Source organism: Mauremys reevesii, linkage group 2 (assembly GCF_016161935.1).
Source record: "Mauremys reevesii isolate NIE-2019 linkage group 2, ASM1616193v1, whole genome shotgun sequence".
Lineage (NCBI taxonomy): Eukaryota > Metazoa > Chordata > Testudines > Geoemydidae > Mauremys > Mauremys reevesii.
Window position 1 is genome coordinate 32,804,342 of NC_052624.1, and position 120,351 is coordinate 32,924,692.

At 45.1% G+C, this 120,351-nt stretch overlaps 2 protein-coding genes and 1 pseudogene across 4 annotated transcripts; 2 read left to right on the forward strand and 1 right to left on the reverse strand.

Moving 5' to 3' along the window:
* The first annotated feature begins 6,272 nt into the window (after positions 1–6,272).
* LOC120397382 (patched domain-containing protein 3-like) lies at positions 6,273–21,639 on the forward strand. Of its 2 annotated transcripts, XM_039523122.1 has the most exons (4): positions 6,273–7,179; positions 8,218–8,339; positions 18,591–18,736; positions 19,333–21,639. In XM_039523122.1, the coding sequence occupies exons 1-4, from the start codon at positions 6,307–6,309 to the stop codon at positions 20,910–20,912; spliced, it is 2,721 nt and encodes a 906-aa protein (XP_039379056.1). In that variant the 5' UTR covers positions 6,273–6,306; the 3' UTR covers positions 20,913–21,639. The 2 variants fall into 2 exon arrangements, with proteins under 2 accessions (XP_039379056.1, XP_039379057.1); XM_039523123.1 differs by lacking the exon at positions 18,591–18,736 and having other exon boundaries at positions 19,333–19,485.
* A 14,057-nt stretch (positions 21,640–35,696) lies between these two features.
* On the reverse strand, positions 35,697–73,179 carry LOC120397379 (6-methylsalicylic acid synthase-like). 2 transcript variants are annotated; one of them, XM_039523120.1, is made up of 7 exons: positions 73,048–73,179; positions 70,222–70,300; positions 58,087–58,240; positions 50,165–50,325; positions 48,872–49,075; positions 41,821–42,002; positions 35,697–41,533 (listed from the first exon to the last, which is right to left on the reverse strand). In XM_039523120.1, exons 2-7 carry the CDS (start codon positions 70,277–70,279, stop codon positions 35,966–35,968), a joined length of 6,327 nt encoding a protein of 2,108 aa, XP_039379054.1. In that variant the 5' UTR covers positions 70,280–70,300; positions 73,048–73,179; the 3' UTR covers positions 35,697–35,965. The 2 variants fall into 2 exon arrangements, with proteins under 2 accessions (XP_039379054.1, XP_039379053.1); XM_039523119.1 differs by having other exon boundaries at positions 35,697–41,542.
* Positions 73,180–91,361: 18,182 nt separating this feature from the next.
* LOC120397381 lies at positions 91,362–106,754 on the forward strand (annotated as a pseudogene).
* Positions 106,755–120,351: the final 13,597 nt, after the last annotated feature.

A 120,351-nucleotide genomic window follows, 5' to 3' on the forward strand; every position in this document is an offset into this window, starting at 1 on the left:
CAAAACTTAAGACCTATTGACTGTGTTTATCCAACCTGTATGCATGTAACATTTATCTCTGAGGCTAGAAATATTGATCATATCTCTGCATTTCAAATGTACTCTGTTGGATGAAGCCAGACAATGTTAGTGGCTTATTGATGGAATGCACAAAGACATAAAGATTACCCCAGGAACTGTGTGCAATAGGAACCTCTGAATGATAGTGTTATACAATGGGGACTACTTGACCATGATCAGATACCTCTGCACAGTGGATGCTGTTTGACCCAGGTCACAGCACAAGAGCCTTCCAGAAATTGGGGGAAAGAAAAGGTGGACAATGACAGCCTACAAGAACAACCGGAAACACCTGAGGTACAAAGACTGAACAGTGAGAAGTGATTGTCCCAGCAATCTGGATGATGGGAAGACAGACACTTCAGCTCAGCTCAGCATACTGAGAATGAGAAGGATCTGACATTATCAACCACTGAAGAATAATCCAGGTGTGTATAATATATTGTATGTCCCCATTATGCAGACATAGACCTTTTTCTCACTGCTAATAAAACTAATGAAAACAACACAAGACCAGTTAAGTTTTAACAGTGAAGACAAAGGCTAAAGAAAATGTCTCAAAAATTAAATGAGAGCGCAATGAGGTGACATGTGATTACCACAGTTCTGAGTGTAATTGTTGTGGTGATACCTCTTTGCTTCTTATGTGTGTGAAACAGTGACAGACGTGGAAGTCTGTATAAAGCACAATGGTAGATTTTCTGCCTGTGAGCTTGCTTTCCAAAGGAATTAAGTATTTCACATACTATTTATAATGTTTTTCACTACTCTCAATGTTTTGTGTGCATTCAATGTTTTTTTTATTAATAGACTGTATGACCTACTATGCAATGGAAAGGGACTAATAAAGATTTCTTTTTAAATGTTCAGACTTTCATTAAGGTTTTTCATGCAATAACCATGAAATTCCACTTGCAAAATGTTTTTTAAACAGTCCTGAAAATATAGGAATGTCGGGTTGGTTCTCTCTTCTCCAAAAATGTGTTTGGTATCAAGTGTTTGTCTAATGGGTATTTTGAGGATGGCAATTAAGCATCTTGTCATACAGCGAAAGTATCACTTAAGATTTCTTGAGTAATAAACATGTACATAAGGCTGTGACACTGGCCCTAAACCATGGTGGATTTGATTTAAATCGTTAGTCAGGAAGACTCGATTTAATCATGGTTTTCTAGATAAAAGTGCATTCTTGTTGGTTGTTATAGCCTTAATACATATTCTTCACAACTCAGAGTTAGATATACGTTTCATTTCTAGAAGGTACACACTATATATTTTTAAATAGTGATTTATTTAGAAAACCTTTAAGAGTCGTTTTACAGCTATATCAGAAAATGAATGTGTGACATTCTATACCTTGGGGGAGTGTGCCCCATGTTCCTCATTTTCATATAATTGTGATCTTACATATAAAGCATGCCATATAAGGTATCAGGGGAGAGAGTTAGGGTTACACACCAAACCTGTCCAAAGAAAAGTTTATGGCATATGGTTTTTCCTTTCAGCTTAACCTAGAGATACGCAAAAAATTGGGACTACAACATAGCTTTACCAACCCATACCATCCACAAACCAATGGACTAGCTGAAAACACAAATAAATCCATCAAAAGGTAATTTTAGGGCAGGGAAAATTACAGTATTAATAGAAAGCAGAATGCACTATGACAGAAGCTACAAATTGCTTCAAACGTTTAGTGCATTGAAACTCAACTTGTCTTTTATTTAAAGTAAAAGGAATTATCCCACTGCACTAGGATGGCCTCTTTATGCCTTTTTGATTGCATACAATTTCTCTCAGTAAAGACAGTCCTTTCCCCTTCCCCCATCCCCATTTTTTACAGAGCATTGCGCAAGTTGGTTGATGACAGTGTGACTAATTGTGATGAATTTCTTGGTGACATCGTATTTTCTTTGAGAACAAAACCAAAACATAACAACCAAATTGTCACCCTATCAACTACTGTAGGGCTTTGAGGCAAGATTCCCAGACCAAATGTCAGACAACTGCACGGTAAGTGTCCTTCATCTTTCAGGTCCATATGTTATTCTGCGATTATTCTTTTTACAAACACAACTCCTTCTCCATTTGTTTCCAAAGCCAACAGATTTTGAGGAACTTGATGAATAATACTACAAAGAGTAGATCATGAAAATTGAAGCTAGATGTGATGCTGAAACTAAACTGGCTATTAATAATATTTCAAAAGCACACGAAAAGCAACAAATACAGTATGCCAAAACTAAGACTCATAAACATGGAGAAATAACATTCAAGGTTGGTGACACTGTAATGTTACTGAATGCGAGAAGGAAAACAAGAAAGGGGGGCAGCTACAACCTACCTACGTTGGACCATACAAACTGCCGCTGTAGAGGGCAAAAGAGTTAAATTAGAAAACAAGTTAGGGAAAGGTTTAGCAAAGTTGTACAGTATCTCCCAACTAAAAGTATTTAAAAAGCCTCCAAAATTAGGTGAGGAAAATATATAACAGAGAAACATGGAAAAGGAAACTGCTGTGGATGACACTGTGAAAACCTCAGAGGTAGGAGAAATGGGAGGGAATGTATCTAACAAGCCTCACAACAGTCAAGTGGAGGTCACACACATGGAAAAGGAGGAGTGTGTAATGTCAAGAGTTTCAAGCAGTCATCCAGGTGATTTTGATGACATGGTTACGGAGGATGATGAAGACAGTGAATGGCTTCTCAAAGGTATTGCTTACCACACAGTTGTTTTTAAAGAATTTGTTGACACACTTCCATTTATCAAGCATGTCAATAGTTTCCATGTAGGAATGGAATGTTTGCTTGCAAAAATCATTTCTCTATCTCTTTTGTATATAGGGTGACCAGATCACCCAGGTCAAATATCGGGACATGGGAGGGGTGGGGGACAGGGACAGAGGGGAAAAAAATGGCGGCAGAGCAAAAAAAAAAATCCCCACCCCGATTCCTCCTCCTCCGGGAGGGAGGCCGGGGAGACTCAGGGGAGCGCTAGGGGGAGGCCCCGGGACTCTCAGGGGCGCGGGGCTGGGGTGAGTGTGAGTCTGGCCTGCCCCAGGGCAGCAGGCAGGCGCGCGCCTACCTGGAGGGAGAGGGGGGGGCAGCCCAGGGGGGGCGGGGCGGTTGTTCTCCCCACCTGGGCAGCGGGAGGGGGGAGCAGGAGCTGCTGCAGCTCCCACTGCCTGGGGGGGAGGAAGTGGCTGGCTGCCCTTGGGGGGGGCGGCTCTAGCACCCATTAACCCCCGAGCCGGGCCTGCTGCGGGGACCAGCCAGCACCCAGCCCCTGGCCAGTCGCGTCTGGGCTGGCTGCCCAGCTGGTGCAATCCCGCGGGCGGCCCCGGAGTGGGAGCAGCAGGCCCCAGCCCCCATCCCGCTGGGTCCCGCAGGAGAACGAATGGGGCTGGGCTGCCGATGCCTCCGCTGCGGGATTGCACCAGCCGGGCAGCCAACCCAGACACGACTGGCCAGGGGCTGGGCGCAGCGCGCGCTGCTGGGTCCCTGCAGCAGGCCCGGGCTCGGGGGGTTCTGGCCCGGGCGCCAAAGCCGCAGCCGCTGAGCGCCACGTGCTTGGCCACTTCCTCCCCCCGCGGCAGTGGGAGCTGCAGCAGCGGCTGCTCCCGAGTCCTGCTGCCCAGGTGGGGAGAACAGCCGCCGCCTGGCCCCGCGGGCCGCCCCCCTACTCTCCCTTCAGGTACCGAGTCCTGCCTGCTCGGGGCCAGGCCAGACTCACACTCACCCAGGCCCCGCACTCCCCTGCGTCTCCTGGGCATGGCATGCTTGGCAAGAGGCGGGGATTTGGGGAGGGAGCCAATGGGGGAAGGAGGGGGCAGAGTCAGGGCGGGGGAGGGCGCGAGCCCTTCTGGGCTCCGGAGCCTTTGCTTGTTTGTCCAGTGTCCCGACCTAACATTGGTCAGGACGCGGGACAAACAAGCAAATATCGGGACAGTCCCGATAAAATCGGGACGTCTGGTCACCCTATTTGTATACTACACCACACAAGAGAGGTGGGAAGCACACCAACTTCTATCTAACACCTGGTGATAGTGAAAAGATCTGCTGCTGAAATCAGAATTGTAGCTGGCCTATTTACTCTTGAGTTAACAGTGCAGGGGGAAGTTGAGAAGACAAACTGGAGGCACACAAGGTGATATAACTTGCCAAAGGTTACACAGCAAGTCAGTGGAAATCCTGGCTCTCATTTCTCTGTACTTTTCTTCAGAATCCCGAATTATAAAATTTCTGGATTTCCCTGGTAAATTCTCAAAAGGCCTGCTCAGTGTAATCTCTCTGGTATATTCCCCCACTATATTTCCAGCAGCAGCAGCTATTATCTGGCAGGTTAATCAGCTGAAACTCTCATCTTTCCAAATGTCATCTTGTGTGTATTTCGTTTTGTGCTGAGTGAGAGAAGCCAGGTGAAGGTAGGGAGTGTAATTGGGCTGGGCATGTGCAGAGTTTAGCAGAAAGCTCTTCTAACAAGAGAGAGATCTGTGTGATACTTGTTCACATCACATTTTGTCAGCTGCAGTATTCAGCATTAGTTTCTTTTGCTCCTAATAAAAATAGCAGGGTAGGTTTGATTATTGTGCTAGGCCAGGGGGTTTCAAAATATGCATTGCAGCTTGTAAGGGAAAGCCACTATCTGGTCACCGAGACACTGTTTACCTGAGCGTCCACACTAGGGCACTTTGCAGCTCTCAGGAACTGCTAATGGTAAGAATTCACTATCTCTCTGCTATAGGTTGCAAATTGCTACAGATAACAATCTCACATCCCTATGGTGTGAGAAACTGCTATCACATCCCCCTACAGGTTGCAGTTTCTTTCACATGTGTCTGTCAGAAACTGCTATCTGTAGACATTCACTTTATCACATATATAGATAGCAAGTGTTACAGGTAGCACATCCCTACAGATTACAGTTTCTAACATGTATGTGTCTGAAACTGCAATCTGTAGGACTGTGCTACCTGCAGCAGCAACAGGTCCTACTTTGCTTAAAAAAAGGCCATCTGATGTAGCTAATTCAAGCAGACAGCAGTCTCACATATCTCTATGGTGTGAGAAACTGCTATCTGTAGGGATTATCTTAATCAGATTGCAGTGTTACAGGTAGCACATCCCTACAGATTGCAATTTCTTATAATGTGTGTGTGTGTGAAAATGCCACCTGTAGGACCGGTCTATCTTGCCCTTAGTAAGGCTTTTGATACTGTCTCCCATGACCTTCTCATAAACAAACTATGGAAATGCAACCTAGATGGAGCTAAAATAAGATGGGTGCAAAATTTGTTGGAAAACAGTTCCAACAGTAGTTATCAGTGATTCACAGGCTGAAAGGGCATAACGAGTGGGGTTCTCCAGGGATCAGTTCTGGATAATTTCTATTCCAAATTTTAATCAATGATTGAGATAATGGCATACAGAGTACAATTATCAAGTTTGTGAATGATAACAAGCTGCATGCATACAAAATGGGAAACGACTTCCTAGGAAGAAGTACTGCAAAAAGGGATCTGGACCACAAGCTGAATATGAGTAGTCTGGAAAGGGATCTATGCAAAAAAACAGAACATCATCCTGAGATATCTGCTCTACTCTGCGCTGACTAGGCCTCAACTTGAGTATTGTGTCCAGCTTTCTGAGCACCACATTTCAGGAAAGATGTGGACAAATTGGAGAGAGTCCAGAGAAGAGAAAAAAAATGAAGGTCTAGAAAACATGACCTATAAGGGAAATAGCATCTTTTTACAAAAGTGGTTTCTTACAAGCTATACGTATACATAAACTGCTACAGATAGCACATTTCTACACGTAGCAATTTCACATAGATTACAGTGCAAGAAACTGCTACCTGTAGGAATTTGCTACATCAGGTAGCAGTTTACTACAATAGCAATTTCTTACAATCCATTGCGTATCAGTAACTGCTACCAGCAGCACATTCCTACAGGGAGCCGTTTAATACACAACACGGGCCCTGAGTGTGACGGTTCCTGCCAACCGCCCTGGAACGTTCCCCCAGACAACGCACCTGTGCCCCGGCTCCCGACCTCCCTTTCTTTGAATCCTTTGTGGCCTCCGCGGCCGGTCCCGAGTCTCAAACAAAACTTGGCTCGGGGCCTGGCCTCGTGATTCTCCGCGGCCGCCGCCCATCTCCCCTGCCGGGACCCGCTCGCGCCGGGGCAGGGAGCGGGGCCGGGGGCGCAGGAAGCCAGGAGCGGGGCGCAGCGGACAGGCCATGGGGCCCGAGGAGCCGGGCGCGAAGGCCGGGACCCAGCAGCCGAGGCGGGGCAGCGGGAAGATGGGCTCCGAGTTGGACCCAGAACCAGGTCCCGGCCCCGAACCGACCCTCCCCCCGCACCCGCACGACACCTTTGCCCTGTTTCTCAGCCGGCGTTTCGCCCGGCTCGGGGGGCTGGTCGGCGCCCACCCGTGGCCCTTCCTGCTGCTCTCGCTGCTGCTCTCGGGCGGGCTCGGCGCGGGCTTCCGCTTCTTGCCGCAGAGACGCGCCAATGACATCGAGGGGCAGTTCACGCCGCTCGGGGGGCCCGCCAAGAGCGAGCGGCGCTTTGCCCGGGAGCATTTCCCGACCCGCGACTCCGAGCGCTTCTCCGGCCAGAGGCTGCTCACGGAGGGCGCCTTCGCCTCCCTCATCGCGGTCTCCGCCTCCGGCAACAACCTCCTGACGGCGGGAGCCTTCGGGGAGCTCCTGCGGCTGGACGGGGCGGTGCAGCGCCTCGCTGTTCCCGGGGGGGACCCAGGCACCCAACTCTCCTACCCGGACCTGTGCGTCCGGAGCAACGGGTCCTGCAGCAGCCCCAACCCGCTCCTGGCGGCCGTGCAGGGCGAGCCGGCCCGGCTAGAGCCCCTCCTCCGGCAGCTCACGTACCCCGTGTTCGGGAGCCGCGTGTTCATGGGCACCTTCTTAGGAGGCGTTCAGCTGGCTCGCGGAGCGGGCGCCTCCCGGGTGCAGGCAGCCAAAGCCCTGAGGCTGGTTTATTACCTGCGAGAAGACGACGCCGCGGACCGAGAGAGGAGTTTGCAGTGGCTGGAAAACTTCCTCAAGCGCATCCCGGCTGAGCTGGAGGCTTTAAATCTCACCGCTGTCCAGGTACGGTGCCGAGCAGCCCCCGGGGTACGGAGCCCTCCCCGGGCTGTGCAGCGGGACGGGAGCCTCCGGCTGGAGCCTCCCCGCTTCGGGGGCGCCGGGCTCTGTTCCCAAACCCGGCACCCAAGCACGGATCCGGCCTGGGAGGAAAGGCGCTGAAATGCCGAAGGGAGGGGCCGCTTGTGCTGCACCTGCCCTGGGCTAGGTCGGAACGTGCCCTCTCCTTGTGTTCAGTTTAAGGCCAGACGCTGCTGGCACTGAAGCTAGAGGGGTTTTTCCCTCAAGACTTCAAAAGTGCAGGATCGGGCCACAGACACTGTGCGGTTCTTGGGGCAGGGAGGGGTCCCGCTTTCCTCCGTCGATCCCCTTCAGTGAAGGTACCTCCTGAAATGTGCTGCCAGCCAGTTTCAGTTCTCAGTGATGTCATGGAGACTGAGGGTGGTTAGCAGGCAGGATGAGGCCTTCACAACACCATCACTGACACACGCTGAACTGTGGTACAGTGTGGGAAATAGCATCATTCTAGTATGTTTAAGAAGCTAAAATTTAGTTAGCTAAGGTGATCCTGTATTCCTAGTGCACCTCATTCCTTCTGTTGATTTCAAAGTGTTAGAGGATGTACCTGTACAATTGGACCCAGACCAGTTTCCCTCTAAAAAAAACCCTGAACATGTGGCATGCTTTAATTCAGTCTGTTCTTTTCCTTGAAGAGTGTAAAGGCAGAGGGTGAAACTAGCATTTAGTTCAATGGGAATTTTGCCTGAATAAAGATTGCAGGCCTAGGTCCAAACTATTTCAACCAAATGCGTTGCTCACCGTCATTCATCTTCTCTTGGGCTCTGTGCTTAACTGTGTGCTAATTTCTTTCTAATCTTAATGGGTGATTTTAGCTATGGCTGACAGCTAATTACAGCTAAAATGATAATGAAGATATTAAAATAGACTCTTTGAACCTTATTCCTATAATGTTTTAAACACAGGCATACAATACAAGAGCAGTGACAAATGTTATTTAACCTGTTATATTCTTTTTAATGGCAGGTGGCTTACTTTACCTCAATATCCAGACAAGAAGAGTTTGAAGGAAATACCAGGAAAGTGATCCCCCTGTTTTCCATAACATACTTCTTAACTATAACCTTTTCCATTATTTCTTGTTTAAGGTAAGCGCTTTTCTTCTAAGATTATGAACTTATTTTTCTTTTCTTTACTTTGCCACATCCTTTATATATTTTATATTTTATTTAAATTACCTTTTACTTGAATTACAAACTCTTCTTTTCCAGCTGAAAAATAAGAGTTTGTAATTTGAGACAACGGCTCTCTTGCCTAGTAGTACAACAGAGCCCTAGTCCTTGGTTGAGGGTCTACTCCTAATAGTTAAAGTGTATGACTATTCATATTGATACAAAAATGGTAGGTGAGCCTTAAAGTCTTACTCATGCGAGTAGCTGTAGTGTAGTCAGACATCTTGCCCGAGTGAGAACTACTCACATGAGTAAGAATTTGCTCAAACGTGCCCATATCTATATTTTTAAGGCAAGACTTGATGCAAATCTGGTACTGAAAAGCAGATGCATTATGACTGAAGTAATTTAGCACAGATGGACCAATCCTGTAGTAGCAGTTGCAAGGTACAGAGGGCCATGGCCACCAGAGCAGGTGTGCAAAAGGCCACCACAGGTATGTGGACAAGGCAATGCTTTCTATGTACCTATGTTTGAACACTTACACAGGACACTTACACAGACAAAAAAAGTAAAGGTGGAAAAATAAGGGATGTGTGTGCTTTCATAGGCTTCCTTATAGCTGATCCTGTCCTCCATCAAGAGTGTGAGGGACTATTTCCTATATAACTAGTTATACCTGCTCCATTGCAGGAGAATCTGAAATATGGATTGAAGGCAGTTGTCAATGACCAAAATGAGGATCCTGGGCTGCCAGGTTCCAAGGTGCAAAGCTTCCCTTCCTGCATACTATGCAGCTCTAGTTTTGGCCTATGTGAGATCAACCTTTCATTATGTTATCCTTGAATGGAAGAAAACATTTGTACAAAACAAAGAAAAATAGGTATGAAATGTTCAAGAAAAAGCTGTAATATGAATGTGTGTGTTTTGCTGAGTTTCATGTTTTGCTGAATTTTCTGGTTTTTTCTAGGGATAGGAAAATCTCTTCTTCCAGGTTTGTTTGTGAAACCTGTATAACCTGTTTGTCTGGTTTTAGGATTCAGTACATCAACATTTCATGTAAAACAAAAACTAGAAAATGAATAGACCAAGGGTGGGCAAACTATGGCCCGCGGGCTGGATCTGGCCCGTGAACCATTTTAAGATGGCCCGCGAGCTGCACCACGTGGCTCGGCCCTGCTCCGGCACTCCAACCAGGGCGCTGGGACCACGTGACTCAGCCCCTCTTCGGCGCTCCCGCCGGGGTGCAGGGTCGGGGTGGCATCACGTGGCCTCTGGAAGCCGCGGCATGGCCCCGCTCCAGCTCCTACGTGCTCCAATGGGAGCTGTAGGGGCAGTGCCTACGGATGGGGCAGCATGCAGAGCCACCTGGCTGCATCTCCGCATAGGAGTCAGAGAAGGGACGTGTCACTGCTTCCAGGAGCCCCTTAAGGTAAGCACCTCTCAGAGCCTGCACCGCCTGAGCCTCTCCTCATGCTCCAACCCTCTGCCCCAGCCCTGATCCTCCTCCCACTCTCCAAACCCATCAATTCCAGGTCGGAGCACCCTTCTACAACCCAAACTCCTCATTCCCAGCCCCACCCCAGAGCCTGCACCCTCTTCCACACCCCAACCCTGATTTTGTGAGCATTCATGGCCCACCATACAATTTCTGTTCCCTAATGTGGCCCTCTGGCCAAAACGTTTGCCCACCCCAGGCCTAGACTATAAGTAATTTACTACATCCAATGCAGTAACGTGCATTCATAATTATATGATCGACTATACTTACAGATAGACCAGACCAAAGAACAGTCCTCTCATTCTGCTTTGCCCTAGCATGATTGGGCTGGATCTGGTAAAGATTCTCCAGGTTCATGGCTCTCTTTATATCCTTCAGCTAATTTGCTAGAATTAGCAAAAACCCAGTTTGAAGCAATTTATCCTTATTCCACCATGGCCTTTCTTTATTATCTCCTCCCCCCGCCTTTGCTTACCAGTAGAAAAGTGGGAAGGTTTGTGCTTGTTCCTTTTAAAACCTCTTTTATTTGTCTTTGTGATGGGTTGGACCCCCCCATGTAGGGTGCCACCTGATGTACTAGGGTTTCACTGAGCCCACTTGCTCCACCAGCCTGGGCTCCCTTACACTGTTTTTGCAGAGCCAGGCTCTCTGGCCTCCTCCTGCGCGCACGCATACACACACACACAGGTAGCGACACAGCCAGCTGAAGTCTCACACAGACACTGCAATGAGCTCTGCATGGGAAGACTGGGCTAGGAAATGGCCCAGCACTCAAGTGCACACAGCCCTCTGGAGGATAAATGCAAAATTAGACCATCTTGCACAGCATAGTAAACTCTACAGTGTAAGCTTATGAAGTTCACCCCCTCCCTCAATGTGGAGAGAGATATGCACAGCTTCCCCCTCCCCCATTATGAATTTCACAAACTGGGTTTAGATAAAACAAAACAAGTTTATTAACTACAAAAGATAGATTTTAAGTCATTATTAGAGGTAGCAAACAGATCAAAGCAGATTACCTAGCAAATAAACAAAATCGCAAATTGAGCTTGACACACTAGATAGGTAGGATATGAATTAGGAAATTCACACTTTGAATGATAATCAGGCTGGCAGAGTCTTAAGGCACAAGCTGCCTTGGCTTCCCCAGGTTTTCATTCACAGACTAGAAATCTCTCTAGCCTGTGACCATCACGTCCCACAGGTCAGTCTTTGTTCCTCAGTCTTTCCAGGTGTGTTGTTGTAGGGGGAATGAGATAGCCTCATGATGTCATTGTCCCCCTTTTATATCTTCTTCCCACTTGCTGGAAAGCTCTTTTGCTGTGACCTGGTCAAACAGTTCTCATTGTGTAGTGCTATCTCTGAGAGGTTTCTATTGTACACAGTTCCTGGGGTAATCCTTGTGCTCGTGTGCATTTCCTCAATAAGCCAACATCACGTTTGGCCTTTTTACTGTTGTACCTGAAAGGCTGCTTGTGGGAGTTTTCAACCTCACAACGTGTTTCAGTAACACATACATAGCCAAACTTCATAACTTGACATATGACGATAGCACATACAATCCAATGAGATATTAATGTCTAGCAGATCAAGACTTTTAGAATGATACCTCACAAGGCGTACTTTGTACAGAGCATATCCTAATTACTTGATAGTGGTGAATATTGGGGTGCCAGGGTGTCACAGTCTTGTTATTACAGCACTTTATTCTATAGTTACTTTTTGAACCATACATCCATCCCATACTACATTCTAATCTTATAAATCATCATTCTCAAAGCCTTCTTTTACTTGTTGATTGGGGCCTTTTCCTTACTAACCTCAAATCATAAAGCAAATATATTATTTTCTTAACCAAACTTAAGCTAACTTTAAATCTTTAATTTCATAACTATCCCTACACCATTTAAAAACACAAACCATTTTAAAGTTAGTCTTTAAAAAAGTCAGACTAAAAATGACAAAATTAGGACTAATTGGCTTCTGTCCTCAGTTAAGAACTTCCATTTGTGGGTCTACCGACTATTGAGGAATGAATAATTTAGCCCTAATTGACTTTTCTTTATTTGCATTATTTAAATCAACTTTTATTACAGGACTATTTTTCTTGTGTTTTAGCCTGTATTTAAATGGCTGAACTGTATATTGTTTAACTCTGCCTTTTTGATTTTTGAAAGATTTTTGAACACATACAATTTTCAGAAATCCATCATGCGATCAGTCTTTTGGTGAGCACAAAAGAAAGATTTCATGTCCATACTTACATTCCTAAAATAAATCACAGCAAAATGCAGCTCTTTTATCAATATTACTCTTTAATATTTCAGAGGTTTTGCTCTTTCTTGTTTAATCTAATATACAATGTACTCACTGAATGTATCATGACAATAATAAAGAATCACAGAAGCAGTCACTTTTCTTTAACACTGAAAAGGGAACTTTTTTCTAATAAAGAACACAGTATTATCCCTAGAGCTACCCTGCCTCTCTCTCTCTCTCTCCCCCTCCCCGCTTCACTTCAGAGCTTCTGCCCAGAACCTTTCCCTGCCTCATCCTGCTAAAATGTAACAAAATGGCACACACATCCTCACATTCCTGCCACCAGCACACACACTTTTTTCTGTATAAAAATGTTTTAATTAATATTTAACACTATATTATAAATCCAGAAGAGTCACCAACTTCACTACTTAGCCAGATTTGGTCATCTTTTGGCCTTCAGGAGGGTTTTTCCAGTTGATTTACTTGAAATATCAAATCTCTGCAGGATAGATTCAGACTCAGTAGGACTGACACTTCTCAATAGGATTATCTCCTTGCACTAAGGCTGTGGTGTGAGTACCATTTTCCAGTCACACAAGAAGTCATCTGAGTTAGGAACCAGGTAAAATGCCCCGTTACTTCTGAACGGGTACTTTGAACAGGTCCTCCTTTATAGTGGATCACCACACTGATTTTTCCAGCGTTTTGTGAGAACCATCTCCATGGATTATGGTTTGGTCCATGAGGCTACTTGCAGTAACTCCACTAAGGACAAACAGATCAAACACATACTCCTTGATTTTTACAGCTAGTCCAGACTTTGAACTGACCCATCGACTTATTTATCATGTGGGGCTGTTGAGCACAGTAACTTCTGCTGGTCCAACTTCAAAGTGAAACTTATCTTGTTAAAAGTCTCTTCACAAAAAAAAGTTGCCTCTGCTTCTGAATCAATTTTTAATTTAACAATAATATTGTAAATTTTGAGATCAAAGCCTGTTCATGAATGCTGTCTTTGAAAAGCGATTGCAGAAAATAGGCACTCTTGCTTAGGATATTTCTCTGACTTCTTTGCTTCCATAGACACATTCCCATATCCTTATTACTTTTTCTTAGGGCTGTCGATTAATCGCAGTTAACTCACATGGTTAACTCAAAAAAATTAACCGCAATTAAAAAAATCAGTCACAATTAATAGCACTGTTAAACAATAGAATAACAATTGAAATGTATTAAATATTTTTTACGTTTTTCTACATTTTCAAATAGAGTGATTTCTGTTACCACACAGAATACAAAGAGTACAGTGCTCACTTTATATTATTATTTTTATTACAAATATTTTCACTGTAAAAATAAAATAAATACTATTTTTCAATTCCTCACATACAAGTACTGTAGTGCAATCTCTTTATCATGAAAGTGAAATTTACAAATGTAGATTTTTTTTTGTTAAATAACTGCATTCCAATCAAAACAATGTAAAACTTGATCCTACAAGTCCACTCAGTCCAACTTCCTGTTCAGCTAACTGCTAAGAGAAGACAAACAGCTTTGTTTACATTTGCAGGAGATAATGCTGCCTGCTTCCTATTTACAATGTCACCTGAAAGTGAGAACAGGCGTTCTCATGGCAATTTTTTAGCCGGTATTGCAAGGTATTTATGTGCCAGATATGCTAAACATTCGCATGCCCCTTTGTGCTTCAGCCACCATTCCACAGGACATGCTTCCATGCTGATGATGTTCATTAAAAATGTAAGGAGAGTCTGAATGTGCTCACCCCTGACACCTAGTGATGAGCTGTAGAAGAGGGCTTCAGGAGCTGATCTCCTTTGCATGGGCACACTCACCCTGCCTAGGTACTCAGCATGATGGGATTGCTTGCCCAAATGATCACTTTTGGCTGGTGTTGGATCCCCTGTCTTCTTGTTATTGGACACACACCTGCTTGATGATGAGTTCCCAATTGCAATTACATTTTGTGAGCTGTCAGGGAGTTTTTAGTCAACACCCCTTAACCGGTTTTACACTTTAAATCATAAGTCCCAAGTAAGAGAGGGATGGGGGTAAGTTCCCTCTCTTCTCTCGATGGCTCGTAGCAAATTGAGAGATCTTTCCCCTCTGTCGGGACCTGCCAAATATCGTGGGAATACTAAGGCAGACGGATCAGAGGTGCAGTCCGGGAGAGTCAAGGGGACTGAGATAAGGTATCTTTGAGCTGTTCTGACTAATTGCAGCCTTTTCTGGTGGCAATTAATACCTTGCTTTGTCAACTCCCCCGCCACCATTAGTGTGGATCATCGGATCCAGTGCTACTGCTAATATCTTGGTGGTACCATTCGTTATAACTTCAACCTTTACAAAACCCCTTAAACGTGCGTATCACTTTAAATAATATCACTTTAATCAAAACTCTTATCACTTTATTTTGCAGTAATATACTTAAAAACCTTACAATTAAACTTCTGAGTCAAAACCACAATACACAACCGGAAATATTGGGACGGCAGCCAAGCCGCAGCCACAGAAAGTTAAGCTTACTGCTCTCTTGCTTAAGAGAGACAGAGTTTGCCAATCACTGTAATTTTAACCATTTACTTATGCTTCAGGGGAGATGTCTTAAGGGTCCAGGGATGCCTGGAATCCCTGAAAATTCCTGTCACACACTCCTCGAAACTCCTGCCTGGCTTGCCAGCCTGTAGCCTGATTTGGGGTGTGTTAGTAGTGTTGATATAATTTATCCACTTAATTTCATTTTATTTGATTAATTAATTTTATATTAATTAATAATATTAATACTAATTATTGGATATTAATAGTATGGGTTTGCCTCACCAATATGTTTGATCGGAAGATAAAGTTCGTCCTGAATCAAGCTTCACAGAGTTTATAAAAGGAACTTCGGGGTCATGACAGGAGCTTACACTGAGACAGATTTAGTCATAAAGACCTTTTTATTAAAATCAATGAAATGGTAAGCAAATGGTAAAACAGTTAGGATTACAGAATTACAAGTATGACAGTTCTTTAAGAGCTATATCTATGATAATACAATGTTATAAGCTGCAATCTTGGGTAGTACTTATACCCTGTTTTGATAACCCAGTGCTAGAAAATATGGGCCTCACCTGTAGCAATTTCCGTTTTCACACCTCTGGTAGAGGAAGCTTATTGCAGAGCTATTTGCTCTCTATTTCACTATGTATGCTTTAAAATGAAATAGACTTACAGTTTGAAAAGAAATAATAATACAGCCTATTAATAGTTAATAGCCGTCGTAGGTGGGTAGCATCGATACATAGTTGAAAGTGGAGGCAATGAAGAGTAGACGGGAGCAGATAGATGGGTAGATTGCCTCCCTAATAGTGAGCTGTCTCACTTTTTTATAGGGCATTAGTCGGAAATCCTTCCTCCTATGCCCAAACTTCATCCTTCTCCCACGGAAATGTTAGGATACACTTGCCCCATAGGCTAGTATGTATGTGCGTATGAATGACAGGTATGTACGCATTTGTGGTGTACTTGTTAGATTTGTGGGCAAAAATCCCCTTTTTCCACCCTTTACTGTTACTGGTTCAGTCAAAAGTCTCTAGACATCTGCATGGGTATTTTGTCTACTATTAGTTTTCTGAGTAAGGATCCCAAAATGTGCTAGAGTTGCCTTAGCGTCACATACAGGATGTTTGAGCTTCTTGCCTTACAACCAAACTTATTCTTAATATAAATCTATAAGCCTATTACATCAAATACTCAAATTTATAAGAAAGATATTTATACAGACCAGCAGATTAATCCTTAGGGCTACAATCCCCTGCCTTCTTGTTATTGGACACACACCTGCTTGATGATGAGTTCTCAATTGTAATTACATTTTGTGAGCTGTCAGGGAGTTTTTAATCCATTTATAAACATTTACAGCTTCACGCCTCGTGAACTTCCCTGGGCATTGCTGTTCCCTGTGGTAAGCATCTTTATGTCTCAGAATCTTGTGATATGCTCCTTCCACTCAGGGCATTCCATGTAGGTACTGGACTGAAAGACTTGTGGAGAGAAGGAACTTTGGCATTTTCTTTTCCTTTTATGTCCAAAATTAGTCAATGTCTAACATTATGTCATGTGACAAATGTAAGGAATCCCAGAAGATGCTGTCCCCTCGCAGAAAAAACTCGATTTGAATAAGGAAAACGACGTTATCACTAAAGCCACGCTATCCCTCTCTGCTTCACTGTAGAGTTTCTATCTACAACTTTCCCCAACCCTTTCCTGCCTGGTTTTCTGTGACAGCTTTAAAGAAACGGTTCACGTAGTCATGCATTCATCATGTGTAAATGATCAGCAGGACATTTTCATAGCATTTGCTAGAGAGGTGGATTCTGAAAGGCAGTGAGCATCTCTTGCAAGATGCTTAGATACTGCCTTGATGGGCATAGTATCAAGGGATTCTGTAGCTAGAGATGGAGTTTTCTTTACTCCTGCTGAATTTAGCGGGGGGATTCACAATCCTCAGGACCTTGCCACATCAAGCCCTGTGTTTTCATTTATGAAGGACACAGATGCACTAAAATAATGTATTTCACACTAAACTAAGATATACATTCCCAACATAACTTGCATAGTTTCCTTTTCCAAGCAATGTACTAAATGACGAGGCCAAAAGAAAAATTATTACCTACTGTAGTGAGGCGGCCTGGCTCCCAGCCGCCCCAGAGAGGGACAAGTTCCAGATGCCAAAGTGGGCAGAATCGCTGGAGCCTGCGCCCGCCCCCCAGAGGTCACGGCGCAGAGCAGGAAGTATAAAAGCCCAACCGCAGGGCTCAGAAGCTGCCTGGCCACCGGAGAGGCCAGATGCTGATGCCCTAGCTCCTGCTGGGGAGACTCCTGCCGCCTGTGACCGACCCAAGGACTGGCTGAGGGCAGTGCAATGACCTTATGCCTCCTGCGCTGGATGCCGACCAGACGCCAGAAGAGCCCGTAAATGGACCAGTACAAAGGGACCCAGAGAAGCTGCCCAGTTTACCTCTCGCTCAGTATCCTGAGGAGCCCATGGTGTTGGACGCCAGGGAAGACGCCGTTGAGATGCAGGTGCTGGTAGAGGGGGAGGTCGAAAGTAGCCCGGGGGTAGACGATCCTAGTCTGGCTGCAGAACACCCAGAGCCAATGTCAGTGTGTTGCGGCCAGGATCCCCACTGACACAGCAGCAGGCTGCCTGCCGCTGTTAGGGCTCCGGGCTGGGACGCAGGGGAGTGGGCGGGCCTGCGTCCCCCCTGCCACCCCACTCATAGGTGGCAGTCTCCCCCTCGCCCTGATGCTCAGGTCTGAGCCCTGAGCTGTTGTTTGCTGCTCTGCCCTGACCTAGGGCCTGGGCCTAATACGGAACTACTTGCTCAGCCCTCCCCGGAGGGCCTGAGCCCCTGACGGTTTCCTGTCCCACCAGGCTAATCCGCCCACTCACGGGACTCGTGTAGTGAGGTGGCCTGGCTCCCAGTCGCCCCAGAGAGGGGCGACCCCCAACAGCGGACGTCTACACCTACCGATAAAGTTTGTCAAATTTGGACTCACCAGCACTGGGACCATCTGGGAGACCCCTGAACTCTGTGCAGAGTAGAGAAGCTATCACAGAGCTGTGTAAGCTGTGAAGCTGGACTTCAGGCCCAGGCAGGGTGCTCATATCAATCTGTCAGACAGGCACTGTACTACAGCCAAACGTGCTCCTGTCAGGGGAGCCCATTTGCTGCTCATAGGAGAGGCAAAGACAAGACATGCTGGCATCCACCTCAGAGGTGGGAGTCATAATGTCCAATTGAATGACGGCCCCAGTTGAGCCTTTCCCACCCCGCAAAACACAGGTGCTCGGCAGCAGAGCTCAGAGCACTGCCTTTCATCCTTTCTCTCCAGTCAGGTTTCTTGCTTCTGGTCATTTCCTTTCCTTTTTCTTATCTTCTCTTTTTCCTTAGTGTTCTGCAAGATAGTGAGAGAGAGGCAGAAGGAGGGAGAGAACAGGAAAAAAGACTCCACAGGTCTCAGGCAAGGAGCCTAGGAGTCAAAGAAAACTGCGGTTTACATATCAGGGCAGAATTTCACAACTCTTTGCTTCCCAATAGGTGGCATCATATTGCTTTCTTTTTACTCATTGTTGTATGATGGGGGAATAGAGAGCTACAACAATTCTGCTGTCAGTTAAACTCTTGCACCTACACTGTGTCACTGGTTGTGCAGTTTAAACTGAAGGACTGATTTGGCCCATGTTGTGACTTTAAAATGTTAATACCTGATGCTCTCATTAAAGTATTAATGAGAATCATGTAACCAAAGTTGCTTTTACAAAACATGGTAATTATAATGTATGTATTATAAGGATTTTGCATTCTATTGCATATTTTATATTATTTATAATATAATTATATAATATAATACCACAGCATTTAAAAGCTTAACAAGATGCTTTGTACACAATTTTCCAGGGTTGACTGTGTACGAAATAAAGGGTGGGTTGCAGCCTTTGGAGTGCTGTCTTCTGGGTTAGCTGTGCTAAGCAGCTTTGGACTGTTGCTGTTCTGTGGGGCACCATTTGACATGACTGTAGCAAGTGCACCATTTCTTATATTGGGTAAGTGAAAAGAAATTGGGCTTGATGGAAAAAATGGAAATGCAAAATGTGCCTAGTGGGAGATTATTGTTACATGGCATGAATCGGGGATCAGCACAATTACAAGTTAAGACCACTGGGTACGATAGTCATTTTCCAGGTGTTTATCCATTCTGTTATTCAACAGTGCAGAATGTGCAAAATAAGGGTTCACTTGTAATGGTTTATAGCAGGAGGTACAGTAGCAGGGGGTCATTCAGCTTAGTGTGAGATTGAAGGTGGGTTCATGCTTCCAAAAGCAGTTCTGTATTTTCCATAGCATGGATGAGGGATCTACCTCATTATCCTGGGCGTGCTTTCTCTTTCAGAGAAATGTGGTGAGAGAGAAAGAGAGACCTCACCTAAAGAGATCTCACCATGGGAAAATGTAATACATTACCTTGTATATGGAAGGGATGGATGGCATTTATTTTCTGTGGGTCCATAACTTCACTTAGTGTGAACACAATGCTTATTGCTCAGCTTAAGTCATTGCTTGTTTTGCAATTTTGCTCTTTTCCATTAGAATTGATATTGATGGTATGTACAATAAGCTATTAACCTTTTCTCTTTTGTAGGGGTTGGTGTTGATGACATGTTCATTATGATCTCCTGCTGGCAACAGACTAATCCTAAAAATAACATTGAAAAGCGGATGGCTGAAACTTATGCAGAGGCAGCAGTGTCTATCACAATCACCACTCTCACTGATGTTTTAGCCTTCTACATAGGGATGATAACTTCCTTTCCATCTGTGAAGTCCTTTTGTCTCTACACAGGAACTGCTTTCATCTTCTGCTATATATACAACATCACATTCGTAGGAGCTGTCCTTGCTTTAAATGGTAAAAGGGAAGAAGGCAACAGACACTGGTTAATTTTCACAAAAGTGAAGGACGTTGTTCAGCCTCATCGCTCCTACTTGTACAACATATGCTGTGTAGGAGGCTTTTCTGATAAATCTTCTGGGGGAGAAGGTGAACATCCAATGAACAAATTCTTTAGGAAATATTATGGTCCTTTCCTTACAAAGATCTGGACCAAAGTGTTTGTGGTGTTGCTGTATGGAGGGTTCCTGGCTACTAGTATTTATGGGTGTACTCAGATGAAGGAAGGTATTGACCTGCGAAATCTGGCTAGTGACGATTCTTATGTCATTCGGTACTATGACTGGGAAGATGAATATTTCTCAGAGTACGGTCCTAGGATTATGGTCACTATCACAGAAAATGTACCTTATTGGAATCTATCCATTCGTAATGACATTGAGAACTGTATGGAGTCTATAGAAAATAACTCCTACGTGGACAAGAGTCTCTCAGAGTCATGGCTACGAATGTATGAGAATGTTGCTAGAATTGGTTCACTGAATATAGATACTAAGGCGTTTTTCATGGGTAATTTATCTGAACTATATAAATTATTTCCAGAGTTTGAATGGGACATTGATATTCGCTATAAGGAAATAGCAGCCTCACGTTTTTTCATTCAAACAGTGAACGTTACTACTGCAGTTGATGAGAAAAACCTTTTACACCAATTAAGAGACCTGGCCAAGGACTGTAAGATCCCATTAATGGTATATCACCCCTCATTTATATACTATGATCAGTATATCGTAATAGTGCCAAATACCATTCAGAATATTGGAATTGCTACCGGAGTTATGTTGTGTATTTCCTTGCTGCTTATTCCCAATCCGCTCTGCTCCTTGTGGGTAACTTTTGCTATTGCTTCTGTTGTTGTTGGCGTTGCTGGTTTCATGACATACTGGGATGTCAATCTTGATTCCATATCTATGATCAACCTTGTCATTTGCATCGGATTTTCAGTAGATTTTTCTGCTCATATATCGTATGCATTTGTTTCAAGTGAAAAGTCAACTATGAATGAGAAGGCAGTTGATGCACTGTATCTTCTTGGCTACCCCGTGATACAAGGTGCTCTCTCCACTATATTAGGAGTAATTGTGCTGTCTGCAGCACAAACGTACATCTTCAGAACATTTTTTAAGATTATGTTTCTCGTTATCTTGTTTGGAGCTGTTCATGGTCTTGTTTTTATTCCAGTATTTTTAACCTTTTTTGGAATTTATGGCAGATCATCAAACAAAAGAGTAAATATAAAAACAATAGGAAAAAAACAGCAGCTCTTTTAGTAACAGACAAAATCCAATTAATGTCTCAAACAGCTTCATGCTGAAGCCAAAGTAAATCCAGATTGCTCATAAATTTACTTACACTTTAAAATACAGCATATCAGCCAAAAAGAACACGTTGAAGGTTTCAAAACATTAATCTGCAGATTTAAATTAGCATTGTATGAAAATGTCACAGATTTGTACTGTTCAAGTTTAACACTTAATGGGACTAGCTCAAAGCCCACTAGGGAACTTTTAGCGCACTGTAGCAAGGTTCTCATGGACAGTTACTGCACAGCATGCAAGTGTGCTATAGATTAGACCCCAGTTTGCCATGCACAAACTGTTCATCCAGATAAGCCCTTAGATCATAAGAGAAAACATGAGTCAAGTGAAATGATATCATAATATTAGAAGATTACCAAACAAAAAAACTTTGTTAAAATACATTTAACGTTAAAAGCATGTTTTAGTAGAGTCCAGATAAAACCCTTCAGAATGACACTTTCCCTTACCAAAATGCTACAGAAAATATTAAGAAGTTTGGAGATCATTGAAGAGTTCCAACCAGTTCCACACTGCTGCATAATCTTTTATCACTCATTATAACCCTGCTTGACATAATCCAGTGACCATCTTTAAGATTACCACTCTCTTGTATTCTATAAAGGATATATGTTGTTGGATGTATTCTGTTGATTTTATATGTTCTCTGTTAAATGACCAATAAAGATTTCAAAAGAAATATTGTCAAGAATATGTTAAATTGTGCCAGCATTATATGGGCTCTCTCATAATGTACGTTGTCATGAAATTTAAATGTAGGGTGCCCTATATTACCATGCAAGCAGACAAATTGTTAAAGTGGCTGATTGAAAACCAGGCCTAGGAGCAGCAGCAGCACTTAAGTACTACAGCAACTGGCAACTCAGGTAATAGCAGGTTATTGCACAACAGCAGAAGCACCCCGGGACCTATTGCAGCAGATGGCAGCCAAGTTGACACCTTTGACCCATCTGGCCTCATCAGCAGCCACCATGTTTAATAGCCACCCTCTGACCAAAATGTAACCAGATGATTTGGTGACATTTCAACAGGCAGGCCAGCAGGCGCCGCAGCTGCGCGGGCGCGCGCGGGGCGGGGGCGCTGGGCGGTCACCGGGAGCGGAGGGCGGGGGCGGCGGGCTCGGGCGCGGCGAGCGCGGGGCGTGTCCTCGAGAGGTCCTGCGGGCGGGGCGGCGGTGACCGGGACCGGCGGACCCCCGCGCGCGCACAATCCAGTCCAGCCGGCGGACGGCGGACGACCGGACCTGCATGCTGCATGCAGGTCCCACACAGCCACGGGACGACCGGCCGGGCGCCCCCGCGCCCAGCATGCCGCCGTGCTTGGGGCGATGGAATGTCTAGAGCCGCCCCTGCATTTCAAAGGGTTGCCACAGTTTCCCTCTGAGAAATCTGCCTGGCCCAGCCCATGTGTAGCATAGAACAAGCTACCTTCAGGGCGTTGGAGTTTGCAGGAGCTATAGGCTACAATCAGCCAGACTGGATGGACATACCGATGCTGATTACAGAGTGAAATATCTTCTCCTGGGACACAGCCCAGGTCAGCATGCAATGGTTTGGGGATCTCTGATGGTGGTGGCTTAAACTTGAGATCCACTCTTCTGCAGGACCTGTTTAGTTATTGGCGGTGGAGTGATTTAGAAAAATTCTGCCAGGCTGACCATGAGAATGGAACTGTTGGTGTCATACCGAACAGACAGCTGCAGATGTGCATCTGGTGGAAGACGATATGGCAGCTGAACCCCTCCCAGGGAATGACACTTACTCAAGGGAAAGATGCAGGATCTCTTTTGTAACGGCAGAGCCAACTGATTTGACCTGCCTACAGGAGAGATTGTAGTGAATTGAAGGCCTATACACTATTATCCTGGCTGTGGGTGCAGCATATAGAGTTGAAATTGTAGGCTCAGTGGTGTTCTGGGTTAGGTTGAGGGCAGCTGAGAAGATGTCATCACCAGTCCATGTGACATTTGAATCAGCTCACCATGTGGGTGTGCTCTTTTGGAGACCAGGTGTGTGCCAGATTTTGGGCAAGCAGCTGATGTCGACTCCACAAAAGATGGCTGCAAGTATCCTCGGTTAATCTTCCATGTGTGTCCGGGTATGCCTCATTCCATGAAGGGCACAAGTTGCTCCATGCTTTACAAGTGCCCCTATGTGGGCTCAGTGCAGATTTTCCCTGAGGCAAGCCAGCTGCCTGTTTATCCATGCTGCATATTGCTTTTTTATTCTTAAGGTCTACAGAACCTCTCCACAGAAGCTCAAGAGAGGAGATCATCTCTCGTCAGTTCTTCAAGAGAAGTCTTGTGGGGAGTTGGGGTGGGTTCTTCAAAGCCAGATTGGCCAGCCACATCTAGTTGTGATAGGGACAAAGAGGAAGATTGTTCCTCCAGTGAGGGCAGATTGCCATCAGATCAATTTTTATGGTAATGGTGTTCCTGCGTGGCAGTGACAGCCCACTTCCCTCCCTTTGGGCCATTGCAAGTATAGAAGAAGGCAGAAGAGATTGGAAGTGGGATGGTAGCTCTTATGTTACAACCATCATCCTATCAGTATTTACTTCCCTCGCATATATCTACCTATCTCATAGAGTTGGAAGGGACCCTGAAAGGTCATTGAGTCCAGGCCCCTGCCTTCACTAGCAAGACCAAGTACTGACTTTTGCCCCACATCCTTAAGTGACCCCCTCAAGAATTGAACTCACAGCCCTGGGTTTAGCAGGCCAACGTTCAAACCACTGAGCTATCTATCCCCCAGGTATTTGCCTCTTGAGGGAGGATTTGCTGTTTCTGTGATATATTCTAAGAAGCTATGGATAAATATTAAATGTGCATTAATCATAAGAGGGCAGACAAAAACTACTAACCATACTGTGGAGAGCTGTCTGACCTGGCAGTTCGAGTATGAAGCAGTGATCCTAAAAGCCCCTTAATGCCCGCTGGCAGAGGGCCCACTATAGCAATTTAAAATTCCTCTTTTTCAATAACACTCCAAAGATAAATCATTACAACACAGAGGTTACAATGCACCCTACCTAGACTAACATCACTAACTAGAGATTTGTTGTTTTCCTTTTAAATGAAAAACATAACACAGGATCTAAACCTTCCCTGATATATATATAAAAATACCTTACCAAATCAATTCAGGAATTGGAGCTTCTGGCAACTGGAGATCTGCTTTCATGTAGGCCCGCCCTGAGTTTTCTATTAACAGTTAAATAAAACACTTAATTATGGAGAATGTGTGGTTTAAAACATCTGAAGGCTGCTCTATATTACCCAGGGACAAATGGTTTGGTCGCAAGCTTCAATGGAACACTGAAATCTATGCAGACGAAAGGGCGAGCCACTGAGAGGAAATGTGACCCTATCTGTTATTTTCTTATAGAGAGGTTCCCTGGGAATCAACAGGATTCACCCCATTTGATCTCCTGTATGGGAGAAAGGAGAGGGGGCTCTGTCATGGGGTGCACTCTCCGGTAGTGGCGCTTCTTCCTAACCATCCTCGGGATTAGATCTGGCCAGGCGTTGTGCCCTCCTCTGGCGGTGACTCTCTCATCATCATCTCACCCTGCAGATCCCTCACGCTCTTGGAACCACAGCTTCTTTGAGTGCTTGTTCATGTCAATTCCAATCGTGTGTGCACACGCCGCGTGCACGACAGATGGAAGATTTTCCCCTAGCAGTATCCATAGAGTCAGTTTGGGCAACCCCTGGAGTCGCGCCTTTATGGTGCTTGATATAGGGCCCTCCCGACCCACCACCCCTCAGTTCCTTCTTACCGTCTGTCACGGCTAGCTGGAACTCCCCATTGCTCTTGCCTCGGCAAGCTCATGTTCTCCTCAGTTTCCTTTTTAGTGTACCTAGTAGTAGTCAGTTCTTTGTATAGTTAGTGTAAATAGCTCATAAGTTTCCTTTCGGGGGCTTCCCTCCCCCCTCCCCAATGTTCCCCCAGCACCAGGCCATGCCTCGGTCCCTAAGCTTTAAGGCATGCACAGACTGTGGCAGGTCTAGGCCCAGAAGCGACCCGCACACTTCTTGCTTGAAGTGTCTCAGTGAGGGTTACCTTAGAGAGCATTGTAGAATCTGCAGCGGGTTCCACCCCTGGACCTTAAAGGACATTGATCAGTACCTCCACATTTTACTTATGGAGGCAGCGCTCCGACCTCAGTCAGAACCCGGCACGCGGGAGCCAGCCCCAAGCACCACTTCCTCAATGCACAGTGTGTCAGTGCTCTCAACGCATGAGCCGGTGTTGAGGATGGACTCCTCTAGAGACCCTCAGCACCGCCATGGCTTCACACACACAACCCAGACCTCTGTGAGGCAGCGGTCTGAATCTCTGGTGCCCCAGAAAAAGAAGAGGTCGGACATTCTCTGACCAGGTCTAAAGACCATGCGGTCAGTAAGCCTCCATCCGGAGCCCATCTGCCATGGGTCATGTCGACTCCTGCCCCAGAGGGGGCCCAGTTGAGTCCGGACCCTGCAGCTGTCCTCCATGCCAGAGGCTTTCAAGGCTGCATTGGACCTTCTGGCACTTACTGCAACAACATCCCTCCAAAGCAGGAGAGGTTACCAGCACTGGTTCGGGCCCCAGTACAATCAATGAGCAAGCTGGCGATGAGCGCACTGTCCCCGACGCATCGCCTCCTGGCACTGGCCGCCCTTGTGGAGGAGCTGCTCCTGTGTCCCAGTTTCCGGCACCCATCTCCGGCACCGAGGGGCTCCGCTCCCCTGTGGTCATCCCATTTGGAGACCTCAGAGTTGGAAGTGGAGTCATAGTGCTCCAGTAGGAGCAGGAGGTCCCGCTCCCACCGAGACTGGCATCCCTTCCCGGCACCGTGACCAGGCTAGTGGCAAGCTCCTCAGAGGCGATTCTGGATGCTCTGGGCCTATCATGAAGGCCAGGGACAGAGCCACAGTTCGAGATTGGCATCAGTAGTCTCAGTGTCCTTCGCGCCAATGCTCACACCTTGGCCACTGGGGATTTCGACGGTGACCCAGCCGACCCACATACCCGTGTCGATGGTTCCGGCACCAACTGCAGCATTGATGGCTTCAGCAACGACTGTGGCGGCACCGACTACGGAGTCGACAGCTGCAGCACTGACTGTGGCGCCGGAGGTCCTTGCTCCTTGGGACCCCAGAGGAGCCAAGAGCAGAGAGCAGGCTCCTGTACCGGTCAGCCTCTCCTCCTCCTCCTCCCCGCATGAGGCTGTGGCCGGCACATCAACTGCCCTGGCCCTGAAGGGCAGCAAGGTCTTACAGCAGCTGCTGAGATGGTTGGCCCAGAACCTCAATATCAAAACAGAGGCGATGGTCGATATCCTTTCCCCTTCTGGGCCATCCCATATCCCACTTCCGCTGATCAAAACTATCAGCGAAACCACTGAGACTCTGTGGCAGACCCCACCCACCGCAAAAAGGTATGAGTGGACCCTCGCCAGACTCCCTGGTAGTGGACGTGGCCAATCAGCACGAGCACCAGGGCTACCAGGGGCCCACCCCGAAAAGTCAACTGGCCAAAAAGTTTGACTTTTTTGGGAGAAAGTTTTACTCGACAGGGGGTTGCAGCTCCACATCGCTAACCACCAGTTGGTGGTCAGCAGATATAAGTTTAATACAAGTGGGGCCTTGACAAAAAGTTTACCAAACTCCTGCCCTCAGACTTTTGCACAGAGTTTTCCATGCTAGTAGAGGAAGGTAAACTAATTTCCCTGGTATCTCTGCAAGCAGCGTTGGATGCACAGATGTGGCTGCATGCACCATGGTGACTCAGGTAGCCATGAGGAGGAGCTCCTGGCTGCAGGTCTCTGGCCTCCCATATGCGGTCCAGCAGACCATCCAGGACCTCCCCTTTGAGGGTCAGGCTTTATTTTCAGAAAAGACTGACTCCTGCCTGCACAACCTCAAAGACTCTAGGGCCACCCTAACGTCTCTTGGCCTTCACACCCTGGCCAACCAGTGGGGGCATTTTAGACCACAGCCCCAGCTGAGGAGTTACCAGCCTCAAAATAGGCAGGAGGTGTATAAAGCAGTGACAGAAGGAACAGAAAGAAGAATAGAAACTCTAGAAAGAGACCTCATCCCTTCTCTGGCCAGTCTAAACCCTCCTCAGGCCAAAACAAGGCCTTTTGAAGATGCGCATGAGGACAGCGCACCAGTACAAAGACTGGATTCATCCCACCTTACCTTTTTGTCCCATCTATCACCTTTCTACCCTGCATGGGCCTGTATCACATCAGACTGTTGGGTGCTCCGCTCGGTAGAGACAGGATATTCACTCCAATTCTCTGCCCTCCGCCCTTCCACCCCTCTTCCCCGTCCCTCTTCAGGGACCCATCTCACAAGCATCTCCTTGTACAGGAGGTGCATTCACTCCTATTGCTGGGAGCAGTGAAAATGGTTCCTGAGGAGCAGAAGGGCAAGGGCTTCTATTTCCTAATACCGAAAGCCAAAGGCAGGCTCAGGCCCATCCTAGACCTGCAAGAAATCAACAAGTTCTTAAAGAAACTCAAGTTCTGCATGGTCTCTTTGGCCTCCATCATCCCTTCCTTGGATCCAGGGGACTGGTATGCAGCCCTGGACTTGAAGGATGCTTAATTTCATATAGCAATCACTCCATCCCCGGGCTGGATTACCCAATAGGCAGACTAAGCACATGCTTGATATTTGATATTTCAAAAAAAGCATCGAAGTAGTCATCATGGGAAAAATCATAACTTTGTTAGACTTCCTTACACTCCACTCCATACTCTTCCCCATTTGCCTGTTCTCTTTTTATTACTTATCCCCACCTAAACTGAGGGGGGTGGGGATGGGTGGCGTCCTACTAACGTAGATCGAAATAATGCGAGGAAATCAGATCCTGTCATGTATTGCAATAAATTGATGTTTTATTATTGATATATACTTCTGAGTTAAACATATTTGATTCGGTTTTTTTTTCTTTCTTATATATATATTATATACATACATAAAAATAGTGTACGTTGTGTAATTACTATTTTTTTTAAGTTCAGAAAACTGAGATAAGGGGCAGGATGAAACGTAACCAACTGAGTGGAGCACAGAAACGTAAACTGGCAGAAGAAAAGAAACAAAAATCTAGTGAAATTTTCCAAAATCTTCCAAAGTTTACATAATTTTTCAAAGCAAATCCATCAGCAGCAACATCTTCTCTCAGTAGCACAGACATCATTCCAAAACCTGTAGGTGTTTCTGAGATTGACCCTTGTTCTATTGGTGAAACAAACACCATTCCAGAACATGTGGCTGTGTCAGAGACTGTAACTGATTATCCTACTGCTGGTGGTAAAACAGACGTTGTTCTAGAAGGTGTGGATGTGTCAGAGACCGAATCTGCTCATGCTGTAAATAATAGGAGAAAAGATCCTGTTGGTCTCTTTCTATTACTCGCTGGGAGGCACATGCAGTGGCAACAAGTGCAATTCTGGAGTCCTACTCAGAGATTGTGGATGCATTAGAAAGTATAGCTGAAGACAATCACAAAAGGGAGAAACTATACGAGAGGCAGAAAATATTGCAAACAAGATGCAAGACCTAGAGTTTGTATTCATGTTGACCATGTGGAATGAAATTTTACAACACTTTTACCCCACAAGTCAAGCTCTCCAAAAAAAAGAATTGGATTTGAAAACATGTGCAGACCTCTTTCAATCATTAGCAGACCACTTACACACTATGAGGAATGATTTCGAAAGATCTGAAGACATATCAAAAGATATCTTGCCTGATACTAACTACAAAGAAGCCCAGTCCCACAAGCGAATCAGGAAAAAACAAGCAAATGATAGCAGTGCAACAGAAACAGCATTGAATCCTAGAGACAAATCTCGTGTATCTACTTACTACGCTATAATTGATACACTTGAAGCTCATATGAAGAGGAGAGGTGAAGCGTACAAAGGAGTATCAAATAGATTTTCTTTTCTAAACGATATGGACTTATCTGACGAACAATATTCACAAGGTTCCCAAAAGCTAGTTGACTCATACCCTGTTGACTTGATCATGAATCTCTGTGGAGAAGTAAGGCAGTTCCACAGTAATATGCACGCAAAGTTTAATGAAACAGGAAAAATGAAATTCAGTCACATTGATCTTCATGACACAATATTGAAAGACGGAAAAATGTATATTTCCAATGTAAAGATCGCACTACGTATTTTTCTAACATTGATGATTACTAAATGCTCCACAGAACGCTCTTTTTCTCAGCTGAAAAGAATAAAAAACCCTCCGAGAACAACAATGTGTCAGGACAGACTTGATTCACTTTCCCTACCGTGTATGGAAGCGGACATGCTTCGTCGAGTCAGCTTCGATGAACTTATCCAGAATTTTGCAGTCAGAAAATCTAGAAAGAAGCTATTTTAATTTCAGCATGCATGTGTCATTTCGAAAAATAAAAATTTATTTTACGGTATAGTATTGTTTTTATTTTGAATTACATATGTGGGGGGGGGGGCACCGTAATCTTTTCAGTGCTTAGGGCCTCTAAAGGTCTTAATCCGGCCTTGTCCATCCTATACAAGGTACCTCAGGTTTGTGGTCAGCCACAACCATTACCAGTTCCCAGTCCTCCCGTTCGACCTCTCAACAGCGCCATGGGTATTCACCAAGTGTATGGCAGTTGTGGTCGCCTTTCTGCACAGATGGCAGGCACAGCAGTTTCCGTGCCTCAATGACTGGCTGATCAAGGGCCGCTCCATGGCTCAAGTGGAGGCACAAGTCGACTTCATAAGAATGACATTCGATGAACTGGGTCTTATCCTGAATGTGGGGAAATCAACCCTGACCCCGGTTCAGCAGATAGAATGTCTAGGAGCGGTTCTGGGCTCGAAGCAGGCCAGGGCATACTTCCCAGAATCAAGGTTCCGGGCCCTGGGTAACATCATTTGAGGTCTCAGGCAGTTCCCCACCACCACAGCAAGGAATTGCCTGAAACTTCTGGGAAACGTGGCCGCTTGTACCTATGAGGTGCAACACGCCAGGCTCAGGCTTCGGCCGCTCCAATTATGGCTAGCCTCGATGTACCGGCCAGTTCATGGCAGTATGGACAAGGTCATGACTCTGCCTTCTTCGGTCATTGACTCCCTCCTGTGGTGGCTCGACCTGCAGACACAGGGCCAGCGCTTCCATTAGGCGACCCTAGGCGGTCTCCTAGGGCGCCAGGATTTGGGGGGCGGCATTTTGTGTGCTCCCTACGGGGTGCACGCGAGCTTCTGGTTCTGCTCCCATCGCACCGCCGAAGAAAGACCTTCTGCCGATGTGCCGTGGAAAACAGCGGCAGGCAATTGAGCAGCTCAGTGACTGCCGCTGTCGCCTGCGGCATTTTGGTGAAGGGTCCTTCTTCGGTGGCGCGATGGGAGCGGAACCAGAAGCTCCCGTGCGCCCCATGCGGAGCGCACAAAATGCCGCCCCCCGAATTCTGCCTAGGGTGCCAGAAACCCTGGTGCCGCTCCTGCGCAGGCAGTGCTCGAGGGAGTCCCTATCACCTGTCTTCAGCCATCCTTTTTGCTGGTGACAGACTTGGGCTCGGGCGGACACCTGGGAGACCTCACAATACCTCACAGCCTCTGGTCGCAGGTGGAGCTCGCTCTCTACAACAACGTCAGAGAGCTGAGAGCAGTGTGTTTAGCATGCCAGACTTTCTGAGCTCACTTGGCAGGGAGATGTGTATCAGTTATGACAGACAACACCACAACGATGTTTTATATTAACAAATGGGGGTGCACACTCCTCTCCCCTCTGCCAGGAAGCCCTCATGTTGTGGGACTTTTGTGTAGCTCATTCAATACAGCTGCAAGCATCGTACCTCCTGGGAGTACAGAACGAGTTGGCGGACCATCTCAGTAGATCATTCCATGGCTGCCACGAGTGGTCTGTACGTCTGGATGTTATGAACTCCAACTTCCAACAGTGGGGCTTTCTCCAGATAGATCTGTTAGCCATGTGATGCAACAGAAAGTGCCAGCAGTTCTGCTCCTTCCTGAATCACAGTCCGGGTTCCATCGCGGATGTGTTCCTCCTCTCATGGGGATGCCATCTCCTGTATGTGTTCCTGCCTATCCCTCTCGTTCACAGCGTGCTCCTCAAGATACAGAGGGAAGCTTCAGTGATACTGATAGCTCCAGCCTGACCCTGCCAACACTGTTACACATCTCTCCTCGAAATTTCTGTGGAAGTCCCAGTCACCTTGCCTCTCTTCCTGGACTTAATAACTCAGGATCATGGCCATCTCCAGCACCCAAACCTCGAGTCCTTGCACCTCACAGCGTGGAAGCTCCATGACTGAACCTGATGGAGCTCTCTTGCTTGGACTTGGCCAGATAAGTCCTCCTTGGCAGTAGGAAACCCCCAACCAGGACTACCTACCTGGCCAAATGGAAGAGATTTTCAATCTGGTTGGCACAACACGCTCATCTCAGGACCCTGGTTTCTTGAAAGTAGAAGTGATTGTTGACTGGCCAGTACCCCAGACCAAAAAATAGATCCCATATTTCATAGGCTTGGTTGACAATTACTGTTGACAATAGATCCCATATTTCATAGGGTTGGTTTGTGCATGGGGTCAGTGACACTTGCATACTATCACAGACTTGTATAAGAAGATAAAGCCAAACAGAGTGGTGTGACCAGGAGGTTTGTTAAGGTAAAAAATATCTTCTCAGGAAAGTCTGCTCTGGCCAGTCCGGATTTGGACAAAACATTTGAACGTGCACAGATGCATCAGATATTGGGCTTGGTGCAGTTTTAATGCAGTCAGGAGAAAGTAACAAAAAGACCCCATTGCTTTCTTGAGTAAAGAACTGACACTCACCTTGAGAATTACTTTGTCATAGAAAAAGAGTGCTATGCCATTGTACGGGCCAGAGCCAGCTCCAGCTTTTCTGCTGCCCTAAGCGGACAAAAAAAAAAAAAAGACGAGCGGCGGCACTTCAGCGGCTGCTCAATCGTGCCGCTTCTTCAGCAGCAATTCGGTGGCGGGTCCTCCCTCTCTTCCTCTTCAGCGGCAGCTCAAAGAGGAAGAGAGGGAATGAGGGACCCGCCGCCGAATTCCCGCCGAAGACCTGGATGTGCCGTCCCGATACCGGACAGAGTGCCCTTTGTATTCGCCGCCCCAAGCACCAGCTTCCTGTGCTGGTGCCTGGAACCAGCCCTGGTATGGGCAATCCAACAATTCAGGCCATATGTCTTTAACAGAAAGTTCAGGATTCGAACTGACCACTCTCCATTATTGTGGCTACAGAGATCCAAAGACACCAATTCCAAACTGCTGCAGTGGGGCATGACACTCCAAGAATATTACATGGAAATTGTGCATTTTAAGGGGAAGGAAAATATACTAGTGAATACTCTGTCCAGGAAAAAGGATTTTGACCCAACGTCTTTACATTAGTCAATGGCTGACCCTACTGAGTCATTGAAAGAGATGAGGTGTGACCCTAACATCCCCTTCATGCCCACAGGCAGAGTAGACAAAGGACTGTGGATTTACCTGTTTCACCCACTTGATCCCAGGCAGAGGACAATGAGAAGTACATTTACGTAATAGGTAAACAAAGGAATCAAGCTAACAAGCAGCAGAGGAAACAGCTTAACAACCACACCAGGGCACTTGGTTTTATGAGCCAGGAAGAGCTTCTGTAAACTAAGACAATGGACTTTGGAAAAGATCAGGAGTGCAAACAGACATTCTAGTTATCCATCACTTAGGGAACAAAGGGGAGAGTACCTTCTAGCTCTGTGAAGGTTGGGTCCTCTGGCCTGGAGGGCTAGTGATGCTGGTAACTTGATGTAAGTAACAAAACTCCTTAAGCAAAGATTCTAACTTGCTAAAATTAAGTGGGTTTTAATTTATTTTGTTTGTAACTGTACCTGTCTCCTTTTCTCTTGCTTAGTAGCACTTAAATCTATGTTCCTTATTAATAAACTTAGTTTATAGTAAAATTAAGAATATCTCAGGGCTGTTATATTGAAGTAAAGAGTGAATCCTCAGCTACCTGAAGAGGCTGATACTCGTACTGTCTCTTTGGAGGTAGTGAAGTTAATAATTTCTGGGAGTATCCAATGAAAGAGACTGGACATGGCAGAGAGATACTTCTGGAGAACATGGGAACTGGGATTCACTGAATGTTACTTGCAAGCCAAGGATTAGACTGTCTCATGGAGTTTGTTGGTGAGGTGGAAAGGCTGATGTGGCGGGAGCTGACACACAGTCTAAATTCCAACAAAAGTCTCCCTTGCTGAGGCAGAGAGGGTAATACAGTGGCTGACAGTTCTGGTGGCCCTGAGCAGAGCATCACAAAAGCCTTCAGAAATCTGGATGTGTCCCATGATGTGGTGAGGGTATTTTTTTTCAAACTATATCAGTTTAGACTCGTAGTATAGAGGCAATGCTCTTTTTTTGTTGGTGCAACATTAGACAAGAAAATGCAAAAAGATGAGCTGCTAATAGTGCTTATAAAGATCAGGCATCAGTGCAAGCCCGTCCTGTACAGTCCCTTCCCTTTCTGCCCCACATTCCAGATGCCTCGCTGGTCCACGTGCTGTCCCCATAAGCCACACATGTATTTCATCAGATGCTGCTATAGCGCTTGGGTGGAACTGGGTTTGGGGGTAGGGGAGCAGGGACTGAGGGCACAACACTGAGAGTATGGCACACATGCAATTGCAGTGGGTTTTTAAAACCCCCAAGCAGAGACCTGAGCAGCCAGACACTTTGTACAACCAAAGTCTGACCTGACTTTGGGAAAACACAAATGGCTTAAAAATGTTTTGAATATTGTTTTTTAAGCACCCAAAACCTGCCTAAAGGTGATGCACTGTAGACTCACCTGTGCATCGCTCTATCAGCATAAATATTATTCCCTGCCTCTCAAGCACTCCCAATTTCTGATTCTTTTCTCCATCTGCTTGCCTTGATTTCTCTATCAGAAAAAGGGGGATAAAAATGCTTTCCTTCTCCGACCCTGAGTCTAACTTGTCTATTTACATTGTATGCTCTTTGAGGCAGGGACTGTCTCTCACTCTCCCTGTCTGTGCAGTGATTAACACAATAGTGATAAATAATAATATAGCGCCGAGCTCTTATATAGCACTTTTCATCAGTAGTTCTCGCTGCACTTCACAAAGAAAAATCAACATCATTATCCCCATTTTACCGACATTTGGTTTAGGGAAACTGGAAGGTTTGTGTTATTTTAGTGTGTTTTTTATTTCAGTGAGTTTACATTAAACTGTTGCCAGAAGTGCCTGAGGGTTTCAATCTCTCCATTACTCTGCTCACAAAAAACGGAGGCTGATACTAATAAAGCAGAAGGCCCTAGGGTGTCAGTAGATTTGCTTAGAGATGTGGGACCCACTCAGCAGCATCAGACTGGGTAGGCAAGGACCTACAGGGAAAAGAGGAAACAAACAGAGACCTCTAAAGCTTTGTCCATCCCAGTCCTCGCTGGGCCTCAATCCCTTTGACTACAGTTTTCTTCTTATGTAAAACAGAAGAGTGAAATCCTGACCCATTGAAGGCAGTGGGAGTTTTGCCACTGACTTTAATGGGGGCCAGGATTTCACCCAGGGAAGGGACACTTGGGACGGCTGTGGTCCCAGGGATAAAAGTTTTGTAGGGTTTCAAGGCTTCCACAAACCTTTGGTACATGATCCGGTTCCTCCTGGCTTCCTTTTATGTGCCCTGCAAAAATGCTGCTGTTACCAAGGGCTAATAATTTCTAAAGCAACATTATTCTTTTTTGCATATTTGTACATTTGAATTATTAATCAATGGAAATATTTTGACATCAGTTTGTGTGTGTTCAGTGAAATCAATGTTTATTGAGATTTACCAATAAAAATATAATCTTACCAAGCCTAATCATCATAAGCAGTTCACTGAACTCCAGTGAATTCCAACTGGATTATCTTGCAGCATCTGTTGAATTTCAGAGGCTGTTGTCTTATTTTGGTGAAATACTACCCCTTCCACTTTCTCCCGGAGGTATTATTTTTAAAAAGACAATAATAAACATTGGCTCAAAGGAACCTAAGGGAATTTCACTGAGAGCTGGGATCCTAACTTCTTCAGGCTCCTCTAAAAATATCAACCTTTCCATATTACCTTTTTTTACCCTGAATGAAATAAGGGCTTTTTAAAAAGCATTAAGGAGGGAAAGGGGGGAGGGGGAAGAGGAGAAAAAGAAGAACTAAAATAAGGCAGTGGAAAATGGAAACACTTACTAGATTTTTCTTTTCTACTGTATTTATGTGTTTGCTTTTTAATAGTGGATGGATAATAATTGATACAATGAACTGAGATCAACTTGTTATACTGCGTGCTTTTATATAGTTATATATATTCATTCTGATATTTTTCATGGATATGTAAACATTCATAACTAAAACAGAAAAAATGTAAGCTTGTAGCAGTTGAGACAGCTTTTTGATTTACGATATATGATGAAAAGACAAGACCGGTGTATCCTGTGACCAAGGTGGCTACAACACTACAAATAATATGTGGTAGCATCATGCAAGGCATTTCTTCATTTGAACGGAAATCATATGTATTCATAAATAACATATGTAATAGGCAAGTAATAATAATATAAGTCACAAAACAATTGCTAAGATATTGTGTTGTTTTATTTTAGTATATTCATAATTTAAGATGCAGATCAATTAATTAATATCCAAACAGAAAAAATATACAGTTTACTTATATTTTATCTCATATACAAATCTGCAAAATAAAGATGTATATACATCAATTTACTGTATTTTTACTAATACAAGTTAACAAAAAAACATGTGCTACATATAGAAGGAATGAGTAAAGGGCAGTACCAAAACTAAGCTGGTTTGGTGGTAAAGAACTAACATTATCATTCAAAGCTTTACTCTACCCAAAGTGTATGATGATTGTTTTGAAAAATCACTAGGGTCCTAGTAATTCCAAAGTTACCAAATTACTACATGAAATGGGTTCCTATAACCAGCTTCCATCATCGATACCTTCTGCTACATGAGTTGTTTTCTCAAGTGACCCACATTCATTAGAACTTTCTTCTAAAAGTCGTACTAAACTTGACATAGTTGTGTGAGGATCAAGTAGTTTCACAAGGGGGATCTCCACCCTTCTTTCATGAAAGATATGATTCTGTAGCGTCATGGCTAACATAGAGTCCATGCCCAGTGATGCAAGTGATGTGTTCATTGTAAGATCACTCGCGTTTGTACTACTGAGATAACTCACCAGTGAGGTGATATAATCTTCAGAATTGACTGGAGATAAATTCTGAGGGGTTCCTTGTTCAGATAGCTCGAGCTTGCTGCCGAATTCTTCTGAAATGAGTGTACGGAAGCGACTTCTGAGTGATGCAAAGCGAGAAAGGACATAAGTGTTTAGTGTTCCAAAATTTAATTTTACTACAGCTTGCTGAGGATTATTCAGAATTAAGCTTTTTTTAAGATATTCATAAATTTCATGTACCTGCAGAATATCTATGCCTTTGGATTCCAAAAGAGTTTGAATGTTGTTTTGATTTAGCAATAAGCCAAGATTCAAGGCACCCCAATTAATGGATTGTCCTGAAAGTCCACAATTCCTCCTGTAGTGGCAGAAAACATCCAGGAAAGAATTAGCAGCAGCATAGTTGGCTTGTGTTGAATTTCCAAGAAATGAAGTCACAGAGGAGTAACACACAAAATAGTCAAGTTCCTGCCCTAGGGTAGCCCGGTGGAGATTTATTACCCCTGCAACTTTGGGACTTAACACTTTCTCAAAGTGAGATAAGTTCAGAGCTTCAAGACGTCCGTCATGCAGAACCACAGCACTATGGAATACACCTTTGATTGGGCTCTTTGGAAAGATTCTGTCAATTGAACTGATAGCTTTCTCAACCTGTAAGTGAGAAATAACATTGCACTGCAAACTGACTATTCTGCTCCCTTCACACTGATTTTGCAAAGCCTTGATTTCTTCTTGCTTTTCACTGCTTGGATTGCTCCTTGAAAGTATCACAATACAGCTCCCTCCGTTCTGGGCTATAAATTTCACAGTTTCAAATCCAAGCCCAGTGAGCCCCCCTGCCACTATATAAACCGCATTCTGCTTAAACATTTTCTTCTCTGCTTCATATATTGGTATGCCTGAAAGCCTGTTGGTCGCCACATCCCCTTTCAGCACAGCCAGTGGGATAGATTTGCAGGTGAAATAGGAGGTCGCGGCAGTGTTTGTACTTTCAATGTCCTCAGTCTGCTGAAAAACAGAATATGATAGGTTTTTAAATTGTTTCATTTGCATTGATTTGATCCATCTGTGGACAGCCCTTAGGGATTGTTTCAGAGATGCTTTCTGAAAGATACTGAAAAGTTTCAGTATATGAACACGAATGTTTTCTTGATCACTTCCAATAAGGTATCGAAAACATTCAGACTGTTGATTATCATGTACTAAAACAAGGTCTCGGAGATGGGAAAGATGGACTAGAACTTCCTTAGACATTCCATCTACTGGAGGTAGATAAACAAGGGCATTGCACTGATTTACACGTTGCCACTCATCAGACGTAGGTTTTGCAAGTACTGTTCTCCAGCCCATTTCCTGTGCTGTCAGAGTGAGCACTTTGCATAACACTGACTCTGGGTCAGTAGAAATAATACCTAAAGTCCCACTGTGTTTCACCTTCGGTAATGTTTGATTTACAATTTCCCATGCTACCATAAAGTATGACACACAAGGTACATTTCTAAAGCATGGAAACTTCTTGATGTTGAAACAAACTGTCCCTGGAACCTTGACTCTTGATGATGCAACAACTGGATAACATGAAGCCACATGATCTCCCACCTTAACTTTTTTCACTTCACTGCCTACTGCAGTTACTGTGCCACTGAAGTCCAGAGCTAAAAGCTTATGTTTGTCTATTGAATATGAATTCCAATACAATGTATTCCCAAAGTTACAGCTTGAAACGCTAACAGGAAAATAGTCTTCTGAATGGATGCATACTTTATCCATTTGAACTTCAACACTATGATTTGCAAGCTGAGTAATGGTATTATTGGCTATTTCAGCAGATAAATCTTTCACTTGGTAAGGATCTGTAGTGTATAAAGTGAATGTCTCGGAGTTCTGAAGAGACTTTGAAGGTTGACTGTAATCCACATCTTTAAATGGTGTGCGTCTGATTTCCGAAGTGTAAATTCTTCCTTGATTGATCCAAATTTCTGGATGATCCTGTCCTTCATACTTTACAATAACATCTGCTAAGGCTGAGATGTCCAGTGTACTCGAAGAGCTGATGTCAATCATTTGAAATGTGATTTCTGAAACTTCAACTATGCAAGTTCTCGTCATGCCACACAAAGCAAATCCAGGGTTAAGATGATCTACATTTCTATCTGTTGTTCTGTAGGTGATTATTCTAACTGAACAACCGGATTTTTTCTCTCTTAATGCCACAATAATTTGGCGATAAGCCTCACAACACTTAGCTAAATGTGCCACCAATTTGCTTGGGAACTCGTCATTTAACTTCTGAATTCCCCACATGAACAAAACTTCCTGGTAGTCTTCAAGCTCCTTTTTCATTTTATGTTGTGTGGTCATTTCTGAACTCTTGGCTTCCAGCAATGTGTCCCAGTCTTCATACATAACATATCTTGACTCATTGTGTAAGTATCTTTTGAGCTGCTGAGCTATTCCAAGTTTGTCAGCAAACACAATGACTCTGGGTGCTTCCCCTAAACTTCCTATGGTCTGAGTGGGAAATATTTCTTTCCACTTATTTTCAAAGAGAAAGTCGTTGTCTCTGGGGGATGTTGGCTTCATAAAGGTGATCCCAACACGTTTCAGTTCTGCCAAAACAGAGCCACGTTTATCTGCAAAGCATCCACAAACCTCTAAGTAGTTCCCAGTCGATTTGCTTGTTTTCAAATATATCATCATTTCCTCCTCCAAAGGTCTGAAAACTACAAGGCTGCCTATGCCAGAAGGAAAGCCTGCTCTGGTTTGGAAAGTTATTGTCATCATAACAGCGGTCATCTGTAGAAAACAGTCTAACAGCACTGGATGGATACAATAGTCAGACATCTCTTCTCTTGTCTCTCTGTTCACCTTTATGCTGGTTATAGCTTCCTTTAGCTCTTCACAATAAAATACATCACTTAACTGTCTGAACATGGAACCATATTGAAATCCAACCTGAGACAGTGTTTCATAAACCTCATCTGCGGTAACTACTGATTTACACCTTTGAAAGATGTCTTGAAAGGAGATGCTGTTTTCTTCCACTGCAGCTTCAGACTTTTTCGTAATTTGTCCTGATGCGTAAACTGCAGCTGAGGATGACAGTATTTTGAAATCTGTCACTGTTTTTTGTGACGCCAATTCTATCTTTAAGTCATGGGAATTCTGGTTTAAAACACATGGTGCCAAAAAATTGATACTAATCTGACAAGTACTTAAAGGCACTTTCGGCCTCAAACTACTCATCATAGATGCCAAACCGAGCTCTGCAAAAAATGCACCTGGAACTAAAGCAACACCATTGTTCTTGTGCTCATACAAATAGGGTGCTGATGCCTGGGAAACTGGGCAGTTGAATTTGGTGTTCTCGTTGTTCAAACTGTAAATCAAAGGATTATTTGGGTTTACAGCTCTTCGATTTGCTTGTTGATGGATGTCCAAATAGGTCATTAGCTTCTTACGATCAAACTGGTACCTGGGAAAGGCTGCTGGAATACTTTGATACCCTTCATAAAAGTTATGCCAGTCAGGATTATATCCCAGTTCAAACAGATTCCCTGCAAGACTAAGAAGAGTCTGATATTCTTTTTCAGTTTGCAAGGAGGACAAAACTCTAGTTTCTTTGCCTAGCGTTTCTATTATATACCTCTGTAATGCTCTTTCTGGGCCTATTTCAACAAACACAACATTGTCCTTTTCTTTAGCTGAAGTCACTATGGCCTGTGTGAAAGCTACAGGATCCCGAGCATGTCGGGCCCAGAACTTGCCCGTAGTGAAATCATCTACAGAAGCAGCCTTCCCAGTCAGTGTTGAAATCACTTCACTTTCCGGCTTCTGTTTTTCCAAATACTGTAATTGCTCCACCATCTCCTTTATTATTGGATCCATCATGTGGCTGTGGTATGCAGCTGGGACATGTAAAACACGAAGAAATATGTCTCTCTTGCTGAACACTTGAGCTAGTTCTTTCTGAAGGGCACTCACAGAGTCTGCATCTCCAGACAAGGTACAGGAAGAAGGGCTGTTAAAAGCTGCAATGCACACCTTCCCAGAATACGGGCCAAGGGCTTCTGATAACTCTTGAACAGGGATGTTACCAACTACCAACATTCTGCCTCCGGTAACCTTCGCCTGTAACCTACTCCTGTGATAAATTACTTTGACAGCATCTTCAAGGGAAAGAAACCCTCCACAATGGGCGGCAGCAACTTCTCCAACTGAATGGCCAACAGCAGCCACAGGCTTAATTCCCCAGTGTTTAAGAAGAGAAGTTAAGGCAACCTGGAGAGTAAAAAGCAACGGCTGGGCAATTTCTGGCCTCGAGAAATCCTCACATTCACTTTCTGTTAATCCCAGGAGGCTGATGGGTACATATTGCTGAAATAACATTTCTATTTCTTTACATTTATCTCTGAATACTGGCTCTGAACTCAATAAAGTCTTGCAGATCCCTTTGAAATTTACTCCATTAGCACAGAAGACAAAAACTAGTTGTGGAGTCATCTTTGACGGAGTTATTTCTGTTTTAGCTGCTAATGCAACTTGTTGCTGTAAATGTCGAAGAGAGTTTGTAACAAATGTTTTTCTGTACTTGTAATTTACATGGCTTCTTCTACAGGCAGATGTATAGGCCAGATTTGGGAGAGTTACTGAGTTGCTTATGTTTAACTGCTCAGCTGTGTCTTCCATTGTCAATTTGAGGGATTTGCCTGAAGCCGCAGAGAGTACAAATAATTCAATCGGTCGTTTAAAAGACGGAAGAACCTGTGTTTGCTTGAACTGTCTGACAACAACATGGGCATTGGTTCCCCCAAATCCAAAACAGTTGACACCAGCTATTCTTCCAAATTCTCTCGACTCTTCCCATTTCTCTACTCTTGTTGGAATTGATAGATTTAATTTCTCTGTATTTATGCTACTAATATCCTCTCTGTAGTGCAAAGATGGAACAATTGTTTCATGGTGCATCATTAAAAGAACTTTAATTAATGCAGCTGCCCCAGCAGCTGATTCAGCATGGCCAACATTCCCTTTAACAGAACCGATCTTTAGAACAGGCATTTTAGGAGATCTGTTATTACCAATGATGCTACCTAGGCTCTCTGCTTCTGTAGGATCTCCAGCAGGAGTTCCTGTGCCGTGTGCTTCAACATACTGCACAACTGATGGGTCAACATGAGTCAGATAAATGCCACGTAGTAACTTTTCCTGTGCTGTCTGAGATGGTCTTGTGATTGGAGTCACGGATCTTCCACTCTGATTTATTGCACTGATGTTTATAACTCCCCATATTCTGTTATAGTCCTCTAGTGCCTGTTTTCAAAAAAAGGAAAAAATATATGGGATTATTTGGGATTTTTACAATAGAAAGAAGATCAAGGGCAGACAGAACAGTCTGTTCAACTGTTAAATGTACCCTTTTTATACTAAGGTCAGTGCTTACATATTTTAGCCCTGGATATTAACCTCACAGTAGAAAAGTCCAGAGTTGTGAATATGTCCTCCCATAAGAGGACATATTAGAATGGGAATTGCAGAGTCCTGAGTATTTGGAAATCTTATTTTTGGAAGCTCTATGAAAATGAACCTACCTTTTTTAGTGGCTTCAGTAAAACAACGCCACAGCCTTCTCCCCTTCCATAACCATTTGCCTTTTTAGTAAAGGGCATACTCATCCCCTCGGGAGAGATCATTTTTGCTTTACTCAGAGATACGAAGGTGCGGGGATCTATAATGCAGTTCACTCCTCCACACAGAGCCGCTTCACAGTCTCCTGTGGTAAAAGAAATGTGTGACTGTTTTCCATCTTCTGTGCATTTCTACAGATTTACATTAATACACTGTAGTGATATTTGGAATTGTTAACATTGCCCATTAGTGATAAAATGATAGAATTTGCAGAGAGATTATAAAAACAGAACAGACCCACTGAAAGTGCATAGACATATTCAAACTTTCAGGCCCTGATACCCAACAGATGGTAAAACTCTCAGTGTTTGGAATGGGTCTGAGTAGACAGCAGCATATTAATAGAAGCCATTGAGAGAGTAAACACTCTTGGTCTTTTATAAAAACAAAAAACATCCACCCCTTCATGAATCATGATAATGTGATTTGAAAGAATGGCAGACACTAACAAAGGCTTACATCTTTTATGGGTGCCAAAAATCAGTGATATTGTTTGACAGTTGCTGTTGCCTGTCACAGGTGGTATAAAGTCCTGTAACCCGTACTGGTGGAACTGAGGGTGCAAACTTTCATTCTTCTTCGAGAGATGGCCCTGTGGGTGCTCCACTCTCGGTGTCGGTGCGCCCCTGCGCCTTTGATTGGAGATTTTTGCAGCAGTACTCCTACCGGCCACGCATGCTCAAACCCTCCCCCCCCCCCCCCACTCTGAGTATACCTCTAGTGAGCATGCGCGGCCGGTTCCCTCAGTTCCTTCTCTACCGTCCCCGGCTTGAGACAGAGCTCAGCAGACTCCTTAAAGAATTTCTTCCTCATCTTAAAATAACTTAGAGTTAGCTAGTTTCTTGTTAGTTAGTTGTTAGTTAGTGTTACTTACCTCTTTCTCTACTGTTTAAAAAAAAAATTCTCTCAGGCTACGTCTACACTACCCGCCGTATCGGCGGGTAGCGATCGATTTTTCAGGGATCGATATATCGCGTCTCATCTAGACGCGATATATCGATCCCCAAACGCGCTTCTATCGATTCCGGAACTCCACCGCCCCGAACGGCGGTGGCGGCGTCGATATGGAGAGCCCCGGACATCGATCCCGCGCCGTGAGGACGGATAAGTTATCGATATAAGATACTTCGACTTCAGCTACGTTATTCACGTAGCTGAAGTTGCGTATCTTATATCGATTTTTCCCCTTAGTGTAGACCAGCCCTCAGCACTTCAGACATGCCTGGCTCCACAGGCTTTAAGCGCTGCTCCTCATGTAAGGGCGCTATCCCTCTCTCCGATGGACATTCACAGTGCATAAAATGTCTGGGGGAAACTCATATTCCCCAAAAATGTTCTCATTGCACTAAACTAAGCTCCAGAGCAAGAAAGGACAGGGAGCTAAAACTTAAACTCATTCCACTTCAAAAATCCTTAGGGTCCGCCTCAGACCCTGGCGCGACTCTGCCTCCGCTCACCGACACAGCTCTCCTGCTGCTAAAAAGCAGAAGAAATCTACAAAACGAGGGCACCCTCTGTCAGGAACAAAGGAAGCCCTTAGATACAAACCTTCTCTGGTAAAATCCTCAGTCTCCTTACCAGTGCTCCCCCACCTGAGCACTTTCGACGAGCCGTGCTCCTCAGGAATCGCTTTAAACCCGCCTGTACTTTCGGCGGTGCAGCAAAGCTCTGGTGCTGAGGCGACAGGCTTTCAGTTGCCTGCCTCGATTATGGCACCTATCGACACCGTGATGAACGCGGTGCTGACATTCCAGGACCCTCCCTGAGGCACCGCAGCCCGCTGTTAACAGAGCGGCATCGGCTCCGACACCGGCACCAAAAATTGACAGCGCTACTTGGCACTGAGCCAACACATGGAACTCCGGTGCAAATCCGAGTTCTTTGAGAGATGTCCCTGTGGGTGCTCCACTCTTGGCTCCTCAGGAATCGCTTTAAACCTGCCTGTACTTTCAGCAGCGCAGCGAAGCTCCAGTACCGAGGCGACAGGCTTTCAGTTGCCTGCCTCGATTATGGCACCTATTGGCACCGTGATGAATGCGGTGCCGACATTCCAGGCCCCCCACCCCCCAAGGCACCGCAGCCCGCTGTTAACAGCGCGGCATTGGCTCCGACACTGGCACTGAAATTGACAGTGCTACTTGGCACTGAGCCAACACTTAGAACTCCAGTGCAAACCCGAGTTCCCGCGCAGCAATTCTATCAGCCTTCACCTTCTGCTGCCTCAGTGCTGCCGTTTACCCAGTCAAGTGACCTATTAGTGTCACCTACAATGCAATCACCCTTCGTTAAAGATTGCTTCTCCCTTATCAATGATTCAGGATCTGAACAGCATTCCTCCAGTGAAGAGGAGTCTGAATTACAGGGTGATGCCTCAATACAATCAGAATTCCATCCTGGGTTTCCTGTCAACCATGGGCACAGGAAATTTGTCTCAAACTCTCCTCGAGATCCTGCCTCCTGGTGCGTTAACCCCTGTGTTGTATCCTTGGGGCAGCCGGTGTAGGAAGCAATCACTTTAGGCCAGAGAGCAGACAGCTAACCAAAACCTCCATTTTATTTACAGAGACAGAGAGCTCACTCAGCCGGTTGAAACCGGCTGAGCTATCCCTTAATAGTCTAACTCAGTTGCCATAGTAACAAAACCCATGACAACCAAATACACAACACCCTGCATGGCTCCAACTATGCCTTTTCCCCCACCATGGCAGTATTGGACCCCATGGGCACCTTTCCCTTGGCAGCACACCAGCTATTCCACTTCCACGAGACGCTAACGTCCAGATGATATCACTCAGTTGGCGGCACCTTCTCATTCTCAGGATCAATTAAATCCTGCTCCGGACCCAGTACCAGCTGAGATACCAACTGAAGTAATGCCTGAAGAAGCTTTACTTCCCACCCCCCCTTAACTTCTTCAGACGATTTTACGAAATTCCAGGATCTCTTTAAAAGGGTTGCCAGCGACCTCAGAATTAATCTAGAGGAAGTACCGGACCAACAACATGAGTTAACGGACATCCTGCAACCCTCTTCTTCATCCAGACTGGCATTACCAATCAATCCAGCCCATCTGCAACCTGCTAAGTCCATCTGGCAGGCTCCAGCCACAAGCCAGCCTACCTGCAAACAAGCCGACCGTAAATACTTCTTCCCCTCTAAGGGCTCTGAATTTCTTTCTCCCATCCTGCGCCAAACTCACTGGTAGTGGACGCAGCTAATCAAAGGAACAAACAACAGTATTCCCGCCATACCCCAGCCAATAAAGGAAGGCAAACGTTTAGATCTGCTGGGTCGCAAAGTGTATGCCTCTTCTACCTTACAATTTCGAATTGCCAATTATACTGCAGTTTTGGCAAAGTACGACCACAGAAACTATAATAAGTTCATGGACTTTATTGAACACATTCCGGACCAGAAGAAACAACAGTTTTCAGCTTTAGTTTCCGAGGGCCAAATCATATCACGCACGGCTCTTCAAGCAGCTCTGGATGCAGCCAATACCGCAGCAAGGTCCACCGCTACGGCGGTGGTCATGTGCTGAGGTTCATGGCTCTCTTCTTCCCTCTTTCCTTGCGAGGTTCAGAGCACCATAGAGGATCTCCCTTTTGATGGTGATAAACTCTTTGCTTCCACCACAAATGAGGTGCTTCACTCAATGAAAGAATCAAGGGCCACTCTTCAATCCTTAGGCATCCAAAACCTTACAACCAGAAGGCGACAGTACAGATATCAACCTTACCACCGTCCACGCTACCCCTCATATACTCAGTAGTTCCCAAGATCTCAGGATCAACATCAGCAACACCAACACCAGAGATCCAGATACCAGAGGCGTCGCCCCAATTCTTCCAGGATGCCCCAGCTTCCTCCAACTAATAAGCAGATTTGAATCTTTGGTCGAGGGTCTCGTAAACATTGCCCCAACTTCAGCGTATGCACCGCTTACAACTATCTTTGGACACCGCCTACAGCCATTTTTGCACCAATGGCAGAATATTACCACCGACAAGTGGGTTTTAGAGGTCATCACAACTGGGTATTCTATCCCTTTCCTCTCCTTCCCTCCCACCCACCCACCCTCCCCGTCCCTCTCACGAGCTACACCTCCAGCAAGTACAACATCTCCTTCACCTGGGGGCTATCGAACTTGTGCCAGACTGCCACAAGGGAAAAGGGTTCTACTCCCATTATTTCTTAACAGAAAAGAAAACTGGAGGATGGCGACCGATCCTCAGCCTCAGGCAGCTCAACAAGTTTATCAAAAAGCAAAAGTTCAATACCATAAAACTGCTGGCTACAAGACTTCGCAACAGTCCCTGGGTCAACGCCCGAGACTGCCTCCAACTACTAGGGCACATGGCCTCGTGCACCTTCGTGGTCCAGAATGCACGTCTCTACATGAGGTGCTTCCAAGCTTGGCTGGCCACGGTTTACAAACCAAACGTGCACTCACTAAACAAACACCTGGCCATACCCTACTGAGTCAAGGACTCTCTCCTTTGGTGGACAGTCCCCTCCAACCTCTGCTCTGGAGTCCCCTTCCTCCAGACTTCCCCAACTCTGATAATGGCGACCAATGCGTCTCTCACTGGCTGGGGGGCCCACATCTCTCACCAAACAGTCCATGGATTATGGTCTCCTTCCGAGACCTCCCTGCACAGAAATGTTCTAGAACTTTGAGCTATACGAAATGCCTTCCGCCACTTCCTACCACTGATCAAGAATCAGCATTTCTGCATAATGACAGACAATATTGCCTGCATGTTCTACGTAAACAGACAAGGAGAGGCTCGCTCCCACTCTCTTTGCTCAGAGGCCATAAAACTCTGAAATTGGTGCCTTGCAAACCACATCCGCATATCAGCTGCTTATCTCCCACGGGTGATGAACACCACTGCTGATGAGTTAAGCAGACGTTTCCCTTTGGACCACAAATGGGAGGTAGATGAGGGAATCATTTACAACATATTTCGCACTTGAAGTTTCCCAACCATAGATCTCTTTGCAACCGCAAACAAACACGAAATGCCTCAATTTTTGCTCCAGGGCGGGGCTGGGCAAACACTCCCTTGGAGACACATTCATGATCCCATGGAACCGGGACTTGCTCTATGCATTTCCCCCAATACCTTTGCTCAACAGGGTCTTCATAAAGATACGGACGGACCGCACCAGGGTGATCCTGATCGCACCTTCATGGCCGAGACAACCGTGGTTCCCTTTCCTAACCAGAATGTCAATTCAACCACCGATCTCACTGCCTCTCATCCCGAACCTTTTATCACAACAACACGGCCGGCTTCTTCACCTGAACCTGCCCATGCTTCATCTCAAAGCCTGGTACCTGCATGGTTCTCCCAACGAGAACTAGACTGTTCTGACCAAGTTCAGAGGGTGCTTCTACACAGCAGAACACAATCCACCCGTACCATCTATCTCCGAAAGTGGAAACGATTCACAGAATGGTGTTCCACTAGACAACTGTCTCCTACCTCGGCACCCCTTCCCTGCATACTCGACTACCTATTGAGCATTAAGCAATCTGGCCTTTCCTTCAGCTCCATCAGAGTCCATTTAGCTGCCATCACAACCTTTCATGGCACAGTTGACAATACCTCAGTCTTTGCTCATCCCATAACCAAGCGTTTCCTCAAGGGACTCCAAGCCTTATATCCAGACATTAAGCCACCTGTCCCTCCATGGGATCTTCACTTAGTATTGTCCTGTTTAACTCATCAACCCTTTGAGCCATTAGCCACCTGCTCCCTCTTGCACCTCTTGATGAAAACAGCCTTTTTGGTGGTGATTACCTCTGCCAGACGGGCAGGAGAGATAGCAGCCCTTATGGCAGATCCACCATATACGCTCTTCTTCAGGGACAAAGTGACTCTACACTTGCACCTGAAATTCCTTCCTAAAGTTCACACTTCATTTCACATCAATGAACCAATACATCTACCAACTTTCTTCCTAAAACCACATGCAAACTCTTTCAAAGCCACAATGCATACACTGGATGTGCGCAGGGCCTTATCATTCTATTTGGACAGAACCAAACCCTTCAGAAACTCTCCTAGGTTCTTTGTCTCCATCGCGGAGCGCTCCAAAGGCATGCCTATCACTCCCCAGAGACTGTCAAACTGGATCTCCGATTGCATACGACTCTGCTATCAGATAAAGAACGTTACACCACCAGCATTCATCAGAACTCATTCCACTAGATCTGTATCTACCTCTGTAGCCTTCTTACGTAAAGCGCCATTGACTGATATCTGTAAAGCAGCCACTTGGTCCTCCGAGCACACCTTTGCCAAACACTATGCCCTTATTCAGGGTCCTCTCTCTGACACTCGATTAGGCAGGGCAGTATTAACCATGGCATTCCTGCCAGATCTGAAGTCCCTACCTCCTTGGGATACACTGCTTTGAAGTCACCTAGAGTGGAGCACCCAGAGGGACATCTCTCTCGAAGAAGAGGAGGTTACTCACCTTGTGCAGTAACTGACGTTCTTCGAGATGAGTGTCCCTGTGGGTGCTCCACTACCCACCCTCCTCCCCTACCCCGGAGTTGGGGTAGCCTCCGGTGTAGAGAAAGAACTGAGGGAACTGGCCGCGCATGCTCACTAGAGGTATACTCAGAGTGGGGGGCGGGGGGGAAGGCTCTGAGCATGCGTGGCCGGTAGGAGTACTGCTGCAAAAATCTCCGATCAAAAGCGCAGGGGCGCACCGACATCTAGAGTGGAGCACCCACAGGGACACTCATCCTAAAGAACGTCAGTTACTGCACAAGGTGAGTAACCGCCTCTTTTGGTAATGGCAAAAAACAAATGGTTTTAGCCCTTACCAGCTGTGACATTAGTCAAATTCCAGTGAGACGCTGCACATATATACCTTAGTAACTTAACTACAGTATCAACCCTAATTTATTTTCTTATTTACTTTTAGTCCCAGTACCTTGTTTAACTGCTTGCGAGGCGTAATGCAAAGCAAAAAGAAATGATGAGCAGGCAGTATCGATGGAAAGTGATGGTCCAGTCAGATTAAAAATGTATGAAATCCTGTTAGCAGCTATGCTTACTGCTACCCCAGTTCCATCATAATGATTTATTTCAGTTACAGTTCTGCTTGATATGATCTCATAGTCTCGATTCATAAGACCTGTAAAAACAGCAGACATGATTCATGTTAACGAGAGAGATTAAAACATATGATCAGATCCAAACCTAGTGGTGTTCTTTGCTCTTGTAGTTTTATCACGTGCCACCTTACATCAGCACCTAGAGTGAAATCCTGGCTGTACTGAAGTCAATGGCAAAACTCCCATTGACTTCAGTGGGGCCAGGATTTTACTCCTTATCTACATATTTAACATTTGAAATTTGTCTGAAGGTATTAAATGACATGAAGGCCTCGTCTGCAAGAGAAAGTTGCACTGGTCTAACTAAAAATGTGATTCTAAACTGATTCAGTGACACTAGGACAAACCCCTATTTTGATTTAACTTAAACGGATTCCTAATTAACTTAAACTAAACCAATATAAGCCTTGTTTAAAACTGAAACCGAGTCTGTGGAATCTTTTGAACTATTTTAACTGACTGGGTTTTAAAATCACACCTTTAGTGAAACCAGCACAACTTTCTTGTGTAGCCCCGGCCTTAGTGCTCGATACTGGCACAGCCCTATGCAGCCGAGCAGGGCAGTGAGGCCTTATAAGAACCATCCCCATCCCGTGTGGCCATGCAGGATTTAGCTGGCTTATGAGACATTGGGTTGAGTGAGGCAAGAGCAAGAGCTGCACTCCCAATAGACTCCCTGTGAGCAGGTAGATGAGGGGAAAGGGGCCGTGTTGCTGATCGTGTGGGCATGCAGCCATGCAGTGGGAGGAGAGAGGAGTACGACCAGCTGGAGCACCAGAAGCTGGAGGCAAAAGGCTGCCAGAGTCATCAGGAGTGCAAGGGAAGCTTCCACACTGCTATCTCCATCCGGAGAGCACAGAGTCCATCCCCCTCCTTAGCCAGGCAGTGCTGTTTGTGATTTATGTAACAATGAACAATACAATTAATTCATTAGACAATGTCAGCTGTTCATAACATACAGTGTGCAGCATTGTTCAGAGCATGGTAGCTTTAGATATTCCATCATTAAATGAATAATGTTAGATAACTATGTAAAGTATATGGAAATGTGTACTGTTTTCCAAGATGCTAAATTTCCGAATTGGTTCACCACTAGACTGCGAGCTTACCAACAAAAACCCCTGTTTTGCTGCCACTGACATGTTCCATCGTGACTCCTGCATCCTCCAGTGCTCTGTACGTGCATTCCAGGAGTAACTTTTGTTGAGGATCCATGCGCTCAGCTTCCACATCACTAATTCCAAACAGCTTGTTGTCAAATGTGTTAAATCTAAGACATACAGATCAGGAAATGGCATGAGATTCTTATAAGGAAGCTAGGGAAATGTGATCTAAGTGAAGTTACTATAAAGTTGGCGAATAACTGGTTGAAAGAGTGTAATCCAAGAGTAGTTATCAAAGATTTGCTATCAAACTGGGAGAGTATATCTAGTGTGATAAAGTTCCTCCTCTAACTTGGTGGGTCCTGCGCTTATTGGCAGATTTGCTCACCTCAGTGATCTTCCCCTCTGGTGGAACCCACAGTCTGGGTCAACTCCTCCTGTGTCTGATCAGGAGTTGGCAGGTTTGGGGGAAACCCAGGCCAGCCCTCTACTCCGGGTTCCAGCCCAGGGCCCTGTGGATGGCAGCTGTCTATAGTGCCTCCTGTAACAGCTGCATGACAGCTACAACTCCCTGGGCTACTTCCCCATGGCCTCCTCCAAACACCTTTTTTATCCTCACCACAGGACCTTCCTCCTGGTGTCTGATAACGCTTGTACTCCTTAGTCCTCCAGCAGCACACCCTCTCACTCTTACCTCCTTGCACCTCTTGCTCCCAGCTCCTCACACGCACACCACAAACTGAAGTGAGCTCCTTTTTAAACCCAGGTGCCCTAATTAGCCTGCCTTGATTGGCTGCAGGTGTTCTAATCAGCCTGTCTGCCTTAATTGGTTCTAGCAGGTTCCTGATTACACTAGTGCAGCTCCTGCTCTGGTCACTCAGGGAACAGAAAACTACTCATCCAGAGACCAGTATATTTGCCCTCTACCAGACTCCTGTACCCCACTGGTCTGGGTCTGTCACACGAGTGAGGTCCCATGTAGGTCAGTGCTGGGTCCAGTACTATTCAATATTTTCATTAATGACTTGCATAATGGAGTGGCGACTATGCTTATGAAATTTGTGGATGACACCAATTTGGGAGGAGCGGTAAGCACTTTCAGGGACAGGATTAGAATTCAAAACACCCTTGATAAATTAGAGAATAGGTCTGAAATGAACAAGATTAAATTCAGCAAAGGCAAGGGCAAAGTCCTGCACTTAGGAAAAAAAATCAAATGTACAACTACAAAATGGGGAATAACTGAATAGATGGTAGTACCGCTGAAAAGCATCTGGGGATTATAGTGGATCACAAATGTAATGAGAGTCAACAATGTGAAGCAGTTGTGAAAAAAGCTAATATCATTTTAGGGTGTAGTAACATGAGTATGCAACACACATGAAGTAATTGCCCTGCTTTACTTGCCAACTTTCTAATTCTAAACATAGTTACACTCTGGAATAGGGTTCCAACGGAGGTTGTGAAATCCCCATTACTGGGATTAAGAACAGGTTGGACAAATACCTATCATGAATGGTATAGGTTTACTTGGTCCTGCCTCAGTGCCAGGGACTGGACTTGATGATTTCTCAAGGTCCCTTCCAGCCTTACATTTTTATGATTCTATGATGTATACAGCATGCACTATGAGAGAGTTTATTTGTGTTGCATATTCAATTGTGATTACATGACAAGCCAAACCTCTGTATCCCTCCAGGAAAAATTCACATCAGAAAGTAGCATGCCAGTTAAGCTACAAATGTACCGAGTACAAATGTGACCATAATGAATGGCTACGCAGGTGGTGTCGGAGAGAAGGCTTTGGATTCTTCGACCATGGGATGGTGTTCCAAGAAGGAGGAGTGCTAGGCAGAGACGGGCTCCACCTAACGAAGAGAGGGAAGAGCATCTTCACAAGCAGGCTGGCTAACCTAGTGAGGACGGCTTAAAACTAGGTTCACTGGGGGAAGGAGACCAAAGCCCTGAAGTAAGTGGGGAAATGGGATACTGGGAGGAAGCATGAGCAGGAGAGTGCAAGAGGGGAGGACTCCTGTCTCAGACCAAGAAAACAGGACAATCAGCGAGTTATCTTAAGTGCCTATACACAAATGCAAAAAGCCTGGGAAACAAGCAGGGAGAACTGGAAGTCCTGGCACAGTCAAGGAACTATGATGTGATTGGAATAACAGAGACTTGGTGGGATAACTCACATGACTGGAGTACTGTCATGGATGGATATAAACTGTTCAGGAAGGACAGGCAGGGCAGAAAAGGTGGGGGAGTTACATTGTATGTAAGAGAGCAGTATGACTGCTCAGAGCTCCGGTATGAAACTGCAGAAAAACCTGAGAGTCTCTGGATTAAGTTTAGAAGTGTGAGCAACAAGGGGGATGTCGTGGTGGGAGTCTGCTATAGACCACCAGACCGGGGGGATGAGGTGGATGAGGCTTTCTTCTGGCAACTAGCAGAAGTTACTAGATAGCAGCCCCTGATATCTGCTGGGAGAGCAATACAGCGGTGCACAGACAATCCAGGAAGTTTTTGGAAAGTGTAGGGGACAATTTCCTGGTCCAAGAGCTGGAGGAAACAACTAGGGGCAGAGCTCTTCTTGACTGCTGCTCACAAACAGAGAAGAGTTAGTAGGGGAAGCAAAAGTGGATGGGGACCTGGGAGGCAGTGACCATGAGATGGTCGAGTTCAGGATTCTGACACAAGGAAACAAGGAGAGCAGCAGAATATGGACCCTGGATTTCAGAAAAGCAGACTTTGACTCCCTCAAGGAGTTGATGGGCAGGATCCCCTGGGAAAATAACATGAGGGGGAAAGGAGTCCAGGACAGCTGGCTGTATTTTAAAGAATCCTTATTGAGGTTGCAGGAAAAAACCATCCCGATGTGTAGGAAGAATAGTAAATATGGCAGGTGACCAGATTGGCTTAACAGTGAAATCCTTACTGATCTTAAATGCAAAAAAGAAGCTTACAAGAAGTGGAAGATTGGACAAATGACCAGAGAGAAGTATAAAAATATTGCTCAGGCATGCAGGAGTGAAATCAGGAAGGCCAAATCACACTTGGAGTTGCAGCTAGCAAGAGATGTTAAGAGTAACTAGAAGGGTTTCTTCAGGTATGTTAGCAACAAGAAGTCAAGGAAAGTGTGGGCCCCTTACTGAATGAGGGAGGCAACCTAGTGACAGAGGATGTGGAGAAAGCTAATGTACTCAATGATTTTTTTGCCTCTGTCTTCACAAACAAGGTCAGCTCCCAGACTGCTGCACTGGGCAGCACAGTATGGGGAGAAGGCGACCAGCCCTCTGTGGAGAAAGAAGTGGTTCAGGACTATTTAGAAAAACTGGACGAGCACAAGTCCATGGGGCTGGATGCGCTGCATCCAAGGGTGCTAAAGGAGTTGGTGGATGTGATTGCAGAGCCATTGGCCATTATCTTTGAAAACTCATGGTGAACGGGGGAGGTCCCGGATGACTGGACAAAGGCTACTGTATTGCCCATCTTTAAAAAAAGGGAAGAAGGAGGATCCGGGGAACTACAGGCCAGTCGGCCTCACCTCAGTCCCTGGAAAAATCATGGAGCAGGTCCTAAGGAATCAATTCTGAAGCACTTAGAGGAGAGGAAAGTGATCAGGAACAGTCAGCATGGATTTACCAAGGGCAAGTCATGCCTGACTAACCTAATTGCCTTCTATGAGAAGATAAATGGGTCTGTGGATGAGAAGAAAGCAGTGGATGTGTTATTCCTTGACTTTAGCAAAGCTTTTGATACGGTCTCCCACAGTATTCTTGCCAGCAAGTTAAAGAAGTATGGGCTGGATGATTGGACTATAAGGTGGATAGAAAGCTGGCTAGATCGTCAGGCTCAACGGGTAGTGATCAACGGCTCCATGTCTAGTTGGCAGCCGGTTTCAAGTGGAGTGCCCCAAGGGTCGGTCCTGGGGCCGGTTTTGTTCAATATCTTCATTAATGATCTGGAGGATGGCATGGACTGCACTCTCAGCAAGTTTGCAGATGACACTAAACTGGGAGGAGTGGTAGATATGCTGGAGGGTAGGGATAGGATACAGAGGGACCTAGACAAATTAGAGGACCGGGCCAAAAGAAACCTAATGAGGTTCAACAAGGACAAGTGCAGAGTCCTGCACGTAGGACGGAAGAATCCCATTTACTGTTACAGACTAGGGACCGAATGGCTAGGAAGCAGTTCTGCAGAAAAGGACCTAGGGGTTACAGTGGACGAGAAGCTGAATATGAGTCAACAGTGTGCCCTTGTTGCCAAGAAGGCTAACGGCATTTTGGGCTGTATAAGTAGGGGCACTGCCAGCAGATCGAGGGATGTGATCATTCCCCTCTATTCGACATTGGTGAGGCCTCATCTGGAGTACTGTGTCCAGTTTTGGGCCCCACACTACAAGAAGGATGTGGAAAAATTGGAAAGAGTCCAGCGGAGGGCAACAAAAATTATTAGGGAGCTGGAGCACATGACTTATGAGGAGAGGCTGAGGGAACTGGGATTGTTTAGTCTGCAGAAGAGAAGAATGAGGGGAGATTTGATAGCTGCTTTCAACTACCTGAAAGGGGGTTCCAAAGAGGATGGATCTACACTGTTTTCAGTGGTACCTGATGACAGAACAAGGAGTAATGGTCTCAAGTTGCAGTGGGGGAGGTTTAGGTTGGATATTAGGAAAAACTTTTTCATTCAGAGAGTGGTGAATTACTGGAATGGGTTACTTAGGGAGGTGGTGGAATCCCCTTCCTTAGTGGTTTTTAAGGTCAGGCTTGACAAAGCCCTGGCTGGGATGATTTAGTTGGGAATTGGTCCTGCTTTGAGCAGCGGGTTGGACTAGATGACCTCCTGAGGTCCCTTCCAACCCTGATATTCTATGATTCTATAATGTAAATTTAATACCCTTGTAGCGAGGAAAATTACAAAGGAAGCCAGTTAAAGAGAAATTAAAAGAAACTGTCATAAGAATGAAATACTTGCAAACACCATAATAAAAGTTAACACTAAATGTATATCCAAAATTTTAAAAAAGTAAGAGGACCAAAGAAATGCCACCATGACAAAAAGAGGTGGTTAGAAGAAAAAATTTAAAAATTGGAAGGCAAATCTTACTGAGGAAAACAGAAAGGAGCATAAACACTGGCAAGTCAAGTAAAAGTATAATGAGGCAGGCCAAAAAATAATTTGAAGAGCAACTAGCAAAAGACACAAAAACTGACATAAAAAAAAATGTTTAAGTACATCAGAAGCAGGAAGCCTGCAAAACAATGAGTGGGGCCACTGGATGATTGAGGTGCTAAAGGAGCATTAAAAGAAGACAAGACCATTGTGGAGAATTAAATTAATTCTTTGCATTGGTCTTCACGGCAGAGGATGTGAGGGAGAGTCCCACACCTGAGCCATTCTTTTTAAGTGACAAATCTGAGGAACTGTCCAGATTGAGGCATCAGAAGAGGAGGGTTTGGAACAAACTGATAAATTAGAAAGTAATAAGTCACCAGGATCAGATGGTATTCACCCAGGAGTTCTGAAATAACCCAAATATGAAATTGCAGAACTACTAACTTTGGTACAAAGAACAGGAGTACTTGTGGCACCTTAGAGACTAACAAATTTATTTCAGCATGAGCTTTCGTGAGCTACAGCTCACTTCTTCGGATGCATAGATGAGCTTCTGTACCAGATGACTGGAGGACAGGAAACAGAATGCTGCTTTTTAAAAAAAAGGCTCTAGAGGTGATCCCGGAAATTAAAGGCCACTAAGCTTAACTTCAGTATCAGGCAACTTGGTTGAAAATATAGAAAAGGACAAAATTATCAGATACCTAGATGAACCCGGTATGTTGGGAAAGATTGAGCCTGGCTTTTGTAAAGGGAAATCATGCCTCATCAATTTATTATAATCCTTTGCGGGAGTTTACTAGGAAGTGGACAAGGATGAGCCAGAAATCCTTTGACAAGATCTCACACCAAAGGCTCTTAAGCAAAGTAAGCAGTCATGGGATAAGTATCAGTAATTTGTTAAAAGATAGGAAACAAAGGGTAAGACTAAAGGGTCAGTTTTCATAGTGGAAAGAGATAAATATCAGGGTCCCCAAGAATATGTATGGAGACCTATGCTGCTCAATATATACATAAATGAGCTATAAAAGGGGATAAACAGTGAGGTGGCAAAGTTTGCAGACAATACAAAATTACTCAAGATACCTGAGTACAAAGCTGTCTGAAGAATTACAAAGGGATCTCACAAAACTGGACAACAAAATGGCAGATTAAATTCAATGTTGATTAGTGCAAAGTAATGCACATTAAAAAAACATATTCCCAACTATACATACAAAATGATGGAGTCTAAAGTAGGTGTTACCACTCAAGAAAGAGATCTTGGAGTTATCATGAATAGTTCTCTCAAAACATCCGCTCAATGTGCAGCAGCAGTAAAAAAAAAAAAAAACTAACAGACAATTAGGATCCATTAGGAAAGGGAAAAGTATTGACAAGAAATATCATAATGCCACTATATAAATCCATGGTATGCTCACACCTTGAATACCATGTGCAGTTCTGGTTGACACATCTCAAAAAAAGATATATTAGAACTGGAAAAAGTAGAGAGAGAGGCAACAAAAATTATTAGGGGCATGGACCAGCTTCCATATGAGGAGAGATTAAAAAGTCTGGGACTGTTCATCTTAGAAAAGAGACGACTACGGTGGAATATGATAAGATCTATAAAATCTTGTATTGAGTGGAGAAAGTGAATAAAGAAGTGTTGTTTACCCATTCACATAGCACAAGAACCAGGGATAACCCAATTAAATGAATAGGCAGAAGGTGTAAAAGAAACATAAGGAAGTACTTCTTCACAAAATGCACAGTTAGCTTGTGGAACTCATTATTGTAGATGAAGATTATAAATGGGTTGAAAAAAGAATTAAATAAGTTAATGGTCCATCAAAGGCTATTAGTGAAGATTGCCTCGGTGTTCCTAGTCCTCTGACTGCCAGAAGCTGGGACTGGACAACAGGGGATGGGTCACTCAAATTTGCTCTGTTCTGTTCATTCCCTCTGAAGCATCTGGCACCAGCCACTGTCAGAAGACAGGATACTGGGCTAGATTAATCATTGGTCTGACCCAGCATGGCTGTTCTTATGTTGTTCTTCTATCTGTTACGCACTCCCTCCAAAAATATTTATCTTTACAACAGTATATTTACCAAATAGCCAGAGGGAGCAACTGAAAAAAAACTATATAAAGAATTGAAATAAATAATGGAAGAAAACAAATATTAAGAGAAAAATATTTTTTAAAATGTTATACCACTAAACTAGGGAAATAAGATTATTATTCACATATATATATACAGTTATATATATATATATATATAACTGTAGATATACATTAGATATTGATATAGCACTGTCAAGTTTCACAATAAAAGTGGTTAGACAAATTCCAGTGACACATTTTTAGTCAGAATTTGCTGATTTGTGAAAATCAAAATGATCTGCAGAGACAGTTTGGTATCAATGAAGTTCCAATAGAACCCAGGCAGAGGATTCCTAGGTGTCCCATAAAGTCACGCTCCACTGCCCTGTGTTTTGTTTTTTTTTTGGTTGGTTGGTTTGTTGGTTGGTTGTTTTTTTGTTGTTTTTTTTTTAGAAAAAACATGAATGGAAACAGTTAGACTTTTCCAAAACAGAAGATTTCAGAATTTCAGACATTTTGAAATGTCAAAATTTCCTGTGGAATGGAAATTCTGAGTTTCAACCAGCTCATCTTATGAACAAGGGGCCAGATTCTCAGATGGTGTAAATTTTGGTAGCTCTTCTCAAGCCAGTGCTAATCACTTCACTGGGAACAGGATTACACTTTAACATCTAATGTAAGAAATTTGACCAATGGTTTAGGAACATAGAAACAGGCTTACCCATCAATAAGTGCAGCTCGCGTCGTGCATATTTTTCCTGGTTTGGTATCATCTGGATCATACCATTCTCTGGTATTGAATCTTTCTGGGGTTATTTCTACAGTACAGTTTCTTCCCTCCACTAGTACTTGCCAGAAATTGTCGATTCCTTCACCTGTTGCATCAATAGTTTTTAAAACAGGATTAAATGTTTTTCCCCCTCAACAGCACATACCAACATAGAAACCCTTCAAGATCTACCTTGTAAAAGTTAAATTGTATATTGTCTTTTTTAAAAAAATGACTGGAGATAAGGAAATGAAAATTCTCCAGTGACAAGGAATTACTTCTTGCACTCTGAGTATTTACAAAATTACAAAACAAAAAAGCAAACCCCACAAAATCCTGTTGTCTCCATTTTGAGAAGCATTGGGATATTTTTCATAGCTATTAATGACCTAGCTATTTTCCAAGCTATTAATGGCGTCAGAGACATTCACGTCTGCCATGAAGCATATACAATATATACTGATCACAATTCAATATTTATCAGTGTGCACAAACTACCTGCTTTCCAGCATCATAGTATGAGTAATCCTGTCCACTGTTGTGTTGATGTAAGTTAACTTCATTGAAGTCATCAGCGTTTACCCAGATGTAAAACTGTTGTGATGTGGCCTGTCACTGTTCCTTATAATGTACAGTATTTGTTCTTTTCAAAGGTAAGTTTTACGTTCATATACTAGGTTACACTGTCTGGTTTGTTTCTATAAATATAGGTAATTGGTGTTTTATTGGGGGTAGAGGCCAAGTTTTATCTTCCCAGAAATAGAGCTGCAGTTGCATAGAGATGATCTATAAAGGGTTTAGTTGTCTTTTCACTTACTGCATGGTGCTTTCCATCTGTTGAGAGCTAATAAAATGATAGGCTGCACAGATAGTGACTCCTCTAGTGACACTTCCCATTGTAAATCCTATTGTCAGTTATTTATAACTTTGTCCATATTGTTTTGTTGCTTAGGCTGCTGGTGTGCTAAGACCACAACCTAGCATCCTGATTAATATTGTCTCACTGTTTCCTTTTACTCCCCTGTCTGTCTGTATCCATCTGTTGTTTCTTGTCTTATACTTAGGGATCCTGGTCCATGACTAGGGCTCCTAGGAGCTACAATAATACAAAGAACAATCATGTAAATTCTTATAACCATTCTCAATTCTCAATTCATTGAGAAGCTCTTGAACCTCAATGCTTTGGAGAAAGGACTTGAAATTACACACCATGGTCACTCTGGAGACAGGTATGTGCCTTTTCCCATCTCTGTGAAAATCTGCCCAAACTTGACCAAGTTATAAGCTTCTGAAAAATCTCAGTTTCCATATGCTCAGTAGGAGTTTGTTAGAATTTGGCAACTAAATTCTCTGAAGGTTCCATCTGCACTGAGCATGTTCCACCCCCTTCATGTGCTGATCAGACTGCATATGCCAGGGGTGACCAAACTTAATGACCCTCCGAGACGCATATGACAATCTTTAGAAGTTCAAGAGCTGGAGCCCTGGCAGGGGCACCCCGCAGGGTTGAAGGCCCACCAACCTGCTGCAAGGCAGAGGTCCCAAGGCCTCCCTCCCCCGAGTCTGGTAAGTGGAGAATGGGGCGGGGGGGGCTCCGCGATCTGCACTTTAACTGTAAAAGAGCCACATGTGGCTCACGAGCCACAGTTTGGCCACCCCTGACATATGCACTATCCCTGCTGAGTGACTGAGCATGCGCCGGCCAGGGGATGCAAGGAGGAGCAGAAATTTCCATGGAATTCCTGCTTCTGGCTGCTGCAGACCTGTAAGGAGACTGTCTTTCCTCTGTGCTCAGGGGCTGCTCTGGCCATTTCATTGCCCCAAGCATGGCAACACGCCGCGGAGGGCACTCTGCCGGTCGCCAGTCCTGTGGCTCCGGTGGACCTCCTGCAGATGTGCCTGTGGAGGGTCCGCTGGTCCCGCGGCTCCGGTGGACCTCCCACAGGCGTGCCTGCGGATGCTCCACTGAAGCTGCAGGACCTGTGGACCCTCCGCAGGCATGCCTGCGGGAGGTCCACCGGACCCGCCTGCTGCCCTCCCGGCGACCGGCAGAGCGCCCCCTGCGGCATGCCGCCCCAAGCACGTGCTTGGCGTCCTGGGGCCTGGAGCCGCCCCTGTCTGTGCTCAGTGCTCCCAGGGTGTGATTTGAATGCAGAGGAATGGGAATTGGGGGTGGAAGAGGTGGAGGGCAGGGAAGGAAGGGAGTTAAGAGCTGGGAGTGGGGGGACAGGGGCAGGAGAAGTTGGGGTCAGAAGATGAGGAAGAAAGGAACAAAAGGGAGTGCAGGAGCCAGGGATGAGAGGATAGAAGTGAGGAAAGAAGGAGCAGGAGCTGTGTGAGGGGAGGGGAGTTGACATGCAGGAGCCAGGGGGGATAGAAAAAGGGGAGGAGACACAAACTGGGAGTGGGGGACAGGAACAGAATGGGACAGGGAGAGGAGAACCATAACCACTAAAGAACATTCCCCTAAAGAAACTGGGATTTGAACCTATTACTCCCGAGTCTCAACATTATTTTGCTGTCTAGCAAATAGCTGTGAAACCCACTGGCAAAGTGTGTATGTCTCATCCCCCTGTAGTGACAAGTCCACCTAGAAGATACCAACCTTCTAGTGCTCTCAGGTACTTCGTTAACTCAACTGGTGAAGGACTGTGCTGCAGAACTAAAGATCCCTGCCCTGATAATGATTCATGTGGGGGGGGTCAGGATCTTTCTACCCAATGAAATTTGGATTTCTTTCATTTTTTTAAGTTTTTTTTTTAAACTTAGGAATTTACTAGGGCTGTCAATTAATCGCAGTTAACTCAAGTGATTGACTCAAAACAAATTAACTCAAAACAATTAATCACAATTAATTGTAGTCTTAATCACGCTGCTAAACAATAATAGAATATGCTTCTATGTTGATAACACTCCTTAAAAAAATAACATGTTAATTAAATTTCTGACTGAACTTCTTGGGGGAGAATTGTATGTCTCCTGCTCTGTGCTTTTACCTGCATTCTGCCATATATTGTGTTATGGCAGTCTCAGGGGACGACCCAGAATGTGTCATTTGATTTAAGAACTCTTTCACTGCAAGTCTGACGAAATGCAAAGAAAGTACCACAGACAGCTATATCACTTGACCCTAGGTTTAAGAATCTGAAGTGCCTTCCTAAATCTGAGAGGGACAAGGTGTGGAGCATGCTTTTAGAAGTCTTAAAAGAGTCACACTCCAATGCAGAAACTATAGAACCCGAACCACCAAAAAATAAAATCAACCTTGGCATCTGACTCAGATGATGAAAATGAACATGAATCTCTGCACACGGCTTTGGATCGTTATCAAAGAGAACCCATCATCAGCATGGAGGCATGACCTCTGGAGTGGAGGTTGAAGCATGAAGGGACATACGAATCTTCAGCGCATTTGGCAGGTAAATATCTTATGATGCTGGCTAAAACAATGCCACGCGAATGCCTATTCTCACTTTCAGATGACATTATAAAGAAGAAGCAGGCAGCATTATCTCCTGCAACCTCAATCACGGTGAATTTGGCTCAGAATTAGTATTTTTTCAAAACCAGATTTTTAAGCCTGATTCTTTGGCATGGATTATGTATGTTTGTTTAAACTGTATCTAATTTTTATGTCTGTGGTTATAATTCAGGTTCATATAAAGGGATGGGCCAGTGCATGTCATTTAAGGAAGAATGACTAGTTTGCAAGTCCCATATGGGAAATATAACCTACAGCTGCTATAGAAATGGTCTATGGGTAATAATGAAAGCATAATAAAGAGAGTGTTAAAAAGAAAATCCTGGTTTAGAACGTATGCATGCACAGAAATCTGGTATTATCCATAAAGTCCATAAAGTTCTCAAGTTGCCAGAACAGTTTGTGTATGAGAGAGAAAATAATGACAAACCGTGATAATATGTAATCAAACAGCCACATTATCTGAAAGCTGACACATACTTCTTGGTTACTGCTGTATGGCCTTGTTTAGTAGTCTCAGATTTTTTAGGAGTATTTATGTTCCTATAACAGCTACAGAATAATATCACCATGGTCTTTTTATTTAGCAGATTAGAGCAAATTGCAGACTCAGGATAAAGCATGGATCTTAATGGGGTTGAACATGCTTAGGTTCAATATGGCCTGTAGCCTACAAATTACCCCACTTTTTACTCCATGTGAACAATTGTTTGGAGTGATGTTGTAACTGTGAGGGCAGGGGCGGCTCTAGGAATTTCGCCACCCCAAGCACAGCGGCACGCCGCGGGGGGCGCTCTGGCGGTCCCCGGTCCCGCGGCTCTGGTGGACCTCCTGCAGGCGTGCCTGCGGATGCTCCACGGAAGCCGCGGGACCAGAGGACCCTCCACAGGCACGCTTGCAGGAGGTACACCGGAGCCACCTGCCGCCTTCCTGGCGACAGGCAGAACGCCCCCCATGGCATGCCACCCCAAGCATGCGCTTGGCGCGCTGGGGTCTGGAGCCGTCCCTGTGTTAGGGTCCCAGGATATCCGAGAGATAAGGTGGGTGAGATAACATTTTATTGGACCAACTTCTGATGGTGAAAGAGCAAAGCTTTAAAGCTACACAGAGCTCTGAACTGAACTCTTGACAGTCATGTTAAAAAACTCATGAGTTTTACAAGCTGTTCTTAAATAACATTTTGGGTTAGGTTTGCTCTAAATCTCAAAGCAATGAAAAACTGCCTCATGTCTATCGGTGTGAAGAAGCAATTAGTAGAGATTGAGCCCCATCCTGTTGTTATGGAAGCAGAAGTCAGGAGCACAGAGAGGAATGTAGTCAGAGGTTAATGCTTTGGGCCTAATCCAAGACAATAAAGTCAATGGGAGAATTCCTGGGAGTTTCAGTGGGCTTTCGATCAAGTCCTTTATTTGTCATAAGCAGGAAGTGACAGTCACACTACTTCCCGGAGCAGTGAGACTTACAGTATTCACTTATAAATGTCTTCTCTGAACCTAAAACATCAGGCAGTGTTCTAAATCTAAACCCAGATCCTCATTCAGTAGTTTGAACCTACTAACGATACATTCCCTGCCATATGATATTTACTTCTGGGGGAATTCTGCTCCAAAAAATTAAAAATTCTGCACACAATATTTTAAAATTCTGCAAAATTCTGCCTTTTTTGTCAAAATAACACAATATCGTCACAGCAGTTTCAATTATTTTGGTAATTTATTTCAAAATAGCTGTCTGCAAATATGGCTGTAACAATACAGACACTGAAAAAGATTCAGAAAATTTTTTGTGTGAAATAGATTCCTTACTAGGCATATAAATACAGAATTTTGAGTAATTCATTTGAATTACAATATCAAACCATATTTCCTGCTCCCCTCAGAAGCAGTGCAAAAGCTTGGGGGAGTCAAGGGTAATGGGGGAGCAGAGGGAGAGGGATGGCGTCTGGGAGTGAACCTGGTGGGTTGTTGGGTGTGGGTGGGAGAAATATGGAACAGGTTTTGGGGGGTGGCAGGAAGGGGTTGTTAGGGAGCCTCTCCTCTGCAGACCCTGGCTGACCTCTAGGCTCTCCCATTCAGTCAGGCACATCTGCCCCTGTCCCCATGTGTCCCTCCACCCCCATTAAGTCACCCACTCCCCTATTCCCATATGTCCCTGCACCCCACTCAGCAACCCCCATGTGTCCCTGCACGCAGTGATTTCCCTACCCCCCCCCAGGGTGTACACCCCCCCTGAATTTTCCCAACCACCCCCCCAGTTTTGTGAGCTAGTTACATACCAATTTAGTGACTGTTTGGCAATCTGAATTTAAACTGAAACATTAATACACACTTTAAAAGCTTATACAGTGTATGATAAAATATGTGTATCTGAAAAAGTATAATAGATTTGAAAAGTATGACCATAGACTAGCTTCCTTGCTTCCTTATACAGCTGTTTTTTATGATGTCAGTGCATTCATTTTGGTGATGTTGGCCAACCTAATAATTTCAAATGATGATTTGTAAGCAAAGTCTAAATGAGCTCTCCCTGACAGCTAGTGATGAGCTGGGGGCTAAGGCTTCAGGGCCAGATTATATTTACATTCACACCTAATCTACCTAGGGATCCAGCAAACAGAGCTGTGTTGCCCAAGTGATAGTTTTTGGCTGGGGTTGGGTTACAAACCACTTGAATGTGGGGGAAGGGGGGGATGAAATGTTGTTCTTATTGTATGAGTAAAGGGCAGTAGAACTGTACTTAGCCTGTGATGATTTGAAGGCATCAAGAGAGAGGGTGGGGACCTGCCCCTCTCCACTGTTTAAAGACAGAGCTGATTAGGCTCCATAGATAGTCTTTTGTTCTGTTAAGTGACCACTGCAGCTGAAATCACTGACAATCAGGTCTAAGTGCTTAGTCCTGTTGTGGGGACAGTGTTCCTGTGGGTACAGTGTTTTTGTGTAAGAGACAGCCCAGACTGCACTAGCAGCGAGGTTCCCGCACTGAGAGCTCAGCTGAAATCACTGAGAGCTGGTGGAACCTCAAGAGACCAACTCACAGAGGTCACAGTGGTAGGTGACAGCAGAAGGTGACTGTGCAGGGCCATTGGCAACAGAGTGGTGGAGTGAACGGTGGCACAACGAACAGCCGTGGCCAGAGCAAACTGTTCCTTTTTGTCCCCCACCTGGAAGGTGTACTCACGTGAAAGCACCTCTGAACTCTGACTCTCCACTGACCAAGGGCAACACTGGTGAGCGGGGTGCAGTGGAGAGAAAAGTGAGGGGCACGTTAAATAAACATTTGTTTGTTGGACTATATTTTAGTCACTTTGCTCCAGAATGCTAGATTTGTGACTGGGAATGGAAACTTATATAAATATGTTTCCCAGTAGGCCAAGATTTTTAAAATGCAGTATTTGCCAAGGTTGTTATCTCACATTGTTGCTATCTTGGGAGGTCATTATGTTGGGGAGTTTCTGTACTAAACATTATTATTATAATTAATTTTTACATAAGAATGGTCATACTGGGTCAGACCCATAGTCCATATAGCCCAGTATCCTGTCTTACAACGGTGGTCAAGGCCAGGTGCTTCAGAGGGAATGAATAGAACAGGGAACCATCAAGCGATCCATCCCCTGTCGCCCATTCCCAGCTTCTGGCAAACAGGCTAGGGACACTCAGAGCATGGCGTTCATCCCTCTCATCCTGGCTAATAGCCACAGATGGACCTGTTCTCCAGGAATTTATCTAGTTCTTTTTAAAATCCTGTTATAGTTTTGGTCTTCACAGCATCCCCTGGCAAAGAGTTCCCTGGGTTGACTTTATATTGTGTGAAGAAATACTTCCTTTTGTTTTTTTTAAATCTGCTGCCTATTAATTTCATTGGGTGACTGCTAGTTCTTGTGTTATGTGAAGGATTAAATAAAATTTCCTTATTCACTTTCTTCGCACCAGTCAAGATTTTGTAGACCTCTATCATATCCCCATTAGTCATCTCTTTTCTAAGCTGAAAATTCCCAGTCACTTTAATCTCTCCTCCTGTTTCATACCCCTCATCATTTAAGTTGCCCATCTCTGTACCTTTTCCAGTTCCAATATATATATTTTTAGGATGGGTGACCAGATCTACACACACTATTCAAGGTGTGCACGTACCATGGATTTATATAGAGGCAATATGATATTTTCTGTCTTATTATCTATCCCTTTCTTAATGATTCCCAACATTGTTTGCTTTTGTGACTGTTGCTGCACATGGAGTGGATGTTTTCAGAGAACTATCCACAATGACTCCAAGATCTCTTCCTTGAGTGTTAACAGCTAATTCAGATGCCATCATTTTGTATGTATAGTTGAGATTGCTTTCCAATGTGCATTACTTTGCATTTATCAACATTGAATTTAATTTGCCATTTTGTTGCCCAGTCACGCAGTTTTGTGAGATCCCTTTGTAGCTCTTCGCAGTCTGCCTGGGACTTAACTATCTTGAACAGTTTTGTATCATCTGCAAATTTTGCCACCTCACTGTTTACTCATGATTACTTATGAATATGTTGAATAGGACTGGTCCCAGTACTGACCCCTCAAGGATACCACTATTTATCTCTCTCCATTCTGAGAACTGATAATTTATTCCTACCCTTTGTTTCCTATCTTTTAACCAGTTACTGATCCATGAGAGGATCTTCCCTCTTACCCCATGATGGCTTACTTTTCAAAAGTCAATTTAAATTAAATACATTTTTTAAAATTATATATTTTTTTAGAAATCTAGATCTGTTATGTGTTTTGGTGTAACTTGCATTTTCCTTATGTTAAATTTGCATTATCCTAACAAAACATTTACTTTATTCACTTTCTTCGCATCAGTCAAGATTTTATAGACCTTTAGCATATCCCCCCTTAGTCGTCTCTTTTCTAAGCTGAAAATTCCCAGTCATTTTAATTTCTTCTCCTGTTTCACACCCCTAATCATTTTAGTTGCCCATCTCTGTACTTTTTGCATTTCCACTATGTCTTTTTTGGGATGGGGTAACCAGATCTGCACACAGTATTCAAGGTGTACATGTGCCATGGATTTATATAGAGGCAAAATGATATTTTCTGTCTTATTATCTATCCCTTTCTTTAAAAAGCAAAGGTTTCAGAGTAGCAGCCATGTTAGTCTGTATTGCAAAAAGAACATAAGCTTTCGTGGGCTACATCCGATGAAGTGGACTGTAGCCCATGAAAACTTATGCTCAAATAAATTTATTAGTCTCTAAGGTGCCACAAGTCCTCCTGTTCTTTTTAAAAAAACAAACAGAATGTTGGGAATCGCTGGCTGCCGTTGCACACTGTGAGTGGAAGTTTTCAGAGAACTATCCACAATGACTGCAAGATCTTTCTTAAGTGTTAACAGCTAATTCAGACTCCTTCATTTTGTATGTATAGTTGAGATTGTTTTCCAATGTACATTACTTTGCATTTATCAACATTAAATTTCATCTGCCATTTTTGTTGCCCAGTCACCCAGTTTTATGAGATCCCTTTGTAATTCTTCGCAGTCTGCCTGGGACTTACCTATCTTGAATAGTTTTGTATCACCTGCAAATTTTGCCACCTCGCTGTTTACCCATTTTTCCAGATCATTTATGAATATGTTGAACAGCACTGGTCCCAGTACCGACCCCTCAGGGATGCCACTATTTATCTCTCTCCATTCTGAAAACTGATAATTTATTCCTACCCTTTGTTTCCCATCTTTTAACCAGTTACTGATCCATGAGAGGACTTTCCTCTTACCCCATGATGGCTTACTTTTCAAAAGTCAATTTAAATACTTTTTTTTTAAATGTATATTTTTTTAGAAATCTAGACCTGTTATGTGTTTTGGTGTAACTTGCATTATTCTTATGTTAAATTTGCATAATCCTAACAAAACATTTACTTTATTCATATATTTTTTTATATATCTCATTGGTCCTGACACCCCCCCTGTAAATTCGAACACCCCCCCTAATTTCAATTCCTGGGGAAACCACTGCCTGCACGCCCTCCCCCATGTGCCCCTGTGCCCCCCAGACAGTCCCCTTCTCTCATCCCTATATGTCCCTGAACCCCCTCCCCCATCTCCATGTGTCTCTGTGCCCCAGCTCAGCCACCCCCTCCACCGTATGGCCCTGCACCCCTTCCCCCCCATCCCCATATGGCCCAGTGCCTCCACTTCCATTCAGCCCCTGTCCGCCCTCCCCCAATAGTCTTTATGAACCCCAGTCTGTGACCCCCCCCCAGCCCCATACTGTCTATCATCCTGTCTCCTAACCTGGCCCCATAGGCATGGCACTGCCAGGCAGGCAACCTCTCCCTTTCCCCATTGACAGCTGGGTCTGCTTCCACCTGGGAGCAGCTGTTCTGTTCTAGTGCCACAGCGGCCCCTGGTGGGCAAAAGGCAGAACTGCAGCAACTTTCCAGCAGAAGTTACTTTCTGCGGGGGAAAAAAAGTATGGTATTTGTGACACACTAATTATGTATGTGTGCAGTGGCGCAGAATTCCCCCAGGACTAGATATTACTACATACTGCACAGTAGCACAAATTTACTATAGATACAGTAAGATACTGTAGTCACAGAAGTTAATACTTTGGGCCTAATCAAAGCCAATAAAGTAAATGGGAGAATTCCTGGGAACTTCAATGGGCTTTGGATCAAGTCCTTTATTTGTCATAAGAAGGAAGTGACACAGTCAGTCACACTACTTCCCGGAGCAGTGAGACTTTCACTATTAACATACAAATGTCGTCTCTGAACTTAAAACATCGGGGAGTGTTCCAAATCTAAACCTAGATCCTCATTTTGTAGCTTGAGCCTATTAATAATGCAATCCCTTCCATATTCATAGATTCATAGACTCTAGGACTGGAAGGGACCTCGAGAGGTCATCGAGTCCAGTCCCCTGCCCTCATGGCAGGACCAAATACTGGATAGACATTTATCTAACCTACTCTTAAATATCTCCAGAGATGGAGATTCCACAATCTCCCTATGCAATTTATTCCAGTGTTTAACCACCCTGATAGTTAGGAACTTTTTCCTAATGTCCAACCTAAATCTCTCTTGCTGCATTTTAAGCCCATTGCTTCTTGTTCTACCATTAGAGGCTAAGGTGAACAAGTTTTCTCCCTTTTCCTGATGACACCCTTTTAAATACCTGAAAACTGCTATCATGTCCCCTCTCAGTCTTCTCTTTTCCAAACTAAACAAACCCAATTCTTTCAGCCTTCCTTCGTAGGTCATGGTCTCAAGACCTTTAATCATTCTTGTTGCTCTTCTCCAATTTCTCCACATCTTTCTTGAAATGCGGTGCCCAGAACTGGACACAATACTCCAGTTGAGGCCTAACCAGCGCAGAGTAGAGCAGAAGAATGACTTCTCGTGTCTTGCTCACAACACACCTGTTAATGCATCCCAGAATCACATTTGCTTTTTTTGCAACAGCATCACATTGTCGACTCATATTTAGCTTGGGGTCCACTATAACCCCTAGATCTCTTTCCTAGACAGTCTCTTCCCATTCTGTATGTGTGAAACTGATTGTTCCTTCCTAAGTGGAGCACTTTGCATTTGTCTTTATTAAACTTCATCTGGTTTACCTCAGACCATTTCTCCAATTTGTCCAGATCATTTTGAATTATGACCCTGTCCTCCAAAGCAGTTGCAATCCCTCCCAGTTTGGTATCATCTGCCAACTTAATAAGCGTACTTTCTATGCCAACATCTAAGTCGTTGATGAAGATATTGAACAGAGCTGGTCCCAAAACAGACCCCTGCGGAACCCCACTTGTTATACCTTTCCAGCAGGATTGGGAACCATTAACAACTACTCTCTGAGTACGGTTATCCAGCCAGTTATGCACCCACCTTATAGTAGCCCCATCTAAATTGTTTTTGCCTAGTTTATAGATTAGAATATCATGCGAGACCGTATCAAATGCCTTACTAAAGTCTAGGTATACCACATCCACCGCTTCTCCCTTATCCACAAGACTCGTTATCCTGTCAAAGAAAGCTATCAGATTGGTTTGACATGATTTGTTCTTTACAAATCCATGCTGGCTATTCCCTATCACCTTACCACCTTCCAAGTGTTTGTAGATGATTTCCTTAATTACTTGCTCCATTATCTTCCCTGGCACAGAAGTTAAACTAACTGGTCTGTAGTTTCCTGGGTTGTTTTTATTTCTCTTTTTATAGATGGGCACTATATTTGCCCTTTTCCAGTCTTCTGGAATCTCTCCCGTCTCCCATGATTTTCCAAAGATAATAGCTAGAGGCTCAGATACCTCACCTATTAGCTCCTTGAGTATTCTAGGATGCATTTCATCAGGCCCTGGTGACTTGCAGGCATCTAACTTTTCTAAGTGATTTTTAACTTGTTCTTTTTTTATTTTATCTTCTAAATCTACCCCCTTCCCATAAGCATTTACTATGTTAGGCATTCCTTCAAACTTCTCAGTGAAAACCGAAACAAAGAAGTCATTAAGCATCTCTGCCATTACTGTAAACATCTTATCACATAGTAAAACAGAGAGGCTTGAATGATAGCACTCTTTGATACAGTATTGTGATTTGTATTTATTCAAAACTTACCTCCGGGAAAACTGCATCCTATCCCCACTATGGCAATTTCATCTCCAGTTGCCGTCATTTTTTCAAATCTATTCTTGAACTGCAAAATACACTTTTAAATATGACATAATTCAAATGAAAGTATATTTCTCTCATTAAATAAATATTCTTGCAGAAGTTGAACTTGCCATAATCACACACATCCAGACAAAGCTTGATTAATCTTGAGCATTCTGTGTAGGTTGTGTGAGATTCATACTCCCAAATGGTGACCAGACTGCTACTATCTCAGTCTGTTTGATAGTGGACTTTTTTGCAACTGCATCACACTGTAGACTCATATTCAATGTGTGATCCACTATAGCCCCAGATCCTTTTCAGCGGTACTACAGCCTAGGTAATTATTCTCCATTGTGTAGTTTCACATTTTTATTTCTTCTTCTGAAGTGTAGTACTTTTGTCTTTATTGAATTTCATCTTGTTGATGTCAGACCAGTTCTTCAATTTGCCAAGGTGATTTTGAATTCTAATCCTATCCCCCAAAGTATTAGCAACTCAATCATGTTGTGACAAATTATGAAGAGGTCATGTGATGGGGTTTCACCCCATTACAGGCTAGAAAGGTGTTGATAGCCAGTTAGTTACATTTATTGCACCTGTGCCATAATTAATTCATAGATTCCAGTACCAGAAGGTGTGATCATCTAGTCTGACATCCTGTATAACACAGGCCACAGAACTCCCCCCAAAATAATTCCTAAAGCATATCTTTTAGAAAAACTTCCAATCTTGTTCTTAAAATTACTAGTGATGGAGAATCCATCATGATCCTTAATAAATTGTTCCAATGGTTAATTACCCTCACTGTTGAAAATGTATGTCTTATTTCCGGTAGAAATTTGTCTAGCTTCAACTTCCAACTTCGTGTTTCTTTGCTAGATTGAAAAGCCCATTACCAAATATTTGTTCCCCACGTAGGTGCTTATAAACTGTGATCATGTCATTCAGTAACCTTCTCTTTGTTAACCTCAGTAAATTGAGCTCCTTAAACCTATCACTATCAGGAATATTTTCTAATCATTTAATCATTCTCATGGCTCTCCTCTGAATCCTCTCCAATTTGCATCCTTCCTGAATTGCAGACACCACAACTGGACACAGAATTCCAGTAGCAGTCACGCCAGTGCCTAATACAGAAAACCAATCTCTCCACTCTTACTTAAGATTCTCCTATTTATGCATCCAAGGATCACACTTGGCCCTTTGGCCACAGTGTCATACTGGGAGTTCATGTTCAGATAATTATCCACCACTACACCAAAATCTTTTTCAGACTCACTGCCTCCCAATATAAAGACCCCTATCGTGTAAGTATGGCCTACAGTCTTTGTTCCTAGATGTATATATCACATTTAGCTGTATTAAAACCCATATTGGTTTCTTATGACCAGCTTACCAAGCAATCCATGCACACTGATCAGTGATCTGTTAGTTAGTTTGACTACCATTAATTATACTGTCCTCCATTAATTTTTTATTGATCAAGTCCCATATCATCCGCTCCATTAACTTGCCTGAGTTCAATGTTAATTAGTTGCTCTTCAGCCAGAGGGGCAGGAAGAGACATCAGGTGATAACTTAATGGACACCTGGGCCTCGCAAAGGGAGACAGTTCCTTCTGTGAAGGGGCCTGAGCTGAAGTCTGCAGGTAAACAGACACCCAAGGAAGGCAGTCTGAGGGGTGAGTGCTCAATATTGGAACGGGGGAAAACTTCAGACTAGCTGACATAGGAGATTGAAGACAGAACCCAAAGGAAAGGCTGCTCTGTTAGATATTAGTTTGAGGTTTTCTTGCGCTTACAGGGATCTGAACTACACAATTCTCAGGTGGACGGCTGAGTTGCACACAGCGGCTGATGGTCAACAGGGTGCACTGGAGATTAAGACCCCTGAAACATTGCACCCTGATGTGCTGGGGCGCTACGGGAGTGAGTGTGCACCATAACAGGTGGTGCCTCCATTCATACTGGCGGCAATAAAGGGCCACTACTGCCGCAAAAGTGGGAAATGTTGGCTAAAAGGGGGCATGCTGAGGGAAACAACAGAGTGAGAATTCAACATTTCCCAGCCAATGGGAGCTGCAAGCGGTAAACAAAGTGTCTCATGGCCTGCCAGAAGCTTACCCTGAACAAGCCGTGAACCAAGTTTAGGAACCCTGGTATAGACCATCAGAGATCCCTTTGTAACTTTTCACAGTCTGCTTTAGATTCAACTACCTTGAGTAATTTTGTATCATCTGCAAACTTTGCCACCTCACTGTTAACCCCCTGTGAGGCTGTCTAGCAGGTGAATGGCTTGCCAACTACAAAACCAGTTTCTCCTCCCTTGGTTTTCACACCTCAACTGCTAGAACAGGGCCTCATCCTCCCTGAATGATCTAACCTCGTTATCTCTAGATTGCTTCTTACTTGCATATTGTAGACGGGCTGGACTCACCCCTGCGGCGCCTCCTGCTGGTGACTCTGGGAATTAGCTCGTTTTCCAGCACGGAGCGCCCTCTGCAGGCCGGTGATCCGCCTGTCCTCTGGCCCGAGTCCCTCCCTGGACCCCGGTGCCCTTTCACATGGGGTGCTGCCCCCGGCAGTAATCCCTTTCTCTCAGGGTCTCCCCTCCTTGAGGAACCCCCACCCTCTATCCCCACCTTGCCTCCGTATATGGCTACTGCCAGTCATTGTCTAGCCCCACGCCCTGGGGCAGACTGCAGTATCAGCCTATTCATCACTGGCAAGGAGGGTTTGGACCTGCTGCCTTGGCCTACCCCGGGCTGCCCTCTGCAACCCCCAGTACCTGCTAGCCCAATGCTAGGCCGCAGCCTGGGGCTTTCCAGGCTGGAGCTCCCCAGCTCCTCTGCCATTCCCCAGCGCTGCTCCAATCTCAGGTACTCTGTATCAGCTCTCTGCAGCCAGGCCCATCTCCCTCTAAAGGCAGAGAGAGACTGTTTTTTGTGCTTCTGGCTTCCCTGGCCTTTTATAGGAGCCAGCTGTGGCTCAGTTTGGGGCGTGGCCCCAGCTGCAGCCACTTCCCCAATCAGCCCAGCCTAAAGGCTGTTTTCTCCTGCCTCGGCCCCTTCCCAGGGCTGTTTTTAACCCCTTCAGAGCCAGAGCAGGTGTCCACCCTGCTACAATATTGTCGGAGAAAAACTCAGTTCTCGCTTTGTCTTTTGGGTGCAGCAAAATCAAATACTTTATTATTTCTCCAGTAATTACAATGGAGGGAGAGAGTGCCATAGGACACAGGGTTGCCCCAGTCCCGGACAGGTCTCTCAACTGGTAAACAATTACAGCAAACCTTTATACCTTTGTTACAGACAATTTCTAGCAATAATACAGACGGTAAAAAGCAACAAATACATTTTGTTTATACATAAGCCTTTCTGCTATCTTATTTGTCTCACTCCTAAAAGACACCAGCCTGCATATTTGGTTATCAAGTTGCAAGGTCGTAATAACTTTTTACACAGTTCTTGTCCTCTGCCTCACACTATCTTCGCTTCTACAAATCTCACGTCATTAGGGTCACAGCTAGCCTAACTCTTGCTAACTGACTGACATGCATTAAAATCCCCTTCAAATCCTTGTTAATTCTTTCCCTGCTTCCACAATATATATACCTGCCCCTGGAAATTTCCACTACTTGCATCTGACGAAGTGGGTATTCACCCACGAAAGCTCATGCTCCAAAATGTCTGTTAGTCTATAAGGTGCCACAGGATTCTTTGCTGCTTTTACAGATCCAGACTAACACGGCTACCCCTCTGATACTTAGCAGGTTACTATCACTCCGATGCTGGCAGACCAGCTCAGACTAGAGCAACAGAGCAATTCACTTGTGTGCCAATACCAAAGAAATGCTAAAAGGTCATAGTGTGTTCAAGCCAATTCACTTGTTAGTATAGAACAAAAGGAAGTACTAACATTATTCTATCCACTTGTCTGTTTCCTGTGCTTGCTATCCTTGTTCTTAATTAACCCTAGAACAATAATGGCATTAGTATTTAGGTGTGATTTTACTTGATGTGTAAAGCTGCATGAAAACTAATGAAGAATTGTTTCTGGCTATCACATTGTGTTAATACTATGTTTACCTCTTGGAAACTGGAGCCTTGGAAATGTAACTGAAGGAACATGTTGACTTCAAAGTGTGGGTCATTGTGTGCCCAACAATGGGGGAGCTACAGATCCATACTGTACTGAGAACATTCTGTATTTCTGATCCATTTGGAGGCTGTCAGCAGGAATTCCAGTTACAAGACAGAGGTCCCCAAAGCCATTTTGGGCAACTCAGAGAGACCTATGGCAAACTAGGAGATATCACATCACTGCTATCATTTGGACTTATAAACTCTGACTCACCTGTTATGTATTTTATCTACTTTAACCTCTCAATAACTCTCATTTCTTTTTCTTAGCTAATATATCTTTAGTTAGATTACTAGAGGATTGGCTGTCAGCGTTGTTTTTGGTGTGGGATTCAGAGCATCCATTGACCTGGGATAAGTGACTGGCCCTTTAGGGCTGGGAGTAACTTAATATGTGGTGATTTTTGGTTTTAATAACCTTTCATCACAGACGTTCAGCTTGTCTGAGTGGCAAGATGCACTGGAGAGCCTAAGGGGACTGTGAGTGGCTCCACAGTGAGACTAATAGAGTAGTCCAGGAGTTCACATTTGTTACTGCCTTGGTGAAATCTAATTATGGAATATACCACCAGTATGGGGTGTCTGCCCTGTTTTCTGGCAGTCTGACCTAAGTTTGGCACGCTCAGTTATAAGCCGCATACCAGACACCATGACAGCTGAAATAGTCAGCAAGATTCACATGCCACAGATCAACTGGGCCTTAAGATCGGAATCCAATGCTATTTAAAGTTTAAATTTGATATTGAGAGTTTTGAGGGTTAAAGATTAGCCACAATGAGTCAATCGCAATCATATGAGAGTCTTTACAAAAAAGAACTTTAAAATTATGTAAAGAAAGGGGGATACCTATTAAGAAGGCTACCCCAGAACAGGAACCGAGAACTTTGCTCATGGACTTTGACTAAAAAGCAAGGTCTCAGTCTCCCCTCTTTCCCTTCCTCCCTCCCTCCCAGATGCAGAAATGATCCAAATGCAGCTCCTGACAGCCAAGAAACATCATGCACATGAAATAAAAATGATGGAACTCCAAATGAAGGAGAAGAAAGCAATTGATGAGATGGAGATGGAAGCCCACCAAAGACACACGCAGCAGTGAGCAGCTGAGGAAAAAAGTCACCAGAGATAAGTGGAAGCTCACCCCCTGCAGCTGCAAGTCCTAAAGCAGCAAAAGGAACAGCCGCCTCAGCCTGTGGGTACATCCCCTTTCAACAGCAGAAAATGGAAGCCTGCCCAATGTATCATGAGTCTGACTGCACTGAGGAAGTCCTATCCACCTTTGAGAGACTGTGCAAAAGTAAATGGCACTGAGTTTGGAGAGATACGGCATCTCATGTTACTTTGGTTATAGAAAGTTTTGTGAGAGATGAAGATAGATTGCCTGGCAGAAGTATAAATCTTTTGGTTTTAGCTGAATTTTCAGTGACTGGCTAAAATCCACCTTGAGTGGGAAGATTTTAAAGTGAAATTGTGGTTAGCATTAGGAATTTGCTACCCGCTGATATTGTATTAGGTAATAACATTGTCATTGTGTCTAAACGAGTTAATGTTACAAAGTTTTATAACCAGATCCTAGGGAAAGTATAAATCTGATTCCTCTACTTTGCCTGTTGTCAATGAGGAGGCCTGTGAAGGGTAGGGGAATCCCCACAAGCAATTATCTGTTGAGAATGGAAGCTTGCTGGCTGAGAAAGGAGTTGATGATTCTATTGTATCAGTATCTCCTCTGGATTTAAGAGAAACACAAAAAGAAATTAAATCTGCCCTTAAAGAGGTGAACATAGTAGTATAGTCCATCACAGATCTCTTTGTAACTCTTTGTAGTCTGCTCTGGATTCAACTATCTTGAGTTATTTTGTATCATCTGCAGGGGCGGCTCTAGAAAATAGGCTGCCCCAGGCAGCGCGGTGTGCTGCGCCGCCCTTCCTCGATCCCGCGGCGGGTCCCCTCTTCCCGCGGCTCCGGTTGAGCTCCCGCGGCAGGTCCACCGGAGCCCCGGGACGAGCGGACCTGCCGCAGGCACGGCTGCGGACGGTTCGCGGGACCGGCGGCTCCGCTTGAGCTGCCGCAGTCATGCCTGCGGGAGGTCCATCCGAGCCGCGGGACGAGCGCCCCCTCCGCAGTCATGCCTGCGGCAGGTCCGGTGGTCCGCGGCTCCGGTGGACCTCCCGCAGGCATGACTGCGGAAGGTCCACCGGCCCAGCCTGTCGCCCCCTAGATTTGGCCGCCCCAGGCAACAGCTTGCTTTGCTGGTGCCTAGAGCCGCCCCTGATCATCTGCAAACTTGGCACCTCACTGATTAACTACTTTTCCAGATCATTTCTGAGTACGTTGAACAGCATTGGTCCCAGTACACCGCTATTTACCACTCGCCATTCTGAAAACTGGCCATTTATTGCTACTTTTTGTTTCCTGTCTTTTGACCAGTTACCAGAGGTGAAAGTGGGCTGTTAAAGCACTGCTGCGGAAACACTTTAACGTTGATGCCCCTTTTTATCCCTCCCTGTTGGCGGCCCTGCCAGTAGGTCCTTAAAGCACTGCCGTGGCAACGCCTTAATATTACTGCCCCTTTCACACACCCCATCAGCGGACAGAGTCCCAGGGCCCTTTAAATAGCTGCCAGAGCCCCAGGCGGCGCGGAGCGGGCAGGGTGGAAGGACTGGCTGGGGGAGGCTGACCTGAAGCCCCACCCTTTCTGCTCAAGGACCGGCCCCTTCCAGGGGCCCGGTGCCGGGCCCCCGTACAGGTAAGACTTTTAAGTTCCTTTCACCCCTGCCAGTTACTGATCCATGAGAGGACCTTCCCTCCTATCCCATGACTGCTTACTTCGCTTAAGAGCCTTTGGTGAGGGACCCAGCTTTCTGAAAGTCCAAGAATGCTATATCCACTTGATCACTCTTGTCCACATGTTTGTTGACCCCCTCAAAAAATTTTCATAGACAAGAGAGGTATGATTTCTCTTTACAAAAGCCATGTTGCTATTCCTCAACATATTTTGTTCATCTATGTATCTGATAATCCTATTCTTTACTATAGTTTCAACCAATTTGCCTAGCACTGAAGTTGTGTTTACTGGCCTGTAATTGCCAGGATTGCCTCTGAAGCCTTTTAAAAAAATCAGTGTTATATTTTCTATCCTCCAGTCATCTGGTGCAGAGGCTGATTTAGTGATAAGTTATGTACCAGAGTTAGTTGTTCATATATGAGTTCAGAACTCTTGGGTGAATATCATATGGTCCTGATGAGTTTTTACTGTTTAATTTATCAATTTGTTCCTAAACCTCTTCTACCGACACCTCAGTCTCGGACGGTTCCTCAGATTTGTCACTTAAAAAGAATGGATAAGGTGTGGGAATCTCTCTCACATCTTCTGTAGTGCAGACGGATGCAAAGAATTCATTTAACTTCTCCACAATGGCCTTCTCTTCCTTGAATGCTCCTTTAGCACTTCAATCGTTCAGGCCCCACATTGATTGTTTGGAAGACTTCCCGCTTCAGATGTGCTTACAAAATTTTTTTGCTGTTAGTTTTTGTGTCTTTTGCAAGTTGCTCTTCATATTCTTTTATGGCCTGCCTAATTATACATTTATACTATAATTGCCATAATTTATGCTCCTTTCTATTTCAGCAGGATTTGACTTCCAATTTTGAAAGGATTCCTCTTTGCCTCTAACTTGGGATGGTAGCGAAGAATTCATTTTTACTCTATTTGACTTGTTTACTCTGTTGTTTAGACACAGTGTCTTTTTTGGGGGGGTGGGGGGAAGGGACCTCTTACTGTTTTTTTATTCTTTGGAATATACATTTAGCGTGAGCCTTTCTTAAGATGTTTTTACATAGCTTATGGTATTACATAGGTTCCCAGCAATTTGCAGGCATTTCAGTCTTGTGACTGTTTCTTTTCATTTCTGTTTACTTAGCTTCCTCATTTTGTGTCGTTTCCTTTTTGAAGTTAAATGCTACTGTGGTGGGCTTCTTTGGTATTCTCCCCTCCCCACAAAGATGTTATTTTAAATTCCATTATGGTTGCTATTAGCAAGTGGTTCCGCTATATTCACCTCTTGAACCAGATCCTTGTGCCACCTAGAACTATATCAAGAATTGCCTCTCTCCTTGGGGGTCCCAGGACTAGCTGCTCCAAAAAGCCATCATTAATGGTGTCTCAAAATTTTATCTCTGCATCCTGTCCTGAGGTGACATATATCCAGTCAATATGGGGATAGTTGAAATCGCCCATTATTACTGAGTTTTCTGTTTTTATAGCCTCTCTAATCTCAAATCACCGTCACCATCCTGGTCGGTTCGTCAATAGTATATTCCTACTGCTATAATCTTATAATTTAAGCATGAAATTGATGTCCATAGAGTTTCCATGGTATAGTTTGATTCATTTAAGATTTTTACTATATTTGACTCTATGCTTTCTTTCACATATAGTGCCACTCCGTACCAGCACAACCTACTCTGTCATTTCTATATCATTGTACCCTGGTATTACCATGCCCCATAGATGATCAGAGTTTCAAGTTTCTGTGATGTTTATGTGACGTTATCTGATTAAAATATGACTTATGCGACAGACTCAGGCCAGTAGGGTACAGGAGTCTGGTAGAGGGCAAATATACTGGTCTCTGGATGAGTAGTTTTCTGTTCCCTGAGTGACCAGAGCAGGGGCTGCACTAGAATAATCAGGAACTTGCTAGAACCAATTAAGGCAGACAGGATGATTAGATCACCTGCAACCAATCAAGGCAGGCTAATCAGGGCACCTGGAGCTCACTCCAGTCAGGTGAGGGGGAGCCAGAAGAGAGGAAGTGCGTGTGAGGAGCTGGGAGCAAAAGCTGCAAGGAGCTGAGAGTGAGAGAGTGTGCTGCTGGAGGACTAAGGAGTACAAGCTGTGATGGGGCAAGGCTGGATGGCTACAGTAAAGTACTGAGGAACGGGTATGTTAGCCTCAGGCTAAACAAATCTCTAGTACCGTGGTAACCAAAATGGCAGTTGCTCCAGGTTAATCAAGGCACCTGGGGCCAATTAAGATCTTTCTAGAAGGCACTGGAGATAGCTACATTGATTAGAACACCTGCAGCCAATCAAGGCAGGCTAATCAGGGCACCTGGTTTAAAAAGGAGCTCACTCCAGTCAGGAGAGGAGGAGCCAGAGGAGAGAAGTGCGTGTGAGGAGTTGGAGCAAGAGACACAAGGAGCTGAGACTGAGAGGGCGGGCTACTGGAGGATTGAGGAATTATCATACAATCAAGCATTATCAGACACCAGGAGGAAGGTCCTGTGGTGAGGATAAAGAAGATGTTTGGAGGAGGCCATGGGGAAGTAGCCAAGGGAGTTGTAGCTGTCATGCAGCTGTTACAAGAGGCACTATAGAGAGCTGCAATCCACAGGGCCCTGGGCTGGAACCCGGAGTAGAGGGCGGGCCCGGGTTCCCCCCAAACCTCGCTACTCCTGATCAGACATAGGAGGAGTTGACCCAGACTGTGGGTTCCACCAGAGGGGAAGATCACTGAGGTGAGGAAATCCGCCAATAAGCGCAGGACCCACCAAGGTAGAGGAGGAACTTTGTCACGACTGGTGTCAGGGGTGGGATCTTTGGTGTGCACAGCGCGGCGGAAGAAGGAGGGTGATTTAAAAAAAAAAAAGAGAGGGTTAATTTTTTTGTGTGTCACCACAATGGATGATGTAGTGCGGGCACTGATACAAGCCACGGCGGCCCAGCAGGAGGCTACCCGTGTCCAGGCAGCTGCCCAGCAAGAAACAGTGTGGCTGCAGCAAGAGACTAATCACCTGCTGATGGACCAAGCTGCTCAAGACCGAGCTATGTTGCAGGAACTGGTAAGCCAGGTAAAGACCCTTACAGAGCTGAACCGTGGCCATGTTGGGACGCGGCTCATACGGGCTAGCCATTGGCTGCAGAAAATGACGTGGGAGGATGATGTAGAGGCATACCTTCTGGCCTTTGAGAGGACAGCCCTACGGGAGGCCTGGCCTCGAGATCAGTGGTCTGGCATCCTTGCCCCATTCCTGTGTGGGGAGGCCCAGAAGGCCTACCATGATCTGCCTGAAGAGGCTGCAGAAGACTACTCCCAGCTGAAGGCAGAGATCTTGGCCAGATCTGGGGTAACGTCCACAGTGCGGGCCCAGCGGTATCATGAGTGGAGGTACCAGGAAGACAAAACCCCGCAGTCCCAATTGTATGACCTCATCCATTCGCACGAAAGTGGTTGCAAACAGAATCCCAGAGTCCGAAAGAGATACTAGAGGTTCTGGTCATCGACCGGTACATGAGGGCACTGCCATCAGATCTCCGCAAATGGGTAGGCCAGAATGATCCGTACACCTATGACGAGATGATCACGCTCGTAGAAAGACACATGACAGCCAGGGAATTGACCCAAATACCCAAGGAAAGCCCCTTCCGTAGCAAACACCCAACCCCAACCCTGGAAGGTGGGACAGCCAAACCCCTGGGGAGTCCTAGGTGGAGGAAAAGGGGGGCTGAAAACCAGCAGAGACCCCAGAAGGAAGGGATTGGCCTGAGTGGGGGGAACCCTGGGACTAAACCCCCTAGCCCACATGATAGGAGACTGATTAGAAACAGTTATAGATGTTATGCATGTGGGGAGTGGGGACACATAGCAGCACAGTGTCCCAGCACTGAAGAGCCTATGCAATGCAACTTGGGGGATTGAGAGGTCCCATGCTCCCTTATCCACCTTGTGGGCATCGCATTAGCCCCACATAACTATACCAGGCCAGTGAAGATAAACGGAACAGAGACTACAGCACTTGTGGACTCGGGGAGTGCAATCACCCTTATATCGGGTAAGCTGGTAAAAAGTAGCCAGCTGCTGCAAGCCAAACATGTAGCAGTGACGTGTGTGCATGGGGCCATGAGCCATTACCCCACCATCCCAGTGGAGATAGAGGTTCAGGGGAACCCCATTGAGGTGACAGTGGGCGTTGTTCCTAAACTCCCATATCCTGTAGTTATTGGGAGGGACTATCCAGGGTTTGATAATTTACTCCCCCCAGAGAGGCTGGAGGGAGGTGGAGACCCTGTTGGCAGTGACTCATCATTGGGGGAATGTCAACCCCCAATGTTTTCTGAGTCTTCTCAGGATCTATTCTCAGCCCCCCAAAAGGCCCGGAAGACAAAAAAAGAAAGGAAGGTCGCAAAGGCTTTGGGAACCTGGATCCTGACCCAGGACCAGAAGACTGCATTAGTAGGCAGATGGACACGAGCAGCCATCAGAGAAACTACCAACACGGAAGGTGAGCCAGAGGCTGGCCCCAGCCGTGATGGCGATGAGCCATTGGAAGAAGCAGAAGCCGGCCCCTGGGAGTTCAGGCAGGTTAGTCCTGGGAGAGAGACTTTCGGACGGGACCAGGCAGAGGACCCTAGATACGATAACGTCAGGAAAGAGGTGGCTGAGATAGGTGGGATACCAGTGGAGGGGAAGGTCCAAGGTCCAGGACCCTACTTTATAGTGAAGAAAGATCTCCTGTACCGTGTGGTGCAAATGCAGGAGCAGGAGATACATCAACTTCTGGTGCCACGAAAACATCAAAAAGCCATATTGAGCCTCGCCCACAGTCACCTGTTTGGAGGACACTTAGGGGTAGAGAAAACCCAGGCCAGGATCCTGTGGAGGTTCTTCTGGCCAGGAGTACATGAAGATGTCAGGCGATACTGCACCTCTTGTCCAGAGTGTCAGCTACATAGCCCTCGCCCACACTTATAGGCCCCTTTGATACCTCTTCCAATAATAGAGGTACCATTTGAACGCATAGCCATGGATCTGATTGGGCCCCTAGAGAAGACAGCTTGGGGCCACCAACATGTGCTGGTTGTACTAGACTATGCAACCCGATACCCGGAAGCTGTCCCCCTACGCAACACAGCTTCCAAGACAATAGCTAAGGAGCTAGTACAGATCTTTTCCCAGGTTGGGCTACCCAAGGAGATACTGACTGATCAAGGGACACCTTTCATGTCTAAGTTGATGAAAGATCTCTGTTCATTGCTCCATGTACAAGCCCTACGGACCTCTGTATACCACCCACAAACAGACGGCCTTGTGGAAAGGTTCAATAGGACCCTCAAGGCCATGATCAGGAAAGTGGTGAGCTGGGATGGGAAAGACTGGGATACCCTATTGCCTTACCTCATGTTCGCCATCCGGGAAGTTCCACAAGCCTCCACAGGTTTCTCTCCATTCGAACTACTATATGGGTGCCACCTCCGAGGCATATTGGATATAGCCAGAGAAGCCTGGGAAGAGGAGCCAAATCCCTGAAGGAACATAGTCGAGCATGTACTACAGATGAGAGATCGGATAGCCCAAGTTACACCCATTGTATGAGAACACTTGGAGAAAGCACAGGAGACCCAACGGACCCATTATAACCACCAAGCAAAGCTTCGACGGTTCCAACCAGGGGATCGAGTAATGGTCCTTGTGCCCACAGCAGAAAGCAAGCTGTTGGCCCAGTGGCAGGGACCCTATGAAGTGACTGAAGCCGTGGGAGAGGTAAACTATAAGGTGCGGCAGCCAGGCTGCAGGAAACCGGAGCAAATTTACCACATCAATCTTCTAAAACCTTGGCATGATTGAGAGGCATGCTTAGTCACCCGGGAGACCCTTCCCCAGGAGGATAACTTACATGAGCAAGTGAAGATATCACCCAACTTGACGCCAATCCAAAAGATCGAGGCAGCCGACATGATTAATCGCAACCGAGATGTATTCTCTACAAAACCGGGGCGGACAACTGAGACCTGTCACCATATCCGTACGATCCCCGGAGCCAAGGTAACACTGAGACCCTACCAAATCCCAGCAGCCAAAAGAGAAGAAATCAAGGCCGAAGTAAAGAAAATGTTAGAATTAGGCGTTATTGAAGAATCCTACAGTCAGTGGTACAGTCCAATCGTTCTAGTGCCCAACCCTGATGGTACCATGAGATTCTGTAATGAGTTTTGCCGACTGAAAGAAGTATCCCAATTTGATGCATACCCCATCCCACGCATCGACGAACTGGTTGACCGACTGGGTAGTGCCCGATTCTTGACTACACTGGATCTGACAAAAGGGTATTGGCAGATTCCCCTGACCAAAGAAGCTAAAGAAAAGACAGCGTTCTCCACCCCTGATGGGCTATTCCAGTACACTGTCCTCCCCATGGGTTCCACCAGAGGGGAAGATCACTGAGGTGAGGAAATCCGCCAATAAGCGCAGGACCCACCAAGGTAGAGGAGGAACTTTGTCACAAAGTGTTATCAGACACCGGGAGGAGGTCCTGTGGTGAGGATAAAGAAGGTGTTTGGAGGAGGCCATGGGGAAGTAGCCCAGGGAGTTGTAGCTGTCATGCAGCTGTTACAGGAGGCACTATAGACAGCTGCAATCCACAGGGCCCTGGGCTGGAACCCGGAGTAGAGGGCAGGCCTGGGTTCCTCCCAAACCTCCCCACTCCTGATCAGACACAGGAGAAGTTGACCAAGACTGTGAGGAAGATCACTGAGGTGAGCAAATCTGCCAATAAGCGCAGGACCCACCAAGGTAGAGGAGGAACTTTGTCACACTACATAGATCATTGTTGCAACCACTGTTCTATATTTGCAACAAATCTTGTACAAAGGTTATCAAGGAAGGTGTCTATGGAAAGGTTATGATTGGCTGAATATGATTATGCTATCTTTATGGCTGTATCACTTTTGTAGTTGAAGTTATGAATATTGCCTCTAACCTGGATTTCAAATGTTTGCTCCTGGGGTAATGCCCACAAGGTACTTAGCCAGCACATCTTGGAGGGACTATTCAAACTGAGTGGCCCATCAAAAGGACACTTAACTCACAATCAACCATGGGAGACGCCTATCTACACTTAATGGAATTTCCTGCTGTGACTAAGTGGAAATGCATGGACATGTGACTTGCCCATGTGACTCCAAACTCCATCTTGTTGCTGTAATTTTCCACAGTAAGAACAGTGGGATTCCCTCCATATGGCACAAGATATAAAAGGGCCTGGAAATACCTTCACTTTGCCTCTTTCCTGCTCCAGCCTCTTTCCTGCCCAAACCTCTGGACTACAGACTATACTAATGGGAGCATTCTAATCAATGGACTGAGGACCTTCTAGTGATTTGGAAACAGCCAGAGACTTGACTTAAGCCAGCAGTTTATTCCATCACTGCTACAAACCTGAACCAAGAACTTTGCATTTATTGTATTTGATTCCTTTAACCAATTTTATCTCTCACCTTTCTTTCTTCCTTTTTATGAATAAACCTTTAGATTTTAGATACTAAATGCTTGGCAACAGTGTGATTTTTGGGTAAGATTTAAGTTATATATTGACCTGGGTGTATGGCTTGTCCTTTGGGATCAGAAGAACCTTTTATTTAATGAGATTGGTTTTAAAGAACCACTCATCTTTAAATCCAGTGGTTTTGGTGGTGATACAAGGACTGGAATGCTGAGGAAACTGCTGTTCTGACTTCTTGTTAGCCAGTGCGGTGAAGCAGAAGTTTACTTTTGTTGCTGGCTTGGTATATCTCATGGGGGTTTAGCCAACAGTCTTGGGGTGTATCAGCCCTATTTCTCAGCAGTTTGTCCTTAATATGGCATTCTCAGTTGTGACCCACAAAGACACGGTTACAACTTATTATATCAATATCTTCATTTAATACCAGGCACTCATGTTCACCCATCTTAGTATTTAGTGAAGATGAATCAAGCCCAGCTTGTTTTTGCTCAGCATCAAGACAAATTGTTCAAGAGTACACTGAGCATGAAGAGGATGACAGCTATCTAGATTTAAGGAAGGCCCTTGGCATAGAACTATGAGTTCTTGTAGTTCTAGTTCTATAGTTCTCAAGGACTCATGGACTGCCTTTCAAGTGCCTGTCGGGCATTTGCTCTCACCATCAGCATCAAGAAAATGGTTGTATTAGGACAGGGGATTCCACAAGATCCTTCAATTACCTTAAATGCAAACCAGCTAGAAGTAGTCCAAAAATTCAGCTATTTAGGTTCTGCAGTGACCACCAACCTCTCACTGGATTAATGTTCGCATTGGAAAGGCTGCCACCACCTTTAGCAGACTAACTAAAAGAGCACGGAACAACTCAAAGCTTACCATCAAGACCAAAATGCTAATGTACCAAGCTTGCGTCCTCAGCGCTCTCATGTATGGTGGGGAAACATGGACAACTTATGCTCATCAGGAGAAAAGTTAAACAGTTTCTACCTACATTGTTTATGCCATATATTCAACACCAAATGGCAGGATAAAGTCACCAAAGCAGAGGTTCTTCAAATGGCAAATTTGTGTGACAGCCCTGCGCAAGCCAAGATGACTGCACTGGCTGGGCCGTCTGAGTAGGTTGGAAGACTGATATATAGCCAAGGACATGCTATACGGGGAGCTATCAGAGGGAACAAGAACAACAGGACGCCCCAAGCTTCACTATAAAGAAAACATGCAAGTGAGATATGAAGGAATTTGGAATTGATCCTGATTAATAGGAAATCTTGGCAAGTGATCGTAACAAGTGGCGCCATTGTCTCCAACAGGTATCAAAGTCCATGACAAAAGCTGGTTCCTACAGCTTGAAATGTGCCCGTAGGAAGCAAGCAGCTCCCAATCAAGATACATACATTTGCAATAACTGCCAAAAACCATGCAAATCTCGGATTGGACTATTCAATCACGAGAGACATTGCAAACCATCTACATCATAGGTTGCTATTCCCACCATCTCTCGCAGACAAAAGGATGCCAACATAGAACTGAGCTTCTGCTATGTCGTGACTGTAAAAGAGTTATGCAGTCGATTGTACACATTTCTGTTTAGTATCAGAGGGGTAGCCGTGTTAGTCTGGTTCTGTAGAAGCAGCAAACCCATGCAACAAACCTCGATGCCAACTCTGCCCACATATCTACACCAGCAACACCATCACAGGACCTAACCAGATCAGCCACACCATCACCGGTTCATTCACCTGCACGTCCACCAATGTAATATATGCCATCATATGCCAGCAATGCCCCTCTGCTATGTACATCGGCCAAACTGGACAGTCTCTAAGGAAAAGGATAAATGGACACAAATCAGACATTAGGAATGGCAATATACAAAAACCTGTAGGAGAACACTTCAACCTCCCTGGCCACACAATAGCAGATTTTAAGGTGGCCATCCTACAGCAAAAAAACTTTAGGACCAGACTCCAAAGAGAAACTGCTGAGCTCCAGTTCATCTGCAAATTTAACACCATCAGTTTAGGACTAAACAAAGACTGTGAATGGCTTGCCAATTACAGAACCAGTTTCTCCTCCCTTGGTTTTCACACCTCAGCTGCTGGAACAGGGCCCCATCCTCCCTGATTGATCTAACCTCATTATCTCTAGCTTGCTTCTTGCTTGCTTATATATACACACCTGCCCCTGGAAATTTCCACTGCTTGCATCCGAAGAAGTGGGTATTCACCCACGAAAGCTCATGCTGCAAAACGTCTGTTAGTCTATAAGGTGCCACAGGATTCTTTGCTATTTCTGTTTAGGCTGTCCTTAATCACTGTCTTTGAGAGAAGCTTTTTAAAGATTCTGAGGGCTGTGTTATAGACATACCAGGCCAACAATATCATGATGGAGAGGATATAAACTGCGAGCTCTGGGCCCTGTATTCTGACCTGTGTTTGGAAAGCTAATTAAACATGGTTATTGCCAGAGGTTATTCAATGCAGGGTCTGTACTTAACCTAAGAAAGTTTAGCACAAGGGGTGACCTTGATACATGCTCTACAGAGCACTCAAAACCCGAACAATGTTTTAAACAAAATCACCGAACTGAAATATACCCTCTTAGCGTTTTATATCGACTGCCTGATCCACAAAAAGTTATAGAACCCTGCTGAGGAAAAAGACTATTTGTAAGAAATCTAAAAGGATTAAGTTAGAAAATGATGAGGGGACAAACATGTGACATAGCATGTTATAAATCTTGATCTCTTTGTAAATAAAAATATCTGTTGAAAAAGTCTTTGTGACTATCTGTGTTTCTGTTACAAGGTCTGTGTGGTCCTTAAATAAAATGAAAGTCTTGATGGGGCATCTTGGTTTGCTTTCAAGGGCTGTATGTCTTTTAAATAAAAATAGTTTGTGAAAACCCACCTATTGTGTCTTTAAGAAAAGAGACCTAAAGCCTTTGGGCAAAACTTTAAAGATTGGTGCATTTAAAAAGTTAGGAAAGAAAAGGGCTGTGTGGTGTGAAAAAGGAGACTCCTTATCGCTGGTAAAAAAAATAAGTGTTAACTGTTTCACATAAGCTGCTTTGTAGTTTTCCTTTAGGCAAAACTTTAAACAGCAAGCTGGGTTTTGTATTGTTTTGTTTGGTTTCTACAGAGAGAGAGAAGTAGAACATCTTTATTTCACTGTTAGGAAAAGAATTTTAAAAAGGGTTAAGAACATAAGAACAGCCATATTGGGTTAGACCAAAGGTCCATGTAGCCTAGTATCCTGTCTTCTGACAGTGGCCAATGCCAGCTGCTTCACAGGAAATGAACAGAACAGGCAATCATCAGGTGTTCCATCCCCCCGTCGCCCATTCCCAGATACTGGCAAACAGAGGCTAGGGACCCCATCCTGGCTAATAGCTATTGATGGACCTATCCTCCATGAATTCATCTAGTTCTTTTTTGAACCCTGTTATAGTTTTGGCCTTCACAGCACCCTCTGGCAAAGAGTTCCACAGGCTGACTATGTGTTGTGTGAAGAAATACTTCCTTTTGTTTGTTTTAAACCTGTTACCAATTAATTTCATTTGGTAACCCCTAGTTCTTGTGTTATGAGAAGGAGTAAATAGCATTTCCTTATTCAATTTCTCTACACCATTCATGATTTCATCACAGACAAGCCAGATGTCTTATGCTCAGACACTTTGTACCTCCTTTTTGTTAGCACCTGTTTCTCCTGCTCCCCCTTGCATGGGACTCAGAGGGCAGCACAGAGCACTGGGGTTGTAAGTTTTTGTTAGTTTTGCCAGTAAATCAGACCTAGGGTAGTGAAATGTTGTTATCAATGTTATCTTCATTGTATGACTAAAGGGGAGCAGAACCATGCTGAGCTTGTCCCGATTGAGGGTCAACCTCAGCTGAAAGGAACTCGCTAAGCCAGGGGCTTGAATGCCAGCCCCCTGTAAAAGTAAGAAGACAGGTGTCCCAGCCAGGAGGTGTGAACTCACCCGAAGGGTCCCCGGTCTGGTTTAACCTGTTCCTTCCCATTGTTCAAAGATAGAGCTAAATGGGATTCACTAGGAGCCTTCTGTTATGTTAAAGTGTTCAAATGAGAGCTGAAATCACTTGCGGTGGGGCAGTTACCAACCATAGCCTATCACTTGGAGCTACACAACTCCTGTCTGCAAGATACCTATGCAGAGTAGGTGTGTTCATGTAAATACAGTTTGCTTTTGAAGTCTGTCCTCCTCTCAAACTAGTTGTCAGGGGAGAGTTCATTCAGACCCTGCCTACACATTGAACCAACTTTGTGTTTGGTTGGGATTTCTCCAAGTATACCATAAGTGGGAGATGAGTAGAAGAGCATACTCTGGAATCAACCTCCCTCACAAAGGGGCCATTCAACTTGGCATCTTTTCCCATTTCATGGTGCCACCTCAGGTTCTGGTGGATCTGCACTGAGTCTCACTAAAGGCAGTGCACTCCCATGGCAATTGGCTCTGCGTACACAGAGCAGTCACACACATTCGCACACTACTCCCCAAATACGATCCCTTCTCCCCCAGCCCCGACCTTGCTCACTGGCCACAGCTCACTCTGTACAGTTGTATATTGAAAGAGAAAGAAAGGAGAGTGGTAAAAGGCTGTGAGTGTACTCACCAGGGGTAGTCAGTCAGCAGACCATGGGCCAAATCCAGACAACCAGACACTTTTGAACAGACCCGAAATCTTTTAATTTACTTATCATCATCATCATCATCATTATTGTTATTTTTTTATTATTATTTTCTCCAGCATCTAGATCTTGACTCTACGTTGACCAAGAAATGTGGACCTTGACAAAAAATAATTGACTACCCTGGTGCTAACTATGCTTCTCTTCTGAGCCAGAGCCTGACTGCTGGGCCCCAGTTGGGCAGATGGGCAGGCTCTGTGTCAGCTCCTCCCAGCCTGGCTTTGCAGACAGCAGATAAGTCCCAGGGAAGGGGGAAGTGATTGAGAGGGGGAGTGGACAGCGAACAACGGAGGAACGGGGGAGAGGAGTGAGGGGGGCTGTGCCTCAGGGAAGTGGCAGGACAAGAGTGTTCGGTTTTCAGCAATTAGAAAGTTGGCAACGCTACATAGAACTAAATGGTCCTCGGTTGAACAGAGGCACTGCAGTACATATCGCAATGTAATGATGATATTTAAAACATTCTCCAAACACAAATTACCACTAATTTCTTTAATTTTTACAAATCTCAGAGGGGTAGCCATGTTAGTCTGGATCTGTCAAATGCGACAAAGAGTCCTGTGGCACCCTATAGACTAACAGATGTATTGGAGCATAAGCTTTCATGGGTGAATACCCACTTTGTCAGACGCATTTTACAGTTCACATAATCTACAGATCAGTTCACGCACTCGTGACTCCTCTGACTGGGGGCATCTATGTCCAGTATTTCTGGGACAGCAACCAATGGGAGCTGCAGGAGGGATGCCTGCAGGTGCGAAGGCAGCACACAGAGCCTCCTTGGATGCCCATGCACCTTGGGGCCGCAGGGACCTGGCAGCCCCTTCCTGGGACCCACAGTAAGCGTCGCTTGGACCCCATACCCCGAATCCCCTCCTGCATCCCAACACCCAGCCCCAGCCTGCAGTCCCCTTCCGCACCCAAATTCCCTCCCATAGCCTACACCACCACATCCTGACCCAGCCCGGAGCCCCCTCCTACACCCCTCACAGGGGCGGCTCCAGGCCTCAGCACACCAAGCGCGTGCTTGGGGCGCATGTCGCGGGGGGCGCTCTGCCGGTCGCTGGGAGGGCGGCAGGCGGGTCCGGTGGACCTCCCACAGGCGTGCCTGTGGAGGGTCCGCTGGTCCCGCAGCTCCGGTGGAGCATCCGCAGGCGTGTCTGCAGGAGGTCCACCGGAGCCGTGGGACCAGCGGACCCTCCACAGGCATGTCTGCGGGAGGTCCACCGGAGCCACAGGACTGGCGACTGGCAGAACGCCCCCTGCGGCGTGCCGCCATGCTTGGGGCAGGAAAATCGCTAGAGCCGCCCCTCACCCCTCACCCCCTGCCCTACCCCAGAGCCTGCACACCCAGCCCCTCACCCCCTCCCCACACCCCAACACGCTGCCCCAGCTGACTGAAAGTGAGTGAGGGTGGGGGTGAGCAAGTGACAGAGGGAGGGCAGGGTCTTGGGGAAGGGGCGGAGTGGGGCAACGGTGTTCACTTTTGTGTGATCAGAAACTTGCAATCCAAGCTGGGGGCATCTGTCGCCAGAATCTCTAAGTCTTCTGAAGAACCATCGCTCAGCTACTGAAAAATTTACAGTAAGAAATAAGTGGGAGGCATCTTTTTGTACTTGTTCATAATGTGCTTTTAAACCCTTTAACAACGTGTCTCGAAAGAGGCCACCAGCTTGCAGCTTAAATAAACAAAAACAATTAGTCCCTGCACAGACTTGATCCAAACGGTTCTTGCCAAAAGAACACGGTGTGACGGTTCCTGCCAACCGCCCTGGAACGTTCCCCCAGACAACGCACCTGTGCCCCGGCTCCCGGCCTCCCTTTCTTTGAATCCTTTGTGGCCTCCGCGGCCGGTCCCGAGTCTCAAACAAAACTTGGCTCGGGGCCTGGCCTCGTGATTCTCCGCGGCCGCCGCCCATCTCCCCTGCCGGGACCCGCTCGCGCCGGGGCAGGGAGCGGGGGGCCAGGAGCAGCCGGGGGGCGCAGGAAGCCAGGAGCGGGGCGCAGCGGACAGGCCATGGGGCCCGAGGAGCCGGGCGCGAAGGCCGGGACCCAGCAGCAGAGGCGGGGCAGCGGGAAGATGGGCTCCGAGTTGGACCCAGAACCAGGTCCCGGCCCCGAACCGACCCTCCCCCCGCACCCGCAAGACACCTTTGCCCTGTTTCTCAGCCGGCGTTTCGCCCGGCTCGGGGGGCTGGTCGGCGCCCACCCGTGGCCCTTCCTGCTGCTCTCGCTGCTGCTCTCGGGCGGGCTCGGCGCGGGCTTCCGCTTCTTGCCGCAGAGACGCGCCAATGACATCGAGGGGCAGTTCACGCCGCTCGGGGGGCCCGCCAAGAGCGAGCGGCGCTTTGCCCGGGAGCATTTCCCGACCCGCGACTCCGAGCGCTTCTCCGGCCAGAGGCTGCTCACGGAGGGCGCCTTCGCCGCCCTCATCGCGGTCTCCGCCTCCGGCAACAACCTCCTGACGGCGGGAGCCTTCGGGGAGCTCCTGCGGCTGGACGGGGCGGTGCAGCGCCTCGCTGTTCCCGGGGGGGACCCAGGCACCCAACTCTCCTACCCGGACCTGTGCGTCCGGAGCAACGGGTCCTGCAGCAGCCCCAACCCGCTCCTGGCGGCCGTGCAGGGCGAGCCGGCCCGGCTAGAGCCCCTCCTCCGGCAGCTCACGTACCCCGTGTTCGGGAGCCGCGTGTTCATGGGCACCTTCTTAGGAGGCGTTCAGCTGGCTCCCGGAGCGGGCGCCTCCCGGGTGCAGGCAGCCAAAGCCCTGAGGCTGGTTTATTACCTGCGAGAAGACGACGCCGCGGACCGAGAGAGGAGTTTGCAGTGGCTGGAAAACTTCCTCAAGCGCATCCCGGCTGAGCTGGAGGCTTTAAATCTCACCGCTGTCCAGGTACGGTGCCGAGCAGCCCCCTGGGTACGGAGCCCTCCCCGGGCTGTGCAGCGGGACGGGAGCCTCCGGCTGGAGCCTCCCCGCTTCGGGGGCGCCGGGCTCTGTTCCCAAACCCGGCACCCAAGCACGGATCCGGCCTGGGAGGAAAGGCGCTGAAATGCCGAAGGGAGGGGCCGCTTGTGCTGCACCTGCCCTGGGCTAGGTCGGAACGTGCCCTCTCCTTGTGTTCAGTTTAAGGCCAGACGCTGCTGGCACTGAAGCTAGAGGGGTTTTTACCTCAAGACTTCAAAAGTGCAGGATCGGGCCACAGACACTGTGCGGTTCTTGGGGCAGGGAGGTCCCGCTTTCCTCCGTCGATCCCCTTCAGTGAAGGTACCTCCTGAAATGTGCTGCCAGCCAGTTTCAGTTCTCAGTGATGTCATGGAGACTGAGGGTGGATAGCAGGCAGGATGAGGCCTTCACAACACCATCACTGACACACGCTGAACTGTGGTACAGTGTGGGAAATAGCATCATTCTAGTATGTTTAAGAAGCTAAAATTTAGTTAGCTAAGGTGATCCTGTATTCCTAGTGCACCTCATTCCTTCTGTTGATTTCAAAGTGTTAGAGGATGTACCTGTACAATTGGACCCAGACCAGTTTCCCTCTAAAAAAAACCCTGAACATGTGGCATGCTTTAATTCAGTCTGTTCTTTTCCTTGAAGAGTGTAAAGGCAGAGGGTGAAACTAGCATTTAGTTCAATGGGAATTTTGCCTGAATAAAGATTGCAGGCCTAGGTCCAAACTATTTCAACCAAATGCGTTGCTCACCGTCATTCATCTTCTCTTGGGCTGTGTGCTTAACTGTGTGCTAATTTCTTTCTAATCTTAATGGGTGATTTTAGCTATGGCTGACAGCTAATTACAGCTAAAATGATAATGAAGATATTAAAATAGACTCTTTGAACCTTATTCCTATAATGTTTTAAACACAGGCATACAATACAAGAGCAGTGACAAATGTTATTTAACCTGTTATATTCTTTTTAATGGCAGGTGGCTTACTTTACCTCAATATCCAGACAAGAAGAGTTTGAAGGAAATACCAGGAAAGTGATCCCCCTGTTTTCCATAACATACTTCTTAACTATAACCTTTTCCATTATTTCTTGTTTAAGGTAAGCTCTTTTCTTCTAAGATTATGGACTTATTTTTCTTTTCTTTACTTTTCCACATCCTTTATATATTTTATATTTTATTTAAATTACCTTTTACTTGAATTACAAACTCTTCTTTTCCAGCTGAAAAATAAGAGTTTGTAATTTGAGACAACGGCTCTCTTGCCTAGTAGTACAACAGAGCCCTAATCCTTGGTTGAGGGTCTACTCCTAATAGTTAAAGTGTATGACTATTCATATTGATACAAAAATGGTAGGTGAGCCTTAAAGTCTTACTCATGCGAGTAGCTGTAGTGTAGTCAGACATCTTGCCCGAGTGAGAACTACTCACATGAGTAAGAATTTGCTCAAACGTGCCCATATCTATATTTTTAAGGCAAGACTTGATGCAAATCTGGTACTGAAAAGCAGATGCATTATGACTGAAGTAATTTAGCACAGATGGACCAATCCTGTAGTAGCAGTTGCAAGGTACAGAGGGCCATGGCCACCAGAGCAGGTGTGTAAAAGGCCACCACAGGTATGTGGACAAGGCAATGCTTTCTATGTACCTATGTTTGAACACTTACACAGGACACTTACACAGGACAAAAAAAGTAAAGGTGGAAAAATAAGGGATGTGTGTGCTTTCATAGGCTTCCTTATAGCTGATCCTGTCCTCCATCAAGAGTGTGAGGGACTATTTCCTATATAACTAGTTATACCTGCTCCATTGCAGGAGAATCTGAAATATGGATTGAAGGCAGTTGTCAATGACCAAAATGAGGATCCTGGGCTGCCAGGTTCCAAGGTGCAAAGCTTCCCTTCCTGCATACTATGCAGCTCTAGTTTTGGCCTATGTGAGATCAACCTTTCATTATGTTATCCTTGAATGGAAGAAAACATTTGTACAAAACAAAGAAAAATAGGTATGAAATGTTCAAGAAAAAGCTGTAATATGAATGTGTGCGTTTTGCTGAGTTTCATGTTTTGCTGAATTTTCTGGTTTTTTCTAGGGATAGGAAAATCTCTTCTTCCAGGTTTGTTTGTGAAACCTGTAGAACCTGTTTGTCTGGTTTTAGGATTCAGTACATCAACATTTCATGTAAAACAAAAACTAGAAAATGAATAGACCAAGGGTGGGCAAACTATGGCCCGCGGGCTGGATCTGGCCCATGAACCATTTTAAGATGGCCCGCGAGCTGCACCACGTGGCTCGGCCCTGCTCCGGCACTCCAACCAGGGCGCTGGGTCTGGGACCACGTGACTCAGCCCCTCTTCGGCGCTCCCGCCGGGGTGCAGGGTCGGGGTGGCATCACGTGGCCTCTGGAAGCCGCGGCATGGCCCCGCTCCAGCTCCTACGTGCTCCAATGGGAGCTGTAGGGGCAGTGCCTACGGATGGGGCAGCATGCAGAGCCACCTGGCCGCATCTCCGCATAGGAGTCAGAGAAGGGACGTGTCACTGCTTCCAGGAGCCCCTTAAGGTAAGAACCGCTCAGAGCCTGCACCGCCTGAGCCTCTCCTCATGCTCCAACCCTCTGCCCCAGCCCTGATCCTCCTCCCACTCTCCAAACCCATCAATTCCAGGACGGAGCACCCTTCTACAACCCAAACTCCTCATCCCCAGCCCCACCCCAGAGCCTGCACCCTCTTCCACACCCCAACCCTGATTTTGTGAGCATTCATGGCCCACCATACAATTTCTGTTCCCTAATGTGGCCCTCTGGCCAAAACGTTTGCCCACCCCAGGCCTAGACTATAAGTAATTTACTACATCCAATGCAGTAACGTGCATTCATAATTATATGATCGACTATACTTACAGATAGACCAGACCAAAGAACAGTCCTCTCATTCTGCTTTGCCCCAGCATGATTGGGCTGGATCTGGTAAAGATTCTCCAGGTTCATGGCTCTCTTTATATCCTTCAGCTAATTTGCTAGAATTAGCAAAAACCCAGTTTGAAGCAATTTATCCTTATTCCACCATGGCCTTTCTTTATTATCTCCTACCCCCACCTTTGCTTACCAGTAGAAAAGTGGGAAGGTTTGTGCTTGTTCCTTTTAAAACCTCTTTTATTTGTCTTTGTGATGGGTTGGACCCCCCCATCTACGGTGCCACCTGATGTACTAGGGTTTCACTGAGCCCACTTGCTCCACCAGCCTGGGCTCCCTTACACTGTTTTGCAGAGCCAGGCTCTCTGGCCTCCTCCTGCGCGCACGCATACACACACACACAGGTAGCGACACAGCCAGCTGAAGTCTCACACAGACACTGCAATGAGCTCTGCATGGGAAGACTGGGCTAGGAAATGGCCCAGCACTCAAGTGCACACAGCCCTCTGGAGGATAAATGCAAAATTAGACCATCTTGCACAGCATAGTAAACTCTACAGTGTAAGCTTATGAAGTTCGCCCCCTCCCTCAATGTGGAGAGAGATATGCACAGCTTCCCCCTCCCCCGTTATGAATTTCACAAACTGGGTTTAGATAAAACAAAACAAGTTTATTAACTACAAAAGATAGATTCTAAGTCATTATTAGAGGTAGCAAACAGATCAAAGCAGATTACCTAGCAAATAAACAAAATCGCAAATTGAGCTTGACACACTAGATAGGTAGGATATGAATTAGGAAATTCACACTTTGAATGATAATCAGGCTGGCAGAGTCTTAAGGCACAAGCTGCCTTGGCTTCCCCAGGTTTTCATTCACAGACTAGAAATCTCTCTAGCCTGTGACCATCACGTCCCACAGGTCAGTCTTTGTTCCTCAGTCTTTCCAGGTGTGTTGTTGTAGGGGGAATGAGATAGCCTCATGATGTCATTGTCCCCCTTTTATATCTTCTTCCCACTTGCTGGAAAGCTCTTTTGCTGTGACCTGGTCAAACAGTTCTCATTGTGTAGTGCTATCTCTGAGAGGTTTCTATTGTACACAGTTCCTGGGGTAATCCTTGTGCTCGTGTGCATTTCCTCAATAAGCCAACATCACGTTTGGCCTTTTTACTGTTGTACCTGAAAGGCTGCTTGTGGGAGTTTTCAACCTCACAACGTGTTTCAGTAACACATACATAGCCAAACTTCATAACTTGACATATGATGATAGCACATACAATCCAATGAGATATTAATGTCTAGCAGATCAAGACTTTTAGAATGATACCTCACAAGGCGTACTTTGTACAGAGCATATCCTAATTACTTGATAGTGGTGAATATTGGGGTGCCAGGGTGTCACAGTCTTGTTATTGCAGCACTTTATTCTATAGTTACTTTTTGAACCATACATCCATCCCATACTACATTCTAATCTTATAAATCATCATTCTCAAAGCCTTCTTTTACTTGTTGATTGGGGCCTTTTCCTTACTATCCTCAAATCATAAAGCAAATATATTATTTTCTTAACCAAACTTAAGCTAACTTTAAATCTTTAATTTCATAACTATCCCTACACCATTTAAAAACACAAACCATTTTAAAGTTAGTCTTTAAAAAAGTCAGACTAAAAATGACAAAATTAGGACTAATTGGCCTCTGTCCTCAGTTAAGAACTTCCATTTGTGGGTCTACCGACTATTGAGGAATGAATAATTTAGCCCTAATTGACTTTTCTTTATTTGCATTATTTAAATCAACTTTTATTACAGGACTATTTTTCTTGTGTTTTAGCCTGTATTTAAATGGCTGAACTGTATATTGTTTAACTCTGCCTTTTTGATTTTTGAAAGATTTTTGAACACATACAATTTTCAGAAATCCATCATGCGATCAGAATTTTGGTGAGCACAAAAGAAAGATTTCATGTCCATACTTACATTCCTAAAATAAATCACAGCAAAATGCAGCTCTTTTATCAATATTACTCTTTAATATTTCAGAGGTTTTGCTCTTTCTTGTTTAATCTAATATACAATGTACTCACTGAATGTATCATGACAATAATAAAGAATCACAGAAGCAGTCACTTTTCTTTAACACTGAAAAGGGAACTTTTTTCTAATAAAGAACACAGTATTATCCCTAGAGCTACCCTGCCTCTCTCTCTCTCTCTCTCTCTCTCTCTCTCTCCCCCTCCCCGCTTCACTTCAGAGCTTCTGCCCAGAACCTTTCCCTGCCTCATCCTGCTAAAATGTAACAAAATGGCACACACATCCTCACATTCCTGCCACCAGCACACACACTTTTTTCTGTATAAAAATGTTTTAATTAATATTTAACACTATATTATAAATCCAGAAGAGTCACCAACTTCACTACTTAGCCAGATTTGGTCATCTTTTGGCCTTCAGGAGGGTTTTTCCAGTTGATTTACTTGAAATATCAAATCTCTGCAGGATAGATTCAGACTCAGTAGGACTGACACTTCTCAACAGGATTATCTCCTTGCACTAAGGCTGTGGTGTGAGTACCATTTTCCAGTCACACAAGAAGTCATCTGAGTTAGGAACCAGGTAAAATGCCCCCTGTTACTTCTGAACGGGTACTTTGAACAGGTCCTCCTTTATAGTGGATCACCACACTGATTTTTCCAGCGTTTTGTGAGAACCATCTCCATGGATTATGGTTTGGTCCATGAGGCTACTTGCAGTAACTCCACTAGGGACAAACAGATCAAACACATACTCCTTGATTTTTACAGCTAGTCCAGACTTTGAACTGACCCATCGACTTATTTATCATGTGGGGCTGTTGAGCACAGTAACTTCTGCTGGTCCAACTTCAAAGTGAAACTTATCTTGTTAAAAGTCTCTTCACAAAAAAAAGTTGCCTCTGCTTCTGAATCAATTTTTAATTTAACAATAATATTGTAAATTTTGAGATCAAAGCCTGTTCATGAATGCTGTCTTTGAAAAGCGATTGCAGAAAATAGGCACTCTTGCTTAGGATATTTCCCTGACTTCTTTGCTTTCATAGACACATTCCCATATCCTTATTACTTTTTCTTAGGGCTGCCGATTAATCGCAGTTAACTCACATGGTTAACTCAAAAAAATTAACCGCAATTAAAAAAATCAGTCACGATTAATAGCACTGTTAAACAATAGAATAACAATTGAAATGTATTAAATATTTTTTACATTTTTCTACATTTTCAAATAGAGTGATTTCTGTTACCACACAGAATACAAAGAGTACAGTGCTCACTTTATATTATTATTTTTATTACAAATATTTTCACTGTAAAAATAAAATAAATACTATTTTTCAATTCCTCACATACAAGTACTGTAGTGCAATCTCTTTATCATGAAAGTGAAATTTACAAATGTAGATTTTTTTTTGTTAAATAACTGCATTCAAATCAAAACAATGTAAAACTTGATCCTACAAGTCCACTCAGTCCAACTTCCTGTTCAGCTAATCGCTAAGAGAAGACAAACAGCTTTGTTTACATTTGCGGGAGATAATGCTGCCTGCTTCCTATTTACAATGTCACCTGAAAGTGAGAACAGGCGTTCTCATGGCAATTTTTTAGCCGGTATTGCAAGGTATTTATGTGCCAGATATGCTAAACATTCGCATGCCCCTTTGTGCTTCAGCCACCATTCCAGAGGACATGCTTCCATGCTGATGATGTTCATTAAAAATGTAAGGAGAGTCTGAATGTGCTCACCCCTGACACCTAGTGATGAGCTGTAGAAGAGGGCTTCAGGAGCTGATCTCCTTTGCATGGGCACACTCACCCTGCCTAGGTACTCAGCATGATGGGATTGCTTGCCCAAATGATCACTTTTGGCTGGTGTTGGATCCCCTGTCTTCTTGTTATTGGACACACACCTGCTTGATGATGAGTTCCCAATTGCAATTACATTTTGTGAGCTGTCAGGGAGTTTTTAGTCAACACCCCTTAACCGGTTTTACACTTTAAATCATAAGTCCCAAGTAAGAGAGGGATGGGGGTAAGTTCCCTCTCTTCTCTCGATGGCTCGTAGCAAATTGAGAGGTCTTTCTCCTCTGTTGGGACCTGCCAAATATCGTGGGAATACTAAGGCAGACGGATCAGAGGTGCAGTCCGGGAGAGTCAAGGGGACTGAGATAAGGTATCTTTGAGCTGTTCTGACTAATTGCAGCCTTTTCTGGTGGCAATTAATACCTTGCTTTGTCAACTCCCCCGCCACCATTAGTGTGGATCATCGGATCCAGTGCTACTGCTAATATCTTGGTGGTACCATTCGTTATAACGTCAACCTTTACAAAACCCCTTAAACGCGCGTATCACTTTAAATAATATCACTTTAATCAAAACTCTTATCACTTTATTTTGCAGTAATATACTTAAAAACCTTACAATTAAACTTCTGAGTCAAAACCACAATACACAACCGGAAATATTGGGACGGCAGCCAAGCCGCAGCCACAGAAAGTTAAGCTTACTGCTCTCTTGCTTAAGAGAGACAGAGTTTGCCAATCACTGTAATTTTAACCATTTACTTATGCTTCAGGGGAGATGTCTTAAGGGTCCAGGGATGCCTGGAATCCCTGAAAATTCCTGTCACACACTCCTCGAAACTCCTGCCTGGCTTGCCAGCCTGTAGCCTGATTTGGGGTGTGTTAGTAGTGTTGATATAATTTATCCACTTAATTTCATTTTATTTGATTAATTAATTTTATATTAATTAATAATATTAATACTAATTATTGGATATTAATAGTATGGGTTTGCCTCACCAATATGTTTGATCGGAAGATAAAGTTCGTCCTGAATCAAGCTTCACAGAGTTTATAAAAGGAACTTCGGGGTCATGACAGGAGCTTACACTGAGACAGATTTAGTCATAAAGACCTTTTTATTAAAATCAATGAAATGGTAAGCAAATGGTAAAGCAGTTAGGATTACAGAATTACAAGTATGACAGTTCTTTAACAGATATATCTTTGATAATACAATGTTATAAGCTGCAATCTTGGGTAGTACTTATACCCTGTTTTGATAACCCAGTGCTAGAAAATACGGGCCACACCTGTAGCAATTTCCGTTTTCACACCTCTGGTAGAGGAAGCTTATTGCAGAGCTATTTGCTCTCTATTTCACTATGTATGCTTTAAAATGAAATAGACTTACAGTTTGAAAAGAAATAATAATACAGCCTATTAATAGTTAATAGCCGTCGTAGGTGGGTAGCATCGATACATAGTTGAAGGTGGAGGCAATGAAGAGTAGACGGGAGCAGATAGATGGGTAGATTGCCTCCCTAATAGTGAGCTGTCTCACCTTTTTATAGGGCATTAGTCGGAAATCCTTCCTCCTATGCCCAAACTTCATCCTTCTCCCACGGAAATGTTAGGATACACTTGCCCCATAGGCTAGTATGTATGTGCGTATGAATGACAGGTATGTACGCATTTGTGGTGTACTTGTTAGATTTGTGGGCAAAAATCCCCTTTTTCCACCCTTTACTGTTACTGGTTCAGTCAAAAGTCTCTAGACATCTGCATGGGTATTTTGTCTACTATTAGTTTTCTGAGTAAGGGTCCCAAAATGTGCTAGAGTTGCCTTAGCGTCACATACAGGATGTTTGACCTTCTTGCCTTACAGCCAAACTTATTCTTAATATAAATCTATAAGCCTATTACATCAAATACTCAAATTTATAAATAAGATATTTATACAGACCAGCAGATTAATCCTTAGGGCTACAATCCCCTGCCTTCTTGTTATTGGACACACACCTGCTTGATGATGAGTTCTCAATTGCAATTACATTTTGTGAGCTGTCAGGGAGTTTTTAATCCATTTATAAACATTTACAGCTTCACACCCTGTGAACTTCCCTGGGCATTGCTGTTCTCTGTGGTAAGCATCTTTATGTCTCAGAATCTTGTGATATGCTCCTTCCACTCAGGGCATTCCATGTAGGTACTGGACTGAAAGACTTGTGGAGAGAAGGAACTTTGGCATTTTCTTTTCCTTTTATGTCCAAAATTAGTCAATGTCTAACATTATGTCATGTGACAAATGTAAGGACTCACAGAAGATGCTGTCCCCTCAGCAGAAAAACTCGATTTGAATAAGGAAAACAACGTTATCACTAAAGCGACACTATCCCTCTCTGCTTCACTGTAGAATTTCTATCTACAACTTTCCCCAACCCTTTCCTGCCTGGTTTTCTGTGACAGCTTTAAAGAAACGGTTCACATAGCCATGCATTCATCATGTGTAAATGATCAGCAGGACATTTTCATAGCATCTGCTAGAGAGGTGGATTCTGAAAGGCAGTGAGCATCTCTTGCAAGATGCTTAGATACTGCCTTGACGGGCATAGTATCAAGGGATTCTGTAGCTAGAGATGGAGTTTTCTTTACTCCTGCTGAATTTAGCGGGGGGATTCACAATCCTCAGGACCTTGCCATATCAAGCCCTGTGTTTTCATTTATGAAAGACACAGATGCACTAAAGTAATGTATTTCACACCGAACTAAGATATACATTCCCAACATAACTTGCATAGTTTCCTTTTCCAAGCAATGTACTAAATGACGAGGCCAAAAGAAAAATTATTACCTACTGTAGTGAGGCGGCCTGGCTCCCAGCCGCCCCAGAGAGGGATGAGTCCCAGATGCCAAAGTGGGCAGAGTCACTGGAGCCTGCGCCCGCCTCCCAGAGGTCACGGCGCAGGACAGGAAGTATAAAAGCCCAACCGCAGGGCTCAGAAGCTGCCTGGCCACCGGAGAGGCCAGATGCTGATGCCCTAGCTCCCGCTGGGGAGACTCCTGCCGCCTGTGACCGACCCAAGGACTAGCTGAGGGCAGTGCAATGACCTTATGCCTCCTGCGCTGGATGCCGACCAGATGCCAGAAGAGCCAGTAAATGGACCAGTACAAAGGGACCCAGAGAATCTGCCCAGTTTACCTCTCGCTCAGTATCCTGAGGAGCCCATGGTGTTGGACGCCAGGGAAGACGCCGTTGAGATGCAGGTGCTGGTAGAGGGGGAGGTCGAAAGTAGCCCGGGGGCAGACGATCCTAGTCTGGCTGCAGAACACCCAGAGCCAATATCAGTGTGTTGCGGCCAGGATCCCCACTGACACAGCAGCAGGCTGCCTGCCGCTGTTAGGGCCCCGGGCTGGGACGCAGAGGAGTGGGTGGGCCTGCGTCCCCCCTGCCACCCCACTCATGGGTGGCAGTCTCCCCTTCGCCCCGTCTGAGCCCTGAACTGTTGTTTGCTGCCCCGCCCTGACCTAGGGCCTGGGCTTAATACTGAACTACTTGCTCAGCCCTCCCCGGAGGGCCTGAGCCCCTAACGGTTTCCTGTCCCACCAGGCTAATCCGCCCACTCACGGGACTCGTGTAGTGAGGTGGCCTGGCTCCCAGCCGCCCCAGAGAGGGGTGACCCCCAACAGCGGACATCTACACCTACCGATAAAGTTTGTCAAATTTGGACTCACCAGCACTGGGACCATCTGGGAGACCCCTGAACTCTGTGCAGAGTAGAGAAGCTATCACAGAGCTGTGTAAGCTGTGAAGCTGGACTTCAGGCCCAGGCAGGGTGCTCATATCAATCTGTCAGACAGGCACTGTACTACAGCCAAACGTGCTCCTGTCAGGGGAGCCCACTTGCTGCTCATAGGAGAGGCAAAGACAAGACATGCTGGCATCCACCTCAGAGGTGGGAGTCATAATGTCCAATTGAATGACGGCCCCAGTTGAGCCTTTCCCACCCCACAAAACACAGGTGCTCGGAAGCAGAGCTCAGAGCACTGCCTTTCATCCTTTCTCTCCAGTCTGGAAGAGAGCCCTCAGGTTTCTTGCTTCTGGTCATTTCCTTTCCTTTTTCTTATTTTCTCTTTTTCCTTAGTGTTCTGCAAGATAGTGAGAGAGAGGCAGAAGGAGGGAGAGAACAGGAAAAAAGACTCCACAGGTCTCAGGCAAGGAGCCTAGGAGTCAAAGAAAACTGCGGTTTACATATCAGGGCAGAGTTTCACTACTCTTTGCTTCCCAATAGGTGGCATCATATTGCTTTCTTTTTACTCGTTGTATGATGGGGGAATAGAGAGCTACAACAATTCTGCTGTCAGTTAAACTCTTGCACCTACACTGAGTCACTGGTTGTGCAGTTTAAACTGAAGGACTGATTTGGCCCATGTTGTGACTTTAAAATGTTAATATCTGATGCTCTCATTAAAGTATTAATGAGAATCATGTAACCAAAGTTGCTTTTACAAAACATGGTAATTATAATGTATGTATTATAAGGATTTTGCATTCCATTGCATATTTTATATTATTTATAATATAATTATATAATATAAAACCACAGCATTTAAAAGCTTAACAAGATGCTTTGTACACAATTTTCCAGGATTGACTGTGTACGAAATAAAGGGTGGGTTGCAGCCTTTGGAGTGCTGTCTTCTGGGTTAGCTGTGCTAAGCAGCTTTGGACTGTTGCTGTTCTGTGGGGCGCCATTTGACATGACTGTAGCAAGTGCACCATTTCTTATATTGGGTAAGTGAAAAGAAATTGGGCTTGATGGAAAAAATGGAAATGCAAAATGTGCCTAGTGGGAGATTATTGTTACATGAATCGGGGATCAGCACAATTACAAGTTAAGACCACTGGGTACGATAGTCATTTTCCAGGTGTTTATCCATTCTGTTATTCAACAGTGCAGAATGTGCAAAATAAGGGTTCACTTGTAATGGTTTATAGCAGGAGGTACAGTAGCAGGGGGTCGTTCAGCTTAGTGTGAGGTTGAAGGTGGGTTCATGCTTCCAAAAGCAGTTCTGTATTTTCCAAAGCATGAATGAGGGATCTACCTCATTATCCTGGGCGTGCTTTCTCTTTCAGAGAAATGTGGTGAGAGAGAAAGAGAGACCTCACCTGAAGAGATCTCACCATGGGAAAATGTAATACATTACCTTGTATATGGAGGGGATGGATGGCATTTATTTTCTGTGGGTTCATAACTTCACTTAGTGTGAACACAATGCTTATTGCTCAGCTTAAGTCATTGCTTGTTTTGCAATTTTGCTCTTTTCCATTGGAATTGATATTGATGGTATGTATAATAAGCTATTAACCTTTTCCCTTTTGTAGGGGTTGGTGTTGATGACATGTTCATTATGATCTCCTGCTGGCAACAGACTAATCCTAAAAATAAAGTTGAAAAGCGGATGGCTGAAACTTATGCAGAGGCAGCAGTGTCTATCACACTCACCACTCTCACTGATGTTTTAGCCTTCTACATAGGGATGATAACTTCCTTTCCATCTGTGAAGTCCTTTTGTCTCTACACAGGAACTGCTTTCATCTTCTGCTATATATACAACATCACATTCGTAGGAGCTGTCCTTGCTTTAAATGGTAAAAGGGAAGAAGGCAACAGACACTGGTTAATTTTCACAAAAGTGAAGGACGTTGTTCAGCCTCATCGCTCCTACTTGTACAACATATGCTGTGTAGGAGGCTTTTCTGATAAATCTTCTGGGGGAGAAGGTGAACATCCAATGAACAAATTCTTTAGGAAATATTATGGTCCTTTCCTTACAAAGATCTGGACCAAAGTGTTTGTGGTGTTGCTGTATGGAGGGTTCCTGGCTACTAGTATTTATGGGTGTACTCAGATGAAGGAAGGTATTGACCTGCGAAATCTGGCTAGTGACGATTCTTATGTCATTCGGTACTATGACTGGGAAGATGAATATTTCTCAGAGTACGGTCCTAGGATTATGGTCACTATCACAGAAAATGTACCTTATTGGAATCTATCCATTCGTAATGACATTGAGAACTGTATGGAGTCTATAGAAAATAACTCCTACGTGGACAAGAGTCTCTCAGAGTCATGGCTACGAATGTATGAGAATGTTGCTAGAATTGGTTCACTGAATATAGATACTAAGGCGTTTTTCATGGGTAATTTATCTGAACTATATAAATTATTTCCAGAGTTTGAATGGGACATTGATATTCGCTATAAGGAAATAGCAGCCTCACGTTTTTTCATTCAAACAGTGAACGTTACTACTGCAGTTGATGAGAAAAACCTTTTACACCAATTAAGAGACCTGGCCAAGGACTGTAAGATCCCATTAATGGTATATCACCCCTCATTTATATACTATGATCAGTATATCGTAATAGTGCCAAATACCATTCAGAATATTGGAATTGCTACCGGAGTTATGTTGTGTATTTCCTTGCTGCTTATTCCCAATCCACTCTGCTCCTTGTGGGTAACTTTTGCTATTGCTTCTGTTGTTGTTGGCGTTGCTGGTTTCATGACATACTGGGATGTCAGTCTTGATTCCATATCTATGATCAACCTTGTCATTTGCATCGGATTTTCAGTAGATTTTTCTGCTCATATATCGTATGCATTTGTTTCAAGTGAAAAGTCAACTATGAATGAGAAGGCAGTTGATGCACTGTATCTTCTTGGCTACCCCGTGATCCAAGGTGCTCTCTCCACTATATTAGGAGTAATTGTGCTGTCTGCAGCACAAACGTACATCTTCAGAACATTTTTTAAGATTATGTTTCTCGTTATCTTATTTGGAGCTGTTCATGGTCTTGTTTTTATTCCAGTATTTTTAACCTTTTTTGGAATTTATGGCAGATCATCAAACAAAAGAGTAAATATAAAAACAATAGGAAAAAAACAGCAGCTCTTTTAGTAACAAACAAAATCCAATTAATGTCTCAAACAGCTTCATGCTGAAGCCAAAGTAAATCCAGATTGCTCATAAATTTACATACACTTTAAAATACAGCATATCAGCCAAAAAGAACATGTTGAAGGTTTCAAAACATTAATCTGCAGATTTAAATTAGCATTGAATGAAAATGTCACAGATTTGTACTGTTCAAGTTTAACACTTAATGGGAGTAGCTCAGAGCCCACTAGGGAACTTTTAGCGCACTGTAGCAGGCTCCTCATGGACAGTTACTGCATAGCATGCAAGTGTGCTATAGATTAGACCCCAGTTTGCCATGCACAAACTGTTCATCCAGATAAGCCCTTAGATCATAAGAGAAAACATGAGTCAAGTGAAATGATATAATATTAGAAAATTACCAAACAAAAAAACTTTGTTAAAATACATTTAACGTTAAAAGCATGTTTCAGTAGAGTCCAGATAAAACCCTTCAGAATGACGCTTTCCCTTACCAAAATGCTACAGAAAATATTAAGAAGTTTGGAGATCATTGAAGAGCTCCAACCAGTTCCACACTGCTGCATAATCTTTTGTCACTCATTATAGCCCTGCTTGACATAATCCAGTGACCACCTTTAAGATTATCACTCTCTTGTATTCTATAAAGGATATATGTTGTTGGGTGTATTCTGTTGATTTTATATGTTCTCTGTTAAATGACAAATAAAGATTTCAAAAGAAATATTGTCAAGAATATGTTAAATTGTGCCAGCATTATTTGGGCTTTCTCATAATGCACGTACTCATGAAATTTAAATGTAGGGTGCCCTATATTACCATGCAAGCAGACAAATTGTTAAAGTGGTTGATTGAAAACCAGGCCTAGGAGCAGCAGCAGCACTTAAGTACTACAGCAACTGGCAACTCAGGTAACAGCAGGTTATTGCACAACAGCAGAAGCACCCCTGGACCTATTGCAGCAGATGGCAGCCGAGTTGCCACCTTTGACCCATCTGGCCTCATCAGCAACCACCCTGTTTAATAGTCACCCTCTGACCAAAATGTAACCAGATGATTTGGTGACATTTCAAAGGGTTTCCACAGTTTCCCTCTGAGAAACCTGCCTGGCCCAGCCCATGTGTAGCAAAGAACGAGCTACCTTCAAGGCGTTGGAGTTTGCAGGAGCTATAGGCTACAATCAGCCAGACTGGATGGACATACCGATGCTGGTTACAGAGTGAAATATCATCTCCTGGGACACAGCCCAGGTCAGCATGCAATGGTTTGGGGATCTCTGATGGTGGTGGCTTAAACTTGAGATCCACTCTTCTGCAAGACCTGCTTAGTTATTGGTGGTGGAGCGATTTAGAAAAATTCTGCCAGGCTGACCATGAGAATGGAACTGTTGGTGTCATACCAAACAGACAGCTGCAGATGTGCATCTCGTGGAAGACGATATGGCAGCTGAACCCCTCCCAGGGAATGACACTTCCTCAAGGGAAAGGTGCAGGATCTCTTTTGTAACGGCAGAGCCAACTGATTTGACCTGCCTACAGGAGAGATTGTAGTGAATTGAAGGCCTATATACTATTATCCTGGCTGTGGGTGCAGCATATAGAGTTGAAATTGTAGGCTCAATGGTGTTGTGGGTTAGGTTGAGGGCAGCTGAGAAGATGTCATCACCAGTCCATGTGACATTTGAATCAGCTCACCATGTGGGTGTGCTCTTTTGGAGACCAGGTGTGTGCCAGATTTTGGGCAAGCAGCTGATGTCGACTCCACAAAAGATGGCTGCAAGCATCCTTGGTTAATCTTCCATGTGTATCTGGGTATGCCTCATTCCATGAAGGGCACAAGTTGCTCCATGCTTTACAAGTGCCCCTATGTGGGCCCACTGCAGATTTTCCCTGAGGCAAGCCAGCTGCCTGTTTATCCATGCTGCATATTGCTTTTTTATTCTTAAGGTCTACAGAACCTCTCCACAGAAGCTGAAGAGAGGAGATCATCTCTCGTCAGTTCTTCACGAGAAGTCTTGTGGGGAGTTGGGGTGGGTTCTTCAAAGCCAGATTGGCCAGCCACATCTAGTTGTGATAGGGACAAAGAGGAAGATTGTTCCTCCAGTGAGGGCAGATTGCCATCAGATCAATTTTTATGGTAATGGTGTTCCTGCGTGGCAGTGACAGCCCACTTCCCTCTCTTTGGGCCATTGCAAGTATGGAAGAAGAGATTGGAAGTGGGATGGTAGCTTTTATGTTACAACCATCATCCTATCAGTATTTACTTCCCCCGCATATACCTACCTATCTCATAGAGTTGGAAGGGACCCTGAAAGGTCATTGAGTCCAGGCCCCTGCCTTCACTAGCAGGACCAAGTACTGATTTTTGCCCCACATCCTTAAGTGGCCCCCTCAAGGATTGAACTCAAAACCCTGGGTTTAGCAGGCCAACGTTCAAACCACTGAGCTATCATCCCCCAGGTATTTGGCCCTTGAGGGAGGATTTGCTGTTTCTGTGATATATTCTAAGAAGCTATGGATAAATATTAAATGTGCATTAATCATAAGAGGGCAGACAAAAACTACTAACCATACTGTGGAGAGCTGTCTGTCCTGGCAGTTCGAGCATGAAGCAGTGATCCTAAAAGCCCCTTAATGCCCGCTGGCAGAGGGCCCACTATAGCAATTTAAAATTCCTCTTTTTCAATAACACTCCAAAGATAAATCATTACAACACAGAGGTTACAATGCACCCTACCTAGACTAACATCACTAACTAGTGATTTGTTGTTTTCCTTTTAAATGAAAAACATAACACAGGATCTAAACCTTCCCTGATATATATATATATATATAAATACCTTACCAAATCAATTCAGGAATTGGAGCTTCTGGCAACTGGAGATTTGCTTTCATGTAGGCCCGCCCTGAGTGTTCTATTAACAGTTAAATAAAACACTTAATTATGGAGAATGTGTGGTTTAAAACATCTGAAGGCTGCTCTATATTACCCAGGAACAAATGGTTTGGTCGCAAGCTTCAATGGAACACTGAAATCTATGCAGATGAAAGGGCGAGCCACTGAGAGGAAATGTGACCCTATCTGTTATTTTCTTATAGAGAGGTTCCCTGGGAATCAACAGGATTCACCCCATTTGATCTCCTGTATGGGAGAAAGGAGAGGGGCTCTGTCATGGGGTGCACTCTCCGGTAGTGGCGCTTCTTCCTGACCATCCTCGGGATTAGATCTGGCCAGGCATTGCGCCCTCCTCTAGTGGTGACTCTCGCATCATCATCTCACCCTGCAGATCACTCACGCTCTTGGAACCACAGCTTCTTTGAGTGCTTGTTCATGTCAATTCCAATTGTGTGTGCACACGCCGCATGCACGACAGATGGAAGATTTTCCCCTAGCAGTACCCATAAAGTCAGTTTGTTTGGGCAACCCCTGGAGTCGCGCCTTCATGGTGCTTGATAGAGGGCCCTCCCGACCCACCACCCCTCAGTTCCTTCTTACTGTCTGTGATGGCAACCTGGAACTCCCCATTGCTCTTGCCTTGGCAAGCTCATGTTCTCCTCAGTTTCCTTTTTAGTGTACCTAGTAGTAGTCAGTTCTTTGTATAGTTAGTGTAAATAGCTCATAAGTTTCCTTTCGGGGGCTTCCCTCCCCCCTCTCCAATGTTCCCCCAGCACCAGGCCATGCCTCGGTCCCTAGGCTTTAAGGCATGCACAGACTGTGGCAGGTCTAGGCCCAGAAGCGACCCGCATACTTCTTGCTTGAAGTGTCTCAGTGAGGGTTACCTTAAAGAGCATTGTAGAATCTGCAGCGGGTTCCACCCCTGGACCTTAAAGGACAGAGATCAGCACCTCCACATTTTACTTATGGAGGCAGCACTCCAACCTCAGTCAGAACCCGGCATGGGGGAGCCAGCCCCAAGCACCACTTCCTCAATGCACAGTGTGTCAGTGCTCTCGACGCATGAGCCGGTGTTGAGGATGGACTCCTCTAGAGACCCTCAGCACCGCCATGGCTTCACACACACAACCCAGACCTCTGTGAGGCAGCGGTCTGAATCTCTGGTGCCCCAGAAAAAGAAGAGGTTGGACATTCTCCGACCAGGTCTAAAGACCATGCGGTCAGTAAGCCTCCATCCGGAGCCCATCTGCCATGGGTCATGTCGACTCCTGCACCAGAGGGGGCCCAGTTGAGTCCGGACCCTGCAGCTCCCTTCCATGCCAGAGGCGTTCAAGGCTGCATTGGACCTTCTGGCACTTACTGCAACAACCTCCCTCCAAAGCAGGAGAGGTTACCAGCACTGGTTCGGGCCCCAGTACAATCAATGAGCAAGCTGGTGATGAGCGCACTGTCCCCGATGCATCGCCTCCTGGCACTGGCCGCCCTTGTGGAGGAGCTGCTCCTGTCCCCCAGTTTCCGGCACCCATCTCCGGTACCGAGGGGCTCCGCTCCCCTGTGGTCATCCCATTTGGAGACCTCAGAGTTGGAAGTGGAGTCATAGTGCTCCAGTAGGAGCAGGAGGTCCCGCTCCCACTGAGACTGGCATCCCTGCCCGGCACCGTGACCAGGCTAGTGGCAAGCTCCTCAGAGGCCATTCTGGATGCTCTGGGCCTATCATGAAGGCCAGGGGCAGAGCCACAGTTCGACATCGGCATCAGTAGTCTCAGTGTCCTTCGCGCCAATGCTCACACCTTGGCCACTGGGGATTTCGACAGTGACCCAGCCGACCCACATACCCGCGTCGATGGTTCCGGCACCAACTGCAGCATCGATGGCTTCAGCAATGACTGTGGTGGCACCGACTACGGAGTTGAAGCTGCAGCACTGACTATGGCGCCGGAGGTCCTTGCTCCTTGGGACCCCAGAGGAGCCAAGAGCAGAGAGCAGGCTCCTGTACCGGTCAGCCTCTCCTCCTCCTCCTCCCCGCATGAGGCTGTGGCCGGCACATCAACTGCCCTGGCCCTGAAGGGCAGCAAGGTCTTACAGCCGCTGCTGAGATGGTTGGCCCAGAACCTCAATATCAAAAGAGAGGTGATGGTCGATATCCTTTCCCCTTCTGGGCCATCCCATATCCCACTTCCACTGATCAAAACTATCAGCGAAACCACTGAGACTCTGTGGCAGACCTCACCCACCGCAAAAAGGTATGTGTGGACCCTCGCCAGACTCCCTGGTAGTGAACGTGGCCAGTCAGCACGAGCACCAGGGCTACCAGGGGCCCACCCCGAAAAGTCAACTGGCCAAAAAGTTTGACTTTTTTGGGAGAAAGGCTTACTCAACAGGGGGTTGCAGCTCCACATCGCTAACCACCAGTTGGTGGTCAGCAGATATAAGTTTAATACATGTGGGGCCTTGACAAAGTTTACCGAACTCCTGCCATCAGACTCTCGCACAGAGTTTTCCATGCTAGTAGAGGAAGGTAAACTAATTTCCCTGGTATCTCTGCAAGCAGCTTTGGATGCACCAGATGTGGCTTCACGCACCATGGTGACTCGGGTAGCCATGAGGAGGAGCTCCTGGCTGCAGGTCTCTGGCCTCCCATATGAGGTCCAGCAGACCATCCAAGACCTCCCCTTTGAGGGTCGGGCTTTATTTTCAGAAAAGACTGACTCCTGCCTGCACAACCTCAAAGACTCTAGGGCCACCCTAACGTCTCTTGGCCTTCACACCCTGGCCAACCAGTGGGGGCATTTTAGACCACAGCCCCAGCTGAGGAGTTACCAGCCTCAAAATAGGCAGGAGGTGTATAAAGCAGTGACAGAAGGAACAGAAAGAAGAATAGAAACTCTAGAAAGAGACCTCATCCCTTCTCTGGCCAGTCTAAACCCTCCTCAGGCCAAAACCAGGCCTTTTAAGATGCGCATGAGGACAGCGCACCAGTACAAAGACTGGATTCATCCCACCTTACCTTTTCGTCCCATCTATCACCTTTCTACCCTGCATGGGCCTGTATCACATCAGACTGTTGGGTGCTCCGCACGGTAGAGAAAGGATATTCACTCCAGTTCTCTGCCCTCCGCCCTTCCACCCCTCTTCCCCGTCCCTCTTCAGGGACCCGTTTCACAAGCATCTCCTTGTACAGGAGGTGCATTCACTCCTATTGCTGGGAGCAGTGGAAATGGTTCCTGAGGAGCAGAAGGGCAAGGGCTTCTATTTCCTAATACCAAAAGCCAAAGGCAGGCTCAGGCCCATCCTAGACCTGCAAGAACTCAACAAGTTCATAAAGAAACTCAAGTTCTGCATGGTCTCTTTGGCCTCCATCATCCCTTCCTTGGATCCAGGGGACTGGTATGCAGCCCTGGACTTGAAGGATGCTTACTTTCATATAGCAATCACTCCATCCCCGGGCTGGATTACCCAATAGGCAGACTAAGCACATGCTTGATATTTGATATTTCAAAAAAAGCATCAAAGTAGTCCTCATGGGAAAAATCAGAACTTTGTTAGACTTCCTTACACTCCACTCCATACTCTTCCCCATTTGTCTGTTCTCATTTTATTACTTATCCCCACCTAAACCGAGGGGGGTGGGAGGGTAGCGTCCTACTAACGTAGATCGAAATAATGCGAGGAAATCAGATCCTGTCATGTATTGCAATAAATTGATGTTTTATTATTGATATATATTTCTGAGTTAAACATATTTGATTTGATTTTTTTTCTTTCTTACATATATATTATATATATATACATAAAAATAGTGTACGTTGTGTAATTACTATTTTTTTTAAGTTCAGAAAACTGAGATAAGGGGCAGGATGAAACGTAACCAGCTGAGTGGAGCACAGAAACGTAAACTGGCAGAAGAAAAGAAACAAAAAACTAGTGAAATTTTCCAAAATCTTCCAAAGTTGACATAATTTTTCAAAGCAAACCCATCAGCAGCAACATCTTCTCTCAGTAGCACAGACATCATTCCAAAACCTGTAGGTGTTTCTGAGACTGACCCTTGTTCTATTGGTGAAACAAACACCATTCCAGAACATGTGGCTGTGTCAGAGACTGTAACTGATTATCCTACTGCTGGTGGTAAAACAGACGTTGTTCTAGAAGGTGTGGATGTGTCAGAGACCGAACCTGCTCATGCTGTAAATAATAGGAGAAAAGATCCTGTTGGTCTCTTTCTATTACTCGCTGGGAGGCACATGCAGTGGCAACAAGTGCAATTCTGGAGTCCTACTCAAAGATTGTGGATGCATTAGAAAGTATAGCTGAAGACAATCACAAAAGGGAGAAACTATACGAGAGGCAGAAAACATTGCAAACAAGATGCAAGAACTAGAGTTTGTATTCATGTTGACCATGTGGAATGAAATTTTACAACACTTTTACCCCACAAGTCAAGCTCTCCAAAAAAAAAGAATTGGATTTGAAAACATGTGCAGACCTCTTTCAATCATTAGCAGACCACTTACACACTATGAGGAATGATTTCGAAAGATCTGAAGACATATCAAAAGATATCTTGCCTGATACTAACTACAAAGAAGCCCAGTCCCACAAGCGAATCAGGAAAAAACAAGCAAATGATAGCAGTGCAACAGAAACAGCATTGAATCCTAGAGACAAATCTCGTGTATCTACTTACTACGCTATAATTGATACACTTGAAGCTCATATGAAGAGGAGAGGTGAAGCGTACAAAGGAGTATCAAATAGATTTTCTTTTCTAAACGATATGGACTTATCTGACGAACAATATTCACAAGGTTCCCAAAAGCTAGTTGACTCATACCCTGTTGATTTGAACATGAATCTCTGTGGAGAAGTAAGGCAGTTCCACAGTAATATGCACGCAAAGTTTAATGAAACAGGAAAAATGAAATTCAGTCACATTGATCTTCATGATACAATATTGAAAGACGGAAAAATGTATATTTCCAAATGTAAAGATCGCACTACGTATTTTTCTAACATTGATGATTACTAACTGCTCCGCAGAATGCTCTTTTTCTCAGCTGAAAAGAATAAAAAACCCTCAGAGAACAACAATGTGTCAGGACAGACTTGATTCACTTTCCCTACCGTGTAGGGAAGCGGACATGCTTCGTCGAGTCAGCTTCGATGAACTTATCCAGAATTTTGCAGTCAGAAAATCTAGAAAGAAGCTATTTTAATTTCAGCATGCATGTGTCATTTCGAAAAATAAAAATTTATTTTATGGTATAGTATTGTTTTTATTTTGAATTACATATGTGGGGGGGGCACCGTAATCTTTTCAGTGCTTAGGGCCTCTAAAGGTCTTAATCCGGCCCTGTCCATCCTATACAAAGTACCTCAGGTTTGTGGTCAGCCACAACCATTACCAGTTCCCAGTCCTCCCGTTCGACCTCTCAGCAGCGCCATGGGTATTCACCAAGTGTATGGCAGTTGTGGTCACCTTTCTGCACAGATGGCAGGCACAGATGTTTCTGTGCCTCAATGACTGGCTGATCAAGGGCCACTCCATGGCTCAAGTGGAGGCACAAGTCGACTTCATAAGAATGACATTCGATGAACTGGGTCTTATCCTGAATGTGGGGAAATCAACCCTGACCCCGGTTCAGCAGATAGAATGTCTAGGGGTGGTTCTGGGCTCGAAGCAGGCCAGGGCATACTTCCCAGAATCAAGGTTCCGGGCCATGGGCAACATTATTTGAGGTCTCAGGCAGTTCCCCACCACCACAGCAAGGAATTGCCTGAAACTTCTGGGAAACATGGCCGCTTGTACCTATGAGGTGCAACACGCCAGGCTCAGGCTTCGGCCGCTCCAATTATGGCTAGCCTCGATGTACCGGCCAGTTCATCGCAGTATGGACAAGGCCATGACTCTGCCTTCTCCGGTCATTGACTCCCTCCTGTGGTGGCTCGACCTGCAGACACAGGGCCGGCGCTTTCATTAGGCAACCCTAGGCAGTCGCCTAGGGCACCAGGATTCGGGGGGTGGCATTTTGTGCGCTCCCTACGGGACACACGGGAGCTTCTGGTTCTGCTCCCGTCGCGCTGCCGAAGAAAGACCTTCTGCCAATGTGCCGTGGAAAACAGCGGCAGACAATTGAGCAGCTCAGTGACTGCTGCTGTCGCCTGCGGCATTTCGGCGAAGGGTCCTTCTTTGGCGGCGCGATGGGAGCAGAACCGGAAGCTCCCGTGTGCCCCATGGGGAGCGTACAAAATGCCACCCCCCCGAATTCTGCCTAGGGCGCCAGAAACCCTGGCGCCACTCCTGTGCAGGCAGTGCGCGAGGGAGTCCCTATCACCTGTCTTCAGCCATCCCTTTTGCTGGTGACAGACTTGGGCTCGGGCGAACACCTGGGAGACCTCACAACACCTCACAGCCTCTGGTCGCAGGTGGAGCTTGCTCTCCACATCAACATCAGAGAGCTGAGAGCAGCATGTTTAGCATGCCAGACTTTCTGAGCCCACTTGGCAGGGAGATGTGTATCAGTTATGACAGACAACACCACGACGATGTTTTCTATTAACAAACGGGGGTGCACGCTCCTCTCCGCTCTGCCAGGAAACCCTCATGCTGTTGGACTTTTGTGTAGCTCATTCAATACAGCTGCAAGCATCGTACCTCCTGGGAGTACAGAACGAGTTGGAGGGCCATCTCAGCAGATCATTCCATGGCCGCCATGAGTGGTCTCTACGTCCGGATGTCATGAACTCCAACTTCCAACAGTGGGGCTTTCTCCAGATAGATCTGTTAGCCATGTGATGCAACAGGAAGCGCCAGCAGTTCTTCTCCTTCCTGAATCACAGTCCGGGCTCCATTGCGGATGTGTTCCTCCTCTCATGGGGAGGCCATCTCCTGTATGTGTTCCTGCCTATCCCTCTCGTTCACAGCGTGCTCCTCAAGATACAGAGGGAAGCTTCGGTGATACTGATAGCTCCAGCTTGACCCTGGCAACACTGTTACACATCTCCTCGAAATGTCTGTGGAAGCCCCAGTCACCTTGCCGCTCCTCCTGGACTTAATAACTCAGGATCATGGCCATCTCCAGCACCCAAACCTCGAGTTCTTGCACCTCACAGCGTGGAAGCTCCATGACTGAACCTGATGGAGCTCTCTTGCTTGGACTTGGCCAGATAAGTCCTCCTTGGCAGTAGGAAACCCCCAACCAGGACTACCTACCTGGCCAAATGGAAGAGATTTTCAGTCTGGTTGGCACAACAGTGTCCATCTCAGATGCTCATCTCAGGACCTTGGTCTCTTGAAAGTAGAAGTGATTGTTGACTGGCCAGTACCCCAGACCAAAAAAATAGATCCCATATTTCATAGGCTTGGTTGACAATTACTGTTGACAATAGATCCCATATTTCATAGGGTTGGTTTGTGCATGGGGTCAGTGACACTTGTGTACGATCACAGACTTGTATAAGAAGATAAAGCCAAACAGAGTGGTGTGACCAGGAGGTTTGTTAAGGTAAAAAATATCTTCTCAGAAAAGTCTGCTCTGGCCAGTCCGGATTTTGACAAAACATTTGAACGTGCACAGATGCATCAGATATTGGGCTTGGTGCAGTTTTAATGCAGTCAAGAGAAAGTAACAAAAAGACCCCATTGCTTTCTTGAGTAAAGAACTGACACTCACCCTTATAATTACTTTGTCATAGAAAAAGAGTGCTATGCCATTGTACGGGCCAGAGCCAGCTCCAGCTTTTCTGCTGCCCTAAGCGGCCAAAAAAAAAAAAGATGAGCGGCGGCACTTCGGCGGCTGCTCAATCGTGCCGCTTCTTCGGCAGCAATTCGGTGGCGGGTCCTCCCTCTCTTCCTCTTCAGCGGCAGCTGAAAGAGGAAGAGAGGGAATGAGGGACCCACCACCGAATTCCCGCCGAAGACCTGGATGTGCTGTCCTGATACCGGACAGAGTGCCCTTTGTATTCGCCGCCCCAAGCACCAGCTTCCTGTGCTGGTGCCTGGAACCAGCTCTGGTATGGGAAATCCAACAATTCAGGCCATATCTCTTTAACAGAAAGTTCAGGATTCTAACTGACCACTCTCCATTATTGTGGCTACAGAGATCCAAAGACACCAATTCCAAACTGCTGCAGTGGGGCATGACACTCCAAGAATATTACATGGAAATTGTGCATTTTAAGGGGAAGGAAAATATACTAGTGAATACTCTGTCCAGGAAAAAGGATTTTGACCCAACGTCTTTACATTAGTCAATGGCTGACCCTACTGAGTCATTGAAAGAGGTGAGGTGTGACCCTAAAATCCCCTTCATGCCCACAGGCAGAGTAGACAAAGGACTGTGGATTTACCTGTTTCACCCACTTGATTCCAGGCAGAGGACAATGAGAAGTACATTTACGTAATAGGTAAACAAAGGAATCAAGCTAACAAGCAGCAGAGGAAACAGCTTAACAACCACACCAGGGCACTTAGTTTACAGAAGCTCTTCCTGGCTCATGAAACCAAGACAATGGACTTTGGAAAAGATCAGGAGTGCAAACAGACATTCTAGTTATCCATCACTTAGGGAACAAAGGGGAGAGTACCTTCTAGCTCTGTGAAGGTTGGGTCCTCTGGCCTGGAGGGCTAGTGATGCTGGTAACTTGATGTAAGTAACAAAACTCCTTAAGCAAAGATTCTAACTTGCTAAAATTAAGTGGGTTTTAATTTATTTTGTTTGTAACTGTACCTGTCTCTTTTTCTCTTGCTTAGTAGCACTTAAATCTATGTTCCTTATTAATAAACTTAGTTTATAGTAAAATTATAAACATCTCAGGGCTGGTATATTGAAGTAAAGAGTGAATCCTCAGCTACCTGAAGAGGCTGATACACGTACTGTCTCTTTGGAGGTAGCGAAGTTAATAATTTCTGGGAGTATCCAATGAAAGAGACTGGACATGGCAGAGAGATACTTCTGGAGAACATGGGAACTGGGATTCACTGAATGTTACTTGCAAGCCAAGGATTAGACTGTCTCATGGAGTTTGTTGGTGAGGTGGAAAGGCTGATGTGGCGGGAGCTGACACACAGTCTAAATTCCAACAAAAGTCTCCCTTGCTGAGGCAGAGAGGGTAATACAGTGGCTGACAGTTCTGGTGGCCCTGAGCAGAGCATCACAAAAGCCTTCAGAAATCTGGATGTGTCCCATGATGTGGTGAGGGTATTTTTTTCAAACTATATCAGTTTAGACTCGTAATATAGAGGCAATGCTCTTTTTTTGTTGGTGCAACATTAGACAAGAAAATGCAAAAAGATGAGCTGCTAATAGTGCTTATAAAGATCAGGCATCAGTGCAAGCCCGTCCTGTACAGTCCCTTCCCTTTCTGCCCCACATTCCAGATGCCTCGCTGGTCCACGTGCTGTCCCCATAAGCCACACATGTATTTCATCAGATGCTGCTATAGCGCTTGGGTGGAACTGGGTTTGGGGGTAGGGGAGCAGGGACTGAGGGCACAACACTGAGAGTATGGCACACATGCAATTGCAGTGGGTTTTTAAAACCCCCAAGCAGAGACCTGAGCAGCCAGACACTTTGTACAACCAAAGTCTGACCTGACTTTGGGAAAACACAAATGGCTTAAAAATGTTTTGAATATTGTTTTTTAAGCACCCAAATCCTGCCTAAAGCTGATGCACTGCAGACTCACCTGTGCATCACTCTATCAGCATTAATATTATTCCCTGCCTCTCAAGCACTCCCAATTTCTGATTCTTTTCTCCACCTGCTCGCCTTGATTTCTCTATCAGAAAAAGGGGGATAAAAATGCTTTCCTTCTCTCACCCTGAGTCTAACTTGTCTATTTACATTGTATGCTCTTTGAGGCAGGGACTGTCTCTCACTCTCCGTGTCTGTGCAGTGATTAACACAATAGTGATAAATAATAATATAGTGCTGAGCTCTTATATAGCACTTTTCATCAGTAGTTCTCGCTGCACTTCACAAAGAAAAATCAACATCATTATCCCCATTTTACAGACATTTGGTTTAGGGAAGCTGGAAGGTTTGTGTTATTTTAGTGTGTTTTTTATTTCAGTGAGTTTACATTAAACTGTTGCCAGAAGTGCCTGAGGGTTTCAATCTCTCCATTACTCTGCTCACAAAAAACGGAGGCTGATACTAATAAAGTAGAAGACCTTAGGGTGTCAGTAGATTTTTTTAGAGACGTGGGACCCACTCAGCAGCATCAGACTGGGTAGGCAAGGACCTACAGGGAAAAGAGGAAAAAGAGACCTCTAAGGCTTTGTCCATCCCAGTCCTCGCTGGACCTCAATCCCTTTGACTACAGTTTTCTTCTTATGTAAAACAGAAGAGTGAAATCCTGACCCATTGAAGGCAGTGGGAGTTTTGCCCCCAGGAATTTCACCCAGGATTTCACCCAGGATTTCACCCAGGGAAGGGACACTTGGGACGGCTGTGGTCCGAGGGATAAGAGTTTTGCAGGGTTTCAAGGCTTCCACAAACCTTTGGTATGTGATCCAGTTCCTCCTGGCTTCCTTTTATGTGCCCTGCAAAAATGCTGCTGTTACCAAGGGCTAATAATTTCTAAAGCAACATTATTCTTTTTTGCATATTTGTACATTTGAATTATTAATCAATGGAAATATTTTGACATCAGTTTGTGTGTGTTTAGTGAAATCAATGTTTATTGAGATTTACCAATAAAAATATAATCTTACCAAGCCTAACCATCATAAGCAGTTCACTGAACTTCAGTGAATTCCAACTGGATTATCTTGCAGCATCTGTTGAATTTCAGAGGCTGTTGTCTTATTTTGGTGAAATACTACCCCTTCCATTTTCTCCCAGAGGTATTATTTTAAAAAGGACAATAATAAACATTGGCTCAAAGGAACCTAAGGGAATTTCACTGAGAGCTGGGATCCTAATTTCTTCAGGCTCCTCTAAAAATATCAACCTTTCCATATTACCTTTTTTTACCCTGAATGAAATAAGGGCTTTTTAAAAAGCATTAAGGAGGGAAAGGGGGGAGGGGGAAGAGGAGAAAAAGAACTAAAATAAGGCAGTGGAAAATGGAAACACTTACTAGATTTTTCTTTTCTACTGTATTTATGTGTGTGCTTTTTAATAGTGGATGGATAATAATTGATACAATGAACTGAGATCAACTTGTTATACTGTGTGCTTTTATATAGATATATTCATTCTGATATTTTTCATGGATATGTAAACTTTCATAACTAAAACAGAAAAAATGTAAGCTAGTAGCAGTTGAGACAGCTTTTTCATTTACGATATATGACGAAAAGACAAGACCAGTGTATCCTGGGACCAAGGTGGCTACAACACTACAAATAATATGTGGTAGCATCATGCAAGGCATTTCTTCATTTGAACGGAAATTATATGTATTCATAAATAACATATGTAATAGGC

Excerpts from the sequence above, each read along its gene's own strand:
- LOC120397382 (XM_039523122.1), top strand. The coding sequence starts at position 6,307 with ATGGGGCCCGAGGAGCCGGGCGCGAAGGCCGGGACCCAGCAGCCGAGG. Across the intron at positions 7,180-8,217 it reads TAAATCTCACCGCTGTCCAG|GTGGCTTACTTTACCTCAAT; the intron begins GTACGGTGCCGA and ends TTTTAATGGCAG. Across the intron at positions 8,340-18,590 it reads TCCATTATTTCTTGTTTAAG|GGTTGACTGTGTACGAAATA; the intron begins GTAAGCGCTTTT and ends ACAATTTTCCAG.
- LOC120397379 (XM_039523119.1), bottom strand. The coding sequence starts at position 70,279 with ATGACGGCAACTGGAGATGAAATTGCCATAGTGGGGATAGGATGCAGT. Across the intron at positions 58,241-70,221 it reads AGGATGCAGTTTTCCCGGAG|GTGAAGGAATCGACAATTTC; the intron begins GTAAGTTTTGAA and ends TTGATGCAACAG. Across the intron at positions 42,003-48,871 it reads CTCGCAAGCAGTTAAACAAG|GAGACTGTGAAGCGGCTCTG; the intron begins GTACTGGGACTA and ends CTTTTACCACAG.